Genomic DNA, 137160 nt, shown 5'->3' on the forward strand with positions numbered 1-137160 from the left:
GTGGAGCGGGGGCTTGCCTTCAGGGGAAAGGGGGCTGCAGGGGCGCAGCTTCGGCCTGTGCGTGTGTCTGGGGTCTGAGGGCGAGGCTCCAGGAGCTTGGTGGCGTCTGAGCGCGTGTGGAGGTCCGGGTCTCTGCGTGTCATCGTGCACGTGTCTGCGCACGCCCACTCGCGTCCGGGAGTGAGGGTCAGCGCCCTGCAGTCGGCCGCCCCGTGCCCGCCAGCGTCAGGCAGGGGCTCCCGGTCCCACCCCGCGAGCGGCGCGTCTCCAGGCTCCCGAAAGCGGAAGGGGGGGCGCGGCCCGGGGCTGGGGGCGGGGCCTGCGACCTCACCTTCGCGCCCACTCCGCAGAGCCGCAGGCTGAGGCCGGGAAGGGTCGGGGGCGAGGCCGCGTCGCCGCCTCCCCGAAGCCTTTTCCTGTTGGGGGGAGGGCCCGCCAGTGACGGCCGGGCCTGTCACGTGGGCCTGACAGCTGGGGAGGGGGTGGCCGGCGACAATGTGGTCCCGAAGCGGCCAGCGCCGGGAGCTGCAGCGCTGAGACCCCCCAGCCCGCCTGACCCAGCCCGCCCCCTCGGGCTCCCGGCCGGGGCCCCATCATGTTCTCCAGGAAGAAACGAGAGCTCATGAAAACCCCTTCCATCTCGAAAAAGAACCGCGCGGGAAGCCCCAGCCCGCAGCCCTCGGGGGTGAGTGGAGCCCGGGTGAGACCCGGAGCTGACGCCGGGCCGCAGGGGGACAGGGACCCGCCCTGTGCTCGGGGCTCATGCTGGGGCGGCGGCTGGGGGCTCGTGCCAGCTACAGCCCCTACCGGGCGGGACGGCAGGGGCCACAGCAGAGAGGCCGGGACCCCGGCATTCGGCTCACGGTAGGGACCCTGGGAGTGGTGGCCGCCTCCCTCCACTCCATCCAGGGCTGGCCGCGGGGCCCAGGGAGCAGGAAGGGAGGGTGCCGGGTTGGGACGATGTTGTGTTTGGGCCGCTGCAGGTTGGGGGCTTAGGCAATCTGGGGGCTCTGGGGGCCGTTGAGATGGGAGGGCTGTGGCCTGGCCATTGGGCTGAAGGTTGATCGGGCAGCAGATCCTCTAATGGGATCCACCAGGTTCAGAGGTTGGGGAGTGTCCCCAGGCCTGGGGTGTCTACAAAGCTGGGGGGGGGGTCTACAGAGCTTGGGGGTCCGGGATGTCTACAAGGCCTGGGGCTGCCCATAAGCTCTGGGGTTCCATGGACCTTTAGGGGACAGACAGAGTCAGAAGTGTGTTCACTTAAAGCAGCTGCGTTGTAGGAGCCTGAGGGGGGCTTGAAGGGCTGAGGACCCTCCCCACCCCCACCAGGAAGTGGGGACCCCCCTCCCGCGCCTCCCCGCAGGCCCCGCCCCGGCTGTGGTTTGGGCAAGGACCGTTGTTTGTGAAAGCTCTAGGGAAGAGGATGTTGGGTAACAGGTGGGGGGGGTACACTACCAAATCTCGGCCCTGTGACCTCTGGCCTTTGACCCCTGTGGGGTCAGGGTGATGGTGGCCCTCCACAGCCCCACTTCATTTCTGGGGAAACTGAGGCCGTGTCCAGGCCGGAAAATCCCTTTAACGAGCTCCCCTCGGACCTGCCCAAGGAGCTGCCCAGGAAGGATGGGGCTGACGCGGTGTTCCCTGGACCAAGCCTGGAGCCGGCCTCTGGGTCCTCCGGCGTCAAGGCCACAGGGACCCTCAAGCGGCCCACCAGCCTGAGCCGCCACGCCAGCGCGGCTGGCTTCCCCCTGTCGGGTGCTGCCTCCTGGACACTGGGCCGGAGCCACCGGAGCCCACTGACAGCCGCCAGCCCGGGCGAGCTGCCCACCGAGGGTGCTGGCCCGGACGTCGTCGAGGACATCTCCCATCTGCTGGCGGACGTGGCCCGCTTCGCTGAGGGCCTTGAGAAACTTAAGGAGTGTGTGTTGCATGACGGTGAGAGCCACGGGGACACCAAGGCCTGGGTGGAAGACAGAGCCAGACCCAAGGGAGGATGGAGGGAGGGACTTGGGGAGGCTCAGAAGGGAGGGAGGCTCAGATGGCAGGGAGGGCTGTGTGGAAGAGGCCATGACAGCTAAGGCTCTGAGGGATGTGTAGGAGTTTGGTGGGGGAGTCCCTGAGCGTACACTGGCTCAAGAGGGTGCCCACTTTATTTTTTTTAAAGGATCTGATGGCAATTAGGAGGGAAAGGCAGAGGAAATGTCCCATGCACAGGCTCAGAAACATAGAAACAGAGAATGCATTTGGGGGCCAAGGTGTGGGGTGCCGCTGGTGTAGGATGAAGGCACGACAACGCCAGGCAGAAGGGCAATGGGGAGCCATAGAAGGTGTTAGAGCACAGGACAGACGGGGGCAGATCTGTGTCTTGGAATGAAGCAAACTGGGGGTTGGCTGAGGTCTGGGTGGAGAGAGATTCAGGAGGCATGGCGAGGGGCAGGATGGGGGCATCAGGCGGCTGGAGGTGCTGGGACCCAGCGGCCTGCAGGCCGGCAGTTCCGTTTTCTCCTCCACGCGGCCGCTGACAGCCCTGCTTCCTGCCGAGTTATTTTCATCTGCTTCCTGTTTGTCCCTGGCAGCCCAGGCGGGCACCTCATGTGCTGCCTTCAGCCCCCGGCTCCTCCCAGAAACCACAGTGCCAGGGTCATGCCAGGCGCTCTGATCTGCTCCCAGCAGCCGCCCATTTTACAGATGACGAAACTAAGTCTCTAGTGAGGCCCTGACCCCTGGCTCACCCAGCCAGGGCAGGGCAGAGCCAGGACTGGACCTCAAGTGGTGGAGTGGCCTCTGCACCTTCAGGGCACTAGATGGGGAAGGCCCGGTCCCCACTGGGAGGAGTGGGAGCCCCCGGGTTATCTGGTCCCAGGGGCGGGGGCTAGGCTGGTTTCCTGGGGAAACCCTAATCTCGGTTCCTTTCCGATCCTGGCGCTTCCTTGGAGGCCTGGCCTGGGCGGGGCTCAGCTCCCAGGCTCCTGCAGGAGGTCTGAACTGGGCCAGCCAGGGTGGGGCACTTTTTTTTTTTTTTTTTTTTTGATACAGGGTCTTGCTCTGTTGCCCAGGCTGGAGTCCAGTGGTGTGATTGAGGCTCACTGTTACCTTGAACTCCTGGGCTCAAGCCATCCTCCCACCTCTGCCTCCCGAGTACCTGAGACTACAGTCATGAGCCACTGCACCTGATTTATTTTATTTTATTTATTTTATTTGAGATAGTGAGATGGAGTCTCACTCTGTCGCCCAGGCTGGAGTGCAGTGGCGCGATCTCGGCTCATTGCAACCTTCCTCTCTCGGGTTCAAGTGATTCTTCTGCCTCAGGCTCCTGAGTAGCTAGGACTACAGGTGCGTGCCACCACACCTGTCTAATTTTTGTATTTTTAGTAGAGATGGGGTTTCACCATATTGGCTAGGTTGGTCTCAAACCCCTAACCTCGTGATCCGCATGCCTCAGCCTCCCAAAGTGCTGGGATTACAGCAGGCATGAGCCACCGTGCCCGGGCTTTTCTTTTTTTCTTTCTTTCTTTCTTTCTTTCTTTCTTTCTTTTTTTTTTTTGAGACAGAGTCTCACTCTGTCACCCAGGCTGGAGTGCAGGGGCGAGATCTCAGCTCACTGCAACCTCCACCTCCTGGGTTCAAGTGGTTCTTCTGCCTCAGCCTCCCGAGTAGCTGGGATTGCAGGGGCGCGCCACCGTGCCCGGCTAATTTTTTTTTCTTTTTTTCTTTTTTTCTTTTTTTTAGTAGAGATGGGGTTTCACCATTTTGGCCAGGCTGGTCTTGAACTCCTGATCTCAAGTGATCCACCCACCTCGGCCTCCCAAAGCGCCAGGATAACAGGCGTGAGCCATCGCGCCCGGCCAGTTTTTGTATTTTTTGTAGACACCGGGGTCTCCCCATATTGCGCAGGCTGGTCTAGAACTCCCGAGCTAAAAACCGTTCTCCCGGCTCCGCCTCCCAAAGTGCTGGGATAACAGACCTGATCCACCGCGCCCGGCTGGGGGCGCCTTCTGTGCGTCTCGGGGCCGCCCCAGGCCGGAGAAGACCCTGGCGGCTAGGATGTGGGCTCTAGTCCCGATGCTTCTCAGCTGCTGAGACCCTGGCGAGCCCCTTCCCTCTGTAGGTGTCAGGTGACTTATCTATAAAATGGGGCCACCTGCATGCAGCGATGGTTGTGGGGTCCACCCCACAGCTTGGGGACCCGCGTGCAGGCAGCTAGGAGGGGACCCACGTGGACGGTGCCACCCCGACACTTCCCGGGCTTCCTCGTTCCCGGGCTTCAGGTCTGGGCCTCAGTTTCCCTGCCCGTCCTCGACCCTCCCCACCTCGAAGCTCTGCGGGTAAGGAAGGACCCAGGCTGGGGCGAACGGGACCCCAGGGCGGGGTTTCCCTCGCGGGGGCGGGGCCTCCTGACCGGCCGGAGCCGGTTTGGCCACCGGAGACCCCCATCGGTCAGCTGCCAGGCCCCACGCGCTCGCGGTCTCCGCGCCCCGACGGCTGCGCCATGTGTATCTGCGGGACGGCGCACCCAGTGCTGGACGAGGGCCCCGTGCGCTGCCGGGCGGGCCCCCGAGGTGAGGGGACAGGTGCCGGGCGCTGGGTCCCGCCGCGTCCGGGAGCACGTGGCGCTCGGGCCGTTTGCCGCCCGCGGTAGGGGAGCAGCGGCTGCCGCGCGCCTGGCCTGGCCGTGCGCACCTGGGCATCCCTGCGCTGCGCAGGGGTCGTGCCGGCCGCCGGCTTCCCGGGTGGGGGGTGTGCGGGGACAGCGGGGGTCCATGCGCCGGCCGCGCACGCGGAGTGCCGGGTGCCCGGCTGGCAGGTCCCGAGAAGGGGCGTGGCCGGGGCCTCCCAGCGGCTTCCCGGAGCTCCTGGAGCCCTAATCCCATTCCCGGAGTCCGCCTCGTATCCAGCAGCGAAGACATGTTCCGGTCCGGTGGGGGGGTATCTCTGGCGGGTGACTCGGTCGGTCTCTTCCCGGAGGTGACATTCACCTGGGGTCTTCGGTGCCGAAAGGGACGGGGCACTTACTTTTTCAGATTTCATTTCGTATTTGGGACATCCTCTGAGCGGTACAGTCAGGCGTCAAAGCTGCCCCTCCCGCTGGCCTCTGTCCTCCCGGGTACCTTTCCCCTCCTACGAATTCCGTGGGTTTGTTTCCACTACATGGTGTGTGCCTGGCTCTCGATGCTTCGCCTGTACTCTCTGCTTTTTTCTTTTCTTTCCTTCTTTTCTTTTCTTTCCTTTCTTTTTGAGATGGAGGAGTCTCCCTCTGTCACCCAGCTGGAGTGCAGTGGCGCGATCTCGGCTCACTGCAACCTCCGCCTCCCAGCTTCAAGTGATTCTCCTGCCTCAGCCTCCCGAGTAGCCGGGATTACAGAGGAGTGCCACCACGCTGCTACTTTTTGTATTTTTAGTAGAGGCAGGGTTTCGCCATGTTGGCCAGGATGGTCTCGAACTCCTGACCTCAAGTGATCTGCCTGCCTTGGCCTCACCAAGTGCTGGGATTACAGGCATGAGGCACTGTGCTTGGCCCTGTCTGCTTTTTTCTTCTTCCAATTGAGAACGTTCGATGAGGGCATTTAGCTTTTTATTCTTTATTTTATTTCTTACAGAGACAGGGTCTTACTGTTTTGCCGAGGCTGGTCTTGAATTCCTGGGCTCAACCCGTCCTCCTGCCTCAGCCTCCCAAAGTGCTGGGGTCACAGGTGTAAGCCACCACCCCTGGCTGAGGAGGGCAGTGAAAGCCAGGTTCCAACAGTCAGATCTGACCTCCTCTGTTCTAACACCTTCTATGGCTCCCTATTGCCCTGGAGATAAAGCCAGGCAGGATCCCTCTGCCTGGCGTTCTCACGCCTTCAGAGCTAGTGTAGATGGAAAAGCTGTGTGATTGTTGAGAAATGGCTTCCCCTCTCTATGCCTCAGTTTCCTCACTTAGGAAGGGCAGAGAGAGACCTGGACAGGGCTTTGAGCAGTCCTGAGGAGTTAGGGCAGGGAAGGAGCCTGGTGGGCTGCATGGAGGAAGGGGCTGCAGGACTGTAGCTTGAAGGACAAGAGGCAGTTTGCTTTCTGGAGGGACAGGAAAAGAGTGTTCTGAGCAGCAGAGTGCCTAGGCCAAGGTCTGGCCTTTGTTGATCTGGCCAGTAGCCCAGGGAGGGACAGTGCCCTCCCCGCAGTCTCGAAATGAGCCCCAGGCATCTGCCGTCTTCCACCTCTGCCTCAGTTTCCCCATCTGGGAACAAGAGCTCTGAAGAGGGAGGAGGTGGACAGACTTTCCCTGGGACTGGGCCCTACCCCACTGCTCACTCCGACTCTCCCCAGCAGACCTCCTTGAGGCCCGCCGCCCGCGGGCCCACGAGTGCCTGGGTGAGGCTCTGCGTGTCATGCATCAGATCATCTCCAAGTACCCGCTGCTGAACACCGTGGAGACGCTCACCGCAGCCGGCACCCTCATTGCCAAGGTCAAAGGTCAGCCTGCTGGAACAGGGCTGCGAGGGCTCTCTGCCTAGAAGGGCATCCTGGAGGAGGGGATGTTTGAAGTGGGTTTTGAAGGATGCATAGGAGTTTGACAGGCACAAGCTCCCTGCTGTTCCCCCTGGGTTAAGGGCTCCGGTCAGTTCTTGCAGGGATGGTCACCTCCCAGAGTGGGCCCACCTCCTTGTCCTTATCTCTGCTTCCCAGCCTTCCATTATGAGAGCAACAATGATCTGGAGAAACAGGAGTTTGAGAAGGCCCTGGAGACGATTGCTGTGGCCTTCAGTAGCACGTGAGCACAGGAGCCTGTGGGGCAGGGCAAGGGAGCGTGGGGGGCCCGGGTGTCTCTCGATGGTGACCCCGCTGGCCCTGCAGAGTGTCCGAGTTCCTCATGGGTGAAGTGGACAGCAGCACCCTCCTAGCAGTGCCTCCTGGGGACTCGAGCCAGGTGAGTGGGGTGGGCCAGGGCCACCTGTGTCCAGCTTCTGGCGGCCAGCCGGGTTCAGGTCTGCAGGGCCCGGACAGTCACCCTGCTTCCCCTGTGCGCCTTGGTTTCCCTCTCTGGGGGGGGCAGCAACCGTCCCCTGAAGGGTGGGCACTGCCCAGGGCCCCGCATGGGGCTGGTCTCACCTGTGTCTCCGTCCTACAGTCCATGGAAAGCCTGTATGGACCGGGCAGTGAGGGCACCCCTCCCAGCCTGGATGACTGTGACGCCGGTAAGCCCCCACCCAGTGGCAGGCAGGCATTTGAGGGGTGGGCCATTGCGGAGGTCGGGCCAGGCTGAGCAGGCCCCCGTTCCCTGCAGGCTGCCTGCCCGCCGAGGAGGTGGACGTGCTGCTACAGCGCTGTGAGGGGGGCGTGGATGCCGCACTGCTGTATGCCAAGAACATGGCCAAGTACATGAAGGACCTCATCAGCTACCTGGAGAAGCGGACGACGCTGGGTGAGAGCTGGGGTCCCAGCAGGGTGGGTCTGGAGGGAGGGGGTTCTGGGTGAGCTGGGAAGGCCTTGTCCCAGCACCTCACACCCCTCTCCGGCCCGCAGAGATGGAGTTTGCCAAGGGCCTGCAGAAGATCGCTCACAACTGCAGACAGAGCGTCATGCAGGAGGTGGGGGCCCCACGGGCATGGGGCGGGGGTCCCTGGGCCCGGGTGTGAGTCTCAGCCCCATTTCAAGGGCCCAGGGACCAAGAGCAGGGGCTTCCCCTCTACATTAACGGGGGTGGCTGCAGGGACCAGGGAGCTGGCGGCTGGGGGTGCTGGGGCCGCCCTGCCTCCATCCCTCCCCACCCAGTGACCCGGTGCCCCACCCACAGCCCCACATGCCGCTCCTGTCCATCTACTCGCTGGCCCTGGAGCAGGACCTGGAGTTCGGCCACGGCATGGTGCAGGCGGTGGGCACATTGCAGACCCAGACATTCATGCAGGTGCGTGGTGCCTGGGAGGGCGGGCTGGGCGGGGGTGTCACCGGGGTACCCACTCACGGCCCGTCTCGCCCCAGCCCCTGACCCTGCGGCGGCTGGAACACGAGAAGCGCAGGAAGGAGATCAAGGAGGCCTGGCACCGCGCCCAGAGGAAGCTGGTGAGGCGGGCGGGCGGGGGCGGGCGGGGGCGGGCGGGGGCGGGCAGCGGGCCTCGGCGCAGGCGCAGTCCCAGCCCCAGCCCCATAGCGAGGGCCCTGCGGCGAGCTCCGCACACGCCCCGGCCTCCTGCGCATGCGCGGCCTCGCAGGCTGGGCCCCAAGCCGGGTCGGAGATGCTCCAGCCGCATCGCCCCCAGCTCTGCCTGGAAGGACCCAGGAGCCCGGCGCTCACTGCTGTCCCTGCAGAAATGGGGAGAAGCCTTGCCTCCCTCGGTTGTAAGCAGCAGGTCTCCGGGTTGAGGGAGACTGATGGTCTCTCAGGACTGGGAAAGCGCCATGCTCCTGCATGTATTCTTTTTTTTTTTTTTTTTTGATACGGAGTCTCTCTCTGTCGCCCAGGCTGCAGGCTGGAGTGCCATGGCACCATCTGGGCTTTCACTGCAACCTCCATCTCCCTGGTTCAAACAATTCTCCTGCCTTAGCGTCCCGAGTAGCTGGGATTACAGAAGCACGCCACCACACCTGGCTAATTTTTGTATTTTTAGTAGAGACGGGGTTTCACCATAGTGGTCAGGCTGGTCTCGAACTCCTGACCTCAGGTGATCCACCCGCGTCGGCCTCCCAAAGTGCTGGGATTACAGACGTGAGCCACCGCACCCACCCGGCCTCCTGCCTGTATTCTCTTCCCACTTCGCTTTTGGGTTATTTCAAAGACGCCGGCGCCTTTTTGTTTGTTTCTTTGCTTGTTTTGAGATAGGGTCTCGCTCTGTCACCCAGGCTGGACTGCAGTGATGCAATCATACCTCACTGTAGACTTGCCTTCTTGGGCTGCAATGATCCCCCCACCTCAGCCTCCTGAGTTCCTGGGTCTACAGGCACCAGCCATCACACCCAGTTCATTTTTTTGTATTTTTTGTATACTCACTATGTTGCCCAGTTTTTGTTTGCTTTTTAGCTGTGTTAACACGGTCTGCAGTGAAACGCACCCTCCTAGCTCCTTCCAGCACGTACCGGCAAACACATATCTGCCCTGTTTTGTACACACGAGGACAGCTCACCTCATGCCCTGTTCTGCTCCTGATTTTTATCCTTACCTCCGTATAGAGAGGCTCACCCCATATCAGTCAGCATGAAGCAGCCTGAACCCCTTTTTTCGGCTGTGCAGGGCTCAGCTGAGGAGATTGAGTAGGTTACTTCATGGACGTCTTGGGAGTGGCTGAGCTGTTGCTGTTACGAACACCATTGCTATGACAAGCTTGTGCCCCTGTCTCAAGGATGCCTGAGGGATCAGTGCCCAAAATAGAACTGCTGGGTCAAGGGGCATGCGTGTATGAGCTACCCTCCCAGGCCACAGCCCTGCTTTTCCTCTTCTGTGAACCCTCAGTTCTTAACCTTTGCTTAGTTCTTATCCTTTGCTTACTTTGTACTGGACAGTGGCTTATTATTGATTTGTCAAAGCTTTTTACATATTAGAGAACTTAGGCCTTAATCATGTGAGTTTTAGACTCCCCCCATTCCCCTCCCACAATTTACTGTTTGACTTTTGATTTTTACCTGTGGCCTATTTTGCCAGGTAGAAACCTGTGATTGTTGGCAGTAGTCTTTTTTTTTTTTTTTTTTTTTTTTTGAGACAAGAGTCTCACTCTGTCGCCCAGGCTGCAGTGCAGTGGATCGATCTCAGCTCACTGCAACCTCTATCTCCTGGGCTCAAGCGATTCTTCTGCCTCAGCCTCCCAAGTAGCTGGGATTACAGGTGCCAGCCACCATGCCTGGCTAATTTTTGTATTTTTAGTGGAGATGGGGTTTCACCACCTTGGCCAGGCTGGTCTCGAACTCCTGACCTCAGGTAATCTGCCCACCTCGTCCTTCCAAAGTGCTGGAATTATAGGCATAAGCCACCGTGCTCGGCTAATTTTTATATTTTTGGTAGAGATGGGGTTTCATCATGTTGGCCAGGCTGGTCTCGAGTAGCTAGGACCACAGGTGTGCGCCACCACGTCTGGCTAAATTTTTAAATTTTTTTGTAGAGATGGGGTCTCACTATGTTGACCAGGCTGGTCTCAAACTCCTGGCCTCAAGTGATCCTCCTGCCTCGGCCTCCCAAAGCACTGGGATTACAGGTGTGACCCACGGCGCCTGGCGGTCTCCTAGTAATTGGATGAGTCCGTTTGTTTGTGTGTGAATCTGATGGTGCAGGGTGTGAGGTGTGGCCCCCGAGCCCACAGGTTTTTGACTAAGTGCTCTTCCTGCCAACCTGTGGGCGCCTGGCTTCCTGCCTGGGCGGCTTCTCTGTTCTCGTCTGTGAGGAGGGAAGTGAAAGCAAAAGAGCCCGGAGACGCTCCCGTGGGGGGTTGGTGTGCGTGTCTGCAGAGGCTGCCGTGTGAGCCTCTGTGCAGAGCTTGGCTGCGCCTCAACTTCCTGGGCTGCAGAGCGGGCACACGGGACACCCATTTCTCCGAGGGTCCTGTTATGGGTGCCTCCTCCCGTTCTTTTCTTTTTTTTTGAGCTGGAATCTCTGTTGCCCAGGCTGCAGTGCAGTGGTGCAATCTTGGCTCACTGCAACCTTCGCCTCCTGGGTTCAAGCTATTCGCGATTCTAGTGCCTCAGCCTCCCGAGTAGCTGGGATTACAAGCGTGCACCACAATGCCCGGCTAATTGTTTTAAATTTTGGGTAGATACGGGGTTTCACTATGTTGGCCAGGCTGGTCTCAAACTGCTGACCTCAAGTGACCCGCCTGCCTCGGCCTCCCAAAGCGCTGGGATTACAGACGTGAGCCACCGCGCCCGGCCACTCCTCCTGTTTTTCCGCTGCCAATTGTTGTGCAGGGTTCTCTGCATGCCCAGCTGGGCCATGGGGCCTTGGTGAGAGGGATGGGGGTGGGGAGGAAAGGAGGAGCTGGGGAGACTGAGTCCCATCCGAGGATAGGGTTGGAACTGGCCTCCTGGCTCCCACACCCACAGCAAGAGGCGGAGTCCAACCTGCGCAAGGCCAAGCAGGGTTACACGCAGCGCTGCGAGGACCACGACAAGGCTCGCTTCCTCGTGGCCAAGGCGGAGGAGGAGCAGGCTGGCACCGCGCCGGGAGCAGGCAGCACGGCCACCAAGACCCTGGACAAGCGGCGGCGGCTGGAGGAGGAGGCCAAGAACAAGGTGAGGGCGGGTGGAGGCAGGGCTGGAGGTCCCTGGAGGAGGAGAGCCAATGCTTGGTGTCACATTTACTACCTCCAGGCCTTTGTTTTTGTTTTTTCTTTGTTTTTTTGTTTGTTTTTGAGACGGAGTCTAGCTCTGTCACCCAGGCGGGAGTGCAGTGGCACAGTCTCGGCTCACTGCAAGCTCCGCCTCCCAGGTTCACGCCATTCTCCTGCCTCAGCCTCCCGAATAGCTGGGACTACAGGCGCCCGCCACCACGCCCGGCTAATTTTTTGTATTTTTAGTAGAGATGGGGTTTCACTGTGTTAGCCAGGATGGTCTTGATCTCCTGACCTCATGATCCGCCCACCTCGGCCTCCCAAAGTGCTGGGATTATAGGCATGAGCCACTGCGCCCGGCCAATTGGTTTTTTGGAGACAGAGTCTCATTCTGTTGCCCAGGCTGGAGTGCAGTGGTGAGATCTCACTGCAACCTCTGCCTCCCAGGTTCACACAGTTCTCTGCCTCAGCCACCCGAGTAGCTGAGATTACAGGCGCCGGCCACCAGGCCCAGCTAATTTTTTTGTATTTTTAGTAGACACAGAGTTTCACCATCTTGGCCAGGTTGGTCTCAGACTCCTGACCTCGTGATCCACCCGCTTCAGCCTCCCAAAGTGCTGGGATTACAGGCGTGAGCCACCGTGCCCGGCCTTGATTTTTAAATTATTATTATTTTTGAGACAGTGTCTTGTTCTGTCACCCAGGCTGGAGTGCAGTGGCTTGATCATGGCTCACTGCAGCCTCCACCTCCTGGGCTCAAGCAATTTTCTCGCCTCAGCCTCTAGAGTAGCTGGGACCACAGGCGTGTGCCGCCACACCCAGCTCATTTAAAAAAAATTCTTGGCCGGGCGCAGTGGCTCACGCCTGTAATCCCAGCACTTTGGGAGGCTGAGGCAGGCAGATCACAAGGTCAGGAGATCAAGACCATCCTGGCTAACAGGGTGAAACCCCGTCTCTACTAAAAATACAAAAAATTAGCTGGGCGTAGTGGTGGGTGCCTGTAGTCCCAGCTACTCGGGAGGCTGAGGCAGGAGAATGGCGTGAACCCGGGAGGTGGAGCTTGCAGTGAGCCGAGATCGCGCCACTGCACTCCAGCCTGGGCGACAGAGCAAGACTCTGTCTCAAAAAAAAAAAAAAAAAAAAAAAAATTATTTATAAAGATGGGGGTCTCAGGCTGGGTGTGGTGGCTCACACCTGTAATCCCAGCCCTTTGGGAGGCTGAGACGGGCAGATCATATGAGGTCAGGAGTTCGAAACCAGCCTGGCCAACATGGTGAAACCCCTGTATCTCTACTAAAATTACAAAAAATTAACCGGGTGTGGTGGGTGGGGGGCACCTGTAATCCGTTACTTGGGAGGCCGAGGCAGGAGAATTGCTTGAACCCGGTAGGTGGAGGTTGCAGTGAGCCGAGATCGTACCACTGCACTCCAGCCTGGGCTACAGAGCAAGACACCGTCTCAAAAAAAAAAAAAAAAAAAAAAAAAAAAAAAAAGATGTGGGGGAGGGTCTCACCATGTTGCTCAGGCTGGTCTCGAACTCCTGGCCTCAAGCAAGTCTCCCACTGTGGCCTCCCGAGGCGCTGGGATGACAGGCGTCAGCCCCGCCTCCCTGAGGTTTCTGTCTGAGTCCTGCACCCCGGGCTGAGGCCTCTCTCTGTGTGCCCCGCCCCCACCGCAGGCGGAGGAAGCTATGGCCACCTACCGCACCTGCGTGGCCGACGCGAAGACGCAGAAGCAGGAGCTGGAGGATACCAAGGTGACGGCGCTGCGGCAGATCCAGGAGGTCATCCGGCAGAGCGACCAAACCATCAAGTCGGTGCGTGGGGTGCTCCGGCCGCCCGGGCGGGGATGGGGGACAGGGCGGCCTCCCACTGACCCCTCCGCTCTCCGGTGCCGCCCGCAGGCCACGATCTCCTACTACCAGATGATGCATATGCAGACGGCGCCGCTGCCCGTGCACTTCCAGATGCTGTGTGAGAGCAGCAAGCTGTATGACCCAGGCCAGCAGTACGCCTCCCACGTGCGCCAGCTGCAGCGGGACCAGGAGCCCGATGTGCACTACGACTTTGAGCCCCACGTCTCCGCCAACGCCTGGTACCGCCACCCAGCTGCTCTGTCCCCGGCGCACAAGGCCCTGCCTGGGAGCCGGGCTTCCCTCTGTCGGGGGCATGAAGATGAAGCTGTCTTGCCCCCCATCACCTCCCCTCCTTTTCCCGGTTTCTTCCACTAGGTTCCCCGTCATGCGTGCCCGGAAGAGCAGCTTCAACGTGAGTGATGTGGCGCGGCCCGAGGCTGCCGGGAGCCCCCCAGAAGAAGGCGGGTGCACTGAGGGCACACCTGCCAAGGACCACAGGGGTGAGTGTCCGGCGGGTCCCAGGGGCGGACGCTGGCTCCCTGCCACCCACCCTGGCCCTTCACCAGAGACGCCTCTTTCTCCAGCCGGGCGAGGACACCAGGTTCACAAGTCATGGCCGCTCTCGATCTCAGACTCGGACAGTGGGCTGGACCCCGGCCCTGGCGCAGGTGAGGGAGGCTCTCTGGCGGGCTGGGGTGTGGAGCTGCCGCCTCTCCTGGGCCTCAGGGTTTCATCACGCACCGGGGTGATGGAGGGGGCCCCCCTGGCTGGGGGAGTCTGAACAGTCCTGATTCCCGCCCAGGGGACTTTAAGAAGTTCGAGCGGACGTCATCCAGTGGCACCATGTCGTCCACGGAGGAGCTGGTGGACCCAGACGGTGGAGCCGGGGCTTCAGCCTTTGAGCAGGGTGAGGGTCCCCTGACGGGGCTGGAGAGAGAGGGGGGTTTGGACACAGTCCATGGGCCTGGCCCTGACCTGCCTTGGTGACACCGGCTGCCTGTGCTGCCCGCAGCTGACCTCAACGGCATGACCCCTGAGCTGCCGGTGGCCGTGTCCAGTGGACCGTTCCGCCACGAGGGGCTGTCCAAGGCGGCCCGTACTCACCGGCTCCGGAAGCTCCGCACGCCCGCCAAGTGCCGCGAGTGCAACAGCTACGTCTACTTCCAGGGTGCTGAGTGTGAAGAGGTGAGTGGGACGCCCCGACGGACAGCTGGGAGCCTTCGGGAGCCTTTGGGGTGCCCGGCACCGCCGGCCTGTGTGCCCTCAGGAAGGTCCGGCCCAGAGCAGGGAGCAGTCGGCCGCCTTTGGAAGGAAGCGAACGGAGGGAGTGGGGTGGGCTCCTTTAGTTTTGGGGGGCAGGGTTGGCTCTCTGAGGCAGCGAGGCAGGGGGCAGACCTGGAGGGTGAAGAGCCCAGGGGCTGTGGCCAGAAGACCTGGAGGGCAAAGGCCCTGGAGCTGTGTCCAGAAAACCAAGGGGCGGGAAGGAGAGGAGGCCACAGTGGCAGGCGGGATCACCCCTGGGGTGGAAGCCACGAGCCACTGTCCAGCTTGTGTTTGCAGAAGCTGCCGTGTGGGGGCTGTGAGCGGCCCCGGGGAGGTGGGGTGGAGCCGCTGGGGGCTGCGCTGAGCTGGGCGCCCCGGGGCTGGGCTCACTCACTCTGGCCGCCCCCAGTGCTGCCTGGCCTGCCATAAGAAATGTCTGGAGACGCTGGCCATACAGTGCGGGCACAAGAAGCTGCAGGGCCGCCTGCAGCTGTTCGGCCAGGACTTCAGCCACGCGGCCCGCAGCGCCCCCGACGGCGTGCCCTTCATCGTCAAGAAGTGCGTCTGCGAGATCGAGCGGCGGGCGCTGCGCACCAAGGTGAGGCGGGGGAGGAGGCGGCTCACAGCGAGGAGGCGGGAGTGGGCCGAGGCTGATGGGCCTCCCCACCCGGGGCTCCCGCAGGGCATCTACCGGGTCAATGGGGTAAAGACGCGCGTGGAGAAGCTGTGCCAGGCCTTCGAGAACGGCAAGGAGCTGGTCGAGCTGTCGCAGGCCTCGCCCCACGACATCAGCAACGTCCTCAAGCTCTACCTGCGTCAGGTGAGACCCACCTGAGGTGGCCAGGCAGAGCCTGGAAGGGGCGTAGCCAGGCAGGAGGAGGCGGGGTGGGGGTCCGGGAGCTGGAGCAGGACTGAGCTGGAGCAGGACTGGCGCAAGCGGGGGCCTGGGGAGGACAGGGTGGGCGGGACAGTGCCTGGCAGGGCAGGGCTGAGGCTGGGGGCGTGGTCACGGTAGGAGCGGGGCGGGGCCAGTTCTGCGCCGAGGCACGGACAGGGACAGGAGGGGCGGGGTGGGGCTTGGTCAGCACGTGGCAGGGGTGTGGCCACGGCAGAAGCTCACCTGACGCTGTGCTGGGGCGGGGGCGGGGGCGGGGCTCGGTGGGGCGTGGCCAGAGCAGGATGGGCGTGTTCAGCGCTTGGCAGGGACCCGTATGAGGCTAGGGGCGGGGCTGAGGCTAGACAAGTGCAGGGCTGGCGGTGGGGCCTGGGCTTGGTGGGGCGAGGCTGGGGCAGGGTGAGTGTGACCAGGGCTTGGCAGGGGCGCGGCTGGGGCCAGGGGCGTGGTCATCCCTGGGGAAGGGCGGGACTGGGGATAGGGGCGTGGTCATGTCTGGGGAAGGGCGGAGCTGGGCTGGGATGGGAGTGGGACCAGCACTTCGCAGGTGATGGGGAAGGGGTCAGACTATGCTGAGTAGAGCCGGAGCTCGTTAGGGTACCTGCAGGGCGGGGCACGCGTGGGCAGAGCGAGAAAGGGAGTGGAGCTGGGGGTGTGCCCCGGGTAGGAGGGGCAGGGCTCATGCTGGGCTGGGAAAGGGGACTGACGCCGCTCTGGGTGGAACCCGAGCTCGGTGGGGTGTGGCCAGTGCTTTGTGGGGGTGGGGCTGAGGCTGGGGGCGTGGCAGGCACACGTGGGGGCTGGGCCAGGCCCACCAACACCTGCTGACCCTTGTTGACTTTGCACAGCTTCCCGAGCCGCTCATCTCCTTCCGCCTCTACCACGAGCTCGTAGGGCTGGCCAAGGACAGCCTGAAGGCAGAGGCCGAGGCCAAGGCGGCGTCCCGGGGCCGGCAGGACGGCTCGGAGAGCCAGGCAGTGGCGGTGGCCATGGCCGGTCGGCTGCGGGAGCTCCTGCGCGACCTGCCGCCTGAGAACCGGGCCTCGCTGCAGTACCTGCTGCGCCACCTACGCAGGTGAGTCCCGGCATATGGAGTGGAGGGCGCGGGGTCCCGGGAGCCGCTCAGCACCTGGCCCCTGCCCACCCCGCAGGATCGTGGAGGTGGAGCAGGACAACAAGATGACCCCCGGGAACCTGGGCATCGTGTTCGGGCCCACGCTGCTTCGGCCACGGCCCACCGAGGCCACCGTGTCCCTCTCCTCCCTGGTGGATTATCCCCATCAGGCCCGCGTCATCGAGACTCTCATCGTCCACTACGGCCTGGTCTTCGAGGAGCCGGAGGAGACCCCCGGGGGCCAGGTGAGGGTGTGGGCCTGACCAGGGCTGGCCACTCGGGGCTTGGGGAGCAGGGGGCGCTGCTGGGGACAGTCGTTGTCGGATGAAGCCCAAGGAACCACAGGGAGATAATTTTGTTTGGACAGGGTTGTTCGGGAGGCCTCTGTCTTTTTGTGTCTTTTATGCAAAGAACTCAGCGAGGTCTGCATTGAATCTGGCAGAGGTGCAAAGGCTCTGCGGCCGCCCCTCCACTCTCCCTTGGGGCTGGCCTTGGGCCTCACCCTACACCTCCAGCTTCCTTCCCCGTTTTCCATCCCGGTGCTGCCTGCAGCCACAAGCTCCACGCTGGCCCGGTGTCCACAGCCTGCCCGAGTTGCCACTGCACTCCGCCGCGAGGTCAATTCCCGGCTTCAGATTTTCTTTTCTGGGAGTTGTAGTTTCGCTCCTGTTGCTCAGGCTGGAGTGCAATGGGGCGATCTCAGCCCACCACAACCTCCGCTTCCCAGGTTCAAGCGATTCTCCTGCCTCAGTCTCCCGTGTAGCTGGGACTACAGGTGCCGGCCACCACACCCGGCTAAGTTTTGTATTTTTAAGAGAGATGGGGTTTCACTTGGTTGGCCAGGCTGGTCTCGAACTGCTGACCTCAAGTGATCCGCACCCCCCTTGGCCTCCTGAAGTGCTGGGATTACAGGTGTGAGCCACTGCACGCGGCGTCTCGTATTTTTTCAATCCATCTTCCCCGGGTGTTTAGGGGCTGCAGTTTCTCGGGTTTGCTCTTGGCTGAGGACAGACCGCCTGGGCAACAGCGGGTGTCAGTAGCAGTTACGGGCTGTGTGGGTGGGTTTGTTAATTTATAACATGGAAAATGGAGCCCCCGCCCCTCTCTGACTTCCATTCTGCACTTGCAGGACGAGTCATCCAACCAGCGAGCCGAGGTAGTCGTCCAGGTGCCGTACCTGGAGGCGGGCGAGGCGGTGGTCTACCCCCTGCAGGAGGCGGCGGAGGACGGGTGCAGAGGTGAGTGTGTGGCTGCCCGAACGGCCCCAAGGGAGGCTGGCGTGTGCCACCCATGGGCTCACAGGTGCCATGACCTAGTTGTACACACGTGGCAGGGTCCATGGCGCAGCACATTCTGTGGATTTCGTCTGCCACGGAGACCACACCTATGAGCTACTCATTCATTTTCCTTTAACCAGCTGCAAAAACAGGCAAGGCAGTGCCTTTTGAGGTGCCTACCCCGCACTCAGAAACCAGTAACATGAACGTGGGGCTGATGCCTTGTAAGGCTCCAGGTGCACCAGGTCAGGCTAAGTGCCTTTCCTGCAGGAGCCCGTTTTTCTAGAGAAGGGCGTGGGGCTGGGAGTTTGACCCAGGTGGGGCCGGCACTACCCGTCAGAGGCAGCCGGCAGAGTGCCGCATCTAGTTACGGGACACCTGTGTTGTCTGTCTTCACACTGCTGATAAATACCTGAGGCTGGGCACGGTGGGTCATGCCTGTAATCCTAGCACTTTGGGAGGACAAGGCAGATCACTTGAGGTTAGGAGTTCAAGACCAGCCTGATCAACATGGTGAAATCCCGTCTCTACTAAAAATACAAAAATTAGCCAGGTGTGGTGGAGGGCACCTGTAATCCCAGCTACTCAGGAGGCTGAGGCAGGAGAATCGCTTGAACCGGGGAGGCAGAGGTTGCAGTGAGCCAAGATCATGGCACTGCACTCCAGCCCAGGCAAGAGAGTGAGACTCTGTCTCAAAAAGAAATACCTGAGACTGGGCAATTTACAAAAGAAAGAGGTTTAATGGAGTTACAGTTCCATGTAGCTGGGGAGGCCTCACAATCATGGCAGAAAGCAAAGAGGAGCAAGTCACATCTTGCATGGATGGCGGCAGGCAAAGGGAGAGCTTGTGTCAGGAAACTCCAGCTTTTAGACCATCAGATCTTGTGAAACCCACGTGCTATCACGGGAACAGCCCAGGAAAGACGCACCTCCAGGCTTCAACCATCCTCCACCCGCTCCCTCCCACAACACGTGGGAATTATGGGAGCTGCAAGATGAGGTTTGGGTGGGGACACGGAGCCAGACCCTATCAACACCTCTCCCCTTTCTCCTTCCCTGTTTCTCCCCTTGTCTCTCTGTCCTCCTCCCCGCCATGTCTCTCCATCTGTCTGTCCCTCCCCTTGTCTCTCCCCATCTCTCCTGTCTCTCCATCTCTCTCTCCCCCTCTCTCCCCATCTGTCTCTCCATCTCTCTCCTGTCTCTCCTCCATCTCTCCTGTCTCTCCCCATCTCTCCTGTCTCTCCCCCATCTCTCTCCCCATCTCTCCTGTCTCTCCCCATCTCTCCTGTCTCTCCCCATCTCTCCTGTCTCTCCCCATCTCTCCTGTCTCTCCCCATCTCTCCTGTCTCTCCCCCATCTCTCTCCCCCATCTCTCCTGTCTCTCCCCATCTCTCTCCCCCCATCTCTCCTGTCTCTCCCCATCTCTCTCCCCCATCTCTCTCCCCCATCTCTCCTGTCTCTCCCCATCTCTCCTGTCTCTCTCCCCCTCTCCTGTCTCTCTCCCCCTCTCCTGTCTCTCCCTCTCTCCCCCTCTCCTGTCTCTCCCCCCCCTCCTATCTCTCCCCATCTCTCTCCCCATCTCTCCTCTCTCTCCCCCTCTCTCCTGTCTCTCCTCCCCCTCTCTCCTGTCTCTCCCCCCCTCCTGTCTCTCCCCCATCTCTCTCCCCATCTCTCCTGTCTGTCTCTCCCCCTCTCTCCTGTCTGTCTCTCCCCCATCTCTCTCTCCCCCTCTCTCCTGTCTGTCTCCCCCGCCATCTCCCTTTCTCAGAATCTCGAGTTGTGTCCAACGATTCGGACTCGGACCTAGAGGAGGCCTCCGAGCTGCTGTCCTCATCGGAGGCCAGTGCCCTGGGCCGCCTCAGCTTCTTGGAGCAGCAGCAGAGCGAGGCCAGCCTAGAGGCGGCTTCTGGCAGCCACAGCGGCAGTGAGGAGCAGCTGGAGGCCACAGCCCGGGAGGACGGGGATGGTGACGAGGACGGCCCGGCCCAGCAGCTCTCAGGATTCAACACCAACCAGTCCAACAACGTGCTGCAGACCCCACTGCCCCCCATGAGGCTCCGTGGCGGGCGGATGACGCTGGGCTCCTGCAGGGAGAGGCAGCCGGAATTCGTGTGAGCTGGGGTGGGGCTGGGACCACAGGTGGCTTCTCTCTTGCCTGCTCCTGTCCCTCCAGCACGTCCCTTGCACCACGGCTTAGGTGCGCCGTCCTGGGGTCGCTGCCGAGAGCGCCTGGACTTCGACGTCCCACCAGCGGGCGCCTCCTCCCAGAGGCTTCCAGGAGCACGAGGGCCTTGGGGCACAGGACTGTGCCCTGTGCTCTCCCCTGCACCCCGGCTCAGCTGAGCTGGGGAACACTGCTGTCGTGTGAAGTCGCAGGGGCCTTGTTGGTGCCCACAGGGCTGTGTGGATGGAGGAAGCTGTCCCTGCGCAGTGCATCCCCCGGGTCATCACAGGGACGCAGGAGGCAGGCCCTGCCCCGCCCTCTCCTCACAGGTCTGTTGCAGGGACTCCAGAAACCATTCTGGGAGCCGTGGATGGGGGCGGAGCTGGGGTTTGGTGCAGTTTCCAGGGTGCAGTACAGCAGGGCCTGAATACTGGCCCTGGACTCCCTTTTCCAGAACACCAGGTGTGGCCACCTGGGGCTCAGGTACACAGTGGGGTCTCTCGGAAGCCACCGTGTAGTTCTTCCACAGGCACGTTTATTTTGCTGAAATAAAAAGTTTTTAATCGGGTGTTTTCTGTGGCAGCTGCAAGCTTAGGAGGGGCCAGGGAGGGGACAGAGAGAGCCCCGTAGCGTGGCCCTGGGCCTCCCCCTAGGGGAGGGATGTGTGAGGAAGGGAACCCCCCGCCATGGGGCCCCGCGAGGTGGGAGCCCGGGTGATTTTCACCACAGGCTGTGCAGACGGTCACGCATCGAGTGACCTCGTCATGTCCACCTGCAGCCCAGGGCAGTCCAGGAAAACGTTCTAGATGACGGACGTGTCCCCCGGCTCTAAGGTTTCACATGTCAGCCCCACATGGCCACCAAGCACTGGAAACGTGGCCCATGCGCCTGTGGAACTGCATTTTTTTTTTTGAGACAGGGTGTGACCCTGTGGCCCAGGCTGGAGTAGGGGAGCACAATCGTAGCTCACTGTAGCCTCGGCCTCCTGGGCTCAAATGATCCTCCCTCCTCAGCCTCCCAAAGTGTTGGGATTACAGGTGTGAGCCACTGTGCCCAGGTAATCTTTAAGTTTTTTGTAGAGGTGGGGGGTTTCTCTGTGTTGCCCGGGCTGGTCTTTTAACTCCTGAGCTCAAGCGATCCTCCACTTCCTGGGTTCAAGTGATTCTCCTGCCTCAGCTCCCAAGTAGCTGGGATTACAGGCATGCGCCACCATGCCCAGGTAATTTTTGTATTTTTAGTAGAGACGGAGTTTTGCCATGTTGGTCAGGCTGCTCTCGAACTCCCGACCTCAGGTGATCCGCCCACCTCGGCCTCCCAAAGTGCTGGGATTACAGGCGTGAGCCACCGCACCCGGCCACCTCCAGAATTTTCTTATCTTCCCAAACTAAAACTGCACATGACACACACTGTCCCCTCCCTCCTCCCCAGCCCCGGGAACCCCCATCCTACTTCCAGTCTCTGACGACTCTAGCGACCTCCTAGGAGTGACATCAATGTTTGTCCCTTTGGGTCTGGCTGGCTTTGGCCAAGACAATTTTGAAAAAAGTACATTTGGAGAGAAGGGGAAGCGTTGTCCCCATCACACACACCGTCCGCGGCCCGGGGATCTGGGGACCCTGCTGCACAGAACAGTGGGCGCGTTACAGACCACCAACCGCACGAGGGTGAATTACATCTTAATAAAGCTGCTGTGAGAGAACCACGTGGCTAGGTTAAACTTGGGCAGATGAGGCCTTCTGAAATCAGACAGTAAGCAAACGGGGAAGTAGAGCCAGATCCCAAACGTCTATACGAGGAACTGGCCGCAAACCACAGCTGCACAAGCCAGAGAACAACTCCACACCCTCACGGGAAGGGAAGAGACAGACACGCTCACGCCTTACCCAGGAGCACGAAGTGGAAGGGCAGGGCGAGGGCCTGGGGAGGCACTGACCCCTGAAGCCAGCGCGAGGAGGGCCCACCTGCCAAGCTGACCTCGTGTGCTTGGGTGAGGCAGGGCCACCTGCTGAAAACCTTGTTAGTCAGCCTGGTTTCTGTATCAAGCAAATTTATTTGCTCAAAACATCTTTACCATTTGAAAACACCCAACCTCCTACAACAACCGAGAACTCCAGAGCTGGCATCTCGCACCCTGGTGGCTTGAGCACGTGCACGGCTGTGAATGGAGTAAAGAGCCGAGGCCGGGCTGGGGCCGCCACGCATCAGGGCCCCCGAGGGAGGGAAGACGAGGGGTGGAAGGCCGAGGGCCCAGGAGGAAGCAGTGGCTGGTGGGAGACCCGGACCCCAAACCCCCAACAGAGGGGACCCAGCGTGGTCTGGGTGAAGACCCGGCACCAGCTGCCCCCAGGTGACCTCCCTCTGGGGGCCTTGTCCCTTCTGAGGCTGCATCTCGCACAAATCCACAGGTGAATGGGGCGGGCTGGGCCACAGGAAGCCTCACCCCAGGACGGGAGAACGTGGGTGGAGGCCACCTGCCTTGGGGAGTCCAGAGGAGCAGCGGCCGTGAGCTGGGGGGCCGGATTCTGGCAGGGCAGGGGCGTTCGTCCTGCAGGGATGGGGGTCGCTGTCTGTGTGTCTGCCTCTAGGGGCTGGGAAAGGGGGAGAGCGGTCACACGACAGGGGCAGATCCAGTGTGCCCAGGACAGCGCAACGCCCACCGAGCGTGACGGGGTGCGGGAGGCCTGGCGGGAGGAGGCCCAGGCCGCAGTGCAGGGGCCGGGCCCGAGCGTGACGGGGTGCGGGAGGCCTGGCGGGAGGAGGCCCAGGCCGCAGTGCAGGGGCCGGGCCCGAGCGTGACGGGGTGCGGGAGGCCTGGCGGGAGGAGGCCCAGGCCGCAGTGCAGGGGCCGGGCCCGAGCGTGACGGGGTGCGGGAGGCCTGGCGGGAGGAGGCCCAGGCCGCAGTGCAGGGGCCGGGCGGCTCCCTTGTGCCCAGCGGTCACACAGGCGTGGGCAGTCGCTCTGACCTCAAAGGAACCGTGCCAGCATCAGACCAGGCCGAGCCCCACCCCTGGGCTGAGTGCGAAGTGGGGCGGCCTGCAGGACAGCAGCTCGCCATGACCAGGGTCCAGGGGAAGCTGGGAGGCTCTCGCCATGGGCAGAGGCTGTCCCGCTCCTGAGACTCCGGCCAGTCCCTCCCAAGGCGCCCACTCAGGGAAGGGTTGGCCCGAAGCTGTGCCTCCTCTCTCAGCTCTGGGGTCTCTGGGCAGGTTTCTAAACCCTCTTCTGGAAAGTCCCGCCGCACAACTGCCCTGCAGGTGAACGTCTCCCGCTTCTAAGGTGGGTCAGCGGCGGCAGAGACGCACGCCCCGCGTACCAGGACTCTCCCGTCCAGGCGCACAGCCCCAAGAGCTGCAGCCTACGGTCGGGTGGGGTCTGGGGGTGTCCTGGGAGCGCCTGGTGGCCCAGCTGGGCTGGTGCTAGGAGGGGCTTGCTGCCGGACAAAGCAAGAACAGCCCTGCACACCGACAGAAGGGACGACACCCCTGCCTCTGACCCCACCTCAGTGCCTGTCCCTCGGCCGTCTCACCTGTCAGGCGGTAGCTACTGCACCAGCCGGTAGGTGATGTACCTGCCAGCCGTCTCACTGGGCCGGATGATCTTCACCACCTGCAGAGGCAGAGAGCAGGGGCTGCGAATGCTTGAGGGGTCTCACTGCAGTCACCAGACAGCAGGCGGGCAGCACACGGGCTGGGGATGGCCGGCAGGGGTCCGAGATGGCTGAACCCGGGCTGCGGGACCCGCTCCCTGGGAACCTGGGTCACGCTCTTCTCTGGGCCCAGTGGCCCTGGCTTTAAGAGGCGGATATTGGGGGTGTGGTCTCGAGGTCCCCTCCAGGCCCTGGGTCAAGGGGGAGGGGCTGTCGGGGAGGGACAGAAGCCCCCTTCTCCGAGTGGTCAGCTCAGAGCAGCCCCAGGGCCCCTTCTCCCCGCAGGGCTCACCTGCCCACGCTTTATCCCAAAGTAGCGCGCCACAGGGTCCCCCGCCTGGATCCTGGGCAGCTGGTTCTCTCGGAGCTTACTGCGAAGCAGCGTCAGGAAAATGCCAGACAGGGCCGTGGGGTGTGTGTGTGGTGGGGGGGAATGCGGAAGTCTCGAGGGTCAGGGAGGGGCAGGGCCGGTGGGGCTGGAAAGGATACTATCGGGCCAGCAGCTCTGTCACCTCCTCCTTGGTCATGACGACATGCTCAGGGACCAGCTGCCGAGAGAGGAAGCCACCAGGCATCACCAAGGGCTGGTGAGACCCCACGTGGCTCCCAGGTGCCACCACAGCCCCTGCGCCTTCAGACGGACAAGAGCCCTGAACCCCACCCCGATCCCCGGCAGTCAGGGAGCCCACCCACCCCACCCCGGCTCCACAGGCGGGGGACAGAGTCACAGCTCCTGGGGCTTGAGGCAGATGGGCTGGGCACAGCCACCTCCTGCTGGGACTCCTCCTGTCTCAGCACTAGGGTCCCTCCACACTCCCAGCAGTCCCGATTCTACAGGCTGGGGTGGGCCTGGGGATCTGCATTTTTTTTTTTTTTTTTTTTTTTTGAGACGGTGTCTTGCTCTGTCTCCCAGGCTGGAGTGCAGTGGCACAATCTCGGCTCCCCGAGTAGCTGGGACTACAGGCGCCTGCCACCACGCCTGGCTAATTTTTTGTATTTTTAGTAGAGACAGGGTTTCACCGTGTTAGCCAGGATGGTCTGGAACTCCTGACCTCGTGATCCGCCTGCCTCAGCCTCCCAAAGTGCTGGGATTACAGGCGTGAGCCACCGTGCCCGGCCGGGATCTGCATTTCTAGGAAGCTCCCGGGTTCGGCTGCTGCAGGCCCAGGGCCACCCTTTGAGAACCCTGTCCTCCATGCACTAATAGGAACACCTGCCCTGGGCCCCAGATCCCACATCTTCCTGGCCACCCACAAACGCCGCATCTCTGCCGGCCCCATGCAGGCGGGACTCCGCGGTGCGCGCCCACCTCGTGCTCCGTGATGTTGATGAGCAGCTCCTGCTGCAGAAACTGCTCCAGGATGTACTTGGGGGCCATGTCGACCAGGGACTGCAAGACAGCGGCTCTCAGGCACGGCCCGGGGGGGCCCAGACAACCCTAACCTCACTTCCTGCCTCAAGCTACCTGGGGCTTACTCGTGTGCCCCAACAACACACCCATGTCATGAATCAGAAAACCCCACCGCCAGCCCAGGAGCCTTGAACAGCCCGCCCCCCTCCCCAGCCTCTCTGCTCATCGAGGGCATCCTGTCACGAGCAGTGATGAGGCTGTGGAAACTCGGATGTGTTTCCATCCATCACATGCTTCCAGGGGCGGCCCTCAGAGCTGGCAGGGCGACCTCTTCCCCATACAGGGGTGCTGCTCTGTGTGGCTGCGTGAACCCCGCAGCTGGTGGGCCAGGGACTAAAACTGCTCTGCTGACTGCCCGTCACAGCACAGCAGCCTGGCTCCGGAGTGTCCAACAGACAGACGGGAAACACGGATAGGCCCCTGGAGGACCCCGTGCCGGGCCTCCTCTGCAAGTCCCCCTGGACATCAGCTCAGGACAAAGAACCTCCGGCTCCTGGAATCTGCACCAGGCCGAGGGCTGGAGCCCACAGGAGCTGGCGAGAGGCACAGTGCCCTCCGCCCTGACGCCCCTCCTGAGAGCTGGGGGAGGACGGCGGCTGCCTGGGGTGGGGCCCATGGACGCAGTGGGAGGGAGGTGGTCGGGGCTTGCCGGACATCCCGGCCACATCCTCCAGGGCACCCTGGCTGGCCTGGCCCAAAGCCCAAGGCACGTGGGCCGCCTGTGGGTACTGCTCACAGGAGGAGGCTGGGGAGGGGGAGAGGCTGGCGGGGTGGGCCGGGGCAGGGGTGCCCACCTGCTTGGGGGAGGAGGCTGGGAAGGGGGAGAGGCTGGCGGGGTGGGGCAGGGGTGCCCACCTGCTTGGCGGAGGGTGTCATGCCCTGCTGCACCACGATGAGAGCCCGTGTGATGTTCTCCTCCTGCATGCGCTGGCAGTACACCTTGATGGTCTTGATGCCCACCTTGGGCTCCTCTGCAGACAGAGAGTGTGCTGGCCTGCACGAGCCTGGGCCCTCGTGGCCCTCGCCCACCCAGAGCCCAGAGCACCTGGGTTCCAGCCCCATTCCACACAGGTGCCTCTCCTGCTCGGGCCTCGGCTTCCGCGTTTGCAAAACGAGGCCTGAGTTGCAGGATCCCAGGATAGGGGAAGAGAGGTCTGAAACCTCTCATTCACCCGGAGACAGGGACAGGGGGCTGACACCCCTCAGTCACCCAGAGACCAGGGAGAAGCAGAGACCTTTGACTCTGAGAGGCTCCCACCCTGGGCAGTTCTGGGGAGGCGGGTGACTCAGCACCAACCTCTCCAACAAGCAGATCTCACACCCCAGGACACTCTCTTTAAGAAGCATCACCTGAGGCCGGGTGCAGTGGCTCACACCTGTAATCCTAGCACTTTGGGAGGCTGAGGCAGGTGGATCACTTGAAGTCAAGAGTTCTAAACCAGCCTGGCCAACATGGTGAAACCCCCGTCTCTATTAACAATACAGGCTGGGCGCGGTGGCTCGCACCTGTAATAACAGCACTTTGGGAGGCCAAGGTGGGCAGATCACGATGTCAGGAGATCGAGACCATCCTGGCTAACAAGGTGAAACCCCGTCTCTACTAAAAATACAAAAAATTAGCCGGCGCCTGCAGTCCCAGCTACTCGGGAGGCTGAGGCAGGAGAATGGCGTGAACCCGGGAGGCAGAGCTTGCAGTGGGCAGAGATTGCGCCACTGCACTCCAGCCTGGGCAACAGAGCAAGACTCTGTCTCAAAAAAATTAATTAATTAATTAATAAACAATACAAAAAGAAAAAGTAGCCAGGTGAGATGGTGTATGCCTGTAAACCTAGCTTTTTGGGAGGCTGAGGTGGAAGGATTGTTTGAACCTGGGAGGTGGAGGTTGCAGTGAGCTGAGATTGCGCCACTGCACACTCCAGCCTGGGTGACAGAGGGAGACTCAGTCTCAAAAAAAAAAAAAAAAAAAAAAAAAGACTGGGCGCAGTGGCTCACGCCTGTAATCCCAGCACTTTGGGAGGCCAAGGCGGGCGGATCACCTAAGATTAGGAGTTTGAAAGCAGTCTGGCCAACATGGTGAAACCTCATCTCTACTAAAATGCAAAGAAAAACTAGCCAGGCGTGGTGGTGGGTGCCTGTAATCTCAGCTACTCAAGCTGAGGCAGGAGAATCGCTTGAACTCAGGAGGTGGAGGCTGCAGCAAGCCGAGATGGCACCACTGCACTCCGGCCTGGGCGACAGAATGAGACTCTTTTTCAAAAAACAAAAACAAAAAAAAACAAAAAAACCCAGCAGCGTCACCAGGTCTGCTTGGCAGACGTGCTCCGTCACCCCACTGATTAATTCTGGGCATGGGGCTGCGCCCCTAAGGCGCTTGCAATCCCCCAACCGCTGAGGGCTTTAGAGCCATACTAGGGAGGCAGACAGGTGCGGACACTTCCGCAAAGCAGGTGCTGAAACCGAGGGTCCCAGGGATCCTGGGAAAAGAGGCCCGAGCACAAGCTCGAGGGACGAGTACCGGACGCTGACAGGGGAGAGGGGGCATGGGGTGCGGAGGAATGGGCTGGGGCGGGCAGGGGCCGCAGCTCACAAGGAGGCTGCGCTGACCCAGACGGGGCCTCCTGGGCCAGGCCAAGAAGCTGGAAGTGCACCCAACGGCCAGGATGGGGGAGCCAAGGGACACTAGGGCAAAGGACATGGGGGGCTGGGGGTGAGTGGGGAGGCCCTTGTGACTCTCCTGGTTGGCAGGAAGAGAGAAGGGGACTGAGAGGGAAACTAGAAAGAAGCTGAGCATGAGAGGGGTCAGAGGTCAACGGCATCACCCACAGCAAGGAAGGGGAGGGGAGTTTTCCTCCCAGACTGGGCAGAGAGACAAATGCTGGGCACCAGGCGAGTGGGGGTGGGTGCTAGCGTCCGGCTCCTCGGCAGGTGTTCTGGTGGCTTCACCGGAACTCCCCCGGGACCCGCTGCTCACCTGGAAAGAACACAAACATCTGGTCGGTGGGGTCATCGTTGTGGGCCACCAGCACGGTGAGGTCCGTGCGCCGCGGCCGCCCCTCACTCGGCTTGTCCCCAAATTGGGCTTTGAACTCCTCCAGGGTCTGGTCAAGCTCGTCCTGGGTCACCAGATAGCCACGGTCGTGGCACAGCTGCAGAGAGAAAGAACCAGCTGACCCCAGGGCAGAGAGAGGAAGGCGGCCAAAGCTCGTGACCCGGAAGTCAGACCTGCGGCTGCTGCAGAGGACAGAGGTGAACAGCAAACGGGCTGCTCACTCACTGTGTGCTCCATGACAGCCACCCTGGCCCCCACAGCCCCACACCACAGGATGGGACCAGTATGATCCTGAGAGGCTCCCAGAGATGTCCAGCCTTGACCAAGACCGTCTGTCCACCCAGCCTCACAGAAACCTGGCAGGGAGCAAAGCCCTCCAAACCACTTTGCAGAGCTACCCTAAAGGCAGGGACAAAGGCGGGGCGCGGAGGCTCACGCCCGTGATCCCAGTACTTAGGGAGGCTGAGGCAGGAGGGTTGCTGGAGGCCAGTTCAAGGATGCAGTGAGCTATGATTGCACCACTGCACTGCAGCCTGGGCGACAGAGTGAAACCCTATCTCTTAAAAAAAAAAATGACAGGGACCGAAACAGATGTGACTTCAGGCTGACAATGTCTGAGGCTCGGAGGAAGGAGAATCAGGCTGCGGGGGGCTTCGCTGAGGACAAGGGCAAGGGGTGGGAAGCAAGACAAAGCAAAAGCTCTCAAACGGCCCCAATGGCTGAGGCAGTACCCTGAACCGCAGGCCCTCAGGCCTGTGCCCGGCTTCCAAACCGGACTCGGCCCAGTGGCCTCCATCTGCCCCAGACCCCAAGGCACGGGTTCCGAGCTCCACGTCCCCATCGAAAGCCCCAGCTCGCCCGCTGCTTCCCAACCACCAACTCTGCCAGCCTCGGATGCTGAGACTCCATGGGGTTCAGGACGCAAGGACAAATGGCGATGCTGAATCACAGAGTGCAGCAGAGTCTGGGGGCGCCCCCCGTCCCCATTCGCGGCTTCCTCCTTCTCTCGCCGCCATGCGCGCCGCACCAGCCCAAGCCGCCCGCCCACCCCTAAGCCCCGCACCCAGACGTCTCGCAACCCCCTCCCTTCCCCGCTGCCGGCTCAGGTCGGGTCCAGCGCCTGGTATCCCCGGCGGCCTCTGGGCCTCCCGTATCGGCCCGGCCCTTCGTCGCTGCTGCTCCGACGAGAGTACGAGGAGACGCCGTGATCGACCCCACCCCGGGCCCCTGCACCCGCCGCCCGCGCCCCCGCCCCCAACACCAGGCGCGGCTCACCTGCATGATGGTCTTGCGGATCTTCCAGAGCCGGTACGTCTCCTCCTCGTCGTCCATGGCCGCCGCCGCCGCCGCCGCTCGCACCCCTTCTGCGTGCGGGAACCCGCGCGGACTGCGCCTGCGCCGAATCCCAATCAGGCCCCCTCCGCCTGACCCCGCCCCGCGCTGCGCTGTCGTCGGCGAATGCCTGAATGCAGCAACGTCTCGGATCGGCAGCGCCAAGGGCAGCCCGAGCCTTACGAGAGCGGCAGTTGGCTGAGCGAGACTCTCGCCTCCGTAGTTCTCGTGTGTCTTTGGCCGCACGGCCTCTCGGGAGTTGTAGTTTGCGTTCAACTCCCACCTTGGAGCAACAGTTTAGAATCCCACGAGGCGGGGGCGAAGTGTGGGCGGGGAAACTGAGGCCTCGATGGGGTCAAGGGGCAGCTCGGCTCCTAGGGATGGTCTGGGAGCCTAGTGGGAACTCTATAAATATTTGTGCATCAAACTGTACAGGGTTTCCTCCGTTGGCTCCAGGCCAGGTCAGGGTTAATTCCCTTGGGCCTCAGTTTCCCTACCTGTGCAATGGCAATAAAGTGTCCCTACTTTAGACGGTTGAGAGTCTTAGGCATCTCTCTAGGTGCTTATTAAGTCCCCTCACCTCTGTCCTCTCCCCTGAGTGCCACCAGCCTAGCCTGGGTATCTCCCCACCCCAGACTCTTCCTGTCTTTGCAAACCTCCTCACTTCCCCAGGTTCACGGAGAACCCCAGCCCAGCACTTGCTGTGTGCAGGCTATCAGTAACTTATTCAGTGATGCATTCGTTAATTCAACATTTACTCAGCAACCTACAGTGATGGTGAATAAAACAGGCCAAGTATCCCTTGCATTCAGATAGAGACAGGATTTAGTAAAATATAATAAATAACGTGGCCGGGCGCGGTGGCTCATGCCTATAATCCCAGCACTTTGGGAGGCTGAGGCGGGCAGAGCATGAGATCAGGAGTTCAAGACCATCCTGGCTAACACGGTGAAACCCCGTCTCTACTAAAAATACAAAAAATTAGCTGGGCCAGGTGGCAGGTGCCTGTAGTCTCAGCTACTTAGGAGGCTAAGGCAGGAGAATCTCGTGAACCTGTAAGGTGGAGGTTTCAGTGAGCCAAGATCGTGCCACTGCACTCCAGCCTGGGCAACAGAGCAAGACTCTGTCTCAAAAATAAAATGAAATAAAATAAAATAAATACCAACGTTAGAAAGTGACAAAGCTACGGAAGAAGAAAGAGCAGAGAGGCTAAGTGACATGGGGAGAAGGGGAGAACTGCAGTATCACATGGGGAAGTCAGGGAATACAGTGAGGACAGATTCAAGCAAAAATCCCGTTAGCTGTGGTGGCTCATCACTGTAATCCCAGCACTTTGGGTGGCCGAGGCGGGCAGATCATGAGATCAGGAGTTCCAGACCAGCTTGGCCAACACGGTGAAACCCTGTCTCTACTAAAAATACAAAAATTAGCCAGGTTTGGTGGTGGGTGCCTGTACTCCCAGTTACTCGGGAGGCTGAGACAGGAGAATCACTTGAACCCAGGAGGCGGAGGCTGCAGTGAGCCGAGATCGCACCACTGCACTCCAGCCTGGGTGACAGAGCAAGACTCCATCGAGAAAAAAAAAAAAAAAAAAAAATCCCATTGGGCGCGATGGCTCACACCTGTAATCCCAGCACTTTGGGAAGCTGAGAGAGGAGGATCCCTTTGTTGTAGTTTTGTAATTTTTAGTTGTAAGTCACGGACTTTTTTACACTGATATTTGAGATTCTTTTTGGGGGGCTGTCAGGGGCTACTTTTTTTTTTCCTGAGACGGAGTCTGGCTCTGTCCCCCAGGCTGGAGTGCAGTGGCGCCATCTGGGTTCACTGCAAGCTCCGCCTCCCGGGTTCACGCCATTCTTCTGCCTCAGCCTCCCGAGTAGCTGGGATTACAGGCACCTGCCACCACACCTGGCTAATTTTTTGTATTTTTAGTAGAGACAGGGTTTCACCGTGTTAGCCAGGATGGTCTCCATCTCCTGACCTCATGATACGCCCACCTCGGCCTCCCAAAGTGCTGGGATTACAGGTGTGAGCCACCCCGCCCGGTCTGTGCAGGCTTTCTTATCTAACTACCTAACTTTTCTTTCTCACCTTGAGGCCAGGAGTTTGAGACAAGCCTAGGCAACATAGGAAGACCCCATTTCTTTTTTTTGTTGTTGTTGTTTTTTGAGACCGAGTCTCGCTCTGTCACCCAGGCTGGAGTACAGTGGCGTAATCTCAGCTCACTACAGCCTCTGCCTCCTGGGTTTAAATGATTCTCCTGCCTTGGCCTCCCAAGTAGCTGGGATTACAGGCGTGAGCCACCACACCTGGCTAATTTTTTTGTATTTTTGGTAGAGATGGGGTTTCACCATGTTAGCCAGGCTGGTCTTGAACTTCTGACCTCAGATGATCTGCTCGCCTCGGCCTTCCAAAGTGCTGAGATTACAGGCGTGAGCCACCGCACCCGGCCAGGAAGACCCCATTTCTACAAAAAAATTTAAAAATTAGCTGGGCATGGTTGGCGCACCTGTAGTCCCAGTTACTCGGGAGGCTGAGGTGGGAAGATCTAGGATCGCCTGAGCCCAGCGGTTGAGGCTGCGGTGAGCTGTGATTGCGCCACTGCACTCTAGACTGGGCGACAGAGCAAGACGCTGTCTCCAAACAAACAGAAAACAAACAAAAACCAGAAGAGGAGAGAGAGGGAGGAAACCTGGGGTTGCCTGGGGATAGCTATATCAGGCGGACAGCACAGCCAGGATAGAGGCCCTGAGGCTGTGCCTCACCTGGAGTGTTCCTGGCAGGGAAGGGGCAGGAGAGGGGGTCAGAGGGCAAGGTGGGGCAGGTCCCATGAGGCCTTGCTGGTCAGGGTAAAATGTCTGGAGCTACTTACTGTGTTGGGAAATGACTGTTGGGAGCCAGGGCAGAAGCGAGAGACCAGGGAGGGACTGGGAAGGCAAACTTGCTACAGGTTGGGGTGGCTCCAACTACGGTAGGGGCAAGCACAGAGCGGGGAGGGTGCCACAGGGCGAGAAAAAGAGGGAGAAAGGGAACAAAGCTGTCCCTGTGAGCAGTGAAAAGAGGGGTGGGAGGGTGGAGGCGTGTAGCTCGAGGTGAGCTCTGGAGTTCAGGGCAAGGTCTGGGGGATGGACGTGCAGGCAGGGTGGCCACGTGGTGAAGATTAGAGCCGGGAGCCTGGACCAAGTCCTGGGAGCAGAGCAGAGTCCGGGAGAGTGAGTCCAGCCCTGCTGGTGTTCAGAAGCCTGGAGAAGGAGGGGAGGCACAGCAGGAGGGGAGGGAGGCTCAGCACAGACACTGGAGCAGCCCCTGAGCTGCAGATCTGGCTGTGTGATCTCAGGCAGGTTACTCAACCTCTCTGTGCCTCCCCCTCCCCTCCCTTGTAAAACAGGGACAAGAACAGCACCCACTTCATAGGGTAATTGGCTAATAATTGCAATGTACACAGAGCAGCGCCTGGCACCAACACTGCATAAGTGTTCCCTACATAGGATAAAGGGCAGGAGGTTGCCAGGTCTCCTGGAAACCTGGTGAGGAAGGTGTCTAGGGGCAGAGGGAAGGAGTGGCTATGTGATGCCACCGCCAAGTCAGCCTGAGGACTGAGCAGGGATTTGCCTAGCAGACACTGCTTGTGACTCAGGGAAGGGGGCCAGTGCCTGGCAGGACGGATTTGAGGGAGGAGAGGAATTGGAGATGTGGGGCAGATACATGGGGCGGGGAGGGTCAGGAGACGGACAGGGCTCAGGAGTGGATTTTATGACACAAGAAAGGGCATCTGGAGTAAAGACCAAGTAGTGACCTGCAAATCCGGGGGCAGGGGTGGATTAAGAGAGGCTGAGCCCAAGCCAGGGGCGGCCTGGATGATAACAGCAAAGCCAGAGGCCCAGAAGTCAGGCCATGATCCACACACAGGGCAGGTGAAAATGTAAGATGGTGCAGCCACTATAGAAAGCAGTCTGGTCAGCCAGGCACAGTGGCTCACGCCTGTAATCCAAGCGCTCTGGGAGGCTGAGGCAGGCGGATCAACTGAGGTCAGGGGTTCGAGACCAGCCTGGCCAACATAGTGAAACCCCGTCTCTACTAAAAATACCAAAATTAGCCGAGCATGGTGGTGCAGGACTGTCATCCCAGCTACTTGGGAGGCTGAGGGAGGAGAATCGCTTGAACCTGGGAGGTGGAGGTTGCAGTGAGCCGAGATCGTGCCACTGCACTCCAGCTTGGGCAAAAAGAGTGAAACTCCACCTCAAAAAAAAAAAAAAACAAACAAACAGTCTGGTGGATCCTCAAACTGTTACACAAAGAGTCACCATATGACTCAGCAATTCCGCTCCTAGGCATACACCCAAGAGAAATGAAAACATACGCCCACACAAACACTTGTACGGCTTTACAAACTCAAAAAGAGAAAACAGCCCATAGTCGGGCACGGTGGCGCATGCCTGTAATCTCAGCTATTCAGGAGGCTGAGGCAGGAGAATTGCTTGAACCTGGGAGGCGGAGGTTGCAGTGAGCTGAGATTGCGCCACTGCACTCCAGCCTGGGCAACAGAGTGAGACTCTGTCTCAAAAAAAAAAACCCCAGATGTCCATCCACAGATGAATAAATAAACACAATGTAATCCCTCCACACACTGGAATATTTCTGAGCCATGAAAAGGAATGATGAGGCTCTGACACAGGCCACAATGTGGATGTAGCCTGAGGACCTCATGCTCAGCGAGAGAAGCCAGGCACAAAAGAACACGCAGTGTGTGATCCCATTTCTATGAAATGTCCAGGACAGGCCAATCCACAGAGACAGGAGGGGATGTGTGGGTGCCAGGTCCTAGGGGAGGAGATGGAGAGTGAAGGCTGATAGGGTCTGGGCTTCCTTTGGGGACAATGAAAATACTCTGTGCTGGGCACGGTGGCTCACGCCTGTAATCCCAGCACTTTGGGAGGCCTAGGCAGGCGGATCACCTGAGGTCGGGAGTTTGAGACCAGCCTGACCAACATGGAGAAACCCTGTCTCTACTAAAAATACAAAACTAACTGGGTGTGGTGGCGCATGCCTGTAATCCCAGCTACTTGGGAGGCTGAGGCAGGAGAATCGCTTGAACCTGGGAGGTGGCAGTGCAGTGAGCTGAGATCGTGCCACTGCACTCCAGCCTGGGCAACAAGAGCGAAATTCTGTCTCAAGAGAAAAAAAAAATTCTGGAACTAGATAGATAGAGGTGATGGTCTCATAACATTGTACACGTCCTAAAAACACTGAATTGTACACTTTGAAGTGGTCAAAATGTTGAATTTCATATGTACTTTGTTTGAATTTCAAAAACTTTTTTTTTTTTTTGAGACAGAGTCTTGCTGTATCCCCCCAGGCTGGAGTGCAGTGACACGAACTCGGCTCACTGCAACCTCCACCTCCAGGGTTCAAGCAATTCTCCTGCCTCAGCCTCCTGAGTAGCTGGGATTACAGGCGCACGGCACCACTCCCAGCTAATTTTTGTATTTTTAGTGGAGATGGGGTTTCACCATGTTGGTCAGGCTGGTCTTGAACTCCTGACCTCGTGATCCACCCGCCTTGGCCTCCCAAAGTGCTGGGATTACAGATGTGAGCCACCACACCCAGCCAAAAAGTTTTTTTTTGAGACGGAGAGTCTTGCTCTCTTGCCCAGGCTGGAGTGCGGTGGTGCGATCTTGGCTCACTGCAAGCTCCGCCTCCCGGGTTCACACCATTCTCCTGCCTCAGCCTCCCGAGTAGCTGGGACTACAGGCGCCCACCACCATGCCCGGTTAATTTTTTGTAATTTTAGTAGAGACGGGGTTTCACCGTGTTAGCCAGGATGGTCTCGATCTCCTGACCTCGTGATCTGCCCGTCTCAGCCTCCCAAAGTGCTGGGATTACAGGTGTGAGCCACCACGCCTGGCCAAAAAGTTCTTAAAAAAGAAATGAAGCCACAGGACAGCCCCTCCCCAGTCCTTCCTGGAGCCAGGGGCTGCTCTAGAAAGATCTGTGGCAACACAGCTTCCTGCAGGGACACTCAAGAACTTCCGCCCTCACAGGGAAGCCTCGCTGGAGCCTTGAGAGGTCCCCGAGACTCCATTTCCCCGTTCGTGAAATGGGGACACTCTGGGAAAAGCTGTGAAGCCCCCAGCACAAATCTCTCCCAGAGCCTGGGGCCCCGTTCTCAGATCCGAGGTCGCGACCCCGTGTTTTCCCCACTTCTGACCTTATCACAATTGGCAGGAAGTCAGGAATGGGATCAAGTCTCTCCGCGGAGCTGTGGGTGCTGAGCTGTTTTTCTGGCAACCCTGAAATAAACTCCCATTTCAGCGCACATGTTTGCAACAAACTTAAGGAAAACAACACCGGCAAAATTGCAAACAGCTGAGCCTTCGCAAGGGCAAGAACAGAGTCACCAGTGTGGCCCTGTCACCCGGCACTGCCAGGGCGGGAGGAAATGGGGGGGTTTCCTGAGAAGTCAGACAATGGGGGTTGACTCCAAGAACTCAGCCTCCGGGGGCTGGGCGGGAGCAAAGCCATGTGAACAGGCTTATGCAAGACCAGGATTCTGCCAGGCCTGCTCAGGGATCCTTGCTTCACTGCCTCTTCCAGCAAACCATCTATGACGCCTCGGTGCTGCATCTGGCAGGCCTGAGTCGGGGGCAGTGGCGGGGGCTGGCTCATAGGTCCCCCCAAGTCAACCCGGCCCTGAGTCTGTCTCTGAAGAAATATTCAGTGCAGGGTCAGAAAAGGTTAAGACCTTGCGGGCAACATACAAATCCCAAGCACCTAGGCGGGGTAGAGGGGCTCACGCCTGTAATCCCAGCACTTTGGGAGGCCGAGGCAGGCGGATCACCTGAGGTCAGGAGTTCGAGACCAGCCTGACCAACATGGTGAAAGCCCGTATCTACTAAAAACACAAAAATTAGCTGGGCATGGTAGCACATGCCTGTAATCCCAGCTACTCAGGAGACTGAGGCAGGAGAATCACTTGAACCCGGAAAGCGGAGGTTGCAGTGAGCTGAGATGGAGCCACTGCACTCCAGCCTGGGTGACAGACCAAGACTCCTCAAAAAAAAAAAAAAAAAAAAAAAATCCAAACCCCTGCCTGTACAGGGGTCAAAGTCCAATCACAGTGATTCAGTTCCCAAGTATGAGATGAGTGTTTCTGTTGCCACATGTCCAAGCCACGAAGTGAAAAACAGAGTTGGAAGCCAAGATGTGGGGCAGTATGGGCTCTGGGTGTGCCCATACCTTGTAATGTTAGAACTGTAAGAAAACCCTCCAGATTTGTTTATTTTCTGAGCACATACCGCGCGTCCCTGCGTGGGCAGCTGCCCCTGGGGGTGGGAGCCCAGGAAACTCCAGGTTCTCAGTTAAATGGTAACTGTCTGGATGACTCTCAGGTCCCAGTGCCCACGTTATATAAGCGGCTCAGCAACCAGACCCAGGGATGGGGAGTCACTGACCCCCTGCGCCCATGGCAGGGGTGAGGGCAGGGACACCCCCATAAGATGGAGCTGTGATGAGAAGCAAACCCAACTCAGTTTGGTTTCATTTACATTAAAAAGGCAAATCCCTTGGCCGGATGTGGTGGCTCACACTTGTAATCCCAGCACTCTGGGAGGCCTAGGCGGGCAGATCACCTGAGGTCAGGAGTTTGAGATCAGCCTGGCCAACATGGTGAAACCCCGTCTCTACTAAAAATATAAAAAAATTAGCTGGGTGTGGTGGCTCGCTCGTGTAATCCCAGCTACTCAGGAGGCTGAGTCAAGAGAATCGCTTGAACCCGGGGGGGTGGAGGTTGCAGTGAGCTGAGATAGCGCCACTGCACTCCAGCCTGGGCAAAAGAGCAAAACTGTGTCTCGAAAAAAAAAAAAAGGCAAATCCCGGCTGAGCCTTTGGCTCACGCATGTGATTCCAGCACTTTGGGAAGCTGAGGCTGGAGGATCATTTGAGGTCAGGAATTTGAGACCAGCCTAGGCAACATAGCGAGACCCCCATGTCTACAAAACAATAATTAGCCAGGAATGGTGGATGAGCCTGTTGTCCCAGCTACTCGGGAAGCAGAGGCGGGAGGTTCGCTTGAGCCTGGGAGGTCGAGGCTGCAGTGTGCCCTGATCGTGCCACTGCACGTTAGCCTGGGCAACACAGCAAGACCCCGTCTCTTAAAAAAAAAAGGTAAATAGGAGTTGGGGACACTTTTCTGCGAGTTGGAGAAACCAAACCCCCTCGCCGAGTCTTAAGTAGTATTCTCAGGCTGTCTGGCCTGCGGCCGCGCTGCGCTCAACCACCCGAATAACTACGCTGCCACCCGACGCGCCGCCGGCCAGGCCACGGCCTCCTAGACACAAGCGAGCATGCGCAGTCGTCAACAACAAGTCCGCACGTCCGGTCCCGCCCCACCTTCCCCGCCTTCTTCCCACTCCGGCCTCCCATTGGCTGACGTCGGCGCGAGCGCTCAACACCGACGCGGCTGACCATTGCGCGCTCTGGAGGGCGCGGCCGTGGGAAAGGAGGTGCGGAAAGCCGACGCGCGTCCATTGGTCGGTTGGACGAGGGGAGGAGCCGCTGGCTCCCAGCCCCGCCGCGATGAGCCTCGGCCGCCTTTGCCGCCTACTGAAGCCGGCGCTGCTCTGTGGGGCTCTGGCCGCGCCTGGCCTGGCCGGGACCATGGTGAGCGAGCGCCGCGGCCGTTGCCGGCCCGGTGACCGTTGGGGCGGGCGCGCGATCCCTGCCTCCGCTCGCCGGCGCGGGGAACCCTCGGGCTCCGGTGACCTTGGTGGGGGGCGTCTGGGGGCTCCCCCTCCACACCCCCGGCCGGGCGCGGACGCGGGTGACCGTACTGCGACGCGCTCCGCGGCCCTCCAGGCCGTTGTAGGCGCGCGGGCTGGGTTCGGGGAAGGGGAAGGGGCAGTTCAATGCGCGCGCGTTGGGGTCGGGGAAGGGACTGTTCAGGCCGTTGCGGGCGCGCGGGCTGGGGTCGGGCAAGGGGAAGGGGCTGTTCCACGCGCGCGGGTCGTGGTCGGGGAAGGGGCCGTCCAGGCCGTTGCAGGCGCGCGTGCCGGGGCCGGGGGCGGGGGTCCAGGCTTGCAGGGGGCGGGGTCCGGGACGGCTGGGGCGGAGCTGGACCGTTGAGGGCCACGGCGGGGCGTCTCCGGGCCGAGCGGGGCTGCTGCGCCCGAGCGGTTGGGGGCGCGGAGGGCTGGAAATCCCGGATCACGCGCCCCCGGGCGCCGCCCCGCCCCCCCACCTTGGCCTAGCGCGGTGGCGTCACAGTCGCGCAGTCCTGACTACGGCCTCCGGGCCCTTTGTCCCCGGTAGCGGCGCTCGGGGTGGGGGAGCCAGGAGGGGCGGGAGACGGGCGGGTATGGGCCGCGCGGGCGCACGCTCCCCCGGGCGCCGCAGGCAGCGGTGCCAGAGCCGGGGCAGGCGGCGGCCGCGAGCCCCTCGGCGGCGGAAGGCCCCAGCGTGCAGGCGCAGGAGGGCGCGGCGCCGGCGGAAGAAGCCCTGTCCCCGCAGCTTGAGACCGGAGATCCACGAATGTCCCGAGTCCCAGGACCCGGTGCGCGCGGGGCCCCCACACCGGCTGCTGTGGCACATTTTGGGGTTGGAACCCTCTCCCGGCCTCCGGGTCTCCGGTAAAACCGGACCAGAAGTACAAGGGGGCGTGTGCGTTTAAGGAGGAGGAGCGTTCAGGTTTTCAGGGCCGCAGGGCCTCGGTGTCCCCGCCACCGACCCGCTCCCGATCCCTTCCTGCCTCAGGGTCCCGGGCTCAGCCTCCCGTCCACGCTCCCTGCTCAGCTTCCTTTACCTTGCAGTGCGCGTCCCGGGACGACTGGCGCTGTGCGCGCTCCATGCACGAGTTTTCCGCCAAGGACATCGACGGGCACATGGTTAACCTGGACAAGTACCGGTGGGCGCTCGCCTGGGGTGGGGCGCGGGGCCGGGCCCTGGGAGGGGGCCGTGTTCTGCGCTGACGCCGCCGATCCTCGCAGGGGCTTCGTGTGCATCGTCACCAACGTGGCCTCCCAGTGAGGCAAGACCGAAGTAAACTACACTCAGCTCGTCGACCTGCACGCCCGATACGCTGAGTGTGGTTTGCGGATCCTGGCCTTCCCGTGTAACCAGTTCGGGAAGCAGGTGGGCTGCTGCTTCCCCGGGGCCCGCAGAGGCCGGTGGGTGGGGGTGGGCCCTGGCCCTGCAGAGGCCGATGGGTGGGGGTCGGGGTGGGCTCCAGCCTGGAAAGGGCCTGGGAGTGTACAGGGGGCCCAGACTGAGGGGGTGCCAGGCCCCCGACTCACACACCTTGGCCGCCACAGGAGCCAGGGAGTAACGAAGAGATCAAAGAGTTCGCCGCGGGCTACAACGTCAAATTCGATATGTTCAGCAAGATCTGCGTGAACGGGGATGACGCCCACCCGCTGTGGAAGTGGATGAAGATTCAACCCAAGGGCAAGGGCATCCTGGGAAAGTGCGTGACCTCTGGGGACAGTACGGCTGCCGGGGTGGGGGTGGGGGGGCTGCTGGGATGCTCACACCTCCCTGGGGCAGAATGGCTCGGGGGGGCGGTTGCGGGGAGGTGCTGGGACTCTCACATCGCGTGGCCTCCTGGGGGTAAGATGGCTCAGGGGGACATAGAGGGCTGTGGAGGCAACCAGGGATGCCCACACCTTTGTGGCCTCCTGGGGACAGGATGGCTCGGGGGCCTGTGGGGGGCTGTTGGGACTCTCACACTGCATGGCCTCCTGGGGTAAGATGGCTCTGGGGGGCCTTGGGGGCACTGTGGCTGTGGAGGCAGCCGGGGAAGCTCACACCCTTGTGGCCTCCTGGAGACAGGACAGCTTGGGGACTGTGGGGGGCTGCTGGGGACGCTCACGTCCATGTGCTTCTTTTCCAGTGCCATCAAGTGGAACTTCACCAAGGTAAGGGGGCTGTGGGGGGTAGGGGACCAGCTTCCCCTGGCCACAGCCGTGGCCCAGATGGGCAGCGGGCAGGAAGGGCAGCCTCAGCCCCTTGCAGGGGTGGCCCCACAGTTTGGACACCGTCTCTCCACAGTTCCTCATCGACAAGAACGGCTGCGTGGTGAAGCGCTACGGACCCATGGAGGAGCCCCTGGTAGGTCCTCTCTAGGGAGCCCGCTTGAGGCTCGGGGGCTTGGGAGGTAGCTGCCCTAACCCAGCTTTCCTCCCCGACAGGTGATAGAGAAGGACCTGCCCCACTATTTCTAGCTCCACAAGTGTGTGGCCCCGCCCGAGCCCCTGCCCATGCCCTCGGAGCCTTCCACCAGCACCCATGACGGCCTGCCTGCAAACCTGCTGGTGGGGCAGACCCGAAAATCCAGCGTGCACCCTGCCGGAGGAAGGTCCCATGGCCTGCTGGGCTTGGCTCGGCGCCCCCACCCCTGGCTACTTTGTGGGAATAAACAGACAAATTAGCCTGCTGAATCTTTCTGCCTAGGGGTTTGGGGGGCCCTTTTGCCAGGGGCCCCTCCATGTCAGGGCCAGTTGCTGTCAGCTGCCAGGCTGGGGGTGCCATGGAGGTAGAGTGTTGTTGCCCCCTCTTCCTCCAGGCTCGGGGGGCTGTGCTGGCTGCAGTGCTGGGGTGCAGTGAGATCTGGGCCCGTTGGACACCCAGCCCTGGCTCTTAATCCATGCAGCCCCACCTGCTGTGCACAGGCAGGGCCTGGTGTAGGGCCCAGTCTTGGAGAAGATAATTCTAAGTGGCTGTTCTTCCTGGCCCCAGGCCTTAACCATTAGGAGGTGGCTACTGGGGCCTCCTCTGGCCAGGAAGCAGAAGTGCAGAGGCCCAAGGAACAGCGTGGCCCTGGTGCTGGGGATGGGTTGGGCACCCACACCTGCCCTTGGGGCCTCACCTGGCTGGGGGGTGTGGGGGTGGCTGGGTGGTTACTGTTCACAGAGTCCCTCCGTGAGGGCTGGGGATGGACAGGCCAGGAGGGGCTGGTAGAGCAGTACCAGCCACCGTTCATGGGGCCCAGGGGCTGTCTGGACACGGCCTGGCTGCCTACCTGCACAGCTAGAGGGACTGCAGCCTGCCAGGGTGGCTGATCCCAGCTGCCCCCACTGGGGGTCTGTGGAATGGACGGTCCATGGCACCTGCCCCAGACACTGGGTTGAGAGGTCTGTCTCTCCCAGCCCTCGTCCCCTCTCATCCACATGGGGCCAGCACAGGGCAGTGGGCAGAAAGGCCTGGTAACCAGGAGAGCCTGGGGGGATGCCCACACACCCCTGCCCTTCCCTCCCTGTCCCACAGGCTGAGGAGCAGACTCCGTGGGAAGTAGGCAAAAGGCACATATATTTAAAAAAGTCCTTTACATATGTACATCAGAACTTGCTATAAATACATAGAAACCGCAGGCGCCACCCTGCCAGCTCCGCGGCCTGGGGCCTGGGAGAGGTGAGCGGGCAATAACTTAGGGGTCAGGGAACGGCTAGGGGAGGGAGAATTGCATATATTAGCAGGGGTCTGCCCCACAGAGCCCCCGAGACGCGGGGCCCTGAGCACCTGGGGTTTCCTGAGTTTCTAGCTCTTGGGACCACCCAGTTTCACGGATTTCAAGGGTTTGGGCCCACTGAGCCCTTGCGGGTGCCCAGTCCCAGAGCAGCCACCCGGAGCCCCTTCCTACTTGGGAGGAGAGGCACAGAGAGGGCCCTGCCACGCCCCGGCCCCCAGCTGTCCTGAGTGGGCCCCGCCAGGGCTGTCCAGGTGGGGGCCCGGGTCGGGCGCTGAAGGCACTGCGGCCAGGGCCTGGGGCTCCTCTGAGCAGTGGTCAGGGGACCTTGGCCCTGCCCCCCACCGCTGCTCCTAGGGGAGAAACGGTCACTGTGTCTTGGGGCATGTTTCGCCTAAAGGCGTGTCAGAGAGGAGCCTGGGCGCCGGGGAAGGGTGGGCTGAACTGGATCACGCTCTGCCGCTCGGGACCACCGCCCGCCGCGCCCCCCGCCCCCGCGCCCTCCCCCAGCGCGCCCTCGGAGGGCGGCCCCGCGTGCAGCGAGCGCAGCATGTCCTCCAGCACCTCCTTGAAGTTGATGTCGCAGCCCTGGTGCGCGAGGGCCGCAGGGTCGGCCTGGGCGTCGGGGGTGCCCAGCGGCACGACGCCGGGGCCGGCGTCCAGGGACAGCGGCGCCGGGAAAGAGAAGTGCGGGGGCGGCGGGAAGGCCTCGGCCGGGGGGCTGTAGGTGAGGTCCAGCACCTCTCCAGGGCCGCAAGGCAGCGCCAGCGGGCGCGGGGCGGGCGGGGCGGGGCAGCCCAGGGCGCGCGCCTGCCTGCGCTTCACGTCCGCATCCATCAGCCGCAGCTCCTGCAGCACCCGGCGCACGCAGCCCTCGGGGATCTTGATGCCTGCGGGCAGAGCGTCGGGGTCAGGGCCGGCGCTGGGGGCTCGGGCCTTCCCGGGGCGCCCGCCGCCCACTCACCCACTTGCTTCTTCCTGTCCTTGGTCTTCAGCCGCACGATCTGCAGGTAGCTGCTGCTGCTGACGTCGGCCATGACGGCGGCGATGCGGCCCCACACGCGCAGCAGCGCGCCGCACAGCATGTAGTGGTGCCGCAGCCGCAGCCCCTGCAGGCAGTCCTTACCCTCCTGCGCCAGCCGGCAGTGCCGGTTCCTGCGGACGAGACGGGTCGTCTCGGCTCAGGCGGGTCCCAGGGGCCCGCAGGCTCCCCAGGTGCCCTGAGATCTCCCGCCTCCTCTCAGGGTCTCGGGAGCCCCCGATCCCCGCCTGGGTCGCCGCCATCTGCCGGTTTCCCCCTGGTCCCCGGCCCGCCCTCACCAGGCGCTGTGGCTGCAGTGCGTCAGCGACAAAGCGTAGCCACTCTCCCAGGGCTCCTTGGCCTCCTCCGCGGTGACCTGGGGACACAGGGCCGCATGAGCCTGGGCGGGGTCAGGGCCGGCAGCCCGAGGGAAAGCTGCGCCCGGCGGCCGCCTACCCGGTGGAACTTGCGGCGGAGGCTGTCCAGGGCCTCCAGCTGGCTCTGCCGGCCGATGTTGGGCTTGTACACCGTGAAGAACTGGCCGCGGTTCTGCTCCGCCAGCAGGCAGCTGGGCTTGTTACCGCGGACCTGCGGAGGGGGGCGTTGAGGCCGCGCCCCGGTCCGCCCCCCGCGGGCCCTCCTGGAGGGGGTAACCCCACCCGACCCCACCTTGTAGGAGAGGTAGAAGCCGTCATAGGGGCCCGTCAGCTCCAGCGACTTGGCAAAGGCGTCCTCCCACTTCAGGCCGCGGTCCACGCTGATCTGCCACGGCACGGGGTGGGGGGGTGTGAGTGTGGTGGGGGCGGGGTGGGCAGAGTGTGAGGGGCTGTGGGGCTTCCTGCTGACCTTGTAGAAGACCACCTGCCCGTCCTGCGGGTGCCCGGGAGCCAGGAACACCTGCTGGCTCTCCTCGTAGATCTCCTCGATACCGGGAGCAAGGTCTAGTGGGGCGGGTGGAGGGTGAGTGGGGTCCGGGCCTGGGACTGCGGGCTGGGGCCAGGGTCAGTCCCGTAGCCGGGGCACACCCTAGAGACGACCCCCCGAGAGCACAGGAGAGGGTGTCCTGGAGCCTGGCCTGACCTGGCCCAGCGTGGGGATGGTGCACGTGGGCCCCAGGCTGGCAACCGCTCAGGTCCTAGGTAACCCCGAGCAGGCTGTGGGGGATCGTGGGAGCCTGGGGGCCGCTCAGGTCCTAGGTAACCCCGAGCAGGCTGTGGGGGATCGTGGGAGCCTGGGGGCCGCTCAGGTCCTAGGTAACCCCGAGCAGGCTGTGGGGGATCGTGGGAGCCTGGGGGCCGCTCAGGTCCTAGGTAACCCCGAGCAGGCTGTGGGGGATCGTGGGAGCCTGGGGGCCGCTCAGGTCCTAGGTAACCCCGAGCAGGCTGTGGGGGATCGTGGGAGCCTGGGAGCCGCTCAGGTCCTAGGTAACCCCGAGCAGGCTGTGAGGAGATTGTAGGAGCCTGGGGGCTGCTCAGGTGCTGGGTGACCCCAAGCAGGCTGTGAGGAGATTGTAGGAGCCTGGGAGCTGCTCAGGTGCTGGGTGACCCCGAGCAGGCTGTGGGGGATCGTGGGAGCCTGGGGGCCGCTCAGGTCCTAGGTAACCCCAAGCAGGCTGTGAGGAGATTGTAGGAGCCTGGGAGCTGCTCAGGTGCTGGGTGACCCCAAGCAGGCTGTGGGGGATCGTGGGAGCCTGGTGGGCTGCGGCACTGCTCATGAGTGAAGTAGCCATGGCCCTGCCCCGACCCTCATCTGGACACAGGGAAGTGGTCCTGATGGACAGGCCTGGCCCCATGAGGCTGGAAGCACAGGCTCGCCGGCCTTTCGTTCACAACAATGTAGCAGGTGCCCCGTGAAGCCTGGGGATGAGCATGGTGGGCAGCGTGCACCAGCCTGGGCACCTTCCAGAGACGTGCACGGTGATCCCACGAGCCCCTCGCCCACCCGGGATGCCCGGTGTTCCCACGAGCCCCGAGCCCACCCGGGATGCCCGGTGTTCCCACGAGCCCCGAGCCCACCCAGGATGCATGGCATTCCCCCTCGCCCACCTAGGCTCTTGCCGTGCTCACCCACAACACACGGTGTTCCCACGAGCCCCGAGCCCACCTGGGATGCCCAGCGTTCCCACGAGCCCCTCGCCCACCCGGGATGCCCGGTGTTCCCACGAGCCCCTCGCCCACCCGGGATGCCCGGCGTTCCCACGAGCCCCTCGCCCACCCGGGATGCCCGGCGTTCCCACGAGCCCCTCGCCCACCCGGGATGCCCGGTGTTCCCACGAGCCCCTCGCCCACCTGGGATTCACGGTGTTCCCACGAGCCCCGAGCCCACCCGGGATGCCCGGTGTTCCCACGAGCCCCTCGCCCACCCGGGATGCCCGGTGTTCCCACGAGCCCCGAGCCCACCCAGGATGCATGGCATTCCCACGAGCCCCTCGCCCACACCCACCCACACCACCCCCCGGCACCTGCGCTCACCCAGGATGCCCATGTCGTATTTGCCCTCCCGCTTGTCCATCTCGATGAGGTGGTCGAAGGTGTCTGAGAAGTACTGGAACAGGGCGTTCTGCTTGTGCACCTCCAGCCCCAGGATGCGGTTCAGGAACTTGGTGATGGAACAGTCTGGCAGGGGAGGGAGCCAAGCCTCAGGCTGCGCTGGGAATCCCCCTCCCTGCTTTGCTCCCCACCCGCGGCCAAGGTTGCACGAGATGAGAGACGGGAGCGCCTCTGGGCCTGGGTGTGGGGCACTCACCCTTCTCCACGTCCAGGCAGCCATTCCGGGACTCCCGGCCGCCAATGCCCACAGACAGCAGGCCCTGCTTCATGTCTGCGGGGAGAGGGGCCTCACATGCTGGTCTTCCCACCCCTGCCCCTCCCTCGAGGCCCCTAGCTCCTTTTCCAGAGACCAGCAGCTCCCTCGGGGGCTGGGGAGCAGCTGCAGCCTAGGGCCAGGACCAGGGCCAGGAGCGGAGCCTTTTGCCTGACTTACAGGAGTGAGAACAGCATGTTCTTGGGGAGTAAACCCAAACCCCAGGCCCCTCAGCTGCCCTGGAAACCCACCCGGCAGCTGCTGGGGGCCGCCTCGGCTCCCTTTGCCTTCACAGCCCCCTCTGTGCATGTGTGGGGAGGGGTCACTCAACACACAACCGGCCTACAAAGCCTGCTGCCCCAGCTGCTCTGGAGCCCAGTGCTCTGCAACCCCTGCCCCTCCCAGGAAGACCCCCACCAGCCCAGCTTACCCCGGAAGAAGGTGGGGACCCCTCCAGGGTATCCCTGGGGCACAGGCACTTTGTTCTCAGTCTGGCTCAGGATGGTGGTGAGGACACAGTGCAGGGCCCGGGTGCCATACTAGGGGGAGAAGGTGACTCAGGGAGGAGGCCCAGGGAGGAGGCTGGCCTTCCCTGGACCCCTGCCTCCCCAGAACCCCACCCTCCCCTAGACTCCTAGACCCCACCTCCCCCAGCTCTCAGCCACCTCCTCCCCGGGGGTCCTAGACTGGGTCCTCCCCCAGACCCCTGGATGCCACCTCCCTGAGCCCCTAGCCGCCCCCTTCCCCCCTGGGGGTCCTAGACCCGGCCCTCCTCCAGACCACTGAGCCCCACGTCCTCCAGCCCCCATCTATCCCCTCCCCCAGGCTCTTAGATCCGGCCCTCCCTAGACCCCTGCCCCTGCCCCGCCCCCCAACCCTGCCTTCCCTGCAGTACCTTGTTCTCAAAGTTGTACTTGCTGAGGTCACGGGACTCCGTGGCGCGACGGTCTCCGTGGGTCAGGGCCCCCTGCCAGGGGTGGGGAGGCCATCAGTTGGTCACCAGGGGTCTGGCCTCTAGCACCCCACAAAGCTTTGGAAAGCCTTCCTGGGTCTGTCCCTGGTTCTCAGCCCCGCCCCCACCTGCTCACCAGACTCTCCAGGCGCTTGGCCACGATGGAGGCGAACCGGCGCTCCCCGGCCAGCTCCGAGATGAGGAAGACATACTCTGGCGCGGAGACCTGGTTGGACCGGTGGGTGCGGCCTGGGGGCAGAGCTGCTCTCAGGGCCCGGCCAGGCGGGGGCGGGGCCGAGACCATGTTGGGGGCGGGGCCAGGCAGCGCTGGGGGCTGGGCCGGACTCACCGAACTGCTGGATGGCGCGGTCGGCGCTCCACGGCAGCTCCAAGGTCATGTGCACGCGGCGCCGCTGGTTCTGGACGCGGCGGTCGGCTTGGAGGGAGACACCCGAGCTGGAGGCCTCCGAGATGATGGCCACGAGCTGGGGGGAAAGAAGGGGCCGGGCCACGGTTGGTGCAAGGCCCGCCCCAGCGTTGCTGCCACCTCCTCACCCACTAGGCCCCCGCTCCAGGTCACCAGGACGTCCCGGGGCAGCGAGAGGCCTGCGCGGCGCGGACACCACCCGCCACACGGCCACTCGCGCCCGCACCTGGCACACACACACTCCAGAAGTGCGCAGGTCCACAGTCCCCGGGGACCCTTGGGTCCCTCTGTGCCTCTTGGGTCCCGTGGGCCGCGCCCAGTGCACTGCAGCCCCGCACCTTCTCGCCGCTCATGAAGCGCTGCTTCTCCCTGAGGTTCACGTGGTCGATGGACAGACCCTGCTCTGCCCGCGACTCGAAGGCCACCGTCCCGTCGGGCCTGGACACCACGCGGCCTTTCCTGCCGGTCATCTGCAGCCGAGACAGGGACAAAACCGGCCGTCAGTGTTGTGGCCTCGCAGGAGTCTGGCCACCCGTGTCTCAGCTTCCCTATGTCCTACAGTGGTCATGGGCTCCCAGCTGTGGACAGGAGGTGGGGGTGCTGGGAAAGGGAGAGCGGGACTGCTGGACCCAGGCGATGTGTGCCTGTCCAAGGCCTGGTATTATCAGCCAGCCGGCGCCACGGAGTGAAAAAGTGAAGCTGGGCGGGGGCAGGGAGGAGGAGGCCGCAGAACCAGGCCCAGGGGCTTGTGTCCTGGCCCTGCGCACCCCAAGGGGTGCGTTCAGGCAATGATCTAAGCAGAGGCCTGCGCAGGCCAGGCTGGGGGATCTGGGGCTTAGAGGGATGGGGGAGGCCATCCACAGGAGGTCGTGGCCTCCCGGGCCGAGCTGGACAGCACGCTGCTGCCCCAGGGCTCCCCAAACGCCCCCTCCTCGCAGGGCCGCGGTGACGCAGAGTGACCAGCAGGGGCCACCAGAGCTGCGACAGCCTGCGTGAAGCCCCGCCCACTGCCCATGCCCCGCCCACCACACTCAGGCTGCTGCGTCCCACCCACCTCCGCCACCCGCTGGGGGCCGCCCAGCTGGTGGATGAGCTCGTCCAGGGTGTTGACGGGCAGTTCCCGGCCCAGCCGCCGCACTTTGTCCAGCAGATCCTGCTTCAGCCGCTCCACCCGCTCCAGGACCCCGGGGCCATGGGGGTCTCTCTGCGGGAGGCACAGGGGTCCTAGGGAGGAGGTGGAGGGTCAGGGCAGGACGTGTTGGCTGCCTTCTAGGGCCCACCTAACTCAAGGCTGGCCCCTGGAGGGCAAGGACAAGGGGCCCGGGGCAACCCTGAGGGACGGCAGGGTGGCGGGGAAGCCCAGCACCGTGGCCCAGGACTGCTTTCCTGCACTTGTCTCCGAGACCAGCTGGGGCAAGACTAAGCCTCCTGTCGCGGACCAAACACTGTGACCTCACTGCCTCCACAGGGGTAGGGACTGCCCAGCCCCAAGCCCCAGCTCTGCCTCTGACCAGTGGTATAACCCCTGACCTCCCCTCTCTCGGCCTCAGTTTCCCCCATCTGTAAAGTGGGCACCATAGCAGCAGCTGGGCTCAGGTGGGCTGGACTGAGGGCTACAACCTGGGGCGGGTGGTGACCGCCAGGAGGCCGGGGGAGCCTCAGGCTGGAATCCTGACCCAGAGGTGGCTGCTCAGCCTGGACTGGAATCCTGACCCACAGGTGGCTGCTCAGCCTGGACTGGAATCCTGACCCACAGGTGGCTGGCCAGCCTGGGCGAGCCCTCACCCCGGTCGTCACTGGGGAGCCCGACTGCATCAACGATGACAACGTCGTCATCCACCAGGGACTCGGGGGAGGAGTTGAAGTCGCTGTCCAGGCCGGGGTCCGACTCCGTGCTGCTGTCGTCACTGATGCGGATGACGCCCGCTGTCTCGCACGCCAGCCGGGGGGCTTTGGCCCCACGTCCCCGAGGTCGCCCTGCAGGGAAGGACAGGGTCACCGAGGGCCAGACCACAGCAAGGTGGAGGAGCAGGTGGAGGAGACGCAGCAGGACAGAGCAAGGCCAGTGGTCCGAGCTGGGGAGGTCCATCCGAGAACCCCCTGCCTCTGGGCAAGCAGCTCAGCTGTTCTCCAGGGACGCCCTCTCGGGAACCCCATGCCCTGTGGCCAGGAGGATACAGTGTGGGGGGCAATATTTTATTTTATTTATTTTATTTTGAGACGGAGTCTTACTCTGTCGCCAGGCTGGAGAACAGTGGCATCTCACTGCACTCTCCGCCTCCCGGGTTCAAGCGATTCTCCTGCCTCAGCCTCCCGAGTAGCTGGGATTACAGGCGCCCACCACCACGCCTGGCTAATTTTTTGTATTTTAGTAGAGACGGGGTTTCACCGTGTTGGCCAGGATGGTGTCGATCTCCTGACCTCATCATCCGCCTGCCTCAGCCTCCCAAAGTGCTGGGATTATAGACGTGAACCACCACGCCTGGCTTATTTATTTATTTTTGAGATGGAGTTTCACTCTGTTGCCCAGGCTGGAGTGCAGTGGTGCGATCTCAGCTCACTGCAACCTCCACCTCCCGGGTTCAAGCAATTCCCCTGCCTCAGCCTCCTGAGCAGCTGGGATTACAAGCATGCACCACCATACCTAGCTAATTTTTCTATTTTTAGTAGAGAGGGAGTTTCACCATGTTGGCCAGGCTGGTCTCAAACTCCTGGCCTCAGGTGATTTGCCCGCCTCAGCCTTCCAAAGTGCTGGGATTACAACAGGCGTGACCCACTGCACCTGGCCAATATTTTATTTTTATTAATTTTTTTGAAACAAGAGTTTTTTCTATCACCCAAGTTGGAGTGCAGTGGCGTGATCTCGGCTCACTGCAATCTCCACCTCTCAGGTTCAAGCTATTCCCCTGCCTCAGCCTCCCAAGTAGCTGGGATTATAGGCGTGCACCACCACGCCCAGCTAATTTTTGTATTTTTAGTAGAGACAGGGTCTCACCATGTTGGCCAGGCTGGTCTTAAACTCCTGACCTCAGGTGATCCACCCGCCTCGGCCTCCCAAGTGCTGGGATTACAGGCGTGAGCCATCGCACCCAGCGAACGGGACAATATTAATAAGCCCATATCCAACATCGTTTCAGGCCTGGCCAGTATGGTGGACACGCGGGGTGCCTGGGGAGGCCACACACCAGACTTCGACAGGCAGCTCTGGGCTTCCCTGTGACAGAAGCCTGGGGGTTATCAATGGGCTCCCCAAGGGACCGTGGAGACCCTGAAAACGGAAGGTGGGAGGGGTCTCTCTCAGCACCCGCGTCCGTGTCCCGCCCCCCGGGTCTTGCTCGGCACCCGCGTCTGTGTCCTTCAGGCTGTCTGTTGCTTCCTCTTCCCTGAGCGTTCCATGGCAGGGTCCACGCAAGACCTGCCACTGGCAGCGGAGCCTTGAGCCTGCCTGGCACGGACAGGACCTGCATTTGGCTGAGTGGACGGGGGAGTGGGGGAAGCAGGGAGCGACCGGCCGGCCCCCGGGGGGAGAAAGCAGAGGGGCAGGGGTGGGTGGGGCCATGGGGGGCAGGGCTTACGTTTCCGCTTGCTGCCCGCTCCTCTGTCCCGCTTTCTCTTGGTGGACGGAAAGTGCTTCTGAATTAGCGACAGGAACACGCCTCTGAAAGTGAGACTCGGAGTTTATTCTCACACGAGGAGCTGAGGCCAGGCGGGGTTGCTCTCCAGGAGCTGGACGCACCCCTGGGTCCCTGTGGGGGTCCCGGACAGGACCGGGCCTGGGCAGAGGGTCTCCTGTGTGGAGTGGGCTGGGGAGGACTAGGGGCTGCCTGTGAGCTCTCCTCTGGCCTCCTGGTGTCACAGGGCCACCTCGGCCCACCAGGCTTCCCCCGCTCTGAGGAATGTGGCCAGATATGATGATGGCTCCCAGGACAGGGGCAGGGGGCAGGGTGAGGGGGTAGCTGGGGGCATTGGGGAGCTCCGACCCCCAGGCAATGGGGCGATCTAGGGGGGGCTGCTGTGACCCTCCCGGGGCATTCTCAACCAACAGGGGAGAGGCTGGGGCTTCAGAGAGCTGGGAGGGCCAGCCCCTAAAATCCACAGCCCCCTTGTTAAAACGGCACAGATGCAGGAAGCCTCCTTCTGAGACCCCTGGAGACCATGTCCCAAACCTTCCAGGCCCACCATGCCTGGGGTCCACCTCCAAGCCTCTGCTTTAGACCTGGAGCAGCGGTGAAGGCCTCTGTTGCTGAGGCTGGGGTCCCAGCAAAGCCCACCCCAGCACCTCCTGCTGCTGGGGCCAAGGGGCAGGGTCAGGCCACAGGTGGCCACAGAGAGGGGTGGCCATGAGCGCAGGAAGCCCACAGTCCTGTCCCCACCGTGACACTTACTCAGCGGCCGAGACGAAGCAGTTGAGGTGCCCGTCGTTCTCCCCCAGCACCTCCCTCGTGCGCGCCTCGCCCGTGGACTGCAGCCCGATGACCACGCACTGTGAGACGGCAGAGGACTGTGAGCCACCAGCCCTGCTGTGGGGCCTCTGTGGGGCCAGAACCTGCCAGGCCTGGGGTGACGGCCACATCCCTCACTCTGCTGCTGTGCTCGCCTCCCCAGGAGGGGCCACGGCCCCCCTACAACACACACTGCTGGGTGGGGGTCTGCCGGCTGCCTGTCTTGGGATGGTGAGCTGCCCACTGTGTGGTCACACTCCGCTGTTCTGACACCCTGGCTGGCTCTGATCGGAAGACGGACATCCGGGCGTCTCTCACCCACCAGGGTGCAGCCCCCGCCCACGTCTGGGGAGGGGCCAGGAAGGACCTGGAAGAAGAGCAGCCTCCGCCCCTGCAGGCCCGGCTGCCCTCAGCCCTCGAAGGCCGCAGCCGCTCACCTTGTCTCGCGCCAGCTCCTCTCGGGCCAGCTCCACCAGCCGGCGCACCTTGGCGGCGATGCACAGATACTTGAAGAAGCGCTGATGTGCCGACCAGAACTGGCCCCACAGGGACTTGCGCGACTCCAGGCCGATCCAGTCGGCCGCCTGCTGGAACACGTTCAGGGCCTCGGCCCACTGCAATGACACGTCACACGGCGCCCCTGAGCGGTGGCTCCTGGCTCCCGACCCGGGCCCCGGCCCACCTGCCACCAGCCCCGGGCAAGGCATCCCCACGCCGGGTGGAATTTAGGGCAGGATGGGGGTGCTGGGGGTGTGCACTGTAAGAGGCACTGCCTCTACCTGTACGGCAAAAACCTGAAAAACCAAAACACTCGTGGTGGGGAAGCCGTGCTGCAAACGGCACAGACTCCGCGCCCGCGGCAAACAGGCTCAGCTCCTTCCAAGAACACAGGGTGCTCGCAGCCGCGCCTCTCTTGCTTTCGACCAGGGTCTCACCCAGGTGTGATCCTGTCCAGGGGACACTGGGCATGTCTGGGGCTGGCTGTGGTGGTCAGGTTTGGGGGCTGGTCCCGGCATGACTGGGTGGGCTGGGTTAGGGTGGCTGGGACTCTGGCCACGGATGCTGCTCCACACCCCAAAGTGCTCAGGACGGCCCCACCCCAGAGAGCAACCCGGCCCTGGGGGTTACGGGAGATGCTGGTTGTGTCACCTAAAGAAACGAGTGAAGAGGCTGGGTGTGGTGGCTCACGCCTGTAATCACAGCACTTTGGGAGGCTGAGGCGGTCAGATCGCCTGAGGTCAGGAGTTCGAGACCAACCAGCCTAACCAACATGGAGAAATCCTGTGTCTACTAAAAATATAAAATTAGCCGGGCTGGTGGCACATGCCTGTAATCCCAGCTACGCGGGAGGCTGAGGCAGGAGAATTGCTTGAACCTGGTAGGCGGAGGTTGCGGTGAGCCAAGATCGTGCCATTGCACTCCAGCCTGGGCAACAAGAGTGGAAACCCCGTCTCAAAAAAAAAAAAAAACAAAAACCATTGAACATACAGGGCTGTTGGGTGTGAGGGGGAGAAAACAGGACCTGTCCAAATATGGAGGGAGCGACCAAGCCACGTGGCCCACAGCAACATGGATGCTGAACACGGCTACCAACTGCCAGCCATGGGCCAGGACCTGGGGGCAAAGGGCTTGGGCACCACGGGAAGGGGGGCGGTGGTTTGGTCCCATCCCTCGTTATCACAGCCACATAAAAACCCCAGTGATGGCCGGGCACGTGGCTCATGCCTGTCATCCCAGCACTGTGGGAGGCCGAGGCGGGCAGATCACTTGCGGTCAGGAGTTTGAGACCAACCTGGCCAACATGGAGAAACACTGTTCTCTACCAAAAAATACACAAAACTAGCTGGGTGTGGAGGCGGGCACCTGTAGTTCCAGCTACTCGAGAGGCTGAGGGGGGAGAATCGCTTAAACCCAAGAGGCAGAGGTTGCAGTGAACTGAGATCACACCACAGCACTCCAGCCTAGATGACAGCACGAGACTGTCTCAAAAAAACAAAAACAAAAAAACCCCAGGACAGGACAGGGCGGGCCGTCACCTGATGACGCCTGTGGCATCTTCAAGGCCACGGGGGTGCAATTTCACCCGGGAAATGCACAGGGGTCCCCGGGTCAGGTGCGCAGGCTCACCAGCAGGGCCGCGCGGTTGTAGACACACTCGAAGGCTGGGGCCAGCGGGATCTCCTCGATGCGGAAGGTGACGCCGGAGAAGCTGAGCTGGCGTGCGATGTACATGCCGCTGACCTTCATGTCCATGGCCACGATCTCCATGGCGCCAACGCCCCTGCGGATGGACACAGCCCCCGTGAGCACGGCCAGAGCCCATGGGGATGGAGCCACTCGGAGCGCGAGGCAGAGCCAGTCGCAGAGAGGGCGGGGTCAGCAGGAGCAGAGCCCTGGCGGCCACTGAGACAGTTGGCAGCTGAGCCTGGCGGGGACGGGGCAGGAAGGGCTGGCTTCCCTAGGAGTGCTGGGCAGCCCGAGGCAGTGAAACGAGCGACCCACATTCAGCACCTCTGGGTGCTGGGGAAGCACACGTGGCAGTGCCAGGCCTTGGGCTGATGGGCCTGAGGCCTCCTCCCCACCCCCCGCCGCCCCTCCACGTGGGTGAGAAGGGCACTCACCTCTTCTCGATGGCGTGCAGGAACTCCTCAAAGTTCCGGAAGGGTGTGCCCTCGCCCCAGATACCCAAGCGGCTCATGTAGATCATGTTCCGAGGCTCAGAGGCACCTGTGGGGGGAAGCTGCCGTCAGCTCCCCAACCCGGGAGGGCCCGGAGGCCGCGTCAGGGGACGACTAAGTTGGGACCACCCGACGAGGGGCCCCGCGGGGTTGGAGCCATGGGCCTAAGGAGAGCCAGCGTGGCCTTGGGACAGGTGCAGAGGTGCCCCAGTGTCCGAGGAGGAGCAGGGTGCAGACGGAGGCTGAGCACGCGTGTGGGATACCCCCTTCGCGGGGACAGCCAGGCAGAAAGACACTGCTGCGGGTGGGTCACATGGGATCCGCACCGCCCCACCTGTGGCACTGGCGTAGACCACGCGGGCCAGGGGCAGCTTGTTCTGCAGGTCTAGCACGGCCTTGCCCATCTTGGTGGAGCCGGCATTCTTGGCTTTGTGACACTCGTCGAACACGATCTGAGGTACACGTGGGTTAAGGAGTATTCTGAAGGACGGGGGCGACCCCAGGAGCCCAGGTCCTGACCACCCAAGACCCCACCTTCCTGGCGGGGGGCAAACGCCTGTGTGGCTGAGAACTCCACGAGGGAAGCCCAGGTCAGAGTGGCAGCCAGCTACAATGGGGGGCGGGCGGGCGGGCGGCCCCCACACGACCATTAGATGGGTGTGGCCTGGGATGGCTCCTCCCAGACTCTAAACAACACACACCGAGGATGGGGCCTCCGGCGAGGAAGGGTGGGATCCCTAAACCATGATATCGCAGGACGTTGCCATCGGAGGAGGATACCTGGAACCTGTTTTCTTTTTTGTTTGTTTTTTTGAGACAGGGTCTTGCTCTGTCACCCAGGCTGGAGTGCAGTGATACAATGTCAGCTCATTGCAACCTCTGCCTCTCAGATTCAAGTGATTCTCCTGCTTCAGCCTCCCAAGGAGCTGGGACTACAGGTGTGTGCCACCACCACAGCCGGCTAATTTTTGTAGTTTTGGTAGAGACGGGGTTGGCCGTTTGGTTGGCCAGATAGTCTCAAACTCCTGACCTCAAGTCATCTGCCGGCCTCAGCCTCCCAAAGTGCTGGGATTACAGGTGTGAGCCGTGCCCAGCCCTAATTCTTTGTTTTTTTTTTTGAGACAAAGTCTCGCTCTGTCACTAGGCTGGAACGCAGTGGCTCGATCTCAGCTCACTGCAACCTCCGACTCCCTGGTTCAAGCGATTCTCCTGCCTCAGCCTCCTGAGTAGCTGGGATTACAGGTGTGCGCCACCACGCCTGGGTAATTTTTGTATTTTCAGTAGAGACGGGGTTTCACCATATTGGCCAAGACGGTCTGGAACTCTTAATTTTTTTTTTTTAGATGAGACACAGTCTTGCTGTGTCACCCAGGCTGGAGTGCAGTGGCACAATCTCGGCTCACTGCCACCTCTGCCTCCTGCGTTCAAGCGATTCTCCTGCCTCAGCCTCCCGGGTAGCTGGGATTACAGGTGCCTGCCACCACGCCCAGCTAACTTTTGTATTTTTAGTAGAGACGTGGTTTCACCATGTTGTCCAGGTGGTCTCGAACTCCTGACCTCGTGATTCGCCTGCCTCGGCCTCCCAAAGTGCTGGGATTACAAGCATGAGCCACTGCACCTGGCCACGTTCTTAATATTTTAAGATGAAAGAAAGCAAGTTCCAGAAAAGCAGTCTGAGGAAGGAAAACTGGGAGAATACAAATTAAACGGCCGGCCCTGCCACCACGTAGCAGCTCAGCGAGGTATGATCTCAGGGTTATCGCTATTTCGTAGACTGTTGCACATAGATTGTTCAGCCGGGTGCGAAGACACCAGCAGTCTCCCGTTCTGTTTCTGGCCAGTCTGAATGTTCTGTGTCTCGGCGTTAACTGAACAGCAAAGCCATGGCCATGTCCTGTGCATGAAGTGGATGCTGCAGGCAAACGTCCCTCCCTTATCTGAGCCTGTGCTCCCAACACCCCAACACCCAAGGTGCACCCTGCAGGGCCGAGCACCAGGGCTGAGCCTGGCCAAGGGGTGCCCTGCTGTGCCTTTGCTGCTAACTGTCCTGGGTCTCCTGTGGGGGAGCCCCTCTGAACCGCAGCCCACCACACTATCAGCTGGGGTTGGTACCTTCCTGCCTTGGGGAGCAGCTCAGTGGCCACCCTCTGCCCATGGCATCATGGCAAACATCATGACCACATCTATGGTCACTCATCCCACTTATTAGAACCAAGAAACCAAGCCGGAGCCCTGTGGTGAATGATGATGGTCACTCGTGTGGTACCCACAGGGCCAGCCTCCCAGGACCAGAAAAGTCTTCTATCCGGAGTCCTAAACCCTGAGCAAAGCTGGGGGCTGGGTGGCCACATCCAGGGTAGTGAGCTCCAGTGGCCTCCAGCCCTTCCCCAGCCCCACCCCTCCCCTCCTCCCCTCAACCTGCCCTCCTCTCCCCTGACTCCCACCCCTCCTCTCCCACTCCTCCATCCTCCCTTTCCCTCCGACCCCCTATCCAGCCCTCCCCTCCCCTGACTGCCCCCAGCAGGATACGACGCCCTCAAAGGCCTCCCCACACCAGTCCAGGATCTGCCGGAGGCGAGTGCGGTGCTGGCCACCGGCCTGGCTCTCCCCAATCAGGGCGGAGTAGGTGGCGAAGAGGACGCCCTCTGAGGTAGTGGTGTCACCGTACTTGATCTGGGGATGCACAGAACAGGTGTGGAATGGGGCCCCGGCTCAGCAGGCTCTGGACCTGGGTCTCCCTATCTGTAAGGGTGCTGGGCAGAGCCTGCCCTGGCTGCTGGCCCACCCAGCTGAGCAGCCCCCACTTTGCAGGGCACGGTCCCCACCTTGCCCCCTACTTTGCCGAGCACAGCCCCTACCTTGCTGAGCGCGTGCACCGCGATGCCCGTGGCTTCGATGTCCCGCAGGTCGCGCTCCGCGTCGTACTTGAGGTCGTTGGAGACGCTGAACCTGCGGGGTGGGGGCGTCAGGGGCGCCCACCCTTCCCCCTCGCCCCCCGCTTCCGCCCCCCACCCCCTGCCCCAGGCAGGGCCTCACCACAATGCTTTCTTCCGGCCGCGCAGGTGGTTCTCCAGGATGACTCCGGCCACCGTCCGGCCTTTGCCCACGCCGGCCCCGTCGCCGATGAGAAAGCCCGCGCGCTGCCCGCTGGGGAGCAGGACCTCGTGTTGCTGTGGCCGGAGAGCAGGCGTCAGGGCCTGGGGGTGCTGGCCCGGCCCCTCCCCAGGGGCCTCGCAGACACAGGCTGGGCTGGGTTGGGGACATGCGGTCACCTGGCAGGCGTAGGTGATGGCCTCTAGCTGCAGGGCAGACAAGGCCCCTCTGTCCGAGGGCAGGGCCAGGGTGTAGGTGATGTCTGGGGGTGGGACGCTGGACAGTGTGCTGGTCTCCACCACGCGGTCTGGGTGCTGCTTCCCGATCTTGGCTGGAGGAGCAAGGACGGAGGGCAAGGTAAACGGTATGGCCAAGGGGTGACCAGGGCCGGTTATGGCCCGCTGGGCGGGTCTGGGGCGTGGCCAGAGCTGGCGGGGCAGTTTGGGGGCGTGGCCAGGTCCTGTTGGGCGGGTCATGGGCGTGGCCAGGAATGCCTGGGTGGAGGAGTGGTCAGGGCTGGCTGGGTCGGGGGCGTGGCCACGGCCTGCTGGGTTGGTTGGGGGCGTGGCCAGCAGCTTGCAGGCGGGGCAAATGCATAAAAATCCTCCCAGTGCCTCTGAGGTTCCTTTTCACTTCTCCCCTCTGCAAACCCCGGTTTTGTATAAGCCTGGATTGTAGAACCTGTTCCCGGACTCTCCGGCCCTCCCTGAAGCTTCACATTCCCTCTGTGGGCTGTGCGGGCGGTGGTCACCTGCAGGGTCTCGGTCCCACAAAAGGGTTTGAACCTGTCCCAGGGCTGGGTGCAGCCGGGCCACTCACACTTGGACGGCACGTAGTCGGCGTAGGTCTCTGTGTGCCCTAGCTCCTCCGCCTCCTCCTCCTCAGCCTCGTCCTCCTCCTCTGGCTGGCTCTGCACACTCTGCTCCTGCGTGCGTGGCGGGAGCTCAGTGGAGACTGCAGGCCTGAGCGGCCGTGGGCACTGGGCTCCCCCAGGGGCAGGGGCCAGGCTGACCATGGGCAGCTGAGTGACCCAGGGGCGGGAGACGGCTCTGTCTGCCCCTGCAGCAAGGTGCTCCCCAAGGGCCTCCACCTCCTCAGCTGTAAAATGGGCACTCCCAGCTTCTAGGCCAGCCAAGCGCTCCCCACAATGGAGATGCCTGTGCTGAGCCCTCTCCTTAGGTCCCATGAGAGGGCAGGGGAGGGAGCTCTCGGCTGGGCCCAGCTCACCTGGTAGCTGACGAGAAGCGGGGTGCTGTGGGAGGGCAGAAAGTCCTCGAAGCCTGCAAACGGCCTGCTGAGCTGGAACAGCTGGAAGGGGAGCAGGATGTCAGCCCGGGCCGGACGGGACAGGTCACAGCTGGTGGGCCCTCGCAGCCTGGCCACCAGAGGGAGGCTCCCCACTGCCCCGTCCTCGCTCCCCATCCTCGCTCCCCAGGGCCCTGGGTCTTGCTCTCCTGCTGTTCTCAGATGACCCTGGTGCCTCCCAAGCCTCCCCAGTGGGCACCTCCCTGGGGCCTAAGGCTCGCTCCTCCTGGCCAGCACCTGGCTGCCTTCTCACTGATGCCCGGTGTGCCTGCCTGGAGTGCCCGGGAGGAAGGTGCCCGGCTAGTTCTGACAGACAACACAGCTTGGTCCCACGGGAGCTGCCAGGAAGGCTGTGGACAGGGGTCTGACGGGAGTGACCCACCGTGTGCCAGCCCCATGCAGTGCAGGAGGCCCTTGGGGGCCTGGGAGACAAGGGGTTGGGAGCCCCCTGTCGAGGGGGAAGAGGAGACAGAGGCAGTGGGGGCGGGCGGGCCTGGGCCTTGTCCCTCACCCGATGGCTCCCAGCACACAGGGTGGGTGGCCCAGGGCAGCCCTGCACTCTCCAAGGACCCCCAGGGGTGCAGTCCCCGAGGCCCCTCGAGGGCAGCAGCTCCTCTGTGAGAGATGGGGCGAGGATGCCCGCCACTGTAGTGACCAGAGGACACATCCCACTGCGGCCCCACCCTGGGGAGAAGGACTGCCCGGAGCCTCATGCAGATTCACCAGGGTGGGCAGTGGCACTGTCCTTGGGGAGCTGACCCCAGGCCTTGGCAGACAGGTGTGCTGGGCCTCTGGATGAGTCTGTGGCCCACCCGGGGGTCTCCAAACTGACTGGGCGTGTAAAGCCGGTGAACGGGTGGGTCGGGGGTGGTGTGGCCCGTCATGCCCACTGTCCAGACGCCAACACTGAGACAGTGTGGACCCCGGTACGGATGGCTGGGGGATGGTAGGGTCCAAACTAGGGTCTGTGTGATTCTGGAATATATCCACTCTTAAAAAGCAAAAATCCCAACAGTAATACGAGCCATAAAAAACGTAAGCATGGTCAGGGTACAGTGGCTCACACCTGTAAATCCCAGCACTTTGGGAGGCCAGGATTTCGAGACCAGCCTGGCCAGCATGCTGAAACCCCATCTCTACTAAAGATACAAAAAAAAAAAATTAGCCAGGTGTGGTGGTGGGCGCCTGTAATCTCAGCTGATCAGGAGGCTGAGGCAGGAGAATCGCCTAAACCCAGAAGGCAGAGGTTGCAGTGAGCTGAGATCACGCCACTGTACTCCAGCCTGGGTGACAGGGCGAGACACCATCTCAAAAAAAAAAAAAAAAAAGAAGTGAGCGTAGGCCGAGCATGGTGGCTCACGCCTGTAATCCCAGCACTTCGGGAGGCCAAGATGGGTGGATCACCTGAGGTTGGGAGTTCAAGACCAGCCTGACCAAAATGGATAAACCCCATCTCTACTAAAAATACAAAATTAGCCGGGCATGGTGGTGCATGCCTGTAATCTCAGCTACTAGGGAGGCTGAGGAGGCAGGAGAATCTCTTGAACCTGGGAGGTGGAGGGTGCAGTGAGCTGAGATCGCACCACTGCACTCCAGCCTGGGCAACAAGAGCGAGAGACTCTGTCTTAAAAAAAGAAAAAAAAAAAGTGAGTGTGAAGAATTGGAAAGTGGAGAATCCCGCTGGGTGCGTGGCTCAGGCCTGTGGGAGGCAGAGGCAGAACGGGCAAGATCTTTTGAGGCCAGGGTTCCAGACCAGCCTGGGCAACATGATAAAATCCTGTCTCTACAAAAAAATACAAAAATCAGCCAGGCGTGGTGTCGTGTGTCTATGGACCCAGCTACTCGAGAGGCTGAGGCAGGAGGATCGCTTTAACCCAGAAGGTCAAGGCTGAAATGGGCTGAGGTTGCGCCACCACACTCCAGCCTGGGCGACAGAGTGAGATCCCGTCTCAAAATAAATAAGTAAATAAATAAATAAGAGCATCTCTTCTAGACCCGGTCCCCCCCTTGAACTCCAACGTCCTGAGACGGGTGAGGTTTCCGCCCAAGCCTGCCTGAGCCTGGGCCAGGTTCTCAGCAGTGTGTGGGAGCCACCGGGCTAGTGATGCTAATGAACTGATTCCACAGCTTCTGCATTTTCTAACACTAGGAACACTCCTGAGGGTTTTTAAAGAAAGTGGAAGCGTGGCACAGGAAGGTTAGAAACCTATACTCAGTTGCCCTCTCCTTTTTTTTTTAAATTAACAAAACACAAAAAAACAGACGCCACGCAGGTTCCTGGAAGGCTGAGTCACCATTCCCGGTGGGGCTGGCGGGCATTGGGTTTCAGATGCCCTCGTGCCGGCCACAGCAGGCCGGTCAGGCCCCGGCTTCTTTCCTCACGCCCTGTTGAGGACCTGGGAGCTAGCTGGGAGGGCACGGGCCCCGGGCTGGGTGAAATGCTCTGCTGGGCCCTTGTGCCAGAGGGACCACGCCTGAGCCGCCCATCGTGGCTGCGGGGTGCCCTGATGCTTCCTGAGCCGCCCACCGTGGCTGCGGGGTGCCCTGATGCTTCCTGAGCCGCCCACCATGGCTGCGGGGTGTCCTGATGCTTCCTGAGCCGCCCACCGTGGCTGCGGGGTGCCCTGATGCTTCCTGCCTGGGCCCCCAAGCCCGTGTTCTGCTGCCCGGGTTGCCCCTTCCTGAGGGCCCGGGAGAGCGGCCTATGGGTGTGAGCCCACCACTGTGCCAGGAGCGTGGGGAGGCTGGCATGGGCCCTCACCGGAAGGCGCTCAGTCCCAGAGACATGTCCAATGTCTGCTCCCAAAGTCTAGAAGCTTCTCTCCTGGACAGGCCCGGATGGGGGAAGGGACTCCCCAGGCCTGGCTCCCGGCCATGCCTCCCTCACCAGACACCTCCACTGCGTGGCACTGGGGCACGGCTAGAGGCTAGGCCCGAAGAACCTGGGGGCCCTGCTGCCCTACAACCCCTGCTCTAGGCCTGGCCCACCCAGGTCCTTCAGGAGCTTCTTGGAGGCAAACCCCAGCCCCTCAGCCCCCATGGACAATGTCCAGCTCCCCACCCTGGGACAGGATCCACCAACCTCGCCCTCTCAGCTCCCCCCTAGCAGGGACACGGCCACTGCTGACAGGATTCCGCCAACCTCGCCCTCTCAGCTCCCCACTAGCGGGGACACGGCCACTGCTGACCCAGGCACCATGGGGCTGATGCCACCACAGGTGCTGTTCCTCTGCCTGGACAGCCACGTTGCCTGGGCCCGCTGGGCGCTGCCTCTCCAGGGGGCCCTTCCTGACCACGCCTCTCTGTCCCGTCACCTTCCTGTGCTTCTCTAGACCAGGGACTTCCCGGGTGCGGTGGACACGGGGCAGGGTCCCTCTCAGGTGGGGCCACAATGGGCACTGCAGGGCGCTGGGCAGCGTCCTGGCCCCCCCCAACTCCATGCCAGGAGCACCGCCCAGATGTGGTAGCCACAGATGTCCTGGACGTCGCCTTCTCCTATTCAGGACACAGGACGACCCTCACCTAACCACCTCATCCACGGCCACAGACGGCGCCGACAGTGAGAGGCACAGCCATTGGCACGCAGAGTGGGGGAGACTGAGACCTCACTGGACCGTGTGGGTCCCGGGCTGGGGAGGCCACGCTGGTGGGTCGGGGCTGGCTGGGGGCACCGGGCGCACTGACCTTATCGTGGGTGGAGGGGGCAGGGTTATCGTCCCAGATGGTGGACACCTGGTTGAGGCTGTCAGCTGGCAGGAAGTCGGGTGTGTCCACGATGTCCGACAGGGAGTCCACGGACGAGGAGAAGATGGAGATGTTGGAGAAGTCCTCAAAATAGGAGGAGTCCTGGAAGACAAGGCCAGGCCCAGTGAGGGGGGTACGGGAGACACCAAGGCCCCTCCACGCACTGGAGCACGTGGGGACGGGAGACACCACGGCCCTCCCGGGTTCAAGCAATTCTCCTGCCTCATCCTCCCAAGTAGCAGGGATTACAGGTGTGCGCCACCATGCCCAGCTAATTTTTTTGTATTTTTACTAGAGACAGGGTTTCACCATGTTGGCCAGCCTGGTTTTGAACTCCTGACCTCAAGTGATCTGCCTGCTTCGGCATCCAAAAGTGTTGGGATTACAGGCGTGAGCCACCATGTGACAGAGCGAGAGAGTGAGACTCCGTCTCAAAAAAGAAAAAAATAAACAAGCAATGGGTGAGAAACACCAACCCTCAGGGCCACGCAGGACGGCGTCTGACTTCTGCAGCACCTGAAGGGCAGCAATGCTGCAGGAACTCTGAGCAGCTCGGGTCTGGGGTGAGCCTGGTGCCATGCCCTGTGCCGGAGGCAGGGGCGGGGGCAGCCACGCCCAGAGGTGGGGCTCGCCATGGGGATGACACACACACACGTGCTGCCCAGTGGAGGAGATGCATGTACATCATTTCATTTTTTTTTTTTTTTGAGACGGATTCTTACACTGTCGCCCGGGCTGGAGTGCAATGGTGTGATCTCATCTCACTGCACCCTCTGCCTCCCAGGTGCAAGCGATTCTCCTGCCTCCGCCTCCCGAGTAGCTGGGATTACAGGCGCGTGCCACCACGCCCAGCTAATTTTTGTATTTTTAGTAGAGACGGGGTTTCACCGTGTTGGTCAGGCTGGTCTCGAACTCCTGACCTCAGGTGATCCATCCACCTTGGCCTCCCAAAGTGCTGGGATTACAGGCGTGAGCCACCGTGCCCGGCCACATGTGATGTCTCACGCCTGTAATCCCAGGATTTGGAGGCCAAGGTGGAAGATTGCTTGAGTCCAGGAGTTCAAGATTCGCCTGGACAATATGGCGAAACCCCATTTCTACTAAAAATACAAAAGTTAGCTGGGTGTGGTGGTGCATGCCCGTAGTCCCAGCTACTCGGGGGGCTGAGGCGGGAGGATCACCTGAGCCCAGAGGGGTCAAGGCTGCAGTGAGCTGTTACTGCACAACTACATTCCAGCCTGGGTGACACAGCAAGACTCTATCTCAAAAAAAAAAAAAAAAAAAAAAAAATAGACTGGGCATGGTAGCTCACGCCTGTAACCCCAGCACTTTGAGAAGCCAAGGTGGGCAGATCACCTGAGGTCAGGAGTTCAAGACCAGCCTGACCAATATGGTAAAACCCCGTCTTTACTAAAAACACAAAAATTAGCTGGGCATGGTGGTGCGTGCCTGTAATCCTAGCTACTCGAGAGGCTGAGGCAGGAGAACTGCTTGAACTCAGGAGGCAGAGGCTGCAGTGGGCTGAGATCGTGCCATTGCACTCCAGTCTGGGTGACACAGGGAGACTCCATCTCAAGAAAAACAAACAAAGAAAAAAACCAGGCATGTCAAGGGGGCGCTGTCTCTCCCTGGAAGCTGTGGGTTCCATCCCCCTCACCTTGCTCAGCTTTGCCCACTGCCCACCCTGTCAGACCCAAGCACCTGGGCACTGATCACTAGGGACCTTCAGGAACCTGCCCCCAAACAGAGACCCCCGGGACAGAGGTGTCCATGCTGCCCGCATGAGGCCCAGAGCCAGGTAGGGTGCAGCACCCCCCACCCCAGGAGGGTAGGAGCAGTCCACCTCCCAGAGCCTCTGGAGGCCCCGATCGGCAGGGTTGGGGAGCATTCATCCCACTGAGGCCCACGAGGGCCCTCCGGACACTGCCCACCCAGGCTGCAGAGGGCCTGGTCACGCTGACCTGTGGCCCGGACCCTCCGTGGAAGCATTTCCCGGGCAAGGTCAGGGGCTCCTGTGTTGGTCAAGGCCCCAGCCAGGAGCGGGGGTGAGTTGCTATCGGGTCCAGAACCGCCCAGGCCTTGGTGGTGCAGGGAGCGCAGGCAGAGCGGAGGAGAGCTCCCCAAACCCAAATGCGTGGGTCACACGGCGAGTCCTTCCCCGGAGCTCAGCGTGGACAAAGGGAAGGGACCTCAGGCAGAGACACCTGCCCCACGCCCTCACCAGGTGCCCTTGGCCCAAGAAGACAGGACAACAGGGTCCTCCCGCCCAGGGTCCTCCTCCCAAAACTCCTGCCCCAGTCTGAGGAAACACCAGCCCGACTACTCCAGGGCATCCACACCACCCGACCAGCCCCAGGACCGCCCAACGCATCTGAAACACGGGCCTCTGAGAAACCATCACAGCCCAGAGGGGCCTGAGGAGATGCCTAAACACCACGTGGGGTCCTGGGCAGGAAAGGACATGGGGGAAACTGAGGCAATCCAAGCAAAGCGTGGGCCTCAGGAGTTAACGGTGGCGTACGGATGTTGGTTCATCAGCCGTGACAGCCACAGACGGGAGATAGAACAGCAGGGAGCCTGGGAGTGGGTGCACGGGGACTCTCTGCACTGTCCCTGCAGCTTTTCTGTCATTCTAAAACAGTTTGAAAAGTTAAAGTCAAGTCGGGCAGGGGGGAGCTCACGTCTGCTACTCAGGAGGCTGAGGCAGGAGGATCCCTTGAGCCCAGGTGGTCGAGGCTGCAGTGAGCTATAATTGCGCCACTGCACGCCAGCCTGGGAGACAGAGTGAGACCCTATCTCAAAAAAAAAGTTAAAGTCAAGCAGGGCGTGGTGGCTCATGCCTGTAATCCTACTGTTTTAGAGCCAAGGTGAAAGAATCACTTGAGCCCAGGAGTTCAAGACCAGCCTGGGCAACACAGCAAGACTCCATGTCTACAGAACGTTTAAAAATTAGCTAGGCATGGCAGCATGTGCCTGCAGTCCCAGCTACTCAGGAGGCTGAGGTGGGAGGATTGCTTCAACCCAGTTGGTGGAGGCTGCAGGGAGCCGAGATCGTGCCACTGCACACCAGCCTGGGTGACAGAGCAAGTCCCTGTCACAAAAACAAATAAATACAAGTGAAAGTCTAATAATGAGGGAGTGCTTGCAGCTTTCAGGCTTCAAGAACGCAGCCTCGAGACCCCGCCCTGCTCCCCGTCCGGTCCTTCCCAGCACAGGACACCCCACCAGGTGCATGAGCCCTTGAAGCTTTCACCTCTAGCAGGTGCCCTCAGCAATTAGGGACAGAGGGAGATGGGGTTCCCAGGGCTGGCCCTATTCACATGTGGGAGGCTGAACAGAGCCAGGCCAGCTCCCCCCACAGTGGCTCCGTCCTCTGCCCACATCTGGATTTGACTCCTAGCAGCCACCAGCTCACCTCAGAGACAGCCTAAGTCCCACCCGCGCCTGTGTGTCCCTCCACAGCCCCTCCAGGCCGGCCCAGGCTCCTGCATCCTTCACCACATGACCCACCCACCCTCCAGCCTCAGCTCAGTGGACCCAGTGCCTCCCCAGGGAACAGGGCCCCTCTGCAGTCTGTAGTGAGGACAAGCACCAAGGCCCCTCGAGGGTGACACTTGCATCCCTCCCGGCCAGCCCCCAGTTCTGGGGCCCCAGGGAGGGCCGGGACTGCCCGCTGTGGTTCTTGTCTCTGTAGCATTTCAGGAGCCCTGGGCTGAGGCAGGGAGCTGGGAGGACCTGGCTCTGCCCCCTTCAAAAGCAGCAGACACAGCTCCTCCTGCCCTGGGCAGCCAACTCCAGACCTGACTCCAGAACTGACTCCAGACCTGATGTGCTGCCGCTGCCCTGTGCTCCAGGACCCATGGGGAGCCACAGAGCCACAGGGATTTGCCGGCCTGCGCCACCAGAGCCAGCCCTGACCAGGCCCACCCAGCCGCTCCCTACAAGAGCCCCATAAGACACCCAGAGCCCCTCCACCTGAGGCTTCTCCAGAGGAAAGCCACAGCTCTGGGTCCTACCCCAGGGGCAGAAGGAGGGGGACGCAGCCCTCCCAACAGCCACTGCCACTGTCACTGAAGGCCCCCGTCCGGGCAGGGCTGAGCCCGACCCCCCCACTCCGCTCGGGTCCCCCAGCCTACGCACAGGGCACCACTCCCAGCCCGAAGTCTTAAATCTCTGCCTCGGAACCTTCCGGCAGATTCCCTCTCACTGCCAGAAGAGACGGACGGGGCGGGGTGGGGATTTTTTTAGAGCCTGGCGGCCTCGGACTCTAGGATGAGATGCCGGCTGCTCCGGCAGGTGGCCCGGCCGTCCTGAATGGGGTCCCACCTCCCAGACCCCTGCCCCCGAGGGCCTCGCCCGCCCCGGGAAGGGAGTGTTACCTTGTTCAGAGCCTCAAACTGCAGCCACAGCTGCAGCTGGGACATGGTCCCGGCGCTCGGGGGGCCAGGGGTCCCCCAGGAAGCGCTGCCCGGGAGCGGCTCCCTCATGACCGCGGCAGCAGCCCCAGCATTGGGTCGGCCGGGGCGGACGGGGGCGGCTCTCCGCCCGGCTGCATTTGCATGTCGGTTTAGTCACCGCCGCCGGCGCCTACTTCCTCTAAGGCCGGGGCTGACTTTCAGGAAATGATGCCGGCCCCGTAAGTCAGGGCAATTACTGGCAGTGCGAGGAGAATTACTGTACGGGGCGGATCTCCCACAGGCGCTGTCAACACGCACCCCCACCCGTGCCCCGCCGCAGGACCAGCCCCGTTTGGGGCACCCGGCGGACGTGCAGAACGCCCAGGTGGGCATGGGCCTCAGTCTCCCCAGACTGCAGGGAGCTGGGTTCCGTTCCACGGGGACCAGCTGCTGTTCCTGGTGCCCCCAAACCACAGGCAGGGAAACTGAGGCCAGGACCGCCTCCCTTCACCCAGCACCCCACCCATGCCGAGCGCGCCTCAGGCCCTGCTGCGCCCCCCTGGGGCTCTCCCCACCCCACCCCTGCAGGCTGAGGTCCCCGAGAAGCCCCTGCCGCCGAAGCAAAGTCCCCTCCCTGCTCTTTCCCTGCTGTCCGTGCCCAGGGGGTTCAGCGGGCCCCGTGGCCTCCCTTGATCTGGGGCTGGCGGAGGGAGAGCTGAGCCTGGGCCCCTCCTCTCCAGGCTCTGGCCAGACCCGGCCTCGGCCCCCTGGGCAGGAACAAGTGGTAGCGTCCTGGGAAAAGAACGTTCTCGCTTTGGTAGAAAACCAAGTGTCAATGATGCACTTGCTGGGGCAACCCCGGGCCGCGAACCCGCCGGCGGCCACACTCCTGCCCGCACTGTGAGGACCCCGCAGCATCACAGGGGCCTAGACACCGCGGCGCAGACACCTGATGGGACCTCACATTGAGCCACAGGCGGTCATTCTCGGTGTCCTCGGAGGGGCTGGGGAGGCCCCAGGGCCAGAGGGGGTGGGAGGACGGCCGGGCTGCGGAGAGGACGGGCCCCATCTGCCTGTACTCAGCGACTGACGGGGCAGAGGCTGTATTTCCCACGAGACCGCGGCCGAGACCGCGCAGGTGGCCACGGCTCCTCCTCTGTGAGGGGAGGAAGGGCCCGGCCCTGTGGCCAGGGGCCCTGGGAAAGAAGGAAACCGCCCCGAGAGGCCAGTGGAGCCCGTGGCTGGGCCGGAGGGGTCAGGACAGTTCTGGGCTTGTAGGACCCCCGCCAGGGCTCTGAGGGGAGAGTGGGACCAGGGGGCCCTCAAACCCTGTGCACTCCGCCCCCTCGGGCTCACCCTGTTCTAGACCCTGAGGCCCTGTGTCAGCCCCACTGGGGCCCTGCGACCAGGCACCGCAGCAGCGGAGGCTGGTGCAGACGGTCGCCCACACCGCTTGCCACGACCCATCACCTCCTGGAAGCTGGGCGACAACACAGGTCCGTGCGGCTGGGGCGAGAGGCCCGCCTGCCAGGCACCCCGCCCGCCAATGGAAAACAACCAATGGGGAAGAAACCCACGGAGCCGCTCAACCCAGCAGCCAATCACAGCCACCGCTCAACCTAGCAGCCAATCACAGCCACCGCTCAACCCAGTAGCCAATCACAGCCACCGCTCAACCCAGCAGCCAATCACAGCCACTCCCAGAGACAGCTCCACACCAGCTCCACGCAAAAAACCCACAACCACAAGCGCTGCTGAGGACGCGGGGCAGCGGCCTGGGAACCATCCTGCAGTGGACCCACAGCCCACAGGACCCACAGCTCACGGGTGGACCCACAGCTCAGAGGCGCCTGGACCCTCAGCTCCCGGGTGGACCCACAGCTCCCGGGTGGACCCTCAGCTCCCGGGTGGACCCTCAGCTCCCGGGTGGACCCACAGCTCATGACAGCCTGGCTCCTGCAGCACGGTCACCCACGGAGGAACGGGGCCAGCACAGTGAGGCCATCCACACACTGGAACACGACCCAGCCATGAAAAGGAGCAAGGCTCTGACCCAAGCCACAGCACGGATGCACCTTGAGGACGTCACACTCAGTGAGAGACGCCAAACACAGAAGGCCACGCAGTGTGTGAGGCCATTTCTATGAAATGTCCTGTCCTGAACAGGAATCCACACAGACAGGAAAAGCATTCAGGTTATCAGGGGGTGGGGATGGGCCGGGGAGTGACAGCTGATGGGAACGGGGCTTCCTGTGGGATGATGGAATGTTCTGGAACTAGACAGAGGTGGTGGTTGCACAACTCTGTGAATATACTTTTTTAAAGTGTGGATTTGGGCCCGGCACGGTGGCTCACGCCTGTAATCCCAGCACTTTGGGAGGCCGAGGTGGGCGGATCACGAGGTCAGGAGTTCGAGACCAGCCTGGCCAGCATGGTGAAACCCTGTCTCTACTAAAAATACAAAAATTAGTCAGGTGTGGTGGTGGGTACCTGCAATCCCAGCTACTCGGGAGGCTGAGGCAGGAGAATTGCTTGAACCCGGGAGGCAGAGGTTACAGTGAGCTGAAATCGTGCCACTGCATTCCAGCCTGCGCAACAGAGCAAGACTCTGTCTCAAAAAAAAAAAAAAAAAAAAAAAAAGGTGGATTTGGCCAAGCATAGTGGCTCACACCTGCCATCCCAGCACTTTGGGAAGCTGAGGTGGGCAAACAGCTTGAGCCCAGGAAGTTCAAGACCAGCCTGGGCAACATAGTGAGATCCCATCTCCACAAAAAATACAAAAACCAGCTGGGCATGGTGGCGGGCACCTGTGGTCCCAGCTGGGCATGGTGGCGGGCACCTGTGGTCCCAGCTGGGCATGGTGGCGGGCACCTGTGGTCCCAGCTGCTCAGGAGGCCATGGCAGGAGAATCACTTGAGCTAGAGAGGTGGAAGCTGCAGTAAGTTATGATCACACCACTGCACTCCAGCCTGGGCAACAGAGCAAAATACTGTCTCAAATAAATAAAGTGGATTTTATGGCATGTGAATTTTGTCTCAGTTTTTAAAAGACCTGGAAAGCAACGAAACACAGAAAGAACAAGCACAGACTCCGACGTGCTCCCCAGGCCCCAATGTGACAGCGCAGCCCGGGGTCCCTGGAGGAGGTCAGACTGAGGATAGGGGTGCGCCGCCTAGGGACCTGCTGGGCACTACCCCACCCACCTCCAGCGCCCTGTGCCCGGTCCTGGGCTCCCGTGGCCCAGTCTCTCCCTCCGCCTCTGTCCAGGGTGCACCCCTCACTGACCAGTCCCGCAGCAACGCTGACCGAGGGATCCGTGTAAGCCTGGCTGAATGCCCGCTGCCTCAGCCCTCACAGGAACCCTGCCCTGCATTACAGGGAGGGAAACAGGCAACGGGGATGGGAGGGGCTCCTCCTGGAGGGGGCTGGGGGGCAGACAGAGAGAAGAGGCTTCCAGGTGGTCGTGGGGCACAGGTGGCACTTCCTGGACACTGCCAGTCTTTGGTGGCTGGGAGAAGGGCCCCTCAGCAGGCCTGGTCACTAGAGTGCCCCGGGCAGAGCTGAACTGTGTCCCCAAAATGGTGTGATCATGTCCTGGCACCTGGAAGCTGTGTGTGTGGCCTTATTTGGGAATCCAGTCCTCGCAGATGTGAGTGGTTTAAAAAAAAAAAGGCCGCGCTGGCCGAGGGGGTGATCTGTGCCTGGTGTCCTCACACGGAGGAGACACAGTCCCGGGGAGGAGGCCACGGGACACAGAAGCAGAGATCCCAGCCCTGCGGCCACAGCCAGGGGATGCCCGGATCCCCTAGATGCTGGAGGGGCCGGAAGGAACGCGGCCCTGTCCGCACCTTGACTTTGGACTTCCGGGCTCCAGGGCTGGGAGGGGACAGAGTCCTGGCCTTTGAAGCTGTGTGTGCTGCTTCCTCACAGCAGCCCTGGGAGGCTGGCACGGCTCCCCAGGAAACTGGGCTCCCTTCTGTCAGGGTTCCGGCCAGGTGCCTGGTATGGGCCCTGGGGCCGCCGCCTCAGTGCCTTCTGGCGCTGCAGCCGGGCAGGGCCGAACCCTGGCGCACAGCTTCCTGCTGAGTCTCCCTCTCTAAGGCTGTCTGTGGGCGGCTCTGCCGGCCCCTCCTGCACCTGCCCAGGCCCTGGGCGGAGGCTCCTCCTCCGGGGGGCTGTGGCCTCAGCACAGACCAGGGGACAGAAGGTGGCTCTTCTTGGCCTTGGCTGGGTGTGAACCAAAGGCTTCCTGTAAGAAATCCCTCTCTCCCTCTCCCTCCTTCGCTCCCTCATCTCTCTCCCTCTTTTTTGCCCAATGCCAGTAACTGTGGGGGCTCCATGGTGCCGGCTGGGCCGAGGCATCTGACCCCTGCTGAAACGCATCTGCAGAACAGTCAATGCTGCCTGCCTCCCTGCCTGAAAGCAGCCAGAGTTTGCAAAGCGCTTTTCTGAGCCGTGAGCTCATCCTGAGCTTCCCAGAAGCCCCTGGGCTGCCAGGCAGAGAGTGTTGTTACCGGACAGCTGCGTTCCCAATGGTCCCTGCAGCCCCATGGGGACCCGGGATGGATGCCCGGCAGGTGGAGATGTCCTCACAGGACAGGTGGTGGGCAAGGGGGCAGCACCTGGGGAATGCGGATGGGCTGTGGGTGCCGAGAGCCCCAGGAGCCCAGCAGAGACGCAAGGGATCTGGGTGATGTCGGGAGGGGTGAAGGAGCATCCCCACCCCAGGAACAGGTGGCAAGGGATGGGCGAGGGGCAGTGAGGCGAGCAGGACCTGGGGAATGTCCTGTGTAGGGGCACAGGCTGGGGAGAGGCTCGGGCTGGGGTGCGGTGGGGGGAGGCTCGGGCCGGGGTGCGGTTGGGGGAGGCTCACACTGGGGTGCAGTGGAGGAGAGGCTCGGGCTGGGGTGCAGTGGGGGGAGGCTCGGGCTGGGGTGAGGCTCGGGCTGGGGTGCAGTGGGGGGGAGGCTCGGGCTTGGGGGAGGCTCGGGCTGGGGTGCGGTTGGGGGAGGCTCGGGCTGGGGTGCGGTGGGGGGATGCTCGGGCTGGGGTGCGGTGGGGGGATGCTCGGGCTGGGGTGAGGCTCGGGCTGGGGTGCGGTGAGGGGAGGCTCGGGCTGGGGTGCGGTTGGGGGAGGCTCGGGCTGGGGTGCGGTGGGGGGAGGCTCGGGCTGGGGTGCGGTGGGGGGAGGCTCGGGCTGGGGTGCGGTGAGGGGAGGCTCGGGCTGGGGTGCGGTGGGGGGATGCTCGGGCTGGGGTGCGGTGGGGGGATGCTCGGGCTGGGGTGCGGTGGGGGAGAGGCTCGGGCTGGGGTGCGGTGGGGGAGAGGCTCGGGCTGGGGTGCGGTGAGGGGAGGCTCGGGCTGGGGTGCGGTGGGGGGATGCTCAGGCTGGGGTGCGGTGAGGGGAGGCTCGGGCTGGGGTGCAGTGGGGGGAGGCTTGGGCTGGGGTGCGGTGGAGAGAGGCTCAGGCTGGGGTGTGGTGGGGAAGAGACCAGAAGAGGCACCAGGGGCTGCCCTGGGGGACGCTCACCCCACACAGAAACAGGTGCCGGAGAGCCTGGGGGTGGGGCCGCAAGGCTGGGCTGGGCCTGGAGCAGGGGACCCACGGGAGGCTCTGGGCGCAGAGGGTGGGCTGCAGCACCGAGGGCCCCTTATCCTCGAGCAGGAACCCAACACCCCTCAGCCAGACCCAGTCATGCCTGGAACACACAGACATGAACCTGCATATGGACGCTGCTAACAGCGATTCACAGCTGCTGTCAACCCATACCTACTCCTGGGTATGAGCCCAAGAGAAACGAAAACGTGTCCACTCGGAGGTTTGCATCCATGCTCACAGCGGCACAACTCACGACGGCCACGGGTGGAAGCAGCACAAGCGTCCATCACGGACACACAGACAGACACAGTCGGTCCTCCACGCCTCCATCACGGACAGACACAGTGGTATCTGGTACCTCCACGCGTCCATCATGGACAAACAAGGTGGGGCCCCATCATGTGCCAGAACACGGCTCAGCCATAATCAGGAGCCAGCCTCTGACCCAGCCATAGCTCGGATGTACCTTGAGGACATCACACTCAGTGAGAGACGCCAGAGGCAGGAGGCCATGCAGTGTGTGATCCCATTTCAATGAAATGTGCAGGACAGGCCAAGCCACAGAGACAGGAAGGGGATGCGTGGGCGCCGGGGCAGGGGAGGGACGGGGAGTGACAGCTGACGGGGACGGGGCCTCCTCTAGGGGGACAATGATCTGGAATTAGAATTACATGGTGATGGCTGAACAGCTCTGGACTTTGTAACAGCCACAGCATCGTTCACTTAGAAATGGGGACTTTTCTGTCACGTGAATTGAGTCTCACGTGACAGAAAAGGGGTGGGGCGCAGCGGCTCACACCTGTAATCCCAGCACTTTGGGAGGCCGAGGCGGGCGGATCACCTGAGATCACGAGTTTGAGACCTCCCTGGCCAACATGGTGAAACCCCGTCTCTACTAAAAATACAAAAATCAGCTGGGCGCGGTGGCGCACACCTGTAATCCCAGCTACTTGGGAGGCTGAGGCAGGAGAATCACTTGAACCAGGCAAGCAGAGGCTGCAGTGAGCTGAGATCGTGCCATTGTACTCCAGCCTGGGAGACAGAGTGAGACTTTGTCTCAAAAATAAATAAATATGGTGCGCGTCTGTAATCCCAGCTACTCAGGAGGCTGAGACAGGAGAATCGCTTGAACCTGGGAGGCAGAGTTTGCCATGAGCCGAGATAGATCACGCCATTGCACTCCAGCTTAGACACCAAAAGCAAAACTCCATCTCAAAACAAAACAAAAAACTAGAGAAAAACAGAGACAGAGAAAGAAAGAAAGAAAATAAAGAAGAAATGCAGGCTGGGAGCGGTGGCTCACGCCTGTAATCCCAATGCTTTGGGAGGCTGAGGCGGGTGGATCACAAGGTCAGGAGATTGAGACCAGCCTGGCTAACACGGTGAAACCCCGTGTCCACTAAAAAACACAAAAAATTAGCTGGGCGTGGTCGTGGGCGCCTGTAGTCCCAGCTACTCGGGAGGCTGAGGCGGGAGAATGGCATGAACCCAGGAGGCGTTGGTTGCAGTAAGCCGAGGTCGCGCCACTGCACTCCAGCCTGGGCGACAGAGCGAGATTCCATCTCAAAAAAAAAAAAAAAGAAGCAGCAGCAACACAGAACCACGTGTCCACAGAACCACGGTTCACCTGCACACCGCGGCGGGGGGCCCCACCAGGACACACGGGGCTGAGCCATCACCCACCAGGGACATTGAGCCTGAGGGCTTCGCGCCAACCTGGAGACGGAAGGCTGAGCAGAAGTGAGGGGGGCCCTTCCTCCGGGCCAGGGTGGCTGGAGGGCTGGGCAAGGCACACATGTGACACCGCGGGAGCCCCGCAGCCCAGGGTGGATGCCAGCAGCACGGGAAACAGCAGCGGCACCTGGCGCAGTGTGAGCCCCAGGGGTGGGGGTGGGGGTGGCCGGGGAGCAGGCGGAGAGCAGGGAAGGGGTGGGGGTCCCACACAGACCCAGCCGTCGGCAGAAGAAGGCACACGGAAAACAGACGGACGCAGCAGGGATGCCCGCAGGCAGCTCCCATGGGCGGAGGCTGCTGACCCCGCCCTGGGCAGGACCAGCCTCTGCACAGCCTTGAGTCCTCCCCCAGGCTGAGAGAAACAGGAACTGGATGGTGAAGGAACCCCGTCCCCGCCAAGCGGCCAAAGTTACCACCATCAGCACAACACGCGCAACGCCAGGCACTCCGGTCCACGCCGCACTGTACATGGTGCCGTCTGAGGGATTCCTCCATCCAGTCAGGAGACAACCCCAGACAAAACCAACGGAGAGGCACTCTGGAGAAGACACACCCTGGAGAAGACGCACCCCGGAGAAGATGCACTCCCGAGAAGACGCACCCCGGAGAAGAGGCGCCCAGGAGAAGAGGCACCCCGGAGAAGACGCGCCCCGGAGAAGACGCGCCCCGGAGAAGAGGCGCCCCGGAGAAGACGCGCCCCGGAGAAGACGCGCCCCGGAGAAGAGGCGCCCCAGAGAAGAGGCGCCCCGGAGAAGAGGCACCCTGGAGAACTGCCTCTTTGGGGGCAAGCGCAGAGGCTGCTGACTCCCCCAGTCCAACAAGCTCTTAGTTTTTGCAATTTTTTTGTAATTTTTTTTTTTTTTAGACAGAGTCTTGCTCTGTCACCCAGGCTCGAATGCAGTGGCGCAATCTCGGCTCCCTGCAACCTCTGCTTCCCGAGTTCAAGTGATTCTCCTGCCTCAGCCTCCTGAGTAGCTGGGATTACAGGTGCCCGCCACCATGCTCAGCTAATTTTTGTATTTGTAGTAGAGACGGGGTTTCGCCACGTTGGCCAGGATGGTCTCAAACTCCTAAGCTCAGGTGATCTGCCCACCTTGGCCCCCCAAAGTGCTGGGGTTACAAGCTTGAGCACTGCGCCTGACCTGTAAATCTAATTTTTAATTTTGTATAGAGATGAGGTCTCATTATGTGGCCCAGGCTGGATCCACGCGTCCATCACGGACAAACACAGTGGGCCCCTCCACGCGTCCATCACGGACAAACACAGTGGGGCCCTCCACGCATCCATCACAGACACACGGACAAACACAATGGGCCTCCCACTGGGAACTCCCAGCCTCAAGCGATCCTCATGCCTCAGTCAAATAGATGGGACCCAAATACTGGGACTACAGGTTTGCATCACCATGCCCGGCTAATTTTTTCTATTTTTTATACAGATAGGGTCTCACTATGTTGCGCAGGCTGGTCTCAAACCCCTGGGCTCAAACAATCCTCCCGCCTTGGCCTCCCAAAGTGCTGGGATCACAGGCGTGAGCCACCGTGCCCAGCCCTGACTCAAACGTGACCTCCTGCATTCCCAGGGGCAGAATCTCCCAGGCACAGTGGCCCTACTCGGAGTCTGTGAAGTGAAGACCACCAGGTGAGCCATGATCAACCCTTCCCTCAGTGACATCCCTCCCCACAATCAACCCTCACTCAATGACCTCCCTCCCCACGATCAACCCTCCCCTCAATGACCTCCCTATCAACCCTCCCCTCAATGACCTCCCTCCCCATGATCAACCCTCCCCTCAATGACCTCCCTCCCCAAGATCAACCCTCACTCAGTGACCTCCTTCCCCAAGATCAACCCTCCCTTCAATGACCTCCTTCCCCAAGATCAACCCTCCCTCAATGACCTCCTTCCCCACAATCAACCCTCCCTCAATGACCTCCCTCCCCAAGATCAAACCTCCCCTCAATGACATCCCTCCCCACTATCAACCCTCCCTCAATGACCTCCCTCCCCATGATCAACCCTCACTCAATGATCTCCTTCCCCAAGATCAACCCTCAATGACCACCCTCCCTACGATCAACCCTCACTCAATGACCTCCCTCCTCATGATTAACCCTCCCTCAATGACCTCCCTCACGATCAGCCCTCCCCTCAATGGCCTCCCTCCCTATGATCAACTCTCACTCAATGACCTCCTTCCCCAAGATCAACCCTCACTCAATGACCTCCTTCCCCATGATCAACCCTCCCTCAATGACCTCCCTCCCCAAGATCAAACCTCCCCTCAGTGACATCCCTCCCCACGATCAACCCTCCCTCAATGACCTCCCTCCCCACGATCAACCCTCACTCAATGACCTCCTTCCCCAATATCAACCCTCACTCAATGACCTCCCTCCCCATGATCAACCCTCCCTCAATGACCTCCCTCACGATCAACCCTCACTCAATGACCTCCCTCCCCACAATCAACCCTCACTCAATGACCTCCCTCCCCACGATCAACCCTCCCCTCAATGACCTCCTTCCCCCACGATCAACCCTCACTCAATGACCTCCTTCCCCAAGATCAACCCTCCCCTCAATGACCTCCTTCCCCCACGATCAACCCTCCCTCAATGACCTCCCTCCCCACGATCAACCCTCACTCAATGACCTCCTTCCCCAAGATCAACCCTTCCTCAATGACCTCCCTCCCCACGATCAACCCTCACTCAATGACCTCCTTCCCCAAGATCAACCCTCACTCAATGACCTCCTTCCCCAAGATCAACCCTCACTCAATGACCTCCCTCCTCATCATCAACCCTCACTCAATGACCTCCCTCACGATCAACCCTCCCCTCAATGGCCTCCCTCCCCATGATCAACCCTCACTCAATGACCTCCTTCCCCAAGATCAACCCTCCCTCAATGACCTCCCTCCTCAAAATCAAACCTCCCCTCAATGACATCCCACCCCACGATCAACCTTCCCTCAATGACCTCCCTCCCCAAGATCAAACCTCCCCTCAATGACATCCCACCCCACGATCAACCTTCCCCTCAATGACCTCCTTCCCCAAGATCAACCCTCACTCAATGACCTCCTTCCCCAAGATCAAACCTCCCCTCAATGACATCCTTCCCCATGATCAACCCTCCCCTCAATGACCTCCTTCCCCAAGATCAACCCTCCCTCAATGACCTCCCTCACGATCAACCCTCCCCTCAATGGCCTCCCTCCCCATGATCAACTCTCACTCAATGACCTCCTTCCCCAAGATCAACCCTCCCTCAATGACCTCCCTCCCCAAGATCAAACCTCCCCTCAATGATATCCTTCCCCATGATCAACCCTCCCCTCAATGACCTCCTTCCCCAAGATCAACCCTCCCTCAATGACCTCCCTCACGATCAACCCTCCCCTCAATGGCCTCCCTCCCCATGATCAACTCTCACTCAATGACCTCCTTCCCCAAGATCAACCCTCCCTCAATGACCTCCCTCCCCACGATCAACCCTCACTCAATGGCCTCCCTCCCCACGATCAACCCTCACTCAATGACCTCCTTCCCCAAGATCCACCCTCACTCAATGACCTCCTTCCCCAAGATCAACCCTCACTCAATGGCCTCCCTCCCCAAGATCAAACCTCCCCTCAATGACATCCTTCCCCATGATCAACCCTCACTCAGTGACCTCCCTCACTATCAACCCTCCCCTCAATGGCCTCCTTCCCCATGATCAACCCTCACTCAATGACCTCCTTCCCCAAGATCAACCCTCCCTCAATGACATCCGTCCCCACGATCAACCCTCCCCTCAATGGCCTCCCTCCCCATGATCAACCCTCCCTCAATGACCTCCCTCACGATCAACCCTCCCCTCAATGGCCTCCCTCCCCACAATCAACCATCCCTCAATGACCTCCCTCATGATCAACCCTCCCCTCAATGGCCTCCTTCCCCATGATCAACCCTCACTCAACGACCTCCTTCCCCAAGATCAACCCTCCCCTCAATGACCTCCTTCCCCAAGATCAACCCTCACTCAATGACCTCCTTCCCCAAGATCAACCCTCCCCTCAATGACCTCCCTCCTCATGATCAACCCTCACTCAATGACCTCCCTCACGACCAACCCTCCCCTCAATGACCTCCCTCCCCATGATCAATCTGCCCCTCAGTGGCCTCCCTCCCCAGGCCGTGAAGGCTCTCCAGCAGAACCAACAGTGCTGCGGAGTCCACTGGCCCCAGGCACTGCCCGGGTCCACGGCTCATCTGCTTTCTCCTGTTGCTCTGGCTGCCAAGAAACTCAGGGCTCAGGTGTATCAATAGTTACCAGGCGGATCGCCTGAGGTCAGGAGTTCGAGACCAGCCTGGCCAATATGGTGAAACCCCGTCTCTACTAAAAATACAAAAATTAGCCAGGCGTGGTGGCGCACACCTATAATCCCAGCTACTCGGGAGGCTGAGGCAGAAGAATGGCTCACACTTGGGAGGCAGAGGTTGCAGTGAGCCGAGATTGCACCACTGCACTCCAGCCTGGGTGACAGAGCGAGACTCCATATCAGAAAAAAAGAATAGGCCAGGCACGGTGGCTCTTGCCTGTAATCCCAGCACTTTGGGAGACGGGCAGATCACCTGAGGTCAGGAATTCGAGACCATCCTGGCCAACATGGCGAAATCCCATCTCTACTAAAAATATAAAAATTAGCCGGGCGTGGTGGTGGGCGCCTGTAGTCCCAGCTACTTGGTAGGCTGAGGCAGGAGAATCGCTTGAACCCGCCAGGCGGAGGTTGCAGTTACCCAAGATGGCGCCACTACACTCCAGCCTGGGCAAGAGTAAGACTCGGTCTCCAGAAAAAAAAAGTAATGACTAGCTGTCTCGTTATGGCCTGTGGGGTTTTACATTCACCCTCACTCCCAGCCCAGGAACGGGTTCTCCCTACCAATCCCTCCTGGTTTATACAACAGCAGGAAACATTTGCAGGGAATGCACACATGCCACAGGTCACACGATGGCTTTGAATGGTGCCTCCGTTTCCCCTCGCTCCCATGAAAAGCTACTGTCAACCTCATGGCTCCAACAAGCTGAATATGGTGGCTCACGCCTGTAATCCCCATGCTTTGGTAGGCTCAGGCAGGAGAATCGCTTGAGCCCAGAAGTTTGAGACCAGCCTAGGCAACACAGTGAGACCTCATTTCTACAAAACATTAAAAATTATCTGGGCATGGTGGTGCGTGCTTATGGTCCCAGCTACTGGGGAAGCTGAGGTGGGAGCTTGAGCCCAGGAGGTGGAGGCTGCAGTGAGCCGAGATTGCACCGCTGCACTCCAGGCTGAACAACAGAGCCAGACCCTGTCTCTAAAAATAAAAATTAAAAAAATATATAAATGAAACACACACTTATCCTCTCACAGTCTGCAAGGCAGAACTTGTAACATCAAGGGTGGGCAGGGCAGGTCCTTCCCGGGGGCTCCAGGGGAAAACCCAGTTCCTGCCTTTCCAGTGTCCAGAGGCACCCGCATCCCTTGGCTTGGGGCCCCTTCTTCCCCCTTCACAGCCACAGCGCAGGCTCTTCCCGTCTCTCTCTGGCTCTCACCCTCCCGCCTCCTCTCATGAGGGCCCTGTGAGGACACTGGGTCTCCAGGTCACCCAGGACGCTCTCCCGTCTCGGGTCTGTCACTCAGTCCCATCTGCAGGTCCCTGTGAGGACACTGGGTCTCCAGGTCACCCAGGAAACTCTCCCATCTCAAGTCCATCACTCAGTCCCATCTGCAGGTCCCTGTGAGGACACTGGGCCTCCAGGTCACCCAGGAAGCTCTCCCGTCTCGGGTCCATCACTCAATCCCATCTGCAGGTCCCGTCTGCCATGAGAGGCGACACGGCGGCAAGTCCTGAGGATCAGGACGGGGACGTCTTGGAGGCTGTAACCGCGTGGCCAGCACATTTCCTCAGGTCTGAGTCGGGAGCAGAGGCTTCTGTGGCTGGCTGGGCTGCGCTGGGGGGCACGGCGCAAAGGGCCTCGAACACCAGGCTCAGGTCTGGACTCCTTCCTGGCTCCGCAGAACCGCGCGGCCCAGCCCACAGGCCTGGGCTGACCCACACCCGTCCCGTCCCACACTCGGCACCGCAGAACCATGCGGCCCGGCCCACAGGACTGAGCTGACCCATACCCGTCCCGTCCCACACTTGGCACCGCGGGACCACGCATCCCATCCCACACTCGGCACCGCGGAACCACGCGGCCCGGCCCACAGGCCTGGGCTGACTCACACCCGTCCCGTCCCACACTCGGCACTGGGGGACCACGCATCCCGTCCCACACTCGGCACCAGGGTCAGACTTCCTCCAAATGAAGTTCTGCTGCTTTAACAGGGAGATTTGGGTCCAAGCTGCCCCACACACGGACGCTGGAGCATGAGGCGGCTGTAGGCAGGGTGGGCAGGGAGCCGGGCGGGCGGTGCTCACAGAACCAGCACAGTGGCCCCGAGGGCTCCGGGCTGAACAGACGCAGCAGCAATTGTTCAGGAGGGGAGGAGCAGGAGAATTCATGAGACAGAGATGGAGACGGAGACAGAGACAGAGACATGGAGAGACAGAGACAGGGAGACAGAGACGCAGAGACATAGAGACAGAGGCAGAGAGGGAAACAGACAAAGACAGAGAGGGCGACAGACAGAGAGGGAGACAGAGACAGAGGCAGAGAGGGAGACAAAGAGACAGAGGTGGAGAGGGAGACAGAGAGACAGAGGCAGAGACAAAGAGACAGAGACAGAGAGGGAGACAGAGAGACAGAGACAGAGAGACAGAAACAGAGAGGGAGACAGAGACAGAGACAAAGAGAGAGACAGAGACAGAGACTGAGAGGGAGACAGAGAGATGGAGCAGAGAGGGAGACAGAGACAGGGAGATAGGCAGAGAGAGATTGAGAGGGAGACAGAGAGAGAGACTAGGAGCAGGGGGAAGAGGGAGAGAGGGAGACAGAGAAAAGAAAGAGACAGGCCGGGCACGGTGGCTCACGCCTGTAATCCCAGCACTTTGGGAGGCTGAGGCGGGCGGATCACCACAGGTCAGGAGTTTGAGACCAGCCTGACCAACATGGAGAAACCCTGTCTCTACCAAAAAAAAAAAAAAAAAAAAAAATTAGCCGGGCATGATGGTGCATGCCTGTGGTCTCAGCTGCTCAGGAGGCTGAGGCAGGAGAATCGCTTGAACCTGGGAAGCAGAGGTTGCAGTGAGCCAAGATCGTGCCATTGCACTCCAGCCTGGGCAACAAGAGCAAAACTCCGTCTCAAAAAAAAAAAAAAAGAAAAAAAAGAAAGAAAGGAAAGAGAGAAGGAAGACACAGAAAGAGGCAGAGAAGGGGTGAAAGAGAAGAAGGGGGGCGGGGCAAGGACAGGCTGACCCAGGGCTGGGGCTGGTAGGAAGGCAGTGGCGGTGAGGAAGGGGCCACCGCCATCAATCACACCCTGGGCTCCATCCCTGTGTGTCCCCTGAAGGGTGCGGCACAGATGCCGGCTCTGGACAGGCGCCTCCCCTGCCTCAGTTTCCTTGTGTGTCCGGCTGGCATGGCACAGCAGCTTGCCACACCTTGGCCAGGACCAGATCACATGGGGGTCCAGGGCTACTGCGGGTGAGGACAGAGCCCCTGTGTGCACCCCGCTGACCTCAGCCCCAAGATGAGCAGGGGCGCCCCCCTCCCCTGAACACAGCTGGTAGGCCAATTTCTAGGCCACACACTGGGGGCTACAGGACAGGAATCCACCCTCTTCCCGTCCCAGGGCCCAGGAGTCTGACGCCAAGGTGTCTCAGGGCCTTGCTCCCTCCCACAGCTCTGACCCGCCTCTTCCAGCCCTGGGGCTCCAGGAGAAACTGACCTGTGGCCACACCGCCCCAGCCCCGGCCTCCAGCGTGGCGCCAGCTCCTCATCTCTCCTGTCTCTTCTGAGGACCCTTGTGCTGGATTTCAGAGCTACCTCATCTCATCTTGATCCTTACCCAATGACATCCAAAAAGACCCTACTTTCCAGGAAGGTCTCCTCACAGACTCTGTGGGGGGGGCGGACTTGACGGACGTGGTCACCCCAGCACAGACTCAGGGTCCGGCTGGCTTTGCCCTGCTCTGCTACTGCCCTGAGTGGGGAAAACTGGGCCCGGGGTCCACCCGGCGAGCTGTTTGCGGGGCCTGGTTCTGGGTGAGCCCTGGGACCTGAATTGGCTCCATTCTGCGGCAGCCACACCTGACCGCTTCTCTCTGGATCTGGCCGGCTTGTGCCCATCCCCCCAATAGCTCTGAGGCCCAGGCAGATCTCACATGCCCATTACACAGGGGAAGCGGAGGCTTGGGGGAGCTGAGCACCAGGTGACCCTCGCTCCCCGGCAGGCCCTGGACGTGGTCCGGCCCAGCAGCAGCCCCTGGCCCTGGGTCCCACACGAGAGGCTGTGGTATCTGAACCATCCCAGGGAAGCCGATCTCTGTGGCACTGGGTGCTCCAGAGCTGCCGAGAGGAAGCTGGGGCACTGGGAACCCCTTGGGGAAGGCTGTGAGGTGGGGGTGGGGTCCGCCGAAGGGGGAGGCTGTGAGGGTGGGGGTGGGCTCCGCCTGATGCCACAGTGGGAGGCTGGGAGCCCCCCGCGACCCTGGGGAGAAGGAGGTGGAAGGTTCTCTTCCTTTGGTATGTGAGTTCCGTTTTCAGGTGGCTGCTAAGGGGTTGGGACTCCAATGTGCAGGGTGTCTGGACCCACCTAGAGGGAGGGCCGTGGGGGCGAAGGCTGCCAAGGGCGTCTCTCCCAGCACCGCCCTCCCCGCAACTCCCTCTGTGGCATTGCCCAGATGCTCGCAGGGACCCCAAGGGCTGGGCGGGGCTCACTGCTGACATGAAGGGCCAGTCACTGGCTCTTCCCCAAAACCAAGCCACATCTCTGGGCTCCTACTGCCCCACCGTAAACCCTGTGGCCGGGGGGCCAAGCCGAGGTCACTGAGTCCCAGGCAGGCCTGAGCGAGAGAGGTCGCAGGGCAGCTGGAGGGGCGGCCCAGACTCCACCCTGTCCCCCACGGCGCGGTGAGCTCCTGGGGCTCCTACCTGAGCAAAGTCGCAGGTCTTTGGTGGCAAGCTGGAGGCGGTGGCCACGGGGGCATAGCTGGTGTCTGGGCAGGGCTGGCTGCCGAGGAAGGAGGCGGAGCTCATGAACGGGCTGGAGGGAGACGGGGGGAGGTGAGATGGGGTGCTCAACCCACTCCCTCAGTAACACACTTGCACCCCCACGGCCGCAGCTAGGGGCCCCTCGAGGCCCCACTGGAGTGTGCCCAGCCCGGCAGGACCCATGGCCCCATTGCACATACGGAAGGGCCTCCAGGGGTGTGGTGGTCAAGCCTGGGGCTGCCCTCCCACCCCTACTGGGCACAGCCCGGCAGAGCTCCTACGGAACAGCTGCCTGGTGGGCTGGGGGGTATCCAGGGCCACCATCCCGCCCTCCCCGCTCCATCAGCAGGACTCGGCTAAGGGTTCATTCTGGCGATTCAGAACCCCAGCCTGGCCATCCCTCCTCCACACAGGCCCCTTGACCCACACCTCACTCCCGCCTCGAAGGAGGAGAGCGCTACGGGCAGAAACCCAGGATCACCGTCCTCCAGGGAGGGCTCAGGTCGGAACCCCCCGCCCTGTCACCCTGAGGATGGCAGAGGACACAGCAAGGAGAAGGTCCTGGGGGCCCCCCGCCCAAGGGCACCTCTCTCCAGATGATCCCAGGAGTAAAATGCGGCTGGCAGGGAGGCTTCTCTGCCCTTCTCCACTCCGGCCCCCTTGGCCAGCTCCTCCGCTTGGGAGAGGGGTGGCCGCCGTCCCCAGGGCCTCCTTCCCTCCCGCCAGGCTCCCCAGGCTCTCCCTCCAGAAGCTTCTCTCCAGCAGGGCTGGCAGCAGACCCAGGTCTCTGCCCAGTGGGAGCCACAGGCCTTGGGTTGGAGGCGGCCCTGGGCAGACCTGCTCCCGGGGCAGGGACCGCCTGGGGGCCACTCTCCTCCTGCATAGAAAGGTTTGCAAACACCAGCAGGAAAGAAGCATCCACTCCACTCCTGGGCCACAAACAGCTGCTCCACAATCTCCTGGAGTCTCCCAAGGCTCTGGCTATACCTGCTCCCAAGCCCTTTGCACAGCCTGCTCGCCTGCTCGCCTGGCCAACTCCTACCCCCCCTGCAAAACCCAGCCCAGCTGCTGCCCTCTGTGGGAAAAGTGCCCTTCCCACCCTCCTTCACCCCAGAAAACCTCCCGCCCCTTCCCACCCTCCTTCACCCCAGAAAACCTCCCGCCCCTTCCCACCCTCCTTCACCCCAGAAAACCTCCCGCCCCTTCCCACCCTTCACCCCAGAAAACCTCCCGCCCCTTCCCACCCTCCTTCACCCCAGAAAACCTCCCGCCCCTTCCCACCCTCCTTCACCCCAGAAAACCTCCCGCCCCTTCCCACCTTCCTTCACCCCAGAAAACCTCCCGCCCCTTCCCACCCTTCACCCCAGAAAACCTCCCGCCCCTTCCCACCCTCCTTCACCCCAGAAAACCTCCCGCCCCTTCCCACCCTTCACCCCAGAAAACCTCCCGCCCCTTCCCACCCTCCTTCACCCCGGAAAACCTCCCGTCCCACCCTCCTTCACCCCAGAAAACCTCCCGCCCCTTCCCACCCTCCTTCACCCCAGAAAACCTCCCGCCCCTTCCCATCCTGGTGTCACCTCCACGGGAGGCCCCCCCGGCCCCTAGCCCACACCTCCCTGCCCTCTACCAAGCTGGGCTCTCGAGGAGAGGGAAGCCATGGATCACAAAACAGTGTTCCACAAACAGGGGTCTCAGCCTGGACCTGGCCCGTGGGGTGGAGCCTTCCAGGACCACGTGCACACCACCCTCCAAACCCCTCAACAGGACTTTGGGCCCTCGCGCCCTGCACCCAGAACTCCGTTTGTAACTGTGACTTCAGAATGAGCAAGCCTAGGGGCCAGGCGGGGGGGGGTCCCGGTACTCACCGGCTGTCGCTGGAGAAGGCGGGGTATGGCGGCAGCGAGAAGGTGTTCCAGTAGGGGCAGTGCAGCATGGCGCTCTAGAAGAGACAGCGGGCATCAGTGAGTGGGAAGCAGAGGACCTGCGGTGCAGCCCGGCTAAGCCCTCCGGGCAGCGTGAGAGGCCGAGAGGCTAGGGAGGCCCCGCAGTCAGGGTCCCATCCCGCCCCTGCTGGTATCTCCTGGGGAGTCATTTAACCGCCCCATGCCTCAGTTTCCCCACCTGCACGAGACCCCACCTAAGGCTTTTGGTGTGGTCTGAAGGCACCGAACCACCCGCGTGAAGGGCTCAGCACAGGTCTTGCTCTACCAGCAGCCCCGTGCAGGCCCGCAGCCCGGGAGTCTGCATCTCACACAAGACCTGGGGGTGCCGCTGGCCCCGGGACCCTGCTTGGAGGCCCCATTCTAGGAGGTGGAGGATCGGACCGTTTGCGTGAGGGAGACGCGCACCCGCTGCCTGTGGTGGAGGGTGGGTGTGGGGGGCTCCTCGGGCAGGGCCTGGGGCAGGCGAGGGCCTCACACCACCTCCAGGCCCCTCGGACAAGCTGATGTGCCCGGGAAGCTCAGGCTGCTGCGGGACGGGGCCCTGACTTCTCAGAAGCTGCACGGGGCTGGGGTGCGGGGAGCCTGCTTTGGGAAATGGTGCCCAGTGGCCTGGAGGCTCAGCCCGAGGTCAGTGGAGGCGTGAGTGGCTCCAGGTTGGCCGAATCTCTGGTGGGTCTGACTCCAGGCCAGGCTTACCCAACACCCTCGCCAGGAGCCGATGTCCCCACCCCATGGTTCTCTGGGAAAAGCTCACTATGCCTGCCCTTGGGAATGAGAGCGGCATGGGGCACACGGCAGGCCCCAAAACCTGAGGATGGGGAGCACACGGGGCAGCAGCGGGCCCGGGGTCAGCACCTGCGGCTTCGGGGGCAGGGCTGTGGACACCTCGTGCCCTGCAGAATGGGCACCCCTCAGCAGGGCCCCCACCTGCACAGGGCCAACCCCACCTGCAGCAGAGAGACCCTGCCGTCACAGACGCCCCCACAGTCACGGGGGAGACCCTGCCGTCACAGACGCCCCCACAGTCACGGGGGAGACCCTGCCGTCACAGACGCCCCCACAGTCACGGGGGAGACCCTGCCGTCACGGACGCCCCCACGGTCACAGGGGAGACTCTGCCGTCACGGACGCCCCCACGGTCACGGGGGAGACCCTGCCGTCACGGACGCCCCTACGGTCACGGGGGAGACCCTGCCATCACGGACGCCCCTGTGGTCATGGGGGAGACACCACCAGCCGGGGGCATCATCCTGTTTATCCCAGCAAGACTGGGGGCCACGCTGGCTTCCAGAACAGGGTGGGGGGTTCGCCTGCTTCCCTGAGTCCCCCAGTGACCTCTCCCAGGCCCACGCGAGCCCTGCTCCTCTATGAGGCCCTGATGCAATTCCCTTGGGCTCGACCACCTCTGCCCCTCATTCACCTCACACTGGCTGGGAACCAGCCCGGATGGCCGGGGGCCACTTTCTGTACCCGCAGGTGCTGGGTGGGGGATTCCAGGACCCCCGACAGCCTCGAGATAGGCAAAGCCCTCGGGGTGACCGCTGCCCCGCTCCTCCAGCTTTTGCATAAAATAAGTTTATCAGCAAAAGCCCACAGCTCCTCCCCTGCACAGAGGCCGGCAGCCTGGGCACCCTGAGCTCCTGCACCCGTGAGAAGACCCCGTGCAAGTGGCTTGCAGGAAGCCGGGCCACCAGCCACAGGGGCTCCAGAGCCCGGGTCTCCTGATCCTTCCCCTCCTCCTGCCCTTTTGGGAAGAGAGAAAGCCAGCCCTGGAGAGAAACAGGAACTTCCCAAGGCCATGTGGCACATCCAGAACATTCTGGAACAGAACTCTGACTCCAGACCAACCCAGCCTCCTCAGATGAGCTGGAGTCCCTGTCTCAGGCACACACGGCGCCTTGGGCCAGGCTGGGCAGGGCCACGGCCAGGGAACTGCAGCTGCAGGAAGGGGGCGGGGGGCTTGGGGTCGCAGGGCGGGAGGATCCAGGGGTCCCTGGCTCACCCAACATGCTCCACCTGTACCCAGGCCAGGCTAGGGGATGGGACGGGGGGAAAGTCCTGACTGCCTCTATCCCAGCCTCCTCCCTCCCACAGCCCATGGCTCCTCTATCCCAGCCTCCTCCCTCCCACAGCCCGTGGCTCCTCTGAGACCTGCCATCCACACACACCCGAGTCCCGCCCCACAGGGGTGCCATGGGCATGGCAGGCCAATCAGAGTCTTCCCTGGGACCTTCTCTGGCAGCCAGAGGGTGTGGCTTCACCTTTAGATGGCAGGCCCGAGCACATAATTGGTCCAGAGATGGACACCTGACCCTGCCCAGACAATCAGAGCCTGCCTGGGGATTTTCTTTCCTTTCCTTATTTTGAGATGGAGTCTCACTCTGTCACCCAGGCTGAAGTGCAGTGGCATGATCGTGGCTCACTGCAACCTCCACCTCCTGAGTTCAAACGATTCTCCTGTCTCAGCCTCATGCGTAGCTGGGATTACAGGCGCCCGCCACCACGCCCAGCTAACTTTTGTATTTTTAGTAAAGATGGGATTTCACCATGTTGGCCAGGCCGGTCTCGAACTCCTGACCCCAAGCAATCTGCCCACCTCGGCCTCCCAGAGTGCTGGGATTTCAGGCGTGAACCATTGTGCTGGCCGGTATATTTTTATTCCTAATTGAATACTCTGGGCACTGGAAGAGGCTGGGCCGTGCGTGTGCGAACTCAGTCGACCCTGCCCAGAGGTGTCCATGACGTACCCGAATGTGACGGAACCCGGAACAAGGAGGGTGGGATGAGCCTCACACACGGGATGGGGAGCAAAGCCGGTTATGCGCACGGGTGCGCCCCGGCCTGAGCCCTGTGGCTGGTGTCCAGTGCCCCCGCCGGGTTCCAGCCCTGTCGCATCCCCCGACTGTCACTGCTAACACCTTCCTGCTCCCGCTCGGATCCTTGAAGATGGCTCCTCTGTCTCCACATCCCATAATTCGCTTAATTATTTCCCCACCGTGGAGCCTCTGGGGAGATTCCAGTTTCCTGCCGCTATAAATAGTGCCGCTCTGTCTTCCCCTCCCTCCTGGATTAGTCCCCAGGGTGTGTTTCCGAGATAGAATTCTTGGATCGGAACAAGCTCCTGGCGGGTTTCGGGGGATGGAGCTGTTCCGGTGGGGATGTGGCTTGGCCAGTCCCCTTTATGGTGGCCCAGGAGGCTGACCGACGGCCGGTACTCGAGCTCCACCGGGGCAGCTGTGAGGATCCAGCCTCAACCCCAAGGGACTCAGGAACTAGGGAGGGGGACAAGAGGGGTCTGGGCCACAACAGGGACCCTGCTATGAGAGGGGTGCCCTGGCCCCGGCTCAGAGCCCCCTCTGGACGGTCAGAACATGGCAGGAAGCTGCCCAAAGCCCTCTGAGGATGGACTGCCGAGGGGTGTCCGTGATGTTCGCCCCACAGGCCAACCTGGGTGTTGGGCTAGGGAGTGCCCAGGAGACCCTGGAGTCCTGGAGCAGGTCCTGCTGCTTGATAGGAGAGGGCAGCCCCTCTGTCTCCAGGTAGGAAATCCCCAGGCAGGGCCGGGCGCGGTGGCTCACGCCTGTAATCCCAGCACTTTGGGAGGCCAAGGCAGGCAGATCAACTGAGCCCAGGAGTTTGAGACCAGCGTGTCCAACGGGGCAAAACCCCATCTCTACAAGAAAAATTTAAAAATCTGCCAGGCATGGTGGCGCGTACCTGTGGTCCCAGCTACTCAGGAGGCTGAGGCAGGAGAATCACTAGCCCAGGAGGCAGAGGCTGCAGTGAGCCGAGATCGCACCACTGCACTTCCAGCCTGGGCAACAGAGCGAGACCCTGTTTTAAAAATAACAAAACAAAATAAAATAAAATGAAATAAAATAAAAATAAATATATATATACATGTTTATATAGTTTTAATTTTAAAAAATTTTTTTTCTTTTTGAGCCACAGTTTCGCTCTGTCACCCGGGCTGGAGTGCAGTGGTGCAATCTCTGCTCACTGCAGCCTCTGCCTCCCAGGTTCAAGCGATTCTCCTGCCTCAGCCTCCCAAGTAGCTGGGATTACAGACACCTGCCACCACGCCAGGCTAATTTTTTGTATTTTTAGTAGAGACAGGGTTTCACCATGTTGGGCAGGCTGGTCTCAAACTCCTGACCTCAAGTGATCTGCCCGCCTTGGCCTCTGAAAGTGCTAGGATTACAGGCATGAGCCACCGCGCCAGGCCTATTTTTCATTTTTTTGAGATGGAGTCTCACTCTTGTCACCCAGGCTAGAGTTCAGTGGCGCCGTCTCCACTCACTGCAGCCTCTGCCTCCTAGATTTAAGCGATTCTCCTGCCTCAGCCTCCCGAGTAGCTGGGATTACAGGCGTCCGCCACCACGCCTGGCTAAGTTTGGTATCTTTAGCAGAAGCGAGGTTTCACTATGTTGGCCAGGCTGGTCTTGAACTCGGGACCTCAGGTGATCTGCCCACCTCCACCTCCCAAAGTGCTGGGATTACAAGCATGAGCCACCGTGCTTGGCCAGAAACATATTTTTTAAGTAATTCCCTCACTGACAGTTTCCTACAAGTAAAGTGAGCCCCCCCCTACAGCTGACGGCGAAGAAAATGGAAGCTCTGCAGCAGGGAGAATCTCCTCAAATGTGCTTCTTGAAAAGCTGGGGCCATGAGTAGCCTCCCATTCACATCCCCATGGGGACCCTCTCCAGGGCCCACGGGGGCGGGTCGAGACAGGCTCTGGGCCAGGAAGGTCAGGTGGAGGTCACGCCGCGTCCACTGGGGCAGCATTCCGCACGACGTGACCCCGGGCACTCGGAGCGGGGCAAGCGCCCGTGGACCCCGTCGGGTGGGCCGGGGCCGGGGGTGGGGCTCACCTGCAGGGGCGGCGGGCTGTACAGGAGGCTGCCCGCCGGCGGGGGTTCATGCTGCGGGTAATCCCTGTCCATGGCGGGCCCCACTGCAAGCATCGGGCGGCAGGCGGGGTGGGGTCTTCGGCCGGGCAGCAGGCGGTGGGGCTCCGGGACCCGGGGCCGCCGGGGCGTCTATCTGGGCTTCTCGCTCCGTGGTGGCGGCGGTGGCGGCAGCATCATGATCTGCAGAGGGAGACGGGGACGTCCTGAGAGTCCGACGGTGGTGGAGAGTGGTGCTCCCCGGCCGCCTCTCCCTCGGGCATGACCGGTCCCAGCCTGGGCTGCAGCTCCTGCTACCCTCTGGGCCAGAACCAAAAGGTGCTCCTTCCCCTCCCCACTCACCCCCACCCGCCATCAGCAGTGCCACCCAACCCCTTTGTGCTGCCCACAGCGCCTTTCCTGGCCTCCCCGGCCCCAACTACAACGATTAAGGTGGGCCCGACAGGGCTGCCCAGGTCACAGGGCAGCCGTAGGACCAGGCACCCAGACCGTGAGCAGTGGAGCTGCCGGCTGACTCCCCCACATCTGGCTTTGTCAGCAGCCTGTCTGAGACTGTGGAGGGAGAGTCCAACCCGGGCCCGGCACCCAGGGGAGCCCAGGGGACACTGGACCCAGCCCTGTCCCTCAGAGGCAGCAGGGGCTCCACAGTGAGGTCTCCCAAGGAGGGGGGTCAGGGGCCACGCAGAGCTGGAAGAGCACACAGACCTCGTTTCAGGCTAATCACACACCAGCATCCCCACTGAGAACGTTCCTGGGCTACAGAGCCGAGCCCCACACCATCAGACGCCAGGGACAGCTCCCACGTGCCCCGCGGCCTCTGGCACACGGCCAGACGCCCGCCAGGCTGAGCCCCCACCAGGCCCTACCTGGCGAGTGCAGGGACCCAGGCTGGCCCGTGGTGGCAGGGAAAGCTTTCCAGGCGTCCGCCCAGCATGCTCACTGCCGAGGGCGGCAGGAAGGGGAGGCGGCGGCCACTCCCGGCCAAGCCCTGGAGTGAAGAAATCTCCGGGACTTCCAGTAATTGCCGTCCAGCCACACGCAGGCACTTGTGCAATCCCGTGGGGGAGAGGCACGTCTCTGCCCGGCGCTCCAGAGACAGTGGCTGGGGAACAGGGGCTGGGGGTCGGGACTCCTGTCCCAGAGACCAGATGGAGGTGGTCAGGCACAGTGGGGGTCACCCTGCCAGGCCGTCCCGACTGTCCGCGGCCTCTGCCTGCTCCCTGCGGTCAGGACGCTACAACCCACTGCCACCAGAGCTGGGACCCTTGGCGGCCCTTCCAGCTGCCCACGGGGACCTGCGACACCCTTGCCAGAACGGCCCTTTAGGGGAAGGGACAGGCCCGCTGGGATCTGGGGTCTTGGCCAATCCTTGTCAAAGATTCTGGGTCAGGCAGGATCAAAGCCTGGCTCCACCTTCTGAGTTGAATAACCTCAGACACCCAAGCTCCTCCAAGCCTCGGTATGTTCCTCTGGGAGACAGGTTCCCTGGGTAGAGCCTGGGACCCCCCCACCCCGGCCCCGTGCGCTGGTGGCCACAAACAGCTCTGCTGGGCCCAAGGCAGCTGCTGATACCGGGGTCCCCATCCAGGGGCCCACCAGTGCTAGGCGGTGGCCCACCCCCTGCCCTGGGGCTCAGCAGCCCCTCCCCTGCAGGGACTCCCCTCAGCTCCTGTCAGCACCCCTTCCTGCTGCAGGTTCCATCTCACGGCAGCCACAGCCCCAGAGCTACGCTGACCCTTTCCACACTCAGGGCGCTCCTCAGCTCTGAGGCCACACAGTCCTGAGCTGATGGGCAGCAGGGCCCAGGGCCCACGGTGGACGAGCTTGGGGAGGGGGCACCTTGGGCAGCTCTGGGGTGACCCCATGACCGTCCTCGGGGTACACCATAGCTGAGGGACCCCTCCAGCAGCAGGGGCCCTGAGCTCGCCTGTGTCCGAGTCCCCTAGGCCAGCACGGTGCTCCTGGCAGCTCCTCCCTCCCTACGGTCTCTGAGCCCCCCACGTCTGTGGACGCCCCTTCCAGGCGGCAACCCCAGGAGGCTCAGGGGACCGGGTTCTTCAAGGGGAGGGCTTCACACATGGCATGTGACCTGGAGTCCATGCCTTGGGGACCTGGCAGGGTGTGGAGACCTGGACCGGGAGGGGATGGGGGCAGGAGAGCAATGCAGACACCAGGCACAACCAACCAAGAGTCAGGGCCCAAAACCAGGAGGCAGAGGCGGAGGCGGATCCTCACACGCGGCTGCTTGGCAGTCTGGGATTCCTCAAGAGGCTAACGCTGGAGTCACCACACCACCGAGCAATTCCACACCACACAGAAATGTGGCCATGGACGTCCACAGCAGCACCACTCACAACAGCCACCCGCAGAAGCAGCCCAGTGTCCACGGATAGGCAAGTGGACCAGCATGTGGCGTGGCCCATCCACGTGCCAGAACACGACACAGCCATGAACAGCAGCGAGGCCGACCTAGGCCACAGCGCAGACGCACCTTGAGGACGTCACGCTCTGTGAGAGACGCCAGGCACAGATGTGTGTGATCCCACTACTATGCACTGTCCAGGACAGGCCCATCCAGAGACAGAAGGGGATGCGTGGGTGCCGGGCTGGGGCGACCCTGCACCCGGGGCCCATGTCCACGTCCTCCCACAACCCAACACTTCAGGCTGTGCCCACTCCTGAGAACGCCCACCCTCTGCAATCCCTCAGGACCCGCCACCCCTGAGAACGCCCACCCTCTGCAATCCCTCAAGACCCGCCACCCCTGAGAACGCCCACCCTCTGCAATCCCCCAGGACCCGCCACCCCTGAGAACGCCCACCCTCTGCAATCCCCCAGGACCCGCCACCCCTGAGAACGCCCACCCTCTGCAATCCCCCAGGACCCGCCACCCCTGAGAACGCCCACCCTCTGCAATCCCCCAGGACCCGCCACCCCTGAGAACGCCCACCCTCTGCAATCCCCCAGGACCCGCCACCCCTGAGAACGCCCACCCTCTGCAATCCCTCAGGACCCGCCACCCCTGAGAACGCCCACCCTCTGCAATCCCCCAAGACCCGCCACTCCTGAGAACGCCCACCCTCTGCAATCCCCCAGGACCCGCCACTCCTGAGAACGCCCACCCTCTGCAATCCCCCAGGACCCGCCACTCCTGAGAACGCCCACCCTCTGCAATCCCCCAGGACCCGCCCCCCCGAGAACGCCCACCCTCTGCAATCCCTCAGGACCCACAGCCCTGCCTTTCCGCCCACTGCCAGCCCCCCATCGCCTCCCACCCTGTCCTCGGCCATATCTCACGACCCCTGCTGCCCCAATCCCCAGGCCCTCCCGCAGCCCCCAGCCCCTAGCCCTGCCTGCAGACTCGGTCCTGTTCGAGGGCCCACGCCCCCAAGGGCTGGCTCCTGCCCCGTGGTCCTGAGGCCTCCGGACCCTTCCCCCATTGACTCCGCCACCGTTTCTTGAAGCAGCTGTGACCACGCCATGTCTCTGGGGTATCCAGCTGCCCCAATCCCCAGGATAAACCCTAGTGGGATACTGGGTGGGGTCTTGGGGCCTGAGAACACCCCAACGCAGCCTCTGCCACGCAGCCCCAGAGACGCTCTCCCCACGCGGCCCCGGAGACCCTCTCCCCACGCGGCCCTGGAGACACGGCCCACCCCGAGCCTCAGAGCCACGGGCCAGCCAAACGTCCAGCAGGCAGCAAAGCTGTGTCCCCTGCCTGGTTTTATTTTTGGGCACGAGTCCCATGACTGGAGGGATGCGTGGTGTGGGGGTTGGGGGTCACACGGTTCCCACCTTGGGAGGGGGCCCGCGCTTTATCAGCACACTGACACCCAGAGGGGATGTGGCTTCCTTCTGAAATCAGGTCTTCAAGGGAGTCGTTGTAAAAGAGAACGATGAAGGTGCTGGTGGCCCAGACAGGACAACCGCTGGGAAGGCAGAACCTCAGACAGGACCAAGATCCGGGAGAATCCGAGGAACCGGGTAACTGCGTCCGCCTCCCAGCTCTCTCCTGAGTCCGGGTAACTGCGTCCGCCTCCCGCCTCTCTCTCCTGAGTCTGGGTAACTGTGTCCGCCTCCCAGCTCTCTCCTGAGTCTGGGTAACTGTGTCCGCCTCCCAGCTCTCTCCTGAGTCCGGGTAACTGTGTCCACCTCCCAGCTCTCTCCTGAGTCCGGGTAACTGTGTCCGCCTCCCAGCTCTCTCCTGAGTCCGGGTAACTGCGGCCGCCTCCCGCCTCTCTCTCCTGAGTCTGGGTAACTGTGTCCGCCTCCCAGCTCTCTCCTGAGTCCGGGTAACTGCGGCCGCCTCCCGCCTCTCTCTCCTGAGTCCGGGTAACTGCGGCCGCCTCCCAGCTCTCTCCTGAGTCCGGGTAACTGCGGCCGCCTCCCGCCGCTCTCTCCTGAGTCCGGGTAACTGCGTCCGCCTCCCAGCTCTCTCTCCTGAGTCCGGGTAACTGCGTCCGCCTCCCGCCTCTCTCTCCTGAGTCCGGGTAACTGCGTCCGCCTCCCGCCTCTCTCTCCTGAGTCCGGGTAACTGCGGCCGCCTCCCAGCTCTCTCCTGAGTCCGGGTAACTGCGGCCGCCTCCCGCCTCTCTCTCCTGAGTCCGGGTAACTGCGTCCGCCTCCCGCCTCTCTCTCCTGAGTCCGGGTAACTGCGGCCGCCTCCCAGCTCTCTCCTGAGTCCGGGTAACTGCGGCCGCCTCCCGCCTCTCTCTCCTGAGTCCGGGTAACTGCGTCCGCCTCCCGCCTCTCTCTCCTGAGTCCGGGTAACTGCGTCCGCCTCCCGCCTCTCTCTCCTGAGTCCGGGTAACTGCGTCCGCCTCCCGCCTCTCTCTCCTGAGTCCGGGTAACTGCATCCGCCTCCCGCCTCTCTCTCCTGAGCCTGCAGAAGTCCCCGTCTTCCTGGCTGGACGCCCCAGGGTCTCACTCCACGCTGTGCAGCGACAGCTCAGCCTCCTGATGTTCAGAACTGGCCACTGTGCGGACCCTCCCCCTGGGGGTCCCTGAGCACCTGTCGTGTGGAGCCCCTTCGCTCACTCCTCCCTCAGACCCGAGCCGTCTGCAGATGGGGAGCTGTGTCCTCGGGGCCCGGTTCTCCTGCGGTCCTCTCGCCGAGCAGGGTTGTGACCCCCGCACTTTCTGATGTGGACACGGAGGCCCCTAGGTGGAGCCTTGACGTGACCCCCAGAGCCAGACTCAGCAGCTCAGGCCACGCTGTGCCCACGTTCGCGACGGCAAAGCGGAAACCCTGAGAAGACACTGGCCACAGAGCCATAACCGAGACCACGGGAGGACCCAGGGCGCACGGCACACCCCAGAGCGCTCCGCCCAGGCCCGGGTTCTGGTCTCCTGGCACACCTGGCAGCATCTCCAGACCTGCGCCAGCAAAGGCGGACATGGAGGCCTGAGGAGGAGGCAGCGAGGCCCGGGCGAGCGGGCGTGGCCGTGGTGATGGAGCCCGGCAGAGGCCACCGCACAGTCCCTGGAGGCTGCATTACCTCAGCCGAGGTTCTCCGGGCAGGCACAAGGCGCTCCCTGCGTCCCAGGTCCTGAAGATGGCAAGGAGCAGGCCCCCGGGTGTCCCAGGAACCCCACACAGAGCCACGGCCACGAGACAGAGTGGACTTGCGGCCTCCGGTGACCTCACAGCCATGATGGCCTCCTGCAGCCGTGACCGCCGCCCCACGGCCGTGACCCCACCTGCAGCCGCGACCCCACCTGCAGCCGCGACCCCAACTGGAGCCATGACCCCACCTGCAGCCATGACCCCACTTGCAGCTGCAACCGCCGCCCCACAGCCATGACCCCACCTGCAGCCACGACCGCTGCCCCACAGCCGTGACCCCACCTGCAGCCGCAACCCCACCTGCAGCCATGACCCCACTGCAGCTGCAATCGCCGCCCCACGGCCGTGACCCCACCTGCACCCGCGACCCCACCTGCAGCCGTGACCCCACCTGCAGCCATGACCCCACCTGCAGCTGCAACCGCCGCCCCACAGCCGTGACCCCACCTGCAGCCATGACCGCCGCCCCACAGCCGTGACCCCACCTGCAGCCGTGACCCCACCTGCAGCTGCAACCACCGCCCCACAGCCGTGACCCCACCTGCAGCTGTGACCCCATCTGCAGCCACGACTGCCGCCCAACAGCCGTGACCCCACCTGCAGCTATGACCACCGCACACTGGCCTCCAGATGGGCTCAGGACAGGGCAATCACCCTCTACCTGGCGGGCGCACAACTCGCATCCTAGGACCCGGTGGGGCGGGGGGGGGGCTGGCGATTTCACAAGGCTCAGCTAATATGGGGCAGAGAGCCCTGCAAGCTCAGGCACCTGGGCAGGCCCCAACTCGGCCGCCAGGACCGTCTGGTGGGGAGGACACTGCAGGCCGTCTCAGGTCCTGACCCCTGCAGACAGAGCGCTTCGTCCCTCAACATGGAGCCCGGGGCAAGGGAGGCCTGAAGGGCTGGAGCCAAGGCAGGGTCAGCCCAGTGAGAGACCTTGGGGGGGACGGGGGTAGCAAGAGGGGGTAGCAAGGGACAGTTGGGGAGAACAGGAGACAGCAGGGGACAGCGAGGGACAGTGGGGGGACAGGGGGCAGCAGGGGACAGTTGGGGACAGCAGGGGACAGCGGGGGACAGTGGGGGAAGAGCAGGGGACAGTGGAGGGACAGCAGGGGACACTGGGGGGCAGTGGGGGGACAGCAGGGAAACAGTGGGGGGGCAGCGGCGGATGGGACAGCGGTGGGACAGCAAGGGACGGGGGGACAACAGGGAGACAGTGGGGAGATGGGGACAGCGGGGGGGCAGTGGGGGACAATGGGGGACAGCAGGGGAACAGTGGGTGACAGTGGGGCAACAGTGGGGGGACAGTGGGGGAGCAGCGGGGGGACAGGAGGGGACACATTCAAGACATCCGTGAGGTTCCCCTACTCCTGGGCCAAGGTGCCTGCCTGAGAGGACTTCGCCCCCCACAGAGCTGGGCAGTGGCAGAGGAGGGGGCTAGGGAAGGGAAGCGGGTGAGGGAGACCCCAGAGTGTCCGGCGCTGCCCCCGCCCACGCCGGTGCTGCTCTCTGCAGCCATCAGCCTCCGGGTGCCCCCGCCTGCCCCGCCACGCGGCCACATTCCCGCACCACCCTCTCACATGTTCCACCCCAGGGGCAGCACCCGCCCTCTGGCTGTGGGTGCTGGTGGGCAGCTTGCGCCTGGCACCTGTTTGTGATGGGGGAAGCCGCCCCGGCAGTGAGGCTGAGGGAGCGGGAAGGGCTGGGCCTGGCAGAGGAAGAGCAGCCGCTCACCCACATCCCTGCAGCCCGGCTGGGGCCCAGCAAGCCACTCACGGGCCCCAGGCCCTCATGGGCAGCCCCCCACCCACTGGGTACATCCAACTTCATGCACCAAGAGCCCATGAAGAAACCACTCCCACACCCCTGCCCAGGTCTTGGGGGGTCTGTGGGGCGGCCTCGGGGGGTCTGCACAGTGGACTCACAGGAGGCCCAGTATTACAATGGCGGCCGCCTGGCTGCAGTGAGTGCCTGGTGGACACCCCCGAAGGGCAGTGGGGAGACCCGGGGGAGGACGCACAGGGGGTGGCTACAGAGCAGAGGCAGCTGGCTGGACCCACTGGGGGTCTCGTCCCTGCAGCCTTCACCTCCCAGGTTCAAGTGATTTTTGTCGACCCACCGGGGGTCTCAGCTCACTGCAGCCTTAGCCTCCTGGGTTCCAGTGATTTTTGTGCCTCAGCTTCTGGAGTAACTGGGATGACAGGCACCCGCCACCACGGCCCGGATAATTTGCGTATTTTAGTAGAGAAGGGGTTTCACCATGTTGCCCAGGCTGGTCTCCAACTGCCGATTTCAGGTGATCCGCCCGCCTCGGCCTCCCAAAGTACTGGAATTACAGGCGTGAGCCACCAGGCCCGGCCCGAATGGAAATCATTTTCATAGTAACATGAATCTCTGTAACTCACTAGACTGTGGCCAGGGAAACCTGTGGGCAGCTCTGCCAGGACCACAAGGGGGCATTTGCTCTGGACGGCCCCTCCCAGGGTGGGCAGGGCCCGAGGACAGAAAGAAAGGGTGGAGGATCCTGAGGTGCTTCCCAGAAAGCTCAGGCTGCTCCTCCAGCCAGGCACAGCCAGACCGGGAGCACCGGGAGGTGGGAGTGGGGGTGGGGGTGCCTGGGCACTGGGGTACTGGGAGTGGGGGTGCCTGAGCACTGGAGGCTGGAGGTGGGGGTGCCTGAGTACTGGAGATGGAGGTAGGGGTGCCTGAGTACTGGGGGTGAGGGTGCCTAGGCACTGGGGGTGGGGATGCCTGAGTACTGGGGGCTGGAGGTGGGGGTGCCTGAGCACTGGAGATGGAGGTAGGGGTGCCTGAGTACTGGGGGTGGGGGTGCCTGAGCACTGGGGGTGGGGGTGCCTGAATACTGGGCACTGGGGGTGCCTGAGTACTGGGTACTGGGGGTAGGGGTGCCTGAGTACTGGGGGTGGGGGTGGGAGTGCCTGAGCACTGGGGGTACCTGAGCACTGGGGGTGGAGATGGGGGTGGGGGTGCCTGAGCACTGGGGGGTGGAAGTGGGGGTGGGAGTGCCTGAGCACTGGGAGCTGGGGGTGGGGGTGCCTTCCTGTCTCAACACAGCTTTAACCTCTCGGGCCCGACGAAGCGGGTCTCAGGATGCCCAGGACCCACATTTTAGGAACGGCCACGTCATACTACGCTTTCTACCTCTCCTCTTGAAATTTTCTAAAAGTTCTCAAGTCTGCTGCCAAGATTATCAGAACTGCATAGGGAGCTGTGTGGGTCACCTGTGAGGCCCGGAGCCTCCCTGACGCAGGTGGTGGGTGTCATGGCTCTGCTGTCTTGTGAAAGAGTCGTTAGTCAGGCGGCAGGGCCAGGAGGGTGAAAGCTGATCCACTCCCTTCCCTGGGGAGCCGTGGGGGGGTTGGGCCAGGCCTGCGGGGAGGAGCCAACATACAGCTTCCCCAGCAGCGGGCCAGACAGATGGACGTCCTGGCTCAAGGTGAGCAGGCACGGCCACAGATGGCGCCTGGGGCCTTTGCAGGCATCCTCCTGGCCCCGAGGCTGCGGGGCTCCTTTGTGGGGGACACAGGGCTCAGGAACCACTCCACACCCTAGACGGGAGCAGGGATGGGGTCTTTTAAAGTTAAGGTTTTATTCTTTTTTAAAATAATACAGCCGGGAACAGTGGCTCACACCTGTAATCCCAGCACTTTGGGAGGTCAAGGTGGGAGAATCGCTTGAGGCCAGGAGTTCAAGACCAGCATGGGTAACATAGCAACACCTTATCTCTACAAAAAAATTTAAAAATTAGCCAGGTGTGGTGCATGCACCTGTAGTCCCAGCTACCCGGGAGGCTGAGGTGGGAGGATTGCTTGAGCCCAGGAGTTTGAGGCTGCAGTGAGCTATGATCATGCCACTGCACTCCAGCCGGGGTAACAGAGCAAGACCCTGTCTCAAAAACATAAATAAAACTTAAAAAATAAAATAAAATAATAAAAATAATGGTTACAGATGGTTTTCGAAGAAAAAAAAACAACACAAATACAGACTCATAGTATACTAGGTGGCCCAGCTAGGAAAGCCACCATCCTAAAAACAGCAACACTGAGTACTGAGGGACTAGCGCACAGCCACAGACACAAGTGTGCCACGCCCACACACCCGCACACGCATCTCAGCACACGGCCACAGACACGAGTGTGTCACACCCACACACACCTGCACAGGCATCCCAGTGCACAGCCACCGACACGAGTGTGTCACACCCACACACACCCGCACACACATCTCAGCACACGGCCACAGACACGAGTGTGCCACGCCCACACACACGTACAGGCATCCCAGTGCACAGCCACAGACACGAGTTTGCCACACACCCACACATGCATCTCAGCACACGGCCACAGACACGAGTGTGCCACACACCCACGCACCCACACACGCATCTCAGCACACGGCCACAGACACGTGTGCCACACACCCACGCACCCGCACACGCATCTCAGCACACGGCCACAGACACGAGTGTGTCACACCCGCACACACATCTCAGCACACGGCCACAGACACGAGTGTGCCACGCCCACACACACCTGTACAGGCATCCCAGTGCACAGCCACAGACACGAGTGTGTCACACCCACACACGCATCTCAGCAGGCTGCCACAGACACGAGTGTGCCATGTCCACACACACCCACACACACATCTCAGCACATGGCCACAGACACGAGTGTGCCACGCCCACACACCCGCACACGCATCTCAGCACACGGCCACAGACACGAGTGTGCCACACCCACACACACCTGTACAGGCATCTCAGTGCACAGCCACAGACACGAGTGTGCCACACACCCACACACACATCTCAGCACGTGGCCACAGACACGAGTGTGCCACATCCACACACACCTGTACAGGCATCCCAGTGCACAGCCACAGACACGAGTGTGTCACACCCACACGCATCTCAGCACGCGGCCACAGACACGAGTGTGCCACACACCCACGCACACCTGCACAGGCATCCACACCTGCACCCACACATGAACCCACACACGCACCCCACCCACAACTGCACATAGACCCCAATGGCACCTGTGCCTGCACGGGCACCCCACCTGCACCTGCACACACACCCACCTGCATAGGCACACCCTACCCCACCCCCACATGCACCTGCACACACACTCACACCTGCCACCACACAATGGGGAAGTTGGCCCATGCCAGCGTCAATATCTAGTTGGTAACATTGTTCTCTCATTGTACAAGACCTTACCACTGGGGGAAACACGTGGGGGGAATCTCTTTGTATCACTTCTTACCATAATTGTATCACTTCTTACCATAGCCACAAATCTGCAATTATCTCAAAAGTAAAAACTGTGGTTGGGAGTGGTGGCTCGCGCCTATAATCCCAGCACTTTGGGAGGCCAAGGCAGGCAGATCACTTGAGGTCAGGAGTTCAAGACCAGCCTGAGCAACGTGGCGAAACCCCGTCTCTACTAAACACACACACACACAAATAGCCAGTGTCGTGGTGCACACCTGTAATCCCAGCTACTCGGGAGGCTGAGGCAGGAGAATCGCTTGAACCCAGGAGGCGGAGGTTGCAGTGAGCCGAGATCACGCCACTGCACTCCAGCCTGAGCAACAGAGTGACACTCTGTCTCAAAATAAAATAAAATAAAATAAAAATTTTAAAAAGCGTAATTCCCAGCATGAACTGGGAAAACATGTTGGGCTCACGGCTCTGCTGCCCGCCAGGCCCTCCACCAGCTGCGGGAGAAGCTGCATCCTCAGCTGCCGCAAACCTTCATGCAGGAAAAGGCCAGCCTGGCAAACCACAGGCACGCGGGTGGCACCCGGCCACACGGGCGGCAGTTCTGACCCTCATCCCCTGTGCAGCCCAAAAGCCAATCATGGGGGAGGCCCCAGGCTTGGGCCCAGACCCAGTCCTCCCTCCCCGGGCTCGCTGCCTGCTCAGAGCCCAGCCCGCCTGTGAAAGGACCAGGGCACCACTGGCCCAGGCTGTGTCCAGGGAGCACGGACCCCGGGTGGACCCCCCTTACCACAAGGCGCAGGGCCAGGTCTCCCAAGGGCACCTCGACTGGTGCACAATGACCAACATGCCGGACACCTGCACCCCAGGGGCCCCGAAAGTGGTGTGTGTGCGTCACACTCACATGCCAATGCCTGCTTCTCAGGAACCCTGAGAGTGACGTGTGACTGAACGCCAATGCCTGCGTCTCAGGATCCCTGGAGAGCCACGTGTGCGTCACGCTGACCGACACGCCGATGCCTGCATCTCAGGATCCCTGAGAGCGCCACGTGTGCGTGTTTCCTCCCCCAGGGCCAGCTGGGTCCCCCACCCCTTGCCAAGCTGCCCGTCCATGAATGAAGAAGCTGTGGAACTGTCCATCTTCCCTCCGCCCTCCACACCCACCTGCCCACCAGTCCAGGGGTGTCCACCTAAACCACAGCCCAGCCCAATGGGGCCGCACTTCTGTTCCGGCTCGGCAGCAGCTTAAAGACCTCGGGATGAAGACCCACAGCCCCTGGGGCCCCAGACCCCGCCTCTCCTCCAGAGGGTGCCACCCTCCCTCTCTATCCTCAGAAATGCTGTTGGGGGGCCAGGCATGGTGGCTCACACCTGTAATCCAAGCACTTTGGGAGGCCAAGGCGGGTGGATCACTTGAGGTCAGGAGTTTGAGACCAGCCTGGCCAACATGGCAAAACCCCATTTCTACTAAAAATACAAAAAATTAGCCAGGCATGGTGGTGCGCGCCTGTAATCCCAGCTACTCAGGAGGCTGAGTCAGGAGAATCGCTTGAACCCAGGAGTTGGAGGAGACAGTGAGCCAAGATCCTACCACCGCACTCCAGCCTGGGCAACAAGAACGAAACTCCTCAAAAAAAAAAAAAAAAAAAGAGGCCAGCCGCGGTGGCTCACGCCTGTAATCCCAGCACTTTGGGAGGCCGAGGCGGGCGGATCACGAGGTCAGGAGATCGAGACCATCCTGGCTAACACGGCGAAACCCCGTCCCTACTAAAAAATACAAAAAATTATCCAGGCGTGGTGGTGGGTGCCTGTAGTCCCAGCTACTCGGGAGGCTGAGGCAGGAGAATGGCGTGAACCCGGGAGGCGGCACTTGCAGTGAGCCGAGATCGCGCCACTGCACTCCAGCCTGGGTGAAAGAGCGAGACTCCGTCTCAAAAAAAAAAAAAAGAAAAGAAAAAGAAACGCTGCTGGGGGCAGGGGCCTGGATCTCAACCCCTGCAAGGGGGAAATCTGGCTTCCTCTCACCCAAACGAGCCTGCCAGAGGCAGGAGGCTGACACCCCGGAGGGACCAGCTGACATCGGCCTTGAGGGACCAGACTTCTCCAGGCCGGCAACCTTCTCCCAGTTTTGTGAGGTGGAGCCCAACCTCCAGACCAAGAGAGGCCTTCCTGACCTTCAACCCCATCTCCAGAGCTCCCCAGAGCTGGTCTAGCCCCTCATCTGACACACAGAGAAACAGAGACCAGGAACCTGATGCTGGTTTCCCTAGCCCATGTGAGGACCCTGTAGACCAGCTACATGCACACCCAGTCCAGCCACCGGACAGCGTTCAGTGGGAAGAGAGCAGACCATCGTCCACCCACATTCCAGACTCCAACCGGCAGAGGGGAGGGGACGTCGGGGCTGCAGGGCCACCAATGTGGACGGGGCAGAGCCCCAGGGACAGCCTGTGCTGGGGACGTATGGGGGCAGGATCAGACCCCACAGTGCCTGCGGGCCACAAGGCCAAGACAGGGTCTGGTAAGTGACGATTTGGAGGCTGGTCCTGAGGTGCAAGAGGGAGTGCCAGGGACAGAGAGGGCACCAGGGTGACTACAGTCCCTCCAGACTCACATCTACCCACACCTGTGGGTGGGGCCTTATTTGCATACAGGGTCTTTGCACACGTGGTTGGTTACAATGAGGATGCTGGAGCGGGGTGGTCTATGTCCCTGTTAACAACTGATGTCCTTAAGAGAAAAGAGGAACGTGGACACCCACACATCAGGAGACGGCCACATGGAGACGGAGCAGAGGCTGGAGTGACGCGGCTGCAGACCAAGGGCACCTGGAGCCCCGGAAGCTGGGAGAGGCAGGAAGGGTCCTCCCCTGGAGCTACTCCTTGACCTCAGCTTCCTGTGGCCTCCAGGACAGGGAGAGGCTGCTCTAGGCCACCCAGTTTGCAGCACTGCTGTGGCCGCCAAGAGAAGCTCGTCCAGGGAGGAGGCTGCTCCAGCCCTGACCCCCACGCGACTCCCGTGAGCACGAGGACTCGGGTGCCCTGGGGTGAGGCGGCACGAGGCTGTCTGTGGATTTCCACAGCATCCCAGGAGGCGTCTGGACCGCAGTGGCTCCAGGCTGCCAACCACGGGCAGAGGCCACCGCTCCCGAGCTTGGACCCTGCCATGCGCAGGCACAGGTCAGGCGGCGCCGGGGAAGCCTGGGGGCCCCAGACTGGCCCAGCACCGCCTGACATTTCTCAAGCATGCTGGGGGACGGCCCCTCGATTTAGGATGAGGACGAGGTGGGCCCGGCAGGAGGGCAGGAGCCGGGGTCCAGGGCGAGCAAGTTCTCCCCGCCCCACGAGGAACGGCAGTGGCCCCGGTTGCCTGGAGGTGGAAGGGGCACTGCAGCCTCACCGCCCCATACCCCAGGAGCCCACGTGCTTCTCTCACAGGGAAAGGTGTACTGGCCAGACTCAGCACCCTGAGGACGGGGTCGGAACCCAGCGCCCAGGAAGCTCCCCTCCCCCCGACCAAGGGCCTCCCTCCAGGTGGGTCCTCTGGAAACTCAGGCCCGCGGCCATCACGGCCCCTCTCCTGGGAAGGCTCAAGGGTGTTGGCCGTGGGGGCTTCACACTGCACCCCTGATTTCGAGGGAAGCCCCTGCCCATGGCTTCCGGGGCCTTCCGGAGGGGCCAAGGGGCTGGTGCCGTGGGAGGGAAAGTTCCCAAGCTCGGAGATGGCCAGGAGCAGGAACAGCTTGAGCGGGTGGCCGAACTGACAGCTTCTCTTGCCAAACCTCCTGTCCTGCTCCAGCACAAAGCCTCCCCCGTGCACAGGGCCAGGTGCTAGGACACTGTGGGGACATCCCAGATGCCAGGAGCAGTGGAGACAGGAGGAGAAGGAGGAGGGGGAGGAACAGGTGCTAGGACACTGTGGGGACGTCCCACATGCCAGCGGCAGTGAAGACAGGAGGAGGAGCAGAAGGAAGAACAGGAGGAGAAGGAGGAGAAGGAGGAACAGGTGCTAGGACACTGTGGGGACGTCCCAGATGCCAGGGGCAGTGGAGACAGGAGGAGGAGGAGGAAGAGGAGGAGAAGGAGGAGGAGGAACAGGAGGAGGAGGAGGAGGAACAGGAGGAGGAGGAGGAGGAACAGGAGGAGGAGGAGGAGGAACAGGAGGAGGAGGAGGAACAGGAGGAGGAGGAGGAGGAGGAACAGGAGGAGGAGGAGGAACAGGAGGAGGAGGAGGAACAGGAGGAGGAGGAGGAGGAGGAACAGGAGGAGGAGGAGGAGAAGGAGGAGGAGGAAGAGGAGGAGGAGGAGGAACAGGAGGAGGAGGAGGAGGAGGAACAGGAGGAGGAGGAGGAGGCAGCGGCGGCACTGTGGGTCTTCCACAGGGTGTGCCCCGAGGAGGTCAAGACTCCACTGCCCTGAAGCAAACAAGGCGTCCAGCCCGAGCCAGGGCCACACGCCCAACAGGTAGGATCCAGCAACCCCTGCGCAGCAGCCCCCGCCATGCGAGGGAGGACCCGGAGTTGAGCGTGGCCCCGCCTGACATCTGACCCCGCCTTCAGGAGCTCCACCAGGTCAGGGCTGCTCAGCTGACCCCACAGCCCCACCAGGCATGGTCAGCACGGTGCCGAATGCAGGCCTGGAAAGGGAATAAAGGAGGCCCTGGGGAGGGGCCTTGGTGCTTCATCCCAAGCCAACCCCGAAAGTGGAAGCCACAGGGCCAGGGGGACGTCGTGGCTGAGATGCGAGCAGGGTGCCGGGCACCCCCAAGGCAGCACTGCTGTCCCTGAGAACAGAAGGAAGTCCGGGCCCAGAGTCAGAGCCAAGTGGAGTAGTGGTGGTTGCTGGCACTCAGCCCTGTACCCTTGGACAGAGCAAGAGTCCCAAGCCAGGAATGTGAGGCCGATGCCTTTCAGGAAGAAACCACATCTGGGGAACCAGACCCCAGATCCCAGACCCCAGACCTCAGACCCCAGATCCCAGACTTCAGATCCCTAGATCCCAGACCCCAGATCCCAGATCCCAGTACCCAGATCCCAGACCCCAGATCCCAGATCTCAGACCCCAGATCTCAGACTCCAGACCCCAGATCCCAGACCCCAGATCTCAGACCCCAGATCCCAGACCCCAAACCCCAGATCCCAGACCCCAAACCCCAGATCCCAGACCCCAGATCTCAGACCCCCAGACCCCAGATCCCAGATCTCAGACCCCAGATACCAGACCCCAAACCCCAGATCCCAGACCCCAGATCCCAGACCCCAGATCCTAGATCTCAGACCCCAGATCCCAGACCCCAGATCTCAGACCCCAGATCCCAGACCCCAGATCCTAGATCCCAGACCTCAGACCCCAGATCCCAGACCCCAGATCCCAAAACCCAGACCCCAGACCTCAGACCCCCAGACCCCAGATCCCCAGATCTCAGACCCCAGATCCCAGACCCCAGATCCTAGATCCCAGACCTGAGACCCCAGATCCCAGACCCCAGATCCCAGATCCCAAAACCCAGACCCCAGACCTCAGACCCCCAGACCCCAGATCCCCAGATCTCAGACCCCAGACCCCAGATCCCAGATCCTAGATCCCAGACCTCAGACCCCAGATCTGACCCCAGATCCCAGACCCAAGATCTCAGACCCCAGATCCCAAAACCCAGACCCCAGACCTCAGACCCCCAGACCCCAGACCCCAGACCTCAGACCCCAGATCACCAGATATCAGACCCCAGATCCCAGACTTCAGATCCCCAGACCTCAGACCCCCAGACCCCAGACCTCAGACCCCAGATCCCAGATCACCAGATCTCAGACCTGATCCCAGACTTCAGATCCCCAGATCCCAGACCCCAGATTCCAGACCCCAGACTCCAGATCCCAGACCCCAGATCCCCAGATCTCAGACCCCAGATCCCAGACCCCAGACCTGAGACCCCAGATCCCAGATCACCAGATCTCAGACCCCAGACCCCAGATTCCAGACCCCAGACCCCAGATCCCAGACCCCAGATCTCAGACCCCAGATTCCAGACCCCAGACTCCAGATCCCAGACCCCAGATCCCCAGATCTCAGACCCCAGATCCCAGACCCCAGACCTCAGACCCCAGATCACCAGATCTCAGACCCCAGACCCCAGATCCCAGACTTCAGATCCCCAGATCCCAGACCCCAGATTCCAGACCCGACCCCAGATCCCAGACCCCATATCTCAGACCCCAGATCCCAGACCCTAGATCCCAAACCCCAGATCTCAGACCCCAGACCCCAGATCCCAGACCCCAGATCCCCAGATCTCAGACCCCAGACCCCAGATCCCAGACCCTAGATCCCAAACCCCAGATCTCAGACCCCAGACCCCAGACTTCCGATCCCCAGATCCCAGACCCCAGACCCCAGACTTCAGATCCCCAGATCCCCAGATCCCAGACCCCAGATCCCAGACTTCAAATCCCCAGATCCCAGACCCCAGACCCCAGAGGGAGGCCCCGGTGAGGGAGTGGAAAGGAGATTCCGCGACACAAATGCTTATGCGGAAACAGCCTCCAGGCCGGGCTGCGGGGGCTCCAAAGCAGGGTCCCCATGCTTTGAGCAGGCCTCACTGCTACCTGGCGGTTAAAGGCCTGTCCGCCTGGCCAGGGTGGTGCGGCTTTCTGTGGCAGCCAAGCAGCTTCCACGCGGCTTCTGCTGCTGTGAGGAGCCCACTCGGGTCTTGAGTTTATTTTCAGTCTTTTGGGGCCAGCGCGGTGGCCCGTGGCTGTAATCCCAGTGCTGGGAGGACTGCGTGAGCCCAGGAGGTGGAGACCAGCCTGGGCAACAGAGCGAGACCGCAACTGCACGCACACACACACACAAACATACACACACACAAACATACACACACACACACACGCTAAAAGCCACACACGCTAAAAACCTTTTAACATGCTGAGCTTGAGCCTGTGGTCCCCTCTAACCTACACGTCTTTTTCTCCTGAGCAGATGTTAAGCCAAATCCCCACTCACTCCAGACTTCCGGTCCTTTGAAATGGAGGTGCCCTTGTGTGTCTTCAATCCACGTGGAGGGTAGTCTGGCCCATCCCACACCTGCTACTGTCACTGCCTCACATCAGCGGCCTCAGGCCACAAGGTCTCCCCACCTGGCTCCTTGGGGAGTGCCAAGCGTTGCCAGCAGCCGGGCTATGCTGATCCCAGGCAAGTGGCCCGACCAGTCACCACTGTCCTTGAGCTTAAGTCCAGCCTTGGTGACAAAAATGTCACAAGGACCTGCATCCGAGCCCAGAGGGCATCAGGTCCTGGAGGAGGAGGAAGAGTCCCTTCTGGCTTCAGGCTGGGCTTCAGGACGGCAGCTCCAAGACCGCTCAGAGCGAGACTTCAGCGCTGACTGCTGGAGCTACGCGCCCTGTCCTGACAATTGCCGCACAGTTAGGCGCTGCTCCACGCCTGGGGGAGGGAACAGAGGGCCCGAAATCACAGAAGCAGGAACCCCAGGTTCGCCAGTGCAGCCTGATCCATCTTCCCTCAAACGTAGCTGCTGACAACGACACCCACGCGCCCTCTCTGGGCCCAGCAGGTCAGAGGTCCAGGTGGGCTGGCTGCTCCACGGCCGCGGCTCCAAGGCCAAGGTCAAGGCACTGCTGTCCTGGGCCCTGGTCTGGGTTCTCCGGCAGAGTCCGCGCCTGAGCTCGGCCGGGGGCGGGATTCTGCTCCCTGTGGCCGCTGGGCCGAGGCCCCACTTCCCTGCTTTCGGGGAGCCACGTCCCCCATCACGCCATCCCTCCCTCCTAAAAGCCAGCAGGGCGAGGTCCCTCTCAGGCTTCTGACCTGACCTCCCCTCCTCCAGGTGGAGAAGGGTCCCACGCATGAGGACATTTGTGACGATGCCGGGACCACGATGCCGGGACCCGAGGAATCCAGGACGACCCCTCTGCAGAGCCTCTGTGCCCCGGGAGGCACCACACCCACGGCTCCAGGGGGTGGGGGGGACGGTGGCTTCTCTGGGGCTGACCCAGACCCGCAGGACACAGCCCCAGGCCATGAGGTCTCAGCCTGCAGTCAGGCCGCGTGCACGGAAACCCAGGCTCCTGAATGGCCAGCCAGGAGCAAAGCCGGCCACTGAGTACGGGAGCAGGCTCCGGGGGACGCGGTCCCACTCCCTTTAGGGGCCCAGAGGCTGTGGATGAGGAGCTCGAGTATCCCCCTCTCAGCGTAACCTCCCCACCCCTCCCATGTCCTGCAAGTGGGGCAGGAGCCACCTCACCAGAGCTGGGGGAGGGGGCCACACGGGTGCACCCCTGGGGAGCGGCAGCGGAGACTTGTGGGCAGGAATGTGGCCGGGGTTTCTAGATCATCTGGTTTTTCAAGAGAAGCCACAAGTCTGGGTTTGAGGGTGGCAGCCCCTGGTGTTCCAAAGTCGGCAAGCAATTCAAGCATCCACACCCCCACCCCGGGGCAGCGCTGGGTGCCCAGACCTCAGGGCCATCCCGAGAGCTCCTGCATCCACCTGGGGGCTCGCAGCTCCCCCAAGCTCCTGGCGGGTCGCAGTCATTCCAGGATCTGATAAAAGCCCCCGAAAATGCCCCGGTCAGCCCAGCCACACCCAGGCAACACCGACAGCCATTCTCCACCAGGGCCCCAGCGCCCAGCTGAGTGAGACCCACCTGGCAGCTTCCGGGGCTGGGCCCCTGCCCCACCAGTGAAAACATTCTGGTCACAGTGATGCCGCCCTGAGAAGCTCCTCACCGTCCCCCGTGGCCTTGGAACCCCCCTCACACCCATGGGTTCCAGGCACCCTGGCGGCTGTCTGTCCCCACGAAGCCTGGCCCTCTCACAGCGTAGGGTGGCTGCGGTCATCAGCGTGGGTCCCGCGACCCATTCCACCCGGCCCCTGGGCACCGGAAGCCAGGCGGCGAGCGCAGCGGACCCCAGAGGCAGCTTTCCTCAGTTTACCTGACATGCAAAGGAAGACGCCTCCTCACTCCAGGCTGGACGGGCAGCCGACGGCGGTCCGGGGCCATGGCGGGCAGGGACTTTCTGTGACCCTCCCTGGCTGCCCCTCCCCAGCAAGTGAGTCAGTTCCAGAAACGTTTACTGCCCGCCAGGCCCGAAGGCTCACCGGCTCCCCCTCCCCACGCCCCAGCACCCAGGGCCTTGGCCCCAGGAGCCCACAGCGGCAGAGACTCCCAGGAAACGCGAGTGAGCCGCCTTCTGGAACCTGGCGCACATCACTTTCAAAACGCAGCGGGGCCTAGAACCAAGGCCAAGGCCGTCTCTTTCAGTTTCACTTGGACGCTTGTTCTTGCTGGGGATGGAGGTCAATCGCAAGGCTCCGGGAAGCACGGGCACGAGTCACAAAGCAGGTCACTGAGACAGCGGCACCAGGCCCGCCAGTCCGATCTGCTGACCCCAGCCAGGGCCCAGCACTCCCATGCCCCGCACTGCACGAGGCTGCCCGGGACAGTGCCTGCAGGGGAGATGACTCGGCAATGACTCTCTGGACCCATCCTCCCACCCCATCACTCATGGGGTTGTCCAGGGCAAGAGGCCCAGGGGAATCCGCAGGAGAGCCAGGGCACAGGGCACGAGTGCAGCCCCAGGCTGAGGCCTCCGTGGGACTGAGCTTCAGGGCCACGCTGCCACACTGAGCTCTCACGGGGCCTCTGCCTGGACCCCCAGGCACCCTCAGGCTGACCGGCCCCTGTGTGCCACCCATGTGGCCCAAGGCCTGTCCCCCTCATGCCAAGAGCCCCGTAGGGCCCCTTCGAGTAGAATGCAGCATTCCCTGCCCCTCCGAAGCAGTGAGTGGTTCAGGGACAGAGCTGGGCCTGGGCGAGGGGCCCCCGGGGGGTGGGGTGATGCCATCACTGTTGCCGTCCTACGGGTCGGGATAGGACAGCTGCCCATCACCCCTTGATGCAAGCTGGCTGCAGGGCTGCCTGACCAGTTCCCGGGGACACCGCGCTCAACCCTGTGGTGACAACGGGGGATTCCGAAGGACAGGGAGGTCTTACTTTCTGCTAAACACTTTTATTTTCCCTGAGATACAATCCACACCAGGAGGGGCACCTGTCCGGAGCATATGACTCAACGGTTTCAACGTATTCTAAGGCAGACCACCACAGCTTCTAATTCCAAAACATTCCGCTCCCCCAAAACACAGCCGTGTCCCCAACAGCAGTCACTCCCCCCCCCCCACAGCCCCTGCAACCACACGCCCACTTCTCTTCTGTGGACTGGCCTGCTCTGGACACGTGACCACACGTCTACCCCCCCCCATCTGTGGATTGCCCTGCTCTGCACACGTCACACGAACGGAGTCACGTGCCGTGGCCTTTTGCGTCTGGCGTCTCTCCGCAAGCACGTCTCCGCAGAGCATCCATGCCGGGCGCACAGACGACAGATCTAATCTCCGCCTCCTCACGGGGCCCAGGAGGCCCAGGGCGAGAGCTGATGGGGCCCACGCGTCCGAAATCCCCGTCTTGGCCAGAACCCCAGGTTTGCCTTTGCCCGCAGGGCTGAGCCCTCTCCTGAGTCCTGGGCCCTGTGACGGGTGACCGCACCTCCCAGCAGGGAGGCAAGGTGACCACGGGGCTGGCAGTCTGCTCTTCGTCCCAGCCCGAGGGTGCAGGTGCCGGCCAACCTCCCGGGGGTTGGGGGCGAGAGTGCAGAGGCGAGGGGCAAGGCTGAGAGTCCACCCACACTGCTGGGCCGACAGCGGGCAGGCCAGGACGAGAACCAGGTTGGGGTGACCTCGCTTTTAGGCTTCAACCGGCAGCTGGACACACCCAGCCCTCCCCGTGTGCTGTCTGACCACACAGCCCTCGGCTGTGGAAAAAGTGACTGGAGGTATTCCAGGCCTGCCCGCAACAAATCACACACACATGCACACAGGGACAGGCCACAGACGTGCACACAACACACGCACACATACAAAACACACGTGCACAAGACATGCACAAGCGGGGTGCATGAGAACATGCAGCACGCACACAACACACACAACGGACACGTGCATAACGGACACAGGTGCACAGGCAACATGCGGGCACACACAACATGCACACAAAGTACACGTTTGCACGAGCACGGGTGCAAAGGTGATACACATGCACCCACAACACAAACACACACAAAATACATGCGTGAGCAACACACGCAAGCATGGGCACATGGGCACAGGCAACACACACATAACATGAGCACACACACAAAATACACACAACCACCAAAATACACACACACAACATACGAGGACAGGCACACAGGCACGGGCAACACACAAAATACACACACGCATAACCGACTCATGAACATGGGTACACACAGGCACACACACAACACACAAACACGGGTGCACAGGCACACACAACACACAAACACGGATGCACAGACACGCACACAATGTGCACCCATAAAACACACGCGTATGAAACACACGAACAACACACACATGCACAGGAGCACACAGCCACAAGCATGCACATTCACACACACACAACGCACCCACATCCGTACAACACACACAGAATGCACACACGTCCGTATGACGCACACACAGAATGCACGTGCGTACGTACAATGCACACACAGAATACACACATCCATACAACACACAGGCACACAACACACATGTGCATGCACATGGCACAACATACAGATACACAAAGACACGTGTACACACACATGCAGAGTCCCCAGGGCAGCGCTGGCGTCATGGGGGGCTGCCTCCACACTGCCTTCAGGAGTGTTTACAGCTGTGGATTACATGATACCGCCCCCTTCCCAGAGCTGATCCCACCCACCAGCATGGGGGCCCCCTGGGAGGGGGCCTCTGGGAGCCGGACTGGTTCTGTTGACACAGTCGCCTCTTTGTTCGGGGCAGAGCTCACTCTGGCGGTGTTGGCGTTTCCGCATGGGCCCTGCCGGAGGGGCATCCGTGACTCTGCTGGAGCCGGGTTGGGCCAAGCCCAAGCTGGTCACACCCCTCACACCCCTGGGGGTGGGGGAGGCCTTAGGCAGCAAGTGGGTGGGGGGGGTCTAGGGGTGGCTGGCGCAACCTCTCTCCGCCCCAGTTTCCCCGCCAGGTGAGAGGGCAGTGACTGCCCATGGTCACGCAGCTGGAGAACACGCACCCTCTCCTCCGCACCTGCACACCTGGGTGCCTCCTGTCTAGCCCAGACTCCAAAGCCAACCAAGAGTGAATGGATGAACGGAGAGGCCAGACCCCAAAGCAAACTGAGAGTGAATGGATGAGCGAAGCTCCTGCTGCCTCTTCTGTGCTCTGACAGGCTCCCTCCCCCTGAAGTCCAGCCCCTGCCTGCACAGCCCCCTCCACACCAGGGCCCTCCTGGCTCCTGGCAGGTGTGGGCAGATGTCTGCCGGGATCCTCAGAGTTAAACAAAAGCCTCCTCCCTGTGCTCTGAAATCACACTCCAGGGGCTGGCAGGCGCCTTCCAAGTCCTTCCCTCTCCAAGGACGAGAGCCTGCCTGCGTCTCCTCTGCTGTCTCCTCTGCCATGGGAGGCCCTGAGGCCCCCATCCTGCTGTTCTCCATCCCACCCACCAAGGGGCCCAGATCTCAAATTCGCCCTTTCTCGGCAAGAACTCTGAAGGTGGCCCGGAGCAGGCCACTGTGAGAAGCCATCACCCCACGACCAGGGTCACCCCTGGGAAAATCTGGGGCCGGGCAGCCAGATCCCTGAAGGCCAGAGGATGTCTGGGAAGAAAGGGCGTGGACAGCACCTGCTGGGCCTGCCACAAACTCTCTGGGTCCCATGTCCCCGCTGCTCCTCTTCCAGGGCCGAGTCAGGGAGAGCCATCCCAGGGAGGGCACCCGAAACAGCACAGCACCCCTCAGTCAGGAAGCAGTGCCAGCTGCCCTGGCCCGGAGGAAGAGGCCTGGAAGAAAGTTTGAAGCCTGTAATCCCCGTGTAATCGGGCTGGCTGCCCACGGGGTCTGCGGCCCTGGGTCCTCGGCCCCTCCCATGCTCTTCTCTTGAACCTCGGCTCCCTCTGCCCCTCTGTAAAACACTCACTGCAACCCCCCCCCCCGCCCCAAACTGGCAGCCAGCATCAGCACAGGCCAGCTCCGAGGCCGGGCACTCTCGCTGACAGGGCGTGCAACAGATGGCACCAAACCCATCCCGTCCCGTCCCAGCAGTCACAGGCAGGAAGGACGTTCTGAGCAGGCGGGAACAACAGGCATTCCGGGAAGAAGCAGCCAGGGGAGGCCCCGGCTACACATTTTAGAGATTTTTTTTTTTTTTTAACTTTTCAGAATGCTAATCAGTTCATCCAGGGAGACACCCACCGTCCCTGCCCCAGCACCATCCGTGCCCGGCGTCCCTGGAGGCGCTAGGTGGGCTCTCCACAACGCCTGCCCCCCACGCCCCAGGTCAGTCTGGGGATTGGTCCCCCCAGGCCCCACCTGCCTTATTCTTCGGGACTCTGGGGTGGTGGGAAGAGTGCCCTACGGGGGACAGGACCCACCAGGAGGCCTGCGCTTCCCCTTCACCGACACACGCTGCTCCCGGGCCCCACTCGGGCCATCTCAGCCCGCTACCCTCCCTCCCGCCTGTCCCTGGAAGCCGGGTTTGAATGCGACCCGCACTCCCACCCCCAACACGCTCTGCAGACTCCGCCCAGACGGCCCCGGGGTCACCTAATATCAGCAAGCCCCCATCCCAAACCGGGGGACCTCCATGCAGAAACCGAAAAACCATCTGCCCCAGAAGAGAAGTCGGAGGCCCCAGGAGCGGGAGGGGCGGGGAGCAAGGGGAGGGAGGGAGACAGGGCTGCGCTGCGGGGCCGAGAGGGCAGGGGTCCTGGGACCGGGGACAAGGAGGAGGAAGGGGCACGAACGCCCAAGGAGCCTGGAGTCAGGAATCGGGGCGGCGGGAGAGACCGGGGGTCACTCCCAGGAAGGGGTCGAGGTCACGAGGCGCATGGAGTCGAGAGTCCCCAAAAGGGAAGGCCAGGATACCGAGGAAAAGCGGGTGCGGGGTCACCAAGGGGCTCGGGGGCACCGATGAGTGCGGGGTCAAGGGTTACCAGAAAACGAAAGGTCGGGGGTCACCAAGCTGCGCGGTACAGGGAGTCACCGGGAAGAGCGGGAAGGAAAGGTTGGGAGGGTTGTCGTGGAAGGTAGGGTTAAGGTTCAGGGCAGGGGGTCGCCGGGGGGCGGGGGGGCAGGTCAAGGTTCACGGCGGTGGTCGCGGGGCAGCGCGGGGTCAACGTTGGCGGCGAAGGGCGGGGTCGGAAGGGGTCGCGGCGGAGGGCAGGGGTCCCGCCGCGCTCGCCCCCGCCCCACGGCCCCCAGAACCCCCAGCCCCGGGCGCAGGGGTCCGCGGGGAGCGCCGGACCCACAAGCGGGGTCGGGCCAGGCAGGGGTCGCGGTGGAGTCGGGGCGGGGGTCGCAACCAGAGCCTCACCTCGGGCCCGGGTCCGGCCGGGCGCGGAGCCCGCGGCGCCTCAGTTTCTCCGAGCCTCGCAGCTGCCGCCGCTCACTTCCGGGTTTCGGGCGCCATCTTGGGGGCCCCGCGCACTTCCGGTCATGCCGCGGGGCGGGGCCTCCAGCTGTCGGGGCGTGGTCTCGGTTCGGGGGCGGGGCCACCTTCCAAGCCAATCCCTTGAGGTCCTTCCGCTATTCGGAAGGGGCTGGGACTCCTACGGCTCTGGGTTCGAATCCCGCCCTGCCTGGTTCTCTTGAGACCCCAGCATGTGCTTTCACCTCCTCAAGCCTCAGTTTCCTCTTCTGCACCGTGCTGGTGAAATGGAATCTGCTTTGTGGTACAGCATCCCCTTTTTCCCTCCTTCCTCAGAACCCCCTCCAAGCCTCTGCATGTGCCACGTCCCCCACTGGGGCTCACTCACCCGAGACTTTTAAACTGAGACTCCCTCAAAAGCTACTAAGACGATCACCAGCCGGGTGCAGTGGCTCACGCCTGTAATCGCAGCACTTTGAGAGGCTGAGGCGGATGGATCACTTGAGGTCGGGAGTTTGAGGCCAACCTGGACAATATGATGAAACCCCGTCTCTACTAAATATACAAAAATTAGCTGGGCATGATGGCGGGCACCTGTAATCCCAGCTACTCAGGAGGCTGAGGCAGTAGAATCGCTTGAACCTGGGAGGTAGTTATTGCAGTGAGCTGAGATCGCACCACTGCACTCCAGCCCAGGCAACAGAGTGAGACTCCATCTCAAAAATAAATAAATAACGAAATAAAATAAAATGAAATAAAATAATCACCTCTGGGCCTGTCAGACATACTCTCTCACAAAAAGTTATCTCTGTTCATTAATCTCTCTCCCTAACCAAATACAGTTCTGGACACTTCAGCATGGTGACTGGCACATGGGGGTTTGGGTAAGTCCCAGGGGCTACCCCCAAGAGAGCAGGATCCTTTCAGGCAGGGCCACGGGGGCCTGAGGGGCTCCTCCTCTCGGTGGCTGTGGTGGGAGGCTGCCCTGCGTGGGGAGCTGGAGTCTCAGGGCACTTTTCCTGTGACTTGAGCCAGTGAAGGCAGATCCAGTGTGGGAGGCACCACCGCCTCCCCAGCCCAATTTCAGCCATGACAATACTGATACAGCTCCCTGGACCCAAGCAGCCACAAGCCAGAGGCCTCTGCCCCCATTCCAACCCCCTGAAACTAGAGTTGATTTCTCCATGACTTTGTTAATTCATTCAGTGACTTCTAATCGATGCTGCTCTGTGCTTGGTCATGAGCTGGGAAAACCCAGGGTCTCACAGAGGACTCAGCTGTCTGTCCCAACATCAGAAAGCCCCTGGTCTAGGGGAGAGAGAACCAGGACCAGACACTCCAATATGCGGGATCTCTGGGAGGGTTGAAATGTCTGCCTAGGGCTTCATAGAGGGCTGCATGCTGAAGAGTGTGTTGAAGCTGGGGTTTTGAAGTTCAAGTAGGAGTGTACCAGGTAGACAAGAGTAGGAAGAACAGTCCGGGCAAAGAAGGCCTGGTAAGGCAGATAATAAGTAGGTTTAAGATATTTTAGCACCTCTCTAAAAAACTGAGGCCAAAAGCCAGGCACGGTGGCTCACGCCTGTAATCCCAGCACTACGGGAGTCTGAGGCAGGAGGAACACCTGAGGTCAGCGGTTTGAGACCAGCCTGGCCAACATGGTGAAACCCCATCTCTCCTAAAAGTACAAAAAAGTTAGCTGGGCATGGTGGTGCCTGCCTTTAGTCCCAGCTACTAGGGAGGCTGAGGCAGGAGAATCACTTGAACCCAGGAGGTAGAGGTTGCAGTGAGCTGAGATCACACCCCTGCACTCCAGCCTGGGTGATAGAGTGAGATTCGGTCTCAAAAAAACAAACAAACAAAAAACGGTGGCTCACGCCTGTAATCCCAACACTTTGGGAGGCTGAGGTGGGTGAATCACCTAGGTCAGAAGTTCAAGACCAGCCTGACGAACATGGTGAAACCCTGTCTCTACTAAAAATACAAAAATTAGCCAGGCATGGTAGTGGGTGCCTGTAATCCCGACTACTCAGGAGGCTGAGGCAGGAGAATCACTTGAATCTGGGAGGCGGAGGTTGCAGTGAGCTGAGATCGTGCCATTGCACTCCAGCCTGGGTGACATGACAAGACCCCGTCAAAAAAAAAAAAAAAAAAAAAATTCAGGCCAAGGACCCCTGTCATCAAACCCAAAAGCACAAGGGGGCAGATGGGGAAACTCAGACCCAGAAGGCAGAAGTGATATGTCCAGAGTGAGATGCAGAAGGCGCACAAGGACATTTTGTCCTTCAGCTCATTGGGGGTCTCCTTTACCCATGGTGACAGAACGGCGTCCACCTGTTGTGAGCTTTTCCTCAGAGTCCCGCAAAGCAGCCGGACCCGACAGAGATACTTCCCTCCACACTGAATCTCTTTTTTTTTTTTTTTTGAGACGGAGTCTTGCCCAGGCTGGAGTGCAGTGGCGCAATCTCGGTTCACTGCAAGCTCCACCTCCCAGGTTCATGCCATTCTCCTGCCTCAGCCTCCTGAGTAGCTGGGACTGCAGGCGCCCGCCACCACCCCAGCTAATTTTTTGTATTTTTAGTAGAGACGGGGTTTCACCGTGTTAGCCAGGATGGTCTCGATCTCCTGACCTCGTGATCTGCCCGCCTCGGCCACCCAAAGTGCTGGGATTACGGGCGTGAGCCAACGCACCCGGCCAAATCTCCTTTTTTTTGAGATGGAGTCTTGCTGTGTCTCCCAGGCCGGAGTGCAATGGCATGACCTCTGCCTCCCGGTTTTGGCAAACTGGGTGCTCATCTCAACTTTGAGACTATTTTCTCTTTTTTTTGAGATGGAGTTTCACTCCTGTTGCCCAGGCTGGAGTGCATTGGCGCAATCTTGGCCCACTGCAACCTCCTCCTCCCCGGTTCAAGTGATTATCCTGCCTCAGCCTGCCAAGTAGCTGGGATTACAGGCATGCGCCACCATGCCCAGCTAATTCTGTATTTTCCGTAGAAATAGGGTTTCTCCATGTTGGTTAGGCTGGTCTCAAACTCCTGACCTCAGGTGATCCGCCTGCCTCGGCCTCCCAAAGTGCTGGGATTACAGGCATGAGCCACCGTGCCTGGCTGAGACTCTTTTCACAGCAAATTGAACAGCAGTTAAATTGAGCAATAGGCACTAAAGATTTGGAAGGGTGAGGAAGCCAGCCTGGGGGCTGGAGGGTGGCGGCTGCATCTGCTCATTTCCTCCCACACTGGACCATCCACACAACTTTTGAGGATCAGTGGAAATGAAAACACGGTGCCCCGGCACAAAACATATTTCATAGCTTGGGTTAGGCAACAGCAAAGCATCACGCTGAGCGCCGGGACCTTCTGAGTGCAGGCGGTGGGCGAAGCCCCGAGTCACACACACCCATGACGCCGGCCCTGCTCCCACAGCGGCCCTCTGGGGTAGCGACTGGTATTACCTGCATTTCACGAGGGAGGAAACTGAGGCACGAACTGTTCAGAAGCTGCCCTGAGGTCACCAAGTGAGCCAGGAAGAGGCGTGGGCTCGATCTCTGCCACATCCACCTCGGGAAACCACAAGGTCTCGATGGGTGATTTTGCCTAAAGTGGGGGCAGTTTGCCCAGGCCAGGGTGGGTCCAGCCATCTCAGCAGGCAGGAATCTGCCAAGTTGGGGGATGCCTAGGGAATTAGTCAGATGCGGGGATTTCCAGGGAATCACAGGGGGTGGCTCCGGAAAGCAGCAGGGACACAGGACTGGGGCTCATGGCCCAGCCTGGAGTACAGTGCTGTGAATCTGCTGTGTGACCCAAGGAGAGTTACTTAACCTCTCTGTGCCCCGGTTTTCCCACCTATAAAATGGGGAGGGTGATAATAATAGCAACTAGTGGCCGGGCACGGTGGCTTATACCTGTAATCCCAGCACTTTGGGAGGCTGAGACGGGAAGATCACGAGGTCAAGAGATTGAGACCATCCTGGATAACATGGTGAAACCCTGTCTCTACTAAAAATACAAAAATAAGCCGGACATGATGGTACGTACCTGTGGTCCCAGCCACTCCGGAGGCTGAGGCAGGAGAATCGCTTGAACCCGGGAGGCAGAGGTTGCAATGAGCTGAGATCGTGCCACTGCACTGTAGCCTGGGCAACAGAGCAAGACTCTGTCTCAAAAATAATAATAATGATAATAATAATAATGATAATAATAATAATAGCAACTAGCTGCTAGGTTGTTCAGACAACTCAATGGACAGACAGTGCCTAATAGAATTTAACCACTACGAATATTTCCAAATGAAATTCTTTTTTTTTTTTTTGAGACGAAGTCTGGCCCTTTCGCCCAGGCTGGAGTGCAGGGGCATGAGCTCATCTTATTGCAACCTCCGCCTCTTGGGTCCAAGTGATTCTCTTGCCTCAGCCTCCCAAGTAGCTGGGATTACAGGCACGTGCCACCACGCCCGGCTAATTTTTGTGTTTTCAGTAGAGACAGGGTTTCACCATGTTGACCAGGATGGTCTCGAGCTCTTGACCTCGTGATCCGCCTGCCTTGGCCTCCCATATTGCTGGGATTCCAGGCTTGAGCCACCCTAGGGAAATTCTTGATTTTCCTCGGCCCAGTCCATGGTCTCACTGAAGTGGATGTTCAATGAGAAAATAGTAAGGATGAATGCTGCAGTTGGAGTTCAAGAGAGGAGGCATTTTTGACGCCACAGATGGGCAGAGATGAGGTGGGGGTCCTGGCAGGCACCAGCTCTCCTGGCTCAGACTTTGGAAGCAGCCCCCCAGGGGAGACACTCAACTGGTCAGAGGTGCGGATAGCCCCGTCCTCCAGTAGTCCCACCCCGCAGAGAGCTCTCAGGCTTCCAGCTCTGGCCCAGGCCCAGGTCCTCGGTGCCCTGTGAAGGGTGGAGAGCTCTCCTGGGGGACAGAGTTGTACATTTGTGGAGGTTTTCTGGTGGGGCTGTGTTTGACGTCAACACTCTCCTCCCTAAACCCTCCCTCTTCCCCATCCCATACAGGTCCTCCTAAATGTCTTCCCAGCCCCTTCGAGAGAATTGTGGAAGTGGGGTGGCCAGATCAAACACAAGACACCCAGTTAAAATTCAACTGTAGGTACGTGACGAGTACTTTTTGTTGCTGCTGCTGTTGTTGTTTTTGAGACGGAGTCTCGCTCCGTTGACAAGAAGGCTGGAGTGCAGTGGCGCGATCTTGGCTCGCTGCAACCTCCACCTCCCGGGTTCAAGTAATTCTCTGCCTCAGCCTCCCGAGCAGCCAGGACTACAGGCACCCGCCGCCACACCCGGCTAATTTTTTGTATTTTTAGTAGAGACGGGGTTCCACCATCCTGGCCAGGCTGGTCTTGAACTCCTGACCTCGTGATCCACCTGCCTCAGCCTCCCAAAGTGCCAGGATTACAGGCGTGAGCCACTGCGCCCAGGCTTTGTTGTTGTTTGAGACTGGGAATCACCCTGTCGCCCAGGCTGGAGTGCAGTGGTATAGTCACAGCCCACTGCAGCCTCCGCCTGCCGCGCTCAAGCAATCCTCCCCAGTCAGCCTCCTAAGTAGCTGGGACTACAGGTATGCACCACCATGCCTGGCTAATTTTTTTACTTTTTATAGAGACGGGGTTTCACCATTTTACCCAGAGTAGTCTTGAACTCCTGGGCTCAAGCAATCCTCCCACCTTGGCCTCCCAAAGTGCTGGGATTACAGGCATGAGCCATCACACCTGGCCCATTTCTTTCTTTCTTTCTTTCTTTCTTTTTTTTGTAGAGATGGGGTCTTACTGTGTCGCCCAGCCTGGTCTCAAACTCCTGGCCTCAAGCAATCCACCTGCCTCGGCCTCCTAAAATGCTAGGATTACAGGCATGAGCCACTCTGTCCAGCCTGTCTTAATTATTTCAAATTGCAGAAGACTTCAGACAAACATGAAGGTTGTTTGTAAGGACCTTCTTGGGCTGTGCCTCAGTTTTCCCATCTGGGAGATGCCAGCCTGGATTCCCCTCCCGGCCTCAGTGTCTCTCCTGGGCGGCAAGAAGGACCCTGGGACTGTGCCCACTCTGCCGTCCAGGGGGCCGAGGCAGGTGCCCAGGGAGGGGGAGGTGCGTGGTGGTGACGGGCGGCTCCCGCACAGAGCCTCAGACCTGGGCAGGTGAGGCAGGCAGGTGGGTCTGGCCCGGCGCGGCCCGATGCGGGGGCAGGGATGGGATGGAGCCACTTCCTGTTTCTCCACATTCTGGAAAGTCCCTGTGTTCCCAGGCAGAGGGGGCACCTCCTCCCTGCCAGCCCTCCTGGGCGCCGGGCTCCTCACCACTTCTCCTTCCTCCACCCACTTCCCCAGCGGACGGGCCTCGGACCCGCCCCTTCCCCTCCTGCCTCTCTGCTCTTTTCTTTCCCAATCAGGCCCTTCCTGGTGTGCAGAAGGGAAAGCTGATTCCACAGCAGCTGGGCCTGCCCGACCCAGGAGGCTACATCTGTCACCCCTCTGTCTGTCTCCGTCTCTGTCTCTATCTGTCTCTCTGTCTCTCTCTGTCTCTTTCTCTGTCTCCTTGTCTGTCTGTCTCTCTGTCTCCGTGTCTCTCTGTCTCTCTGTCTTCATCTCTCTGTTTCTGGCTCTCTTTGTCTCTCTGTGTCTCAGTTTATTTCTGTCTCTTTCTGTGTCTCTTTGTCTGTGTCTCTGTGTCCCTCTGTCTCTGTTTCTCTGTCTCTGGCTCTGTGTCCCTGTCTCTCTGTTTCTCTTTTTTTTTTTTTTTTTTTTTTTTTGAGACGGAGTCTTGCTTTGTCCCCCAGGCTGGGGTGCAGTGGCGCGATCTCGGCTCACTGCAAGCTCCGCCTCCCGGGTTCACGCCATTCTCCTGCTTCAGCCTCCCAAGTAGCTGGGAGTACAGGCGCCCGCCACCACGCCCGGCTAATTTTTTTTTTTTGCATGTTTTAGTAGAGACGGGGTTTCACCGTGTTAGCCAGGATGGTCTCGATCTCCTGACCTCGTGATCCGCCCGCCTCGGCCTCCCAAAGTGCTGGGATTACAGGCGTGAGCCACCGCTCCCGGCCTGTCTCTCTGTTTCTCTGTCTCTCTCTTTGTCTCTGTCTCTCTGTCTCTGTCTCTGTGTCCCTCTGTCTCTCTGTTTGTCTCTCTCTGTGTCTTTGTCTCTGTCTCCGTGTCTTTGTCTTCGTCTTTGTCTCCCTGTCTCTGTCTCTGTATCCCTCTGTCTGTTTCTCTAGCTCTCTCTTTGTCTCTGTCTCTGTTTCTCTATCTCTGTCTATCTCTGTCTCAGTCCCTTCTTTCGCCACCATCCCCCTCCCGTGGCCGCCCTCACGTGTCAGCACCATACCCTCCCTGTGGTCAGGGCCACCTGCTCCAGGGTGTCCTCAGGCCGGTGCTGGCCGGCGTGTTCCCGGGCCCTGCAGCCACCTGCTTGACCAGGGCCAGGCCCAGAGTGAGATCCTACCAGGCCAGGTCGGGGCAGCCTCTGTGCCAAGACAACTTTAGGGAACAACAAACCTGTCTGACGGGTTTGAGATTCCACATGGGACAGGCTTTCCCACCTCCGCACTGACGCTAGGACAGCTGGGTTGAAGGGGCCCAGTGACACCCCTGACGTAGCACCCCAGGCTGGGCACAGGCTGCAGCAGCCTAGTCTGGGTCAGGGCTGTGTCCTGAGGTCGGGCACCCAGGGCAGGCTGGGTGAAGGATGATCAGCAATCTGCCGGTCGCCCTGTGCGGGGAGGATAAACAGGGAGAAGGCACTGCACATGCAAAGTCTCAGCGGGGACAAAGACTCAGGGGAGAGTGTGCGGGGCTTGGGGTGTGAGGATAGATGGACTGGGAGAGAGGGATGGGACCCTGGAGGGCCTGGAAGCTAGACGTGGCCTGTATTCTGGGGGTACTAGGGAACCATTGAGGGTTCTGGAGCAACGGAGTGGTACAGTCACGGTGGGGCTAGCGGTGTACTGGATGGGGTGAGGCACAGGGACCGAATTTCAGATCAGAAGGCTCATCTGGTAGTCAGACTGAGGCCGGAGGCTCAGCTGCCCCGAGGATGAAGAAAGGAGCCAAACTTGGCTGGGCGCAGTGGCTCACGCCTGTCATCCCAGCACTTTGGGAGGCCAAGGCGGGTGGCTTGCCTGAGGTCAGGAGTTTGAGACCAACCTGCCAACACGGTGAAACCCCATCTCTACTAAAAATACAAAAAAATTAGCTGGGCGTGGTGGCGGGCGCCTATAATCCCAGCTACTCGGCAGGCTGAGGCAAGGGAATCGCTTGAAGCAGGGAGGCGGAGGTTGCAGTGAGCCGAGATCGCACCACTGCACTCCACCCTGGGTGACAGAGAGAGCAAGATTCCGTCTCAAAAAAAAAAAAAAAGAGCCAAACTTTGAACTTCTTTTTTCTTTCTTTCTTTTTTTTTTCTTTTTTGAGACAAGGTTTTGCTCTGTCGCCCAGGCTGGAGTGCAGTGGTCTGATCTCGGCTCACAGAACCCTTGAACTCCTTGCCTGGAGCAATCCTCCCTCCTCAGCCTCCAGGGTAGCTGGGATGACAGGCGCACCACTATGCCTGGTTAATTTTAAATTTTGTTGGCCAGGCGCGATGGCTCATGCCTGTAATCCCAGCACTTTGGGAGACCAAGGCGGGTGAGTCACCTGAGATCAGGAGTTCGAGACCAGCCTCGCCAACGTGGTGAAACCCTTTCTCTACTACAAAAAAACAAAAACAAAAAAAACAAAATTAGCCAGGCATGGTGGCACGCACCCATAATCCCAGCTACTCGGGAGGCTGATGCCAGAGAATCGCTTGAACCCAGGAGGCGGAGGTTGCGGTGAGCCGGGATCGCACCACTGCACTCCAGTCTGGGCGAAAGAGCGAGACTCCGTCTCAACAAAAAATAAATAAATAAATAAACCTTGTTTGTATTGAAGGGGTCTCACTGGGTTACCCAGGCTAATCTTGAACTCCTGGCTTCAAGTGAGCTTCCCACCTCGGTCTCCCAAAGTGCTGAGATGACAGGTGTGAGCCGCCGCACCCGGCCTGAACTTTCCACCAGGTGCTCATTATGAGCCAGGATTGAGCTACAGAAAATGCGAGGGAGGGGAGACGGCCCCCAGGATGCCCCCAAACCGGTACTCTGCATCCCCTGGGCCCACGTCTAAGGATGACAAGGCAGAGGCCTCAAATGCCAGGTCCTGTGGCTTTGTCCCCGGGGCGGTGGGGAGGCACGGGCAGAAGTAGGGCACCAGAGGAGATGCTGCCAGGGCTAATCTGCTCTGCCAGGGCTGGGGCCAGAGCAAAGGGCCGGGGGCAGGGCAGGGGCGTTGGATCGTTGGATGGGGCTGCAAGGTGGGGAGGGCAGGTTGGGGCCATGTATTCATCCGAGATGAATTTCTCAGTGCCACCCAGGGCCAGGCCCCACTTGCAGGTGCCAGGGCCACTACAGAGAACAGACACACCCCAAGGGGGTCCCCAGGCCACGAAGAAGCCGGATGCTGGAGCAGCCTAGGACACAGGCACCTTGGCCCTTCGCAGGCAGGCCCCTGCCACGTGAGTGCAGGGCAAGGGTCCCAGGAGGGGGAACCGGCTCCAGGCCCCACCATGGCTGCCCTGAGTGTACGCAGTGGTCAGCCCAGTGCTGATGTCACCTGTGTGGGGACTTCCTGGACCTTCACCTCGGATCCACTGCCCGGCCCCGAGGGAAATTCCAGAGAAGCCAGGGCCACTCCTGGCTGACTCATTCTAGGTGCCAGTAGCACGGGAGGGGCTGGGCAATGGAGGGCCTGGGGGCATTTGGAGAACTGTGAGGAGTCTGACCACCTCCTCTGAGGGCCAGTTTCTGCTGCGTCCCACGGGGACTTGGGGAAAACTTGGACTCCCCAGCCCCAGCCCTGGCATCAATTTTTTTTTTTTTTTTTTGAGACAGAGTTTCACTCTTGTTGCCCAGGCATGGGTGCAGTGGTGCGATTTCAGCTCACTGCAACCTCAGCTTCCCGGGTTCAAGTGATTCTGTCGCCTCAGCCTCCCCAGTAGCTGGGATTACAGGCGCCTGCCACCGCGCCCGGCTAAATTTTCTATTTTTAGTAGAGACAGGGTTTCGCCATGTTGGCCAGGCTGGTCTTGAACTCCTGACCTCAGGTGATCCACCTGCCTCAGCCTCCCAAAGTGCTGGGATGACAGGCGTGAGCCACAGTGCTCAGCCCAGGCCAGCATCCACAGGGCACAAGTGGGAATCTGGGTTCTAGGAGGTGAGAACTGGGGGGTGGGGGGTTGCAATGGGTGGAGAGTGCTTTCCCTTCCCTGCAGGCCTTCTCACGTCCACAGGGTTGCAAGCGGGACTGGCAGAGTTGAAACAAAAGTCAGGGAGCAGGGCTGGGCGCGGTGGCTCATGCCTATAATCCCAGCACTTTGGGAAGCCGAGGCAGGCTGATCACCTGAGGTCAGGAGTTCGAGACCAGCCTGGCCAACATGGAGAAACCTTGTCTCTACCAAAAATTAGCCGGGCTTGGTGGCGGGTGCCTGTAATCCCAGCTACTCGGGAGGCTGAGGCTGGAGAATTGCTTGAACCTGGGAGGTGGAGGTTGCAGCGAGCCGAGGTCGCACCACTGCACTCCAGCCTGGGTGACAGAGCAAGACTCCGTCTCAAAAAAACAAAAGAGGAGTGTGGGAGCAAGTAGTGAAGATTTCCACCGTTCAAATCCCGCCACTTCCCCCCGGGGCTCTGTGACCTCAGGAAGGCGCATGACCTCCCACACTTCAGTTTGCCCATCTATAAAATGAGGATAATCGTGGTACCTCCTTTGGAAGGCTTTTGTTTGAATTTGGTAAGTTCTGGTATGTGTTAAGTGTTTGGAGTGGGGCTTGGGGTATGGTGAAGAGTTTATATTAAAAAAAAGAAAAAAAACCTTCAAGTCGGGCATAGTGGCGCACGCCTGTAATCCCAGCACTTTGGGAGGCCGAGGCGAGCAAATCACTTGAGGTCAGGAGTTTGAGATCCACCTGGCCAACATGGTGAAGCCCTGTCTCTAGTATAAATACAAAAATTAGCCGGGGGTGGTGGTGCACGCCTATAGTCCCAGCTACTGAAGAGGCTGAGGCAGGAGAATCTATTGAATCTGGGAGGCAGAGGTTGCAGTGAGCTGAGATCGCGCCATTGCACTCCAGCCTGGGCGACAGAGCCAGACTCCACCTCAAAAAAAAAAAAAAAAAAAAAAAAAAAAAACGAGAATCATTTGCTTGCGGCTGACAGAAATTGAAACTACAACTGGCTCCTTTTTAAAAAACAGGAATTTTTTGCTCATGGAACTGAAAGACTTAGGGATAGAACTAACTCAAGGCCACCCCTCTCAGCACTCTTGATGTTCTGGAAAGGACCATTCACTAGGGTGGGGGCCGTCCTGGGCACACAGGGTGCTCAGCAATGACCCTGGCCTCCACCCAGTCAACGTCTGTAGCGTCCCCACCCGGTCATGGTGACCAAAAACATCTCCAGGCATTGCTGAGTGTCCCCTGGGGGTGTAATCACCCTTGGTTGAGCCCTACTGGCCTGGCGGGTTTCAGACACAGCTGGATCCAGGACCCTCGGTCAGTGTCACAAGGATGTGTCCAATTCTCCATCTCTTAGCATTGCCATCCCCTCTCTTGGCTTTTTTCTTTTCTTTTCCTTTCTTTTTTTTTTTTTTTCGAGACAGAGTCTTGCTCGGTCGCCCAGGCTGGGAGTGCAGTGGCGCGATCTCAGCTCGCTGCAAGCTCCGCCTCCCGGGTTCAAGCGATTCTCCTGCCTCAGCCTCCCGAGTAGCTGGGACTACGGGCGTGCGACACCATGTCTGGCTAATTTACGTATTTTTAGTAGAGATGGGCTTTCGCCATGTTGGCCAGGCTGGTCTTGAACTCCTGACCTCAGGTGATCCACCCGCCATGACCTCCCAAAGTGCTGGGATTACAGGCGTGAGCCACCGCGCCCGACCTCTCTTGTTTTTTTTTTTCTTCAACAGACTTTGCCTTTACGGGGAAAAGATGATGCCACAAGCCCCAAATCTCATCTGCCCATCATCTTAACAGCCCTGGCAGGAGTCAACACCTCTTCCCAAGGTGGGGGCACCAAAGTGCCAGGGAGGTTCTCATTCGCCCAGCCTGGGTCACATCTCCTGGTGGAACCAAGGGCTGTGGCCTGGTAAGGGGATGCCCAGATTGGCCAGGCGGGGATCACATGGTTGTATGGAGTGAGCCAATTGGGTGAAAACTCGTGGTCGGGATGGGCGCGGCGGCTCACGCCTGTCATCCCAGCACTTTGGGAGGCCGAGGCGGGCAGATCACGAGGTCAAGAGTTCGAGACCATCCTGGACAACATGGTGAAACTTTGTCTCTACTAAAAATACAAAAATTAGCTGGGAGTGGTGTTGCATGCCTGTAATTCCAGCTACTCGGGAGGCTGAGGCAGGAGAATCGCTTGAACCCGGGAGGCGGAGCTTGCAGCGAGCCGAGATCGTGCCACTGCACTCCCAGCCTGGGCGACAGAGCAAGACTCTGTCTCAAAAAAAAAAAAAAAAATTACAAAACATGAGCCGGGCATGGTGACGCACACCTGTGGTCCCAGCAACTCAAGAGGCTGAGGAGGGAGAATCTCTTGAACCAAGGAGGTGGAGTTTGCAGTGAGCTGAGATTACACCACTGCCCTCCGGCCTGGGTGACAGGGTAAGACTCTGTCTCAAAAAAAAAAAAAAAAAAGGGCTGGGTGCGGTGGCTCATGCCTGTAATCCCAGCACTTTGGGAGGCTGAGGCGGGTGGATCACGAAGTCAGGAGTTCAAGACCAGCCTGGCCAAGATGGTGAAACCCTGTCTCTACTAAAAATACGAAAATTAGCTGGGCATGGTGGCGGATGCCTGTAATCCCAGCTACTCGGGAGGCCGAGGCAGAGAATTGCTTGATCCCGGGAGGCAGAGTTTGCAGTGAGCTGAGATTGCGCCACTGCACTCCAGCCTGGGCAACACAGTGAGACTCTCCTTCTCAAAAAAAAAAAAAAAATAGGCCGGGCATGGTTGATCACGCCTGTAATCCCAGCACTTTGGGAGGCTGAGGCAGGTGGATCACGAGGTCAGGAGATCCAGACCATCCTGGCTAACACGGTGAAACCCCGTCTCTATTAAAAATACAAAAAATTAGCCAGGAGTGGTGGCGGGCGCCTATAGTCCCAGCTACTCAGGAGGCTGAGGCAGGAGAATGGTGTGAACCCGGGAGGCGGAGCTTGCAGTGAGCCGAGATCGCGCCACCGCACTCCAGCCTGGGTGACAGAGCTAGACTCTGTCTCAAAAAAAAAAGGAAATAATAATAATAACAAAAAACAAAAACAAAAAAACCCTTCTCTATGGACAGAGGCATGATTGGCAGGGGTGGGATAGCAGTTGGCAAAGAAGGCCCAGCTGTGCTAAGCAGGCCACCCATCCCATGGAAGGGCTGGCATGGAGGCAGCACCAGTAGACATCAGAGGATGAATGAGTGGGATCCAGTGCTGCTCAATGAATACATGCGGGTTGTTTTGGTTTTGTTTTTGTTTTTTTGAGACAGAGTCTTGCTCTGTCGCCCAGGCTGGAGTGCAGTGGCGCGATCTCGGCTCACTGCAACCTCCGCCTCCCGGGTTCAAGCAATTGTCTAGCCTCAGCCTCCCAAGTAGCTGGGACTACAGGCGCCCACCACTACACCCGGCTAATTTTTTGTATTTTCATTTGTTTGTTTATTTGTTTGTTTGTTTTGAGATGGAGTCTCACTCTCTCGCCCAGGCTGGAGTGCAGTGGCATGATCTCAGCTCACTGCAACCTCCGCTTCCCAAGTTCAAGTGATTCTCCTGCCTCAGTCTCCCGAGTACCTGGAACTACAGGCGCCCACCATCACACCCAGCTAGTTCTTTGTTTTTTTGGTTTTTTTTTTTTTGAGATGGAGTCTCACTCTGTCGCCCAGGCTGGAGTACAGCGGCGCCATCTCGGCTCACTGCAACCTCTGCCTCTTGTCTTCACGCCATTCTCCTGCCTCAGCCTCCCGAGTAGCTGGGACTACAGGCGCCCGCCACCAAGCCTGGCTAATTTTTTTTTTTTTTTTTTTTTTTTTAGTAGAGACAGGGTTTCACCGTATTTGCCAGGCTGGTCTTGAACTCCTGACCTCGTGATCCACCCACCTCAGCCTCCCAAAGTGCTGGGATTACAGGCGTGAGTCACCGCACCCAGCCAATTTTTTGTATTTTTGAAGAGATGGGGTTTCACCATGTTGGGCCAGGCTGGTCTTGAACTCCTGACCTTGTGATCTGCCCGCCTCGGCCTCCCAAAGTGCTGGGATTACAGGCGTGAGCCCCCACAGCCAGCCTTTTTGTTTTGTTTTGCTTTGTTTTGTTTCTCTTTTTTAATTGAGACACAGCCCCGCTCTGTCACCCAGGCTGGAGTGCAGTGGTGCAATCTCGGCCCACTGCAACCTCCACCTCCCAAGTTCAAGCGATTCTCCTGCCTCAGCCTCCCGAGCAGTTGAGATTATGGGTGCGCACCACCACACCTGGATAATTTTGTATTTTTAGTAGAGACGGGGTTTCTCATGTTGGCCAGGCTGGTCTCAAACTCCTGACCTCAAGTGATCTGCTCACCTCAGCCTCCCAAAGTGCTGGGATTACAGGCGTGAGCCCCCACAGCCAGCCTTTTTGTTTTGTTTTGCTTTGTTTTGTTTCTCTTTTTTAATTGAGACACAGCCCCGCTCTGTCACCCAGGCTGGAGTGCAGTGGTGCAATCTCGGCCCACTGCAACCTCCACCTCCCAAGTTCAAGCGATTCTCCTGCCTCAGCCTCCCGAGCAGTTGAGATTATGGGTGCGCACCACCACACCTGGATAATTTTGTATTTTTAGTAGAGACGGGGTTTCTCATGTTGGCCAGGCTGGTCTCAAACTCCTGACCTCAAGTGATCTGCTCACCTCAGCCTCCCAAAGTGCAGGGATTACAGGTGTGAGCCACTATGCCCAGCCTCTTTTTTTTTCTTTTTGAGACAGGGTTTCGCTTTGCCATGCAGGCTGGAGGGCAGTGGTGCAAACAGGGCTCACAGGCAGAGACTGCTCTGCCTCCTAGGATCAAGGGATCCTCCCACCGCAGCCTCCTGAGTAACTGGGATTACAGGCACAAGCCACCATGCCCAGGTAATAGTTTTAAGGTTTTTTTTTAGTAGAGATGGGGATCTCACTATGTTGCTCAGCCTGGTCTCGAACTCCTGGCCTCAAGTGATCTTCCCGCCTCAGCCTCCCAAAGCCTTGGGATTACTGGGTGAGCCCCCGTGCCCAGCCAGTGGCTGCTTGCACTGGCTGGCCTCCAAAGTTGAAAGTATTTGCTCCCTGGCCCTTAAAATAGGTGGGCTGACCCCTGCTCTATGTGATTCTTTGTCCCCAGGCAAGGATTCAGGGACATCTCAGAGCCACTGAGGTCTCGTCGGTAAAGTGGTGGTGTACGGCATAGAGGAACTTTAGTCCTGGACCAGAAACTTTAGGTCAGTCTATGTCAGCCATTGTTGCTATCAGCCTTCAGGTCGTCTGGGCTGGGAGGTCTCCTCCCTCTTCCTCTAGGCACCGGTGGGAGCAGGCAGTCACACCTTCCTGTGAGTGAGAACCATAGCAGAACCTTCAAAGCACCTCTCAAGTCGGGTGAGTCAGCAGAGGCCTGCAGACAGGGTTGACGGGGGCAGGGTGTGGGGATGTGGGAGACCCAGACAGGGGGCCAGCAAAGGCTGTTCGGAGGAGGTGACCACTGAGCTATGACCTAAATGAGTGAACGAGGCGGTTATTTTATTTTTTTGAGTTGGAGTTTCGCTCTTGTCGCCCAGGCTGGAGTGCAATGGCACAATCTGGGCTCACTGCGACCTCCACCTCCCGGGTTCAAGCGATTCTCCTGCCTCAGCCTCCTGAGTAGCTGGGATTACAGGCGGCCGCCACCACACACAGCTAGTTTTGTATTTTTAGTAGAGATGGGGTTTCTCCATGTTGGCCAGGCTGGTCTCGAACTCCCGACCTCAGGTGATCTGCCTGCCTCGGCCTCCAAAAGTGCTGGGATTACAGGCGTGAGCCACCGTGCCCGGCAACTTCAAGTGATTCTTGAAGGAGACAGTTATGTGGGTCCATGGGGAGGAGCCTTTGAGGTGGCAGGAGGGAACCAGTCCTGATGAGGGAAGATTAAAGGACAGTGGGGCTGGGGATGGTGGCCCACACCTGTGTTTGCAGCACTTTGGGAGGCTGAGGCAGGAGTCTCACTAGAGCCCAAGAGTTCAAGATCAGCCTGGCCTACAAACAAATATTTAAAAATTTGCTGGGTGTGGGAGGCTGAAGTCAGAGGATCACCTGAGCCCAGGGAGGTGGAGGCTACAGTGAGCGGTAATCATGCCACTGCACTTCAGCCTGGGGAACAGAGTGAGACCCTGTCTGAAAAAAAAAAAAATTGGGCCAGGTGCGGTGGCTCATGCCTGTAATCCCAGCACTTGGAGAGGCCGAGGCGGGCGGATCCCGAGGTCAGGAGATCGAGACCATCCTGGCTAACACAGTGAAACCCCGTCTCTACTAAACATACAAAAAATTAGCCGGGCGGGGTGGCAGGCGTCTGTAGTCCCAGCTACTCGGGAGGCTGAGGCAAGAGAATGGCCTGAACCCAGGAGGCGGAGTTTGCAGTGAGCTGAGATTGTGCCACTGCACTCCAGCTTGGGCGACAGAGCAAGACTCTGTCTCAAAAAAAAAAAAAAATTAGCCGGGCATGGGGGCATATGCCTGTAATCCCAGCTATTCAGCAGGCTGAGGCAGGAGAATTGCTTGAACCCGGGAGGTGGAGGTTGCAGTGAGCCGAGGTCGCGCCATTGCACTCCAGCTTGGGCAACAAAAGCAAAACTCCATCTCAAATAAATAAATAATAAAAATAATAAAAAATGAAGAGGGTGGGCATGATGGCTCAAGCCTGTAATCCCAGCATTTTGGGAGGCTGAAGCAGGTAGATCACTTGAGGTCAGGAGTTCGAGACCAGCCTGGCCAACATGGAGAAACCCTGTCTCTACTAAAAATACAAAAAATAAAATAAAATAAAATAAAATAAAATAAAATAAAATAAAATAAGCCAGGTGTGGTGGCGGGTGCCTGTCATCCCAGCTAATTGGGAGGCTGAGGCAGGAGAATCACTTGAACTGGGGAGAGGGAGGTTGCAGTGAGCCAAGACAGCTGCACTGCACTTTAACCCAGGCAATAGAGTGAGACTATGTGTCAAAAAAAAAAAAAAAAGGACATTATTAGAGTTGGAAGAAAATGACCACATGCCCAGGGTTCGACGGTCCAGACCACCACACACAACTGATGCAGGATATAACCGAGTCATTCCATCCCAGGTAATACCCAAGTACCCACGGGAGGATCAACATCCACGGAAAAGCCTGTGTACAAATTTCATAGTAGCAAATGCTTCTCTTATGCGTCTTTTTTTTTTTTTCTCTTTTTTTTTTTTTTTGAGACAGAGTCTTGCTCTGTCACCCAGGCTGGAGTGCAGTGGCACGATCTCGGCTCACTGCAAGCTCTGCCTCCCGGGTTCAAGCAATTCTCCTGCCTCAGCCTCCTGAGTAGCCGGGACTACAGGCGCGCGCCACTGCGAGGCTAATTTTTTGTACTTTTAGTAGAGACGGGGTTTCACCGTGTTAGCCAGGATGGTCTCGATCTCCTGACCTCATGATCCGCCCGCCTTGGCCTCCCAAAGTTCTGGGACTACAGGCGTGAGCCACCGCTCCCAGACACGTCTGGCTAATTTTTTTGTATTTTTACTAGAGACGAGGTTTTGCCGTGTTCCCCGTGCTGGTCTCAAACTCCTGGGATCCAGTGATCCACCTGCCTTAGCCTCCCAACATGCTGGGATTACAGGTGTGAGCTACTGTGTCAGGCCCAAATTGTCTAATTTTTAAAAATAGTTTCTGGGTTATGGATCTGAATAAAGCCTGCAATTAGTTAACAGTTTATAAACCTCTTGTGTGCTTTTTATTTATTTTATTTTATTTATTTATATATATTTTTTGAGACAGAGTCTCGCTCTGTCGCCCAGGCTGGAGTGCGATGGCATGATCTCAGCTCACTGCAACCTCTGCCTCCAGGGTTCAAGCGATTCTCCTGCCTCAGCCTCACGAGTAGCTGGGATTACAGGTACCTGCCAGTATGCCCGGCTAATTTTTGTATTTTTAGTAGAGATGGGGTTTTCCATGTTGGCCAGGCTGGTCTCGAACTGCTGGTCTCAAGTGATCCTCCCTCCTGGCCCTGCACAGTGCTGGGATGACAGGCTGAGCCACCTCACCGGCCTCTTATGTGCCTTTTAATCTGCAGGCTCACCCTCCCTCTCTCTTTCTGTGGTTTGTTTTTGTTTTGTTTTTTTTCTTTTTTTCTTTTGTATGAAACCCAGTTGTTTTTCCTGTTAAGTTTCCCACAGTCTAGAATTTGCTGATTTTTTTCTGTGATAATTTAAGTTTTTGAATAGTGATGCATTCCCTTGTCGTAAAACTGAAGAGTCAAAAGCATACCCAGACTGCAGCCGCTGGGGAAAAGAGTGTGGTAGCTCCACAAGAAGTTAAACGGAGGCCGGGTACGGGGGCTGGGCATGGAGGCCGGGCGCAGGGGCGGATGCCTGCAACCCCAGCACGCTGGGAGGCCAAGGCGGGAGGATCACTTGAGGTCAGGAGTTTGAGACCAGCCTGACTAACATAGCAAGACCCCATCTCTACAAAAAAATACAAAAAAATTAGCTAGGCATGGTTAACTGCTATTTTTGTCAAGATGGGTTATTACTATGTTGCCCAGGCTGGTTTCAAACTCCTGTCCTCAACTGAGTCAGAAGGATCAACTTAGCCCAGGAGTTCAACATAGCGAGTCCCTGTCTCTACAAAAGAAATGTTAAAAAAATTAACCAGGCCTGGTGGCATGCACCTGTACTCCCAGCTACTTGTGAGGCTGAGGTGGGAGGACTGTTTGAGCCATGGAGTCTGAGGCTGTAGTGAGCTACAATTGCATCTGGAACCCAGGCCTCTCCCGTCTGGAACCCAGGCCCTCACCTACACAGTCAGCTCCTCCACCTGGAACTTGTAGAACTTACCTGTAAGCCCAGGCTTCACGTGAAACCCTTGTCCCCCACCTGGAACCCAGGCCCTCACCTACACTGTCAGCCCCTCCACCTGGAACTTTAGAACTTACCTGTAACCCCAGCCTTCACCTGAAACCCCAGTCGCCCACCTGGAACCCACCCCCCCACCTGGAACCCACCCCCCCACCTGGAACCTGGGCCTCCCCAACCTGTAACCCAGGCCCTCACCTACACTGTCAGCCCCTCCACCTGGAACTTTAGAACTTACCTGCAACCCCAGCCTTCACCTGAAACCCCAGTCCCCCACCTTAAACCCCAGTCCCCCACCTGTAATCCAGCTTGGGTGAGAGAGCAAGACCCTGTCTCAAAAAAAAAAAAAAAAAAAAAAAAGGCCGAGCACGGTGGCTCACGCCTGTCATCCCAGCACTTTGGGAGGCCGAGGCAGGTGGATCACAAGGTCAGGAGTTCAAGACTAGCCTGGCCAATATGGTGCAAACACGTCTCTAATAAAAATATAAAAATTAGCTGGGCATGGTGACGGGCGCCTGTAGTCCCAGCTACTCGGGAGGCTGAGGCAGGAGAATCCCTTGAACCGGGAGACAGAGGTTGCAGTGAGCCGAGATCGTGCCACTGCTCTCTAGCCTGGGCAACAGAGCAAGACTCCGTTTCAAAAAAAAAAAGGGAATAAATGTCATGTTACATATATTTTATCAGAGTTCTAAAATATGTTTCATGGCAGGGCACAGTGGCTCACGCCTGTATTCCCAGCACTTTGGGAGTCTCGCTCTGTCCCCAAGCTGGAGAGCAGTGGTGCGATCTCGGCTCACTGCAACCTCTACCTCCCGGGTTCAAGCGATTCTCCTGCCTCAGCCTCCCGAGTAGCTGGGACTATAGGCGCCAGCCACCACGCCCGGCTAATTTTTTGTATTTTTAATAGAGACAGGGTTTCACCGTGTTAGCCAGGATGGTCTCGATCTCCTGACCCCGTGATCTGCCCGCCTCGGCCTCCCAAAGTGCTGTGATTACAGACGTGAGCCACCGCGCCCGGCCTATTATTTTTTACTTTTTTTTTTTTTTTTGAGGCGGAGTCTTGCTCTATTGTCCAGGCTGGAGTGCAGTGGCATGATCTCGGCTCACTGCAACCACCGCCTTCCAGGTTCAAGCGATTCTCCCGCCTCAGCCTCCCAACTAGCTGGGATTACAGGTGCCCGCCACCACGCCCGGCTAATTTTTGTATTTTTAGTAGAGATGGGGTTTCGCCATGTTGGCCAGGCCGGTCCCGAACTCCTGACCTCAGGTGATCCGCCCGCCTTGGCCTCCCAAAGTTCTGGGATTACAGGCGTGAGCTACCGCGCCCGGCCTATTTTTCACTTTTTTTTTAGCCGAATGTGGTGAGGACAGTTCTCGGATTATTTGCAGCGGATCCTGCACGTCTCCTCCTCCTGCCTCTTGCCCTGCGCTCCCAAAGGGGCCTCCGGACCCGGAGGATCTCACCGCGGGGCGGGGTCCAGGGCGAGGGGGCTCGGCCTAGCGGGCAGCCTCGCGCACGCGCACTCAACCCGGACGCGGGCCCCTCCGCCGCAGCCCGCGCCCGCCACCTGGCGGCCACAGCGGTCCGCGCAGACCGCCGGCCCCTTTTCTGTCCGCGACCGGATACCTGGCAGGGGTCTGGGAAAGGCCCCTCTGGCTGCTGCGGGGCCAGTGGGTGCGAGGCTCGACCCCACTCCATTGCGCGGGGGGCTGAGCTAGGTCCGTGAGGCGGGGCGGTTGCGATCAAGGCCCCGACTTTCAGACCACTAGCGGAGGAGGTCTGGGACACTGGAGTCTGCGGCCAGACAGAGGCCAGGAGGGAGGACTGGCGGGCATTTCTCCGCAGGGTGGGGGTGAACGGGGGCCTGGGCATCGGAGCCGGGGGGAACGTGGGGTCAGCGAGGGGTTCTAGGGGAGGAAATGGTAGGAGAGCTCCTGCCCTGCAGGCTGGAGGGCAGGATCTGTGTGTTTGGGGGGAGTCATGGGTGGGTAGGAGAGATGACAGGTGACAGCCTGGAGGAAGAGATGGAGGGAGGCCTGAGCCCTGGGCGGGGCTGGCAGAAGCCCCCACCTATAACTTGGGACCTCTGAACCTGAAACTCAGCCCCCACCTGGGACCTGGGCCTCTCCCATCTGTAACCCAGGCCCTCACCTAGAACCGGGGACCTCTGAACCTGGAACCCAGCCCCCACCTGGGGCCTGGGACCTCCACCAGGAACTTGTGCCCCCCTCTTTGGAACCCCGGCCTTCACCTGAAAACCCAGTTACCGGCTGGGCGCGGTGGCTCACGCCTGTAATCCCAGCACTTTGGGAGGCCAAGGCGGGCAGATCACGAGGTCAGGAGATCGAGACCATCCTGGCTAACACGGTGAAACCCCGTCTCTACTAAAAATACAAAAAATTAGCCAGGCGTGGTGGCGGGCGCCTGTAGTCCCAGCTACTCGGGAGGCTGAGGCAGGAGAATGGCATGAACCCGGGAGGCGGAGCTTGCAGTAAGCCGAGATTGCGCCACTGCACTCCAGCCTGAGCAACAAAGCAAGACACCGTCTCAAAGAAAAAAAAGAAAGAAAACCCAGTTCCCCACCTAGAACCCAGGCCCCGACCTGAAACCTGGGCCCCTCCACTTGTAACCAGGGACCCCCACCTAGTATCTGAGCCTCTCCCATCTGTAACCCAGGCCTTCACCTAGAACCTGCGCCCCTGCAACTGTAACCTGGGGTTCCTACCAGGAACCTGAGGCCCTCATGTGTAACCTGCGGCCCCCCACCTGGAGCCTGGGCCTCTCCCATCTATAACCCAGACCGTCACCTAGAACCTGGGCCCCTGCAACTGTAACCTGTGGCACTCACTGTAACCCCGGCCTTCACCTGAAACCCCAGTCCCGCACCTGTAAACCTACA

The 137160-nt window shown here is 60.7% G+C and overlaps 4 protein-coding genes across 22 annotated transcripts; 2 read left to right on the forward strand and 2 right to left on the reverse strand.

Moving 5' to 3' along the window:
* The first annotated feature begins 209 nt into the window (after positions 1 to 209).
* Positions 210 to 20361, forward strand: ARHGAP45 (Rho GTPase activating protein 45). Of its 7 annotated transcripts, none has more exons than XM_034946339.4 (23): positions 210 to 685; positions 1605 to 1935; positions 6307 to 6450; positions 6664 to 6748; positions 6832 to 6904; positions 7106 to 7172; positions 7262 to 7399; positions 7501 to 7565; positions 7772 to 7882; positions 7957 to 8037; positions 10999 to 11187; positions 12904 to 13041; positions 13129 to 13319; positions 13456 to 13580; positions 13665 to 13748; positions 13883 to 13987; positions 14093 to 14265; positions 14753 to 14941; positions 15026 to 15163; positions 16087 to 16313; positions 16390 to 16597; positions 17482 to 17590; positions 19398 to 20361. In XM_034946339.4, exons 1-23 carry the CDS (start codon positions 596 to 598, stop codon positions 19742 to 19744), a joined length of 3408 nt encoding a protein of 1135 aa, XP_034802230.3. In that variant the 5' UTR covers positions 210 to 595; the 3' UTR covers positions 19745 to 20361. The 7 variants fall into 7 exon arrangements, with proteins under 7 accessions (XP_034802230.3, XP_034802228.3, XP_063456794.1 ...); XM_063600724.1 differs by lacking the exon at positions 210 to 685 and adding an exon at positions 688 to 864; XM_034946337.3 differs by having other exon boundaries at positions 13456 to 13748.
* On the reverse strand, positions 18350 to 35573 carry POLR2E (RNA polymerase II, I and III subunit E). Of its 9 annotated transcripts, none has more exons than XM_055104022.2 (9): positions 35441 to 35573; positions 29176 to 29729; positions 27823 to 27997; positions 25707 to 25822; positions 24750 to 24830; positions 23930 to 23988; positions 23733 to 23811; positions 23321 to 23400; positions 21824 to 22381 (listed from the first exon to the last, which is right to left on the reverse strand). In XM_055104022.2, the coding sequence occupies exons 2-8, from the start codon at positions 29230 to 29232 to the stop codon at positions 23335 to 23337; spliced, it is 633 nt and encodes a 210-aa protein (XP_054959997.1). In that variant the 5' UTR covers positions 29233 to 29729; positions 35441 to 35573; the 3' UTR covers positions 21824 to 22381; positions 23321 to 23334. The 9 variants fall into 9 exon arrangements, with proteins under 9 accessions (XP_063456795.1, XP_063456796.1, XP_034802235.1 ...); XM_034946347.3 differs by having other exon boundaries at positions 29176 to 29293; positions 35441 to 35523; XM_055104023.1 differs by having other exon boundaries at positions 21824 to 22338; positions 35441 to 35517.
* A 923-nt stretch (positions 35574 to 36496) lies between these two features.
* On the forward strand, positions 36497 to 40661 carry GPX4 (glutathione peroxidase 4). 3 transcript variants are annotated; one of them, XM_057300686.2, is made up of 7 exons: positions 36497 to 37890; positions 39036 to 39130; positions 39213 to 39357; positions 39537 to 39688; positions 40115 to 40139; positions 40251 to 40332; positions 40413 to 40661. In XM_057300686.2, the coding sequence occupies exons 1-7, from the start codon at positions 37807 to 37809 to the stop codon at positions 40511 to 40513; spliced, it is 684 nt and encodes a 227-aa protein (XP_057156669.1). In that variant the 5' UTR covers positions 36497 to 37806; the 3' UTR covers positions 40514 to 40661. The 3 variants fall into 3 exon arrangements, with proteins under 3 accessions (XP_057156669.1, XP_014197879.1, XP_034800290.1); XM_014342393.4 differs by having other exon boundaries at positions 40273 to 40332; XM_034944399.3 differs by lacking the exon at positions 36497 to 37890 and adding an exon at positions 38373 to 38779 and having other exon boundaries at positions 40273 to 40332.
* Positions 40662 to 41512: 851 nt separating this feature from the next.
* Positions 41513 to 115237, reverse strand: SBNO2 (strawberry notch homolog 2). 3 transcript variants are annotated; one of them, XM_055104018.2, is made up of 32 exons: positions 115099 to 115237; positions 89828 to 90046; positions 84876 to 84949; positions 82951 to 83062; positions 62091 to 62252; positions 58329 to 58409; positions 57921 to 58026; positions 57281 to 57432; positions 57045 to 57178; positions 56867 to 56957; positions 56538 to 56681; positions 54343 to 54460; positions 53952 to 54057; positions 53458 to 53611; positions 51768 to 51944; positions 51274 to 51371; positions 50464 to 50546; positions 48674 to 48865; positions 47943 to 48112; positions 47227 to 47358; positions 46811 to 46946; positions 46598 to 46710; positions 46405 to 46476; positions 45940 to 46048; positions 45453 to 45527; positions 45179 to 45322; positions 43554 to 43648; positions 43377 to 43469; positions 43164 to 43295; positions 43007 to 43083; positions 42651 to 42841; positions 41513 to 42576 (listed from the first exon to the last, which is right to left on the reverse strand). In XM_055104018.2, the coding sequence occupies exons 2-32, from the start codon at positions 89918 to 89920 to the stop codon at positions 42092 to 42094; spliced, it is 4101 nt and encodes a 1366-aa protein (XP_054959993.1). In that variant the 5' UTR covers positions 89921 to 90046; positions 115099 to 115237; the 3' UTR covers positions 41513 to 42091. The 3 variants fall into 3 exon arrangements, with proteins under 3 accessions (XP_054959993.1, XP_054959995.1, XP_054959996.1); XM_055104021.2 differs by having other exon boundaries at positions 42387 to 42576; positions 42655 to 42841; XM_055104020.2 differs by lacking the exons at positions 82951 to 83062; positions 84876 to 84949; positions 89828 to 90046; positions 115099 to 115237 and adding an exon at positions 66530 to 66772.
* Between the last annotated feature and the right edge of the window lie 21923 nt (positions 115238 to 137160).

Source organism: Pan paniscus, chromosome 20 (genome assembly GCF_029289425.2).
Source record: "Pan paniscus chromosome 20, NHGRI_mPanPan1-v2.0_pri, whole genome shotgun sequence".
Taxonomy (NCBI): Eukaryota; Metazoa; Chordata; class Mammalia; order Primates; family Hominidae; genus Pan; species Pan paniscus.

Excerpts from the sequence above, each read along its gene's own strand:
- SBNO2 (XM_055104018.2), bottom strand. The coding sequence starts at position 89,920 with ATGCTTGCAGTGGGGCCCGCCATGGACAGGGATTACCCGCAGCATGAA. Across the intron at positions 58,027-58,328 it reads CGCTTCTCGTCAGCTACCAG|GAGCAGAGTGTGCAGAGCCA; the intron begins GTGAGCTGGGCC and ends CCACGCACGCAG. Across the intron at positions 43,649-45,178 it reads ATACGACATGGGCATCCTGG|ACCTTGCTCCCGGTATCGAG; the intron begins GTGAGCGCAGGT and ends CCGCCCCACTAG.
- POLR2E (XM_034946344.3), bottom strand. The coding sequence starts at position 29,232 with ATGGACGACGAGGAGGAGACGTACCGGCTCTGGAAGATCCGCAAGACC. Across the intron at positions 27,998-29,175 it reads TCCGCAAGACCATCATGCAG|CTGTGCCACGACCGTGGCTA; the intron begins GTGAGCCGCGCC and ends TTCTCTCTGCAG. Across the intron at positions 25,823-27,822 it reads GATGTTTGTGTTCTTTCCAG|AGGAGCCCAAGGTGGGCATC; the intron begins GTGAGCAGCGGG and ends CTCTGTCTGCAG.
- ARHGAP45 (XM_063600723.1), top strand. The coding sequence starts at position 763 with ATGCTGGGGCGGCGGCTGGGGGCTCGTGCCAGCTACAGCCCCTACCGG. Across the intron at positions 6,749-6,831 it reads GCTGTGGCCTTCAGTAGCAC|AGTGTCCGAGTTCCTCATGG; the intron begins GTGAGCACAGGA and ends CTGGCCCTGCAG. Across the intron at positions 7,173-7,261 it reads CCTGGATGACTGTGACGCCG|GCTGCCTGCCCGCCGAGGAG; the intron begins GTAAGCCCCCAC and ends CGTTCCCTGCAG.